The sequence below is a fragment of the Nelumbo lutea genome, chromosome 7 (genome assembly GCF_056320005.1).
Source record: "Nelumbo lutea isolate HS-2025 chromosome 7, American lotus-T2T, whole genome shotgun sequence".
Taxonomy (NCBI): domain Eukaryota; kingdom Viridiplantae; phylum Streptophyta; class Magnoliopsida; order Proteales; family Nelumbonaceae; genus Nelumbo; species Nelumbo lutea.
In genome coordinates, this window is record NC_142690.1 from 25955657 (window position 1) to 26074788 (window position 119132).

General features: G+C 38.9%; 1 protein-coding gene and 2 pseudogenes across 6 annotated transcripts; all 3 read left to right on the top strand.

Moving 5' to 3' along the window:
- The first annotated feature begins 6534 nt into the window (after positions 1–6534).
- On the top strand, positions 6535–10227 carry LOC148845790 (F-box/kelch-repeat protein At3g61590 pseudogene; annotated as a pseudogene). 2 transcript variants are annotated; one of them, XR_016101722.1, is made up of 2 exons: positions 6535–7028; positions 8243–10227. The product of XR_016101722.1 is annotated as an F-box/kelch-repeat protein At3g61590 pseudogene, transcript variant X2 (transcript). The 2 variants fall into 2 exon arrangements; XR_016101721.1 differs by having other exon boundaries at positions 6539–7028; positions 8323–10227.
- Positions 10228–30012: 19785 nt separating this feature from the next.
- Positions 30013–101753, top strand: PIPK10 (phosphatidylinositol phosphate kinase 10). Of its 4 annotated transcripts, none has more exons than XM_088953058.1 (8): positions 30013–30352; positions 43140–43307; positions 55896–56061; positions 86998–87108; positions 90385–90572; positions 91816–91907; positions 93110–93221; positions 101242–101753. In XM_088953058.1, the coding sequence occupies exons 2-8, from the start codon at positions 43159–43161 to the stop codon at positions 101573–101575; spliced, it is 1152 nt and encodes a 383-aa protein (XP_088809184.1). In that variant the 5' UTR covers positions 30013–30352; positions 43140–43158; the 3' UTR covers positions 101576–101753. The 4 variants fall into 4 exon arrangements, with proteins under 4 accessions (XP_088809184.1, XP_088809185.1, XP_088809182.1 ...); XM_088953059.1 differs by having other exon boundaries at positions 30037–30352; positions 55985–56061; XM_088953056.1 differs by having other exon boundaries at positions 30330–30527.
- Positions 32119–43088, top strand: LOC148845792 (THO complex subunit 5B-like; annotated as a pseudogene).
- Positions 101754–119132: the final 17379 nt, after the last annotated feature.

Genomic DNA, 119132 nt, shown 5'->3' on the forward strand with positions numbered 1-119132 from the left:
TTTCATCAACTAAGGGGGTCTTTGTCCCAAATGAAAGTACAAAGGGGTATTTGTCACTAACTCCAGAGTATAGGAAAGTTTTTGTAATTTCTCTTTTTATTTATAATAAATGCAATTTCACAAGGTGCAAATCAGCAGGTTGGTAAGTCTGTCGTAGTGGAGATTTAGGATTGAATCCCACTTGCACCTGGGTCGTGTAAACATGGAATCCTGCTTCGGTTAGTGCATAATGGACAGGTTAAGGTTGGGGTGCGAACTCGTAGCGTCGTTGGTTGTCTAAATCTCCCTCTGTAGCTTCTGTTGCTGTAGAAGTTAGGGCAGCTCTTCCCGGCTTTCATCTGTTAGACACATGCCACTTTCTGGTGCACGAAAGGGAGTTTGAGAAGGTACCGGGCATTCGTCCGTCATGTCAACTGCTATAAGGCAAGAGTCGTAGCGTCGTTGCCAAAAACCTTTCTGTTAGTAAGGTCAGTAAGGAGTAGTGCCTTGTCTTCCTAGCTCGAGTTGCTAAAGCAAGCAATTACGATTAAGGCTCATAATGGCGGCTCGATTGAGTGAAAAGGTGTGAGTTAAGGCGATAGTTCCCAATAGCTTATGAGGTAGTTCACGGTAGCTCTGGTCTTGCAGCTGTTGTTCTTATTCCTGCAGCTGTTGGAGCTCTATCAGGTAGGGCAGCTCTGTAGTTAGGGGGGCGGCAGCTGCATCTGAATCGGTCAAAATAGCTTGCTCTTTTGAAGGTGAATAGTTCTGTGTTTCATACTTTCATTGTTGACCCTAGCTAGAAAGGGAATTCTTTAATTTTGACAATGTATTCATAGAAACTAAAAATAAAATTTGATATCTTAGCGCTTTTATGTGTTCTAATTAAGTTTATTAGTGTGGGCTGATCAAGTGTTTAACATGTAGATGGTGTCTAAAATAGAGATTTTTTGGGGGGAATTGGCATATTTTATGGATTTAGTTGTATTTTCATGTTTTAAAGTTTTGAAAGAGGGTACAACAAGGTAGAATGAGAGAGGGCCAAGCATAAACCATGTGTACTGAGAACATAAAACACAAAAAATTTAAAAAAAAAAGTGAAAGATGCCATGCTTTAATATGCTCATTCCTTATTTTGGTATGTATTTTATTCTCTTATAGCCCATCACATTTCAAATGGGCATTTTAGTAATTTTACCTTTATATCATATATTTTTTTCTAAACCTTTTATGTCAAGTATGTTAAAACAAAGTATTGGAATCTAAAAGTTTATTAGGATGGATATTTGTTACAAATCAAAATTTATGAGGCTAATTAAATATCATTAGCCACAAAGTACAGGTTGTCAATCCATGATTTACCAGAAAAAACTCTACTTTAAATTCATTATTTTTACCCGTTGATGTATGATAGAACCATCCAACTCTAAATGTCGCTGCTTTTTAATAATAATAATAATAATAATAATAATAATGTTGTAATCAGTAGCCCATTAATGAGAAGTCATACAGTCAAAAGGACAAACCGACTTCAATTATATAAAGAAAGGAAACATATAATGGATGTGCTACCCACCACAAACATGAAGTAATGACCAGCCTCCAACTTTCATTGCTCCATTAAAACCAGAACAAGCTATCTATTAAACACATGACAAACATCTGAACCAAACAGCAAACCCTCCTCTTTCTCTTTCTTTCTCCATGTAAAAAACCCAACCAAAAAATGAAAAATTAAAAGAGCTGTCATCGTTGGAGTAAACAGCTGAGTTTATGCAAATACGACTCTTGGAGCAATCTTTGTTGCTAAGATTGTAATCTTAACAAACAAGTAATGAAGCTATTCAGGTTGAAATATGTACAAGAATAAAATATCAAATGGGTGTGAGCTGTGAGTCTGTGACTGGTCAGATGACTCAGATCTGCTACCAACTAGACGCTGCCAACATATTCCAACCAGCCACTGCAGCCACCCATTGGGAATATCTCCCCATGACTGACCAGGAAATATTCCCATTGGTAGCTTTGTTGGTAGCAGATACCTGGGCGTGAGTGAGGTGAGGCCCCCAATTTGCAAACCACTTTTCTGGATTTTAGCTCGAAATTCCAACACGCCTCAGTGTGAGTGTGCAGTGTGACACAGACTGCACCTTTTTCAACGATTGCACGATTCACTACTCCCCTCCCTTTCCAATTCTGAATTCCCCACCCACGTAACACTGCCGTGGGACTTGATATGTTTTACTTTTGGTTTGCCATTCTTTCACATTTACACACATTTCGCTTTTTCTTTCCCAGATCTATGCCTCTCACCTCTTCCAATTCCATCGCCACTAATCTACAGTGTGATTCTGTTTAGTTACTTCACCCTTCATCTGTCTGTTTTTTTTCCCATCATCACTGCTTCCACTACCTAATCGTAGGTCTTTTGCATTTATCTTTCTACTGTGATTAACCCACTTCTCATCTTAGAATTGCTTTTCTTGTGTCTGTTCTCCTCTCTCTTTTCACTTCTCTCTCTCTCTCTCTAACAGACCTCTCAAAACATGCAAAGGTGTTGAGTGGGGTCAGCTTGGCTGGACTAGGTTAGTGTAGTGTAGGAATTGTAGTTAATTGTTTTTAGGATTTTGAGAAGGAAAAAGTTGGTCAATGAGATGTAGGTTTTTAATTCATGTTCATGTTTTAGATTTATGTGAGGTTTATGGAAATTTTATTTTTTCTATTCCCCAGAAATAACTTTCTTACTTAGAGAAAATTTGACAATATTTATATGGAATAAAATTGCCCTGTTTAATAATGGATTTTTATGAATAAGATAGTCATCATCTTATTTACTTAGGACATAAAAGAATATAGGTAAATGTATTTATTCGGATATATATATTTCTTAATAAATAACTTTCCAAAAAATAAACAGCACCCTAATTTGAAATTTTAAACCCACTAATGTAATGGCATGTGCTATCACACGTGTATAAATAAAAATGAAAGGAAGATAGATGGACCCACCATTCTAACTTGGGTTTTTAGCCATGGGAAAATTATTACTGATAACTTGGATTAAGGGATATTGAAAATTTATTACTGATAACTTGGAAAGAAAGATAGACCCACCATGGAGAAGCAAAGGGAATGGTCACTGATTGTTTTTAACTCATCCAAATCGATAGAAATGGAAATCACGAACAATAAGTCACACTGCTACATACCCTCTACAATCAGGAAACTGGTAAGCTAATTAACTTAGGCCACCTAGGGAATTTGTATTTTCTTCTTTATATCTTTTAAATCATAATTATATTTATCTCTCTCTACAAAAAGAAAAAGAAATAAAAGGAGAGACACCATGGTGGAATTATCTTTTTAAACCATAATTATATTAATCTCTCTTTACAAAAAAAAAATAAATAAATAAAAGGAGAGACACCATGGTGGAATTATCACTATCCCTTATTACTAAAGAAGTAACCACCACCTTTTATTCCATTGTACAGTATCAAAGATACATATATCAAATGGCTTCGTGGGAGGGTCAAACAAGGGGCTGTTTGATAACAGCTTATAGTGGATGAACTAAAAAACTTATTGTTTTGTCTTTTAGTGGATAAATTTTCAAGGTGGTTAAGAGGTATTTGGTTGTATTGTCGTCTTCTGAAAAAAACGGTGCATATTAGAGCCACATCAACAATTCAACTTCAACTACCATATCTGCTATTTGGTTAGCCATTTTTTAGAATAACAGCAAAAAATATGTCCCATTGATTCTTAGAAATTGGTGCCACTTCAGAAAACGTAATTTAAACTTTTTTTTTTTTTTTGTATTGGGCAAACTGTTAAACGTTCTATGACTAAAATGACACTGAAACCAAACACCACCTTAATAACTGAAGCCAAAGTAATAGACTACTATACTTTTTAATATTTTATTTATCTAATCATTTTATCCACTAAGAAATTATAACAAAACAATAAAATTTTCAGTTCAGTACTTCAGTTGTTATCAAATAACTCCTTACACTTTCTATAAATCTGTGGCACAAATTGAAACTCCACATATTCTATCCTAGTGGAGAAGCAATAATAAATAAACAAATAAATAGAATATAATATATTATTATTTTTTTCAATTGTCTATATTATATATATCTAGGCTATATTCCATGAGAGTCACGACGGATTTACAATAAGGATATGTTATACTCCCTTTGTTTTATCTCACGGAGGCTTTCCCCCCACCTTGATAACGTGTGAGATTGGGAAAGACATCTCTTTGCTCAAAATTGCATGTGAGACCAACAAAATATTTTATTACTTATTATTAACCAACTTATCTAAATTTGGCAAACTTCTGCTTAATAGTATTAATTTAAATCGTTAATTTAATCCCATATTCGTTTTCTTTTTTCTTTTTTTTTTTCCTTCTATTTGTTTTTGGGTATTCGTGGTAAGTTTCATGCACATTCTTAAGCTTGCTAGTCTAAAACAAGATATACAGACTAAAAAATGTTCATTTTTACGGGACAAATCTCACACAACAATGTCCACTTGCTTCACTAATCTTTACCATTTTTTCTTATTTTAATCAACCTAGTTAAAAGTGCTGATCACAGCAAGATACATATAAAGATGGTGTTTGGTAGAGTTTCTCACTAAGGCTTTTTCAGTTTTCACCATATATATTAGTGTTAAGTAAGGGTTGGACGGATTGAATTAGACCAGTCCAGACTTAATGGTCCAAAGCGTTTATTGGATTAGATTGGGCTTGGCCCATTTATCATAAATTTATATTGGATTGGATTGAATTGAACCAATATCTGGTCCATTGATAGAAGATAAGAATGTAGGTGTCAATGGACCAGGTTTAGGCTAGAACCAATCTAAATTAAAACAGATTGAACAGTCCAAATATTGGAATAGGCTAATCCAAAATGATCCAAAATATTCATTGGATTGGATTGGACATGGTTTGGACTGGACCGGATTGAACCAAATCCAGTCCAATTGACACCCCTAGTATTAAGTAGAGCCACTTTGCTCTCTCCCACACTTTTACTTGTTTGACTTGACATTTTTCAAGTTGTTTCAAACAATATTGAATGCTTTGTATTGTGTGTGAGAGTAATTTTTGAAGAAAATATCATCTTGAAGTTAATTTGCAATAGGAGCATATTTTCAAGGTGATTTGGGCATCAAAGCTGATTCTTATCGATTTTTCAAAAATCACCGATTTTTTATGTCACTGTTTTTTTTTTCAAAAATCAGTAAATTTTGTTATTTGTTATCATTTCTGCCATGTAGGTCATTTTTTGAGAAACTAGCTAAATATATTTGGTATTGATTCTCAAGGGTCGATTATTTTTGTATTAGAGTTATTATTCAGTGCCATGTCATCATCAAAATTTTAAATCAGCTAGAAATCAGGAAATCATCAAAAAATGTGATCCCTAAGGAGGGATGATTTCAAGATCAATTTGTGGTCGATTTCTAAAAAATCATCAAAGTTGGCCAATCAAACAAAATTTTCAACACCAACTCCTCTACCACTGACATGGCTCGAAGCCTCGGACATGACAGTGATTTTCAAGAAATTATCATCGATGCCAAACATCACCCAACTTTTTGCTTATGTGTGCCTCTCTATCACCATATAACAATGATATATACCCAAATCATTTTAACAAATCTAAAGCATTACTTTTGTTTGAAAAAACGACAACAGATACCAAACATTCCTAATTCAAATGTACTTTGCTTTTGTTAAAAAAAAGTAGAAAATCCTGAAATGAGTTTTTATACCCATTATTTTTATTTTTTCCCATCATTTTTATTATTTCAAGGGTATTTTTTTTTTTCTCTTCTCCTATCATTTTCCTTGTAAAATTCAAATCATTTCTCGTACAAATTTCTCTTTGAAAGCGAGACTCTTGTTATTTTTACCTCTGGCTAGTATGAGTCATGAGACTCGTGTTAGGTAAGGCCGTAAAGGAGGCCTATAATGGCCCTAGTACAAACATGAAAAGTTGAAAACAACGTAAGGTCTTCACTACTTGAAGCAAGTATAGAGAAAACTTACTACATAGGTTGGATTTTGGACGTAACCCCAAAAGGGAGAAAGCTGGATGGGGAAAAGCCCTGAACCACCAAGGTGAGAATAGTTTGGCTGTTTGGTAAAAAAAACAGCCTGCGCTGCTTTAATTATTCTCTTACGCTAAGTTCATATTCCATGCTAACGTGTCATATGCAGGAGGCTCAAAAACCGCCCAAGCTGTTTTATTTCAAACAGCCAAACTTTGTTGTCCAGAGTTGTGTTGGAGATTTAGAGGAAAATTAAAAATAAATAAAAAGAGAAAAGCAAATGTTTTTTTGGTAATGAAAAAAAAAAACGAAAGATGAGAAATGGGGTTGAGGACTGATGAGCAAGAAAGCATTATTTATTTATTTATTTTGCTTTTCAGTGAGGCCAAAAACCTGATTGTCTCTCATGAAAAGCCACAAAGCTTAAACATATACAGCCATTTGACTATAGAAAAGCAAAAGCAGACCCCAAACAAGCCCCTTCTCAGTTCAGACCCCAAACAAGCCCCTTCTCAGTTCTCACCCACTCCCTTCCCTCTTCACTCTCTCTCTCTCTCTCTCACACACACATTCTGATTCTCACTCTCGTTCTCGATACAACCCTATAGAAAACCGCCTTCCGTTTCTGCCTGTCGTTTTGTTGTATCGAAATAAAAGCCGTGTTTCCCATCTCTCTCCATAGGAAAGTCTACATGGATGATGGGACGCTGCAGGCTTCTTCTCTGCTAAATCTGTAGTTCTAAGAGAAAACTGAGCCACCCATTTTCGCGCTCTCTCTCGTTTTCTCTTTCTCTCTATATCCATATGCTTTTACATATTTTCAAAGATGAGCCATTGGATTCATTCTACGATCCCTTCTTGCCTTTCCCCTTTCTAAATCTAGAGATTATGGAATGGAATAGGAAGACACCATTTGATTACTAAGGGCAAAGGAGGTTGTGGAAAAGTAAAAATAGAACTCTGTTCTGGGGAAGGTATGTTGATATTTGTCGATCGTTTTATTGTTTTCGTTGATCACTTTTTTGTGTGTGTTTTAATCTGAGTTTGTTTTAACTTGTATTGTCGTTTGTGTTCATTCTTTCTTTCTAGGAGGTGGAATGTCTCTTTGATGGATTTACATGCACTAATCTCTTACAGCATTGTTTCTTTCTTTTCATTTTCTGCGTTTCATGGGCAATCGATTTTAGGGTTTCGTGTTTAGATTGTCTAGCAACGATTGTGTTTATTTGTGAAGCCTTTTTGCATTCGTTTATTTATTGAATACATTTATCATCTTCGTTTTGTTATATTACTGGTGATACAGGGTCTGTTATTAGATTTTCTTGCTTCTTTTCCTATGTTCAATTTGAGGTCCTTCAATGTAATTTAGATTTGATACATGTAGTTCTATTCCCTTTTTGTTAGACCTTGCTTCTTTGACAGTCAATTTTATTTATCTAAACTATTGCCTCTTCGAATAGGAGTTTAATATAATATTATATCTGAATCTAGAAACTGTGACGTTGGTATTCTGCTTTTTACCTTGTTTGTTGTTATTTCTTCTCAGAAGTTTAATGATATATTTTGTATGTTCTAAGGTCTGGTAGGATCTCCATTTTCTTTTGCAAACTTTAACATTTGAAGATTGTACCAGTTGAGTCATAAATTCATTGAGAAGATTCTCTCTCTCTCTGGTCACTTTCAGTTGTAGATATTTAAATTTGGTTCATTGGTCGGCTTCAGTTATAAAATATAAGTCCTTTAAATATGCTCCTTTGCATTCAAGTCTGATATTACTATTTATTTGGAGGAGGAGTCATCTGATTTATGGTCTTATAAACTAAGGACTGAACACTGAAAAACGGTGGACTTAGGCATATTACTGAAGATTGTTTAAGGTTGAGTGGCGTTTCTATATAAGACCATGCAATTAGTTCTTTCTTTACCTACCAAGCACTGAGGTTGTGTACTGTTTTACTTAATCTGAATTCTCATACTATTTTTTTGCTTAGATACCATGGATTTCAGTCCCATTATTTCTTTGCATATCTCTTTTAATCAGATTATTCTATATTGAGGTAGGGTGATTGCTTTCCCTACTTGATTGGTGGTAAGTTCTTTGCATTGATCTTTTCTCACACCTGATTTTATGGTAATATGAAATGACCTTGATTTTTTTGGATTTCCAATTAACTTAGGATTCTTATAGGTGCTTGCGCTTTTAATGTGGATATGCTGCAATTACGAGAAACTTGGGTTTTATTTCTTCCTTCGGTTTGTTTTCTTCAGGGCATTTTTATATTTCTAGATCATGGAAGGGGAAACTTCATGGTTCACTGATCACTTTGATGACATTGGAAGAGAAGTCCCGGAGATTTCTGAGTTTGAACCATTCTCGGAGATGTGTGATGAAGGCAGCAAAGAAAATTCACTGGTTTCATTGGATGCCATTCTCCCTGATGAACTATTGGAACGAATCCTAGCTTATCTCCCTGTTGCAAGCATCTTCAGAGCAGGTTGTGTGTGTAAAAGATGGAGGGAAATTGTAAATTCCAAAAAATTAAATGTCTTGTCACAGAAACCCTGGTACTACATGTTTACCAGCTCTGATGATCCCATTGGGTATGCATATGATCCTATTCTTCGGAAATGGTATGGTGTTGATCTTCCCTGTATAGAGACATCTAATTGGTTTATTGCCTCATCATGTGGGTTGGTTTGCTTCATGGACAATGATAGCAGAAGCCAGCTATTTGTCTGTAATCCAATCACCAAAGCCTATAAAAAGCTTGAGGAACCTCCTGGTCTGAGGTATTCTGACTACAGTGCCCTTGCGATCTCAGTAGACAGGGTATCACACAATTATACCATTACAATTGCAAAATCTAAGCAAGTCCCTGGCAACTTTTTCCAATGGGATCTCTCTATCCATGTTTATGATTCAGAAACAATGACATGGGTGACTTCTGCTACAGAGATGTTTACAGGGTGGAGAGGTGGTGATGAGAGTGTGATCTGTAATGGGGTTCTATACTTCTTGATTTACTCAACAGGAGGCGGCATGCGTTGGCCTGACCGCCATGGCTTGATAATGTATGATCTCTCTAGTCGATCTTCCCACGGTATGCTGATAAGGACTTTTATCCCTGTACCTTGTTCTCTTACCTGTGGTCGCCTTATGAACCTGAAGGATAAGTTAGTAATGGTAGGTGGGATTGGGAAACAAGACCGACCTGACATAATTAAGGGTATTGGCATTTGGGTTCTTGATAAGAAAGAATGGCGAGAGGTAGCTCGGATGCCCCACAAATTCTTTCAAGGATTTGGAGAGTTTGATGAAGTCTTTGCAAGCAGTGGCACTGATGATCTCATCTACATCCAGAGTTATGGAGCTCCAGCTCTCCTTGTGTTTGACATGAACCTGAAGCAATGGAAGTGGTCACAGAAATGCCCTGTAACAAAGCGATTCCCACTTCAGCTCTTCTCCGGTTTTTGCTTTGAACCCAGGCTTGAAACTGCACCTTGATTTGGGTTTGGTATTCTCTTCTGATCTGATTTGGATGGTCTTAACAATTTGATATGATCAGAAAAGCTTATGGGAAAAGTACTACTAAATCTCTCTTTTCCCTATCAAGAAAACCCAATACCGTTTTCAATTCCTTAATTCTTGTTTTCCAAATTTCCTACTGTTTCTTTTCCCTAAACACTGGTATTCTTTTTTGCTGGATCTTATCAATTTATGTTTCAAAATGAGAGCATCTACTATAACTGCTATTCCTTCTTGCCCTCTTTTAGATCTTTTGAATCTGGTAATTTTCTTATTTCACCCTGATCAAATCTGGAGTTCACAATTTGTACAATCATTGGTGATATGGTCCCTTTCAAGATAACAGTAAGAGAGGCATTTCCAATATCCAGTCTTTCACTAGATGAAAGTTCCATGCAACTCCAAGGCAAATTTGTGGGAATGGGCTTGCCGTTGTGATTCATTCTGTGTATGGGCTTGCACTGCTATTCACTTTGTGGTCTGTGTTTGCTGTGTTTGCATGTTGAGTATAAGCTTTGGAGTTTGGATGGGTGAGTACTTTCTGGTGTCTGTATGCACAGGAGTTTCAGTTTTTGTTTTTGTTTGCATTTGTATAGAACTGCTTCGTAGTTCATATTATAAAGGATTATAAGCTTGGGATGAGTGAATACTTCCTTGTCAGTATTCATAAGCATTTTTTGGGGTGATTGCAGAGTGAAAATCATAAGCTGTTTTTTGCAAGACGTTTGAGTACCTTTTAAAATTGAAATCCATTCCAGCCTGTGAATTGGCATTACTCCTTCACGCTTGTCATGCAATAAAGAAGCTTTTGAATAATGTGACACTAATCATGGTTGGTTTGAGTTGTTCATACTTCATACGGAATGATTGTGCCGTGGGCCAGAGGCATTCTTCGGTCATCCTCCTCACATGGAGGATGGCGTGGTACAGCCAAACCGGTCACCTCTACTCATTTAATTATAAATCGTAATATGGAAGGCATTGAGCGACGGCCATTGTAATCACCAGCTCAAATCATGAATTCATCATGATGGCGAGGTAATTCATCTTTTCCTCCTTTGCTTAAACAAATGTCTTTTCTGGTTTTGCCACGAGGCAGAGCTATTGCACCGAAAATCGCTTCCAATAAAGAGGACACATTCAATTATTTATTTTTTGGAATATTTATTGATTCCTCCACTTCAGAAACTTTTATGAGTTCGCACATTTGACAACTGTGACAAGTGGACGAATCTATCACAATTGCAGAGGTTCTATGGCATGGGGGAACCACAAGGCTTAGCATTTAGAGTGTAAAACCTTGGTATTGTTTTATCATTTTATATGTATTTGCATGGTATATATAAAATACAAATACAAATATACCGTGCATACTGTATATGTATGAATATGTACATGTGTATTTTTGAAATTGAACCTATATGGCTCAGTTTGGAAGGAGTATAAATACAAATATATAGAGTGCAAAACCTTATATTTTGTATTATTTTGTGCCTAATTGTACTGTATATATTTGTATTTGTACTCTTTTCAATTTATATTTGTATCTGTACTCTTTTCAAATTAAGCATAAACAAGTTTCTTTTGGTTTCGCTATGAAACAGAGCTGCACACTGAAACTTGATTCCAACTACGAGAGCAGATCGAACTAAGGGTGTTAAAAGACTCAAAGTCCAAAAACTGATTTACATTTGATCTCGGATCAGATGATCTGTTAACCTAATTGGATTGGATTTGGATTTAACTCCATCTAAAATCTAATCTTATTAAAATCTAAATCCAGTTATATCTATATCTATATTTAAAAAAGGGATTACCTTTTAAATTTTTCTTCAGAAAAAATCTATGATAGAATTGCGGATTTCCCTTTCCATTAATCGAATTGGATTCGGATTTGGCTGAAACTCGTTCAGATCCAAGTATCCCATTGCCACGTGGGTTGTGGCGTGAAATGAATAGTTTGGTTCAAACATTCACATCATTAAAAGTATTTCGGCATCTATTTTAAGACAAATTAGGTTCTAAGGCCAGTTCCACCCTGGCCAGTCAAGGTTGGTTTTCTGGGTTCGTTTGGGTAGGAGAGTTCAATCTCGTGAACCACTGGATCCTGTTCTGATCCAGCCGGTGTTCTTGGACCAAGATCCTAAGTTCGGTGTCACATCTGTTTGCGGCCGGAGAAGAGACATGGAAGATGCGGTAGCAATCCACCCTTCACCTCCGGCGTGTCACTCTACAACGGAAAGGGTATGGGAAGGAAACCGGCAATAGGAACAGGATGAGCAACTTGTGCTTGCCTGGTTCGCTTGAACCGGAACGGGTTTGCGGGAAGGTGGTACTCTGTGACGGGGGTATTTGTGCGCGAGTAGAAGGTGCGGTAGTTCGTGATGCAGGTGAATTGGGCATGATACTGGCGAACACGGTGGCCAGCGGCGAAGAGCTGGTGGTGGAAAGCCATTTACTTCCGACGGTTGCAGTGGGGAGGAAGGTAGGAAATATGATTAGGGGCTTAGGGAGTATGCAAGATCAGATCCGAAAACGATGGCAGTGCTGAGTTTTAGTGGGAAAGTACTGAATGTTACGCCATCGCCAGTAGTAGCGGCATTTAGTTCGAAAGGACCAACCGTGGTAACACCCCAGATCAGGCCCTCTCTGTTTTGTTTTCCGATGACTGATATCCAATCAACAAAGGAAAGGAAAAAATCTGACCCGGTGGGAAGCTGTCTGGTTCGGTACAAAATCTACATTCGTTGGTTGTATGCTTTGTACGTTATCAAAAAAAAAAAGAGGATAGATCTGAAATGCCATTTTTGCCTTGTAAGAAACCCTACTAGCAACAGATCTGAAACGCCCCTTGGGCATGAGTGAAGGTCTATGACGGGCACCCTCTCCTCCACCTGAAACGCTCAATAGAATACCACGATCTGCCTCTTCACGCATTCGACGCAGTGTTAATGATGCAATCAGCGGCCTCCATGAATTCAGAGAGGGTTAGCTCGCTATCGGTAAGTCGGAGGTTGCCTTCTTGATTAGCTCGCTCCAATGTCTTGTCGAATTTGGAGGTGGTTCGATTGTAAACAGAGATGGAGAAGCCACTGGGATTGTCACGTTAATTCCAACATGATCTAACACACCGCCCTCCCTTTACAATGTTTTGTGATGCAAAATTTTTTGGCTAAGTACCCCGTTATTTGACCCGGTAGTGGCGTGCCTTAGTGATGAGCTATTTGGTGGTGAACTGCCTACTGGCGAACTGCTTGGTGGAGAACTGCCTGGGGGCGAACTGCTCGGTGGTGAACTGTCTGGTGGCGAACTGTCTGGTGGCGAGTTCCCTGGTGGCGAACTGCCTGGTGGCGAACTGCTTGGTGGAGAACTGCTTGGGGACGAACTGCTCGGTGGTGAACTGTCTGATGGCGAACTGCCTGGTGGCAAGTTCCCTAGTGGCGAACTACCTGGTGGCGAACTGCTTAGTGGCGAACTGCCTAGTGGCGAACTGCCTGGTGGCGAGCTGCTCGGTGGTGAACTGCCTGGTGGTGAACTGCCCGGTGGTGAACTGCTCGGTGGTGAACTGCCTGGTGGCGAACTGCTCAGTGGTGAACTGCCTGGTGGCGAGCTGCTCGGTGGCGAACTGCCTAGTGGCGAACTGCTTGGTGGCGAACTGTCTGGTGGCGAGCTGCTCAGTGGCGAACTGCCTACTAGGCGGCCGGTGACTTAGAGAATGGTGGGGCTCCCTGGTGTGGCACAATCCGACTGCCCTCAGCATGAGGCGGTCTTCTTTCCTTTGTAGGCAATGGGAGATGAGGGACTTGCGAGAACTCCATCTTTTCCTCCTCTTTGTAGGTGGGGGGAGCTAAGGGACCTGTGAAAACTCCATCTTTTCCTCCTCTTTGTAGGCGGCGAGGGTTGAGGGACCTACGAGAACTGAATCAGAGGTCTCGAGGGTATTTTCCTGGCGGGGGCTCTCTGACGCTTAAGTTAGCACTCTTATTGTAGAGGGCTTTGAAGATAATATGAGAGAGCTAGAGAGCAGGGGTTACTTCCCTTTTTTCATCCTCCTCCCCTCTGGGGGGTGGGGTCTTTATATACCGGAGTCCTCGCGGGTTAGGTGGGTGAAAAGCCTCAAAACGGTAAGACCCGTCGCATCCTGTCAGAACCGGGGTACGGTGGTGAACTCCTCGAGGTCGTCAGGCTGGCGCTTGTGTCAGGCGGCCAGGTCGGCGCCTGGGCCGGGTTGTCAGGGGGCACCTGCGTCAGTCGGTGGGTCGGTGTCTGGGCCAGGTCGTCAGGTTGGCGCCTGTGTCAGTCAGCGGGTCAGTGTCTAGACCAGGTCGTCAGGTTGGCGCATGTGTCAAGCGGCGGATCAGTGTCTAGGCTAGGTTTGTCGGTGGGCGCCTTATGAGCGGCTTGGCCGGATCATGCGCTAGGCTGGTCCAGGTCGGCCAGGTTGCGTAGGCCGCGTGCCAGGCCGCGCGCAATTCGCATGGGTCGTGTGTAGTTTGTGCGGGCCACACGCCAAGCCGCGCGTCAGGCCACGCGTAGGTCGCGCCAGGGCGGCCAAACTAGTGCCCGGGTGGGTCACCAACTTCGTAAGTATGTTGGATGGGTGTTTTCCTAATTGTCACGAGGTGCCACGTGTCACAATTTCACTAGAGGGCCAAATCTGCCCTCATCAATAGCCCCCACTCCCGAGCTGATAGTAACTCAGCGAAGGGAGTAGATTTCTTTTGGCCTATAAGTCGATGAGTTAGTAAGTGTTGATCCATATACTAGTGTGGCCCGTAGGCTTTGGAAGTGACTCATAGTCTACTCTTCTTTGACTTTTGTCCGTGCCAGAGAGGCGACCGGGTCTTTAGTATTAATGTGGCCCATAGGCTTTAGGAGTGACCAGTGGTCTACTCTTTTCTAATTTTGCCCGTGCCGGGGAGGCGATCGGGTCTTAAGTAGTAATGTGGCCCGTAGGCTTTGGGAGTGACCAGTGGTCTACTCTTTTCTAACTTTGCCCGTGCCGGAGAGGCGACCGAGTCTTAAGTAGTAATGTGGCCCGTAGGCTTTGGAGTGACTAGTGGTCTACTCTTTTCTGACTTTGCCCGTGCCGGAGAGGCGACCGGGTCTTAGGTAGTAATGTGGCTCGTAGGCTTCGAAGTGACTAGTGATCTACTCTTTTCTGACTTTGCCCATGCCGGAGAGGCGACCAGGTCTTAAGTAGTAATGTGACCCGTATGCTTTGGGAGTGACCAGTGGTCTACTCTTTTCTAATTGTGCTCGTGCCGGAGAGGCGACCAGGTCTTAAGTAGTAATGTGGCCCGTAGGCTTTGGAGTGACTAGTGGTCTACTCTTTTCTGACTTTGCCCGTGCCGGAGAGGCAACTGGGTCTTAAGTAGTAATGTGGCCCGTAGGCTTGGCCTACATCAGCTTCGTAATGCCAGTCATCTACTCCTACAAGAAGCTACTAGGGGCTCGACCTTCGAGGGCAACACTACTAACTTTAGGTTGCCAGCTCACACGAGAGCCTTGGAAGGCTCGACCGATAAGGGCGCCTATGTAGTCAGTTGGCCGCCAACTCCCGCGGAAGCCACGAAGAGCTCATCTTTGTAGGGGGACCTTGCAGAGAGGACTGATGTGGCATTATCTGAATTGAAAGTAAGGTTGGTAGAGCTACTTAGCTTTGGCAAGATGAGAACTTAGCTTTTTGTAGCATGTTCCCACAGACGGCGCCAATTGATGTAATTGTTTTCGGCCACGTACCAATGTTTTGTGATGTAAAATTTTTTGGCTAAGTACCCTGTTATTTGACCCAGTGGTGGCGTGCCTTAGTGATGAGCTACTTGGTGGTGAACTGCCTACTGGCGAACTGCTTGGTGGAGAACTGCCTGGTGGCGAACTGCCTGGTGGCGAACTGCTTGGTGGCGAACTGCCCGGTGGTGAACTGCCTGGTAGCGAGCTACTCGGTGGTGAACTGCCTGGTGGCAAACTGCCCGGTGGCGAGCTGCTCAATGGCGAGCTGCCTAGTGGCGAACTGCTTGGTGGCGAACTGCCTGGTGGTGAACTGCCTACTAGGCGGCCAGTGACTTAGAGAATGGTGGGGCTCCCTGGTGCGGCGCAATCTGACTGCCCTCAGCATGAGGTGGTCTTCTTTCCTTTGTAGGCAGTGGGAGCTGAGGGACCTATGAGAACTCCATCTTTTCCTCCTCTTTGTAGGCGGCGAGGGCTGAGGGACCTGCGAGAACTGAATCAGAGGTCCCGGGGGTATTTTCCCGGCGGGGGCTCTCCGACGCTTAAGTTAGCACTCTTATTGTAGAGGGCTTTGAAGATAATATGAGAGAGCTAGAGAGCATGGGTTACTTCCCTTTTTTCATCCTCCTCCTCTTTGGGGTTGGGGTCTTTATATATCGGAGTCCTCGCGGGTTAGGTGGGTGAAAAGCCTCCAAACGGTAAGACTCGTCGCATCCTGTCAGAACCGGGGTACGGTGGTGAACTCCTTGAGGTCGTCATGCTGGCGCTTGTGTCAGGCGGCCAGGTCGGCGCCTGGGCCGGGTTGTCAAGGGGTGCCTGCGTCAGTCAGCGGGTCAGTGTCTAGACCAGGTCGTCAGGTTGGCGCATGTGTCAAGCGGCGGGTCAGTGTCTAGGCCAGGTTTGTCGGTGGGCGCCTTATGGGCAGCTTGGTCGGATCATGCACTAGGCTGGTCCAGGTCGGCCAGGTCGCGCAGGCCGCACGCCAGGTTGCGTCAAGCCGTGCACAGGTCGCGCCAGGTCGCGTCAAGCCGTGTGCCAGGTCAGCCAGGTCGCGTCAAGCCGTGCGCAGGTCGCGCCAGGGCGGCCAGACTGGTGCCCGGGTGGGTCACCAACTTCGTAAGTTTGTTGGCTGGGTGTTTTCCTAGTTGTCACGAGGTGCCACGTGTCACAATTTCACTGGAGGGCTAAATCTGCCCTCATCAATTATGATTTTAGGAATACATGAATCCGATGGTTCTAAACTTGGAGATGAAAGTGGCAGATTGGGTCTCAAGCTGCTTCAGGTCACTTCTGGTTCAACGGTCACGGAGGAGGAGTGTGATAGAAAGTTAACAATAAGGGAGAATTCTTTAAGACAATAATGACTCGCAAATGGAACCGTTTTGGCCATCGCTTTCTGAATCAACGGTTCATTATTCATTTGGAACTGATAGTCTGTTCTAATAAAAAATTAAAAAATAAAAATAATTAAAAATAAAAAATGGTAAAAAACTGTTGAATAGATTAACGATTCAACCAAACGGTCCGACCATCTAAATCAACGGTCATTCAAAAACCATAATGTAACAGAAGAATTAATCAATTTTCTAAACCATACGAATACTTTAATAAGTTTGCCGTTATTTTATAATCACAGAAATCGATTTTTGTTTTAGGATTACAAAAGTTCACCAAACCTCGAAATCTGAGGCCACCATTGCCTTGCAAACTTCTATGTTTCAACTTCCAAGAGATTGCAGAGTGCAGACGTCTTTCACAATTATGCTTAACATGATCTTTTCAAAAGTTGCGGAAATTCCAAGCATTACAGTCCAAACGCTACCTCAAACAAACAACAAACATAACCCAGTACACTGAAAAGTGTTGCTGAGATAGACTCAACTATTTCCAACGAGATGGGGTTTTGGTGGTATCCTCCTCACTTCCTCAGCCTCGGGTTCATGGCAGAGACAAAGACAGAGGGTGTCCTCTCTAGGCCATAACCATCTAATTGATCATAGTTTTGATATCTGATCTTAATCAAAATCCAAAAGCAAAAAAGTTATAGGAGGGAAGTGATCGAGAGCTGTAACCCTGTAACTGAAAGAGAGAGAGAGAGAGAGAGAGGGTAGGGGAGGGGAAGAGTCAAGGTCACATCGTACGAGTCAAGATCAGAGGTTCCCATGGCTGCATAACACCCCGCAAAACCAATCTCATTTTGTTCTCTCTTCCTGATTTCTAGTTTCAGCTGCTAGGGATTCCTAATAAGTAAAAACTCTCCACATAAGATGAAAGTACGGGAATTTAGTTGTACATAGGGAATATCTCCAATCAATTTAATATACATGTAATAAAGATATTCCCAATGTGCAGATAGATGTTATATGAGCAGAGTTTTTCAGTAATTTGGATTTATTTTTCACACAATGCTTTTCACACCATCCTCACAGCGAGATTAGATATGTTCCTCATACCGACCTTACAGCCAAATCAACAGCTGGAACATGATGTGAGATCGGTGTGAGGAGAAAATTTGGAGACTCCCTCATAGCATGTTGCAGCTGTGTATTGAAAATATCTCCCCATGAATGATAAAATACATGTACATAGGTACTTCCAATGCAGAGTTGATATGTGAGCAATAGAAACTTTGCACAATTTGTTAAAGTAGAGAAATTTCGTCGCATATTATTGGAGATATTCCTAATATGCGGCTGGATGATATGTGAGCAAATAATTTGTTTTTTAGGAGATTCATGCTCCTCATATGGATAAACTGAAGTTGCCTCTAATTTGCATCATTAGGGGTGTAATTGAGCTGTGTCGAGCCAAATTTTGGCATGTCTTGGTTCAACTTGACTAAAATGCTACTAGGTTCGAGTTCGAGTTCGAGCTCGAGTTTAACTTGAACTATATTTTTTTACTTGAACTCAATTCAATTAAATATTTAATGAGCTCAAGTTTGGCTTGAAAGCTCGAAAACAAATATATATATATATATATATATATATATATATATATATATATATATATATATATATATATATATATATATATATATTGATATATTGATGATGCACGACCTAGAAGTTCCTAACTGGAAGGTTGCCTAGATGTTGCTCGCATGGCGAGCTGGGCCAAGCTGAAAAGCAGAGATCAGAGAGACCAGGGTGGGTGACCCGGTGAGGTCGCTTCGATGCTTAAGTTAGTATTCTTGCTATGGTTGCAAGCTAAAAGCTTGAATGGTAGAGAGCTTGTATGTAAATAATCACGCGTACCTGGGCCCTGAAGGGGTTAATGCCCTTCTATAGTTGAGTTACCGTGGATCTAACGAAAAGATTGTAGGATCTTCAGCCTGGGTAGATGAGATCCATTTTCGCTTTAGATGGGGAGTAACGTACCAGTCAATGAAGTCTATCATTACCGCTCGATCTGAACAGGTAAAGGATAAGGCCTGTCGTTACGCGATGAGATCCCGGGAGGTTCGGAGTCTGCTAAGAAGCTTCTAGAGTCGATTACGTGTCACTTAGGTTTGTAGGCCCCGAACTGGCTTTGGTGTTGAGGTGCCTCTATACCGAGGGAACTCTATGCCGAGGTGGCTTTGTATCGAGGTGACCAAACACTCGAGCTCTGAAATCTACTAACTAAACTCCTCTTGCTGAGTTGTTATCCTACTGGCAGATCGCGTCCACGTGACCATTGCTTACTAGGTCGTGCCAAATTACCCCTCATCAATTGCCCCCCACTCCTTGTGCCACGGGTCCTGACTCGGCGTAGGGAGTTCATGATGAGCCCAAGTGGATTTGGCACGATATCTAGGTGGTACAGAGGGCGAACCTTCAGCTAGACCTATTTGATCGTTTGGCTCGACTAGGAAATGACCCAGATTGCGTATCAGGTATGCACGGACGTCAAGCTGATTATAAACTCTGTGGACGTCAAAATGCATGTTCAACTAATTTTAACCTCGGGTAGCACGCAACTGGTTTTCCTAGGAACCATTGGATCGTGCAGATCTTGGTTGTTGATCCCTGGATATAATGGCTATAAATAGGGGCCGAAGGGCCCATTTTCTTAACCATAAACCGCAAATCTAAAGTCCTTGAGGTCACGTTCAAGTATCCCAGCTCAGTGTTAGCTATTCCCAAGTCCGAAGTTGTCTTCATTTCTTCGGTCTTCTCTGGTGACTTTGTCTTCCTTTGCTTTTGATTCCACTGTCCTTTTCATCAACATGTCTAGTCTTAGCTTAGATAGCCTTTTAGACGGGAGCGGTGAATCCATTGGGGCCAAGGTGGGTACCTCAGCACAGACCACGAAGCCTCATCCTACCGAGGTGGGGACTTCGGCACAGGATGTGGACTCCAACCTGTCCAAGGTGGACTCACCTCGGCTAGAGCAAGAAGCCTCTGGCAAATCGGCCTCCACCTCACACCGAGATAGCCTGCTGGACAGCTTTGGTCCACCTACAATGACAACGGATAGGCTCATCTCTTTAGTAGCTCGATACAGACTCCCTAATAACTTTGTATACAGTATTCCCTTAGGTAACTTTCCTTGGGATCACGGTCATGACAAGATCTTGGTCTTCGAGGAGCAGCTCGTAGTCAGGATGTGTCTTCCACTCCACCCTTTCATAGTCGAACTCGTTAAGTTTTCTGATATTGCCATAGACCAGCTACATCCAAACTCTATCCGCAACATCGTAGGTACCATCTCCCTTTTCCACGATTATAACTGACCTCTAGACCTTGGCATCTTCTCTTCGGTCCTCTCCATCAAGAAGAACTCAGCCTGTATTCTACCTGAGCACAGATGAAGTTATTACATGTCTCCTCGACCCCAGGTACAAGCTGCAGTGCTGAGGGGTGGCCATTCCCGACTCACTAGAGGGGCAGTCATCCGAGACCCCGACGTCAGATTGGACCCAAATACATGAGAGGAGGTCCTATCTTGGCCGAAGTTCGGCCTAAAGTTTGAAAACTTTGTGACCAAGGATAAGCTCGTACAAGCTGGTCTAAGTCCTCCTGGTAGGTCGCCAACTGTTATACTTGTTTTCTTTGTTTTGTTTTACTTTGATGTTGCATCTAACTCGATTAGTCATCTTTTTACAACTGCCATGGATGACATCCTCACCAATGAGCTCTTCGGGAGCATGCAAAAGGAGAAGAAGAAGAAGAGGGCCTCTAAGAAGGCTCGCCTCCACACCGAGACCACCACCTCCAACGTCGGCGCCTCCGTCCCCAAGCACCAACCAAATGCCGAACAACCTCCTGTGATTGACTTGGTTGAGGAGGACCAAAGCAAGGCTACTACGCCTCGTGTGCCCGAGGAGACCACATCTTCCGAGCCCTAGCACGTACAGGCAACCACCACTCCATCGAGTAGCGATACTTATACTCTAAGCATTTTGACTCTGAAGTTCGGCCTCCTCAAAAGCAAGGATGTGGTATTCGCCGAGGAGGCCGCTTGTTGGGTTAATTTACCGATTGCTCAGCTCGGGGCCAGAGTAGCAACACATTGCATGGTGGTACGTACTTGACCTTTAGGCTTCTTTATACTTAGATTTTCTTCATACTTATACTTGTTTTCTTCTTTTGGCAGGTGAACTCCTCGATCCATGCCCTATCCTACCAGTCCAAGGTGAACTTAAAGTGAGCTCTCGAAGCTGAGGAGTCCTCCTGAAGTGCCCACTCCAAGCTCGACTTAGCTTGTAACGAGATCAACCAGTTGAAGAATGATGCGCGAGACAAGAAGGAGCTGGAAGCGGAGAAGAAGAAGCTAGTGGAGCGTGAGGTGACTCTGAAGAGAGAGAATGAGAACCTCAAGATGCTGGTGAAGGAGTAGCCTGAAATTATACTCCAAGCGATGGAGGATGCCAAGATCAAGGTGGTCGAGGAATACAAGCCTTCGGAGGAGTATCGCGAGAAGTTGGTCAAGGATAGGACAACGGGCTAGCGAAAGGGGTTTAAGCTCAACAAATGGTTGACCCAGTGTGAATTCCCCACCTAGACCTCAGTGTCATCACAACATTTAAGATCACCAAGGAGATGATCGTTGAAGCCGCTAAGGATCCAGACTTTGAGGAGGAGAACAACGACGACCTTCTCGACGATGAGACAACGGGAGAAGGATAGGGAACCGATGCCATCGAGGACCACATGGAGACTGATCTACCCACTGACGCCTCTACTGGGGATGAGGAGCCCCAAACCGACTGATGCCTCTTTTCTTGGACCCCCTTTGTAAATACTTGATGTCTCGGGCCTCCGAGCTCAGCTAAATAGTTGTAATTTGTTTGTTGTTTTTTCTTACTGTGTACTCGAAGTACTTTATCAATGGATTACAAGTATTTTGCAAAACTCTTTGTGTGCAAAAACTTTTTCTGAGTATAGATTACTTTTGAGATGGCGAGCTAAACCAAATAGGAGCAAAATTTTTCTGTGTTGATTACTCTCGGCCTGGTGAGCTCGACTCGAATAGGAATAATCTAATCGTTATTGTATGCTAGGGTAAACAGACAATGTAGGGTACATGCCTGACCTGCCTATGCTCGGGCTACTTCACCTTGCCTATGCCAAAGTGACTGGGTTTTAACAAGCCTGTGCTAATTAGGCGACTAGGTCTTAAGCTACCCATGCCAAAGAGGTGACTAGGACTTCTCTGCCCATGCCGAAGAGGCGATTGGGTCTTATATCATGCCAAGGTCTCTTGTCAGCTCGGCATCATAGCCCTTAAGCTTTTGGGACTGACTTAAGGTCCTCTCTCCAATTCGTCGTCCATAGGATCAGCTCGGTGATCGTAGGGACTTAGTCATTTTTATTTGCATTGAGGTTTCCAAATAGTATCTCCTTAGGTTGTCAACGTTCAAAGCTTGAGGTACATGTTTTCCTTCCATGGTCTCGAGCTCATAGGTTCCCTCTCCGAACACCTATCTCACTCGGTAAGGTCCTTCCCAATTTGGATCGAGCTTATCCACGTTGGGCTTAGGTGCCATCACCTTATGGAGGACCAAGTTGCTGACTCGGAATAGCCGCTTCCTAACCCAGGCGTTATAATATCGAACTACTCATTGCTAGTAAGCTAAAGTTCGAATGTGGTTCAGATTACGTACCTACTTAATGAGGTCCAAGTTAGTTCTAAGCTCGTCGTCGTTTGTCTCTTCATTGTAAGCTTCGAGCCGCAACGTCGGTACTTCAATCTCTGCATGGATCACGGCTTCCATCCCGTATGTGAGGTTGAAGGGTGTCTCGCCAGTCGCAGTCTTGATGGTAGTCCGGTAGGCCTAAAGGACACTGGGTAGCTCATGCACCCATAACCCTTTGTCTCGCGCGAGGCAAGCTTTCAGTCTGCGAAGGATAGCCATGTTCGTCACTCCAGCTTGTTCGTTTGCTTGTGGATACACTACCGAAGTGAAGTCTTGCTGAATCCCCATCTTGGTGCACCAGTTCTGGAATTTGATGTCCTCGAATTGCTTCCCGTTATCCGAAATCAAGACTTTGGGTAGTCCAAAATGGCACACGATGTTTCTCTTGAAGAAATTTTGCACATTCTGGGCTGTAATACTTACCAATGGTTCAACTTCCACCCACTTTGTGAAGTAGTCCACTTCCACGACCAAGAACTTCCTTTGCCTGGTTGCCAACGGAAAAGGAACAAGGATGTCGACTCCCCACTGTGTGAAGGACCACGGGGTAGTAAGATACTTCAAATCGGCAGTAGGTTGACGGAGGATGTTGGCATGCCTCTGACATCTGTCGCATTTCTTAACAAGCTCAAGTGTGTTTGCCTTCATTGTGGGCCGCTAGTACCTCTGCCTTAATGCTTTTTGGGCGAGGGCTTTGCCCCCCAAGTGTCCTCTGCATAATCATTCATAGGTATCGCGAAGTACAAACTCAGCTTTTGAGGAACACAGGCAACGTAGGTAGGGGAGCGTAAAGGATCTTCTGTATAGCCGTCCGTCTATAAGGACATACCGGGCTGATTAACGCTCTACCCTTTGAGCTGCATTGCATTCTGTAGGTAGGGTCACGTGGAGCAGATAATGAACGAGTGGGTCAATCCAGCTCAGTTCCGCTTGCAACACGGGAGCAACCTCTTCTGCCCCCCTGAGAATACTGGGCCAAGGCAAGTCTTCTATGTACACAATTCGCATGGTGTTGTCATTGGTACTTTCTAGTCATGATAAGGCATCGGCCTTAGTGTTCTCGAACTTCAAAAATTTCCTAATGAAATAAGAGTTGAAGCCTGGTAGGATTTCCCTTACTTTGGTTAAATAGGCCTCCATAATCGGGTCACGTTCTTCGTAGTCGCCATTGACTTGGTTAACTACCAACTGTGAGTCACTACACACGATGAGGTGTTTTGTACCCATTTTCTTCACTAAGTTTAGCCCAAAAATTAGCACTTCATGCTCTGCCTCATTGTTCGATGCCTTGAATCTGAACCGAAGAGTGTACTCCAGCTTCACCTCGCTTGGGCCGTACAGTATCAGTCTAGCTGTCTACATGGAGGATCTAGGGCTTCTCATTCTAGGTTGGTACTGCTCTAACCGGGACCAGTGCCCCGCTGGTTGATGCCTCTAACACGTTAGTGGGCTTAGTCGGTTCAAGGGCTGGTGTGCTGAATCTACATTCTGCTACGAAGTCCACCAAGGCTTGGACTTTGATTGCAGGTCGTGACTTGAACCGAATATCGTACTCAGTAAGCTCGATGGACCACTTCGCCAATCTCCCTGACAACTCAGTCTTAAGTAGGATGTGCCTTAGATGTCTATTAGTAAGGACGATGATGGTATGGGCTTGGAAGTATGGACGTAATTTCTGAGCTACTACTACTAGCACGTATGCCAGCTTCTCCATGTTGAGATATCTAGTTTCTGCGTCCTGCAACACTTAACTTACATAGTAGACGGGTTATTGGACCCGGAGATGTACAACTTCAACTCATCTCCTTCCTTAGGTTGGGTTAAAACTGGGGCGGTACTTAGTTATCTTTTCAGCTCATCAAACGTGAGATGGCACTCTTCGGTCCATTCAAAATTTTCAGCTCATCAAAACGTGAGATGGCACCGACCTGCTGATTTAGACATAAATCGGTTTAAGGAAGCTACCCAGCCAGTCAATCGTTGTACATCTTTGATTTTTTGGGGTGGTCGCAATTTTAAGATAGCCTTGATTTTATCCGGGTTGGCTTCGATGCCACATCGGTTCACTATGTAACCGAGGAATTTGCCCGACGTGATCCCAAAGACACACATGTTTGGGTTTAACTTCATATTGTATATCCATAGAATTTGAAAAAAAGCATCTAAATCATCGATTAAAGATCTAGAAAATTGGGTCTTCACGACTATGTCATCAACATAACATTCCACTTTATTACCAATCAACAGTTCAAAAATTTTGTTTACAATCCGCTGGAAAGTTGCTCCAACGTTTTTCAAACCAAAGGGCATAACTTTATAACAGTACAACCCAAGTTCGGTTATTAAAACTGTTTTATCTTGGTCAGCTGTATCCATCATAATTTGGTTGTAGCCGGAGTAAGCGTCCATAAACTCAACAACTCATGCCCTAAGGTCGCGTCTGCCAGGTGGTCAATTCTAGGCAGGGGGAAGCAATCCTTTGGGCAAGCTCTGTTCAGGTCGGTGTGGTTAACGCACATGCACTACTTGCCATTGGCTTTCTTCACAAGCATGGGGTTGGCGACCCAACTTGGGTAATGAACCTCCTTGACGAATTCTGCGGCGAGGAGCTTTCTGACCTCCTCATCGACTACGCTCCACCACTCCAAGGCGAGGTTGCATTTTCTTTGTCTAACTGGCTTGACTAAAGGGTCCACATTAAGTTTATGAGTTATCACACCAGGGTCAATTCTGGGCATTTCTGTCGCGGACCAAGCGAAAACATCTAAATTATTAAGCAAGAAACTTACTAGCTGTGTTCAGAGCGGTTCTCTTATTAGTGCACCGATCTAGAGAGTCTTGGTTAGCTCGACCTCTGAAATTGGTACATGGATTGTCTCTTCCATCGGGGCAATTCGCTCCTCGGTGTAGTTTGCTGGTTGCTCCAGTTCGACGTCTTCTGGCAGTTTTGCCTTCCCTTTGAGGGCAACTATGTAGCACTTACGGGATTCGAGTTGATCGCCTCGTATGACCCTTACTCTATAATCTATCGGAAACTTCACCGCGAGATAGTAAGTCAATACTATTGCACATAAAGCATGTGTAATAGGTTTACATATAATTGCATCGTAGGGGGACGGAGTCGCAACTACCAAGAAGGTGTGCTCGAACTGTACAACATTCGGCCACGTGCCCGCCTCCACTAGTACTGTGACTCGACATATATGCTTAACTTCTTCTCCGCTCAACCCTACTGGTGGGGTATTCGCTGGTTTCAGGTCGCTCTGCTGTAGTTGTAACTTATCAAAGGTTCCTTTGAAGAGGATATTGGCCAAACTACTTGATTCTACCAAGATCCGCTTCTCCTCGAAGTCATTGATGATCAACTTTATGACTATGGCATCGTCATGAGGATATTGAATCCCACTAGCATTGTCTTCGGTAAAATAAATGGGTTCTTCGATTTGAGGTCGCTTCGGTGGGTTCTCTGCCTTGTGTTCTAGTTCTCGGAATGAAGTCTTTCCTGTTGCTGGTGTGCACCCTGTTACAATGGATCCTCCAATGATCATGTTGATCACCCTACAGATTAGTCATTTTTTTGGTAGCGGGCGAGGTGGCTGCTCGTTCTACCTACTGCTTTCTAGGGTATCTTTTTTTTTTTATTTCTCAGTCGATCCCCTTGTCCTTTCTCCTCGTGCAAAATGTATTTTTTCAAGTACCCACAGTAGATGAGTTCCTCGATCTCGTCACAGAGGTTTATGTAATTCTCTATATTGTGACCATGGTCCCGATGAAAGTGATAATAAACATTTGGGTTTCTGGTCGTTGGGTCTCCTCGTAGCCTAGGTGGCCATTTGACAATGGAGGAGTCTTTAATGGCCATCAAGATCTCTCCTCATTTCGGGTTAAGGGGAGTATAGTTGGCTCTCTCCTTTAGCAGGGTCCTAAAACGCAGACCCGACCTGTAACTTCGTGAGGGGGGCTTACTCCTCGAGCTCAGGGACTTGCTTATTCGCCTTGGGGAGTTGCTCTTTTTCTTTTTCTGCATGTTGCTCGTTCCCTCTTCCTCTCTCTTTCTCCTTCACCTTGTTGGTTGTCGATCTTTTGGTTTATTTCCTCTTCTTTACTAATGAACTGATTGGCCAGCCTGAGGAACTCAGTGATGTTTTTCGGCTTGTTTGCCACGACATGCCACTTGAACTCCTTATGAGTAATCCCTTTATGTGTTGCGGTGAGGCGTATCACCAGATCAAAGCCTGGTATCTGCAGGCACGTCTCGTTAAAGTGCTTGATATAGCTTTGAATTAATTCTCCTTTCCTCTACACCATGTTCAGAAGGCTCTCCTGCAAATTCGACCACTTCTTACTGGTGATGAAGTGGGTTGTAAACATATCCGCAAAACTACGCCCAACTTCTGGTGGAACCCGACGCGAGGTTTCTATACCAGGTCCAAGCTACTCCTCTGAATGTAGTGGAGAAAGTCATGCACATGCAAGCCTCGTCGGCCCCGGTGAGATGCATCTGGGACTGGAATGCGCCTACATGATTGTTGCGGTCAAAAGAACCATCATACTTGTCTAGTGATGGTACCTTGAAATCTTTCAGCATTGGAGCCGCTAGGAGCTCGGATGACAAGGGGGATGGCCGGCTCAACAGAGCAGGCGCCGTTCTCGTGGCTGCCAAGCTTACCTCCTCTCTTTCTCGACCTTGATCTACTGGATGGCTGGGCTTCACTTGCGGGCTATTCTTTGTTGAGGAATGGCGAGTCTTGCGACGTCGCCGCCGCTGCTTCTTTGGTGGTGCGGAGTTTGTATTGCCAACCTTAGTGTTGTCGGGTATCTTGGTCTTGCTTCAAATGGTGGGGCGAGGTGGTTTAGGGATTCTTCTCGCCGCTTCTTCTTTGCCGCGAGTCCAGTAGCGGGGAACCAAGGGGTCTCTTCTTGATCCTGTGCTTCGGGCCCTAAGCTGACAATCTACATCATCTTGGTGTGGAAATTGCTGACAGTGCCTCTCAGGCTAGCTAAGTTTGGGCCTATCCTTTGAGTTCTCTCTTCTGGAGGTCGGAGGAGTACGCCGATCACCTGCAATACCCCATGGTGGGGTCCATCTCGAGGGAGGGACCGATACTTGCGAAGTTCTCTCACTGTGGGCTGGAGACTGGCGGACGTTCCAATGAACCCAATGCTGATTTTGGTTCTAAGCCTGCCCTTGATGTTGATTTGTCGGCTGGTTCAGTTGTAGCGCTGGGAACTACTGCTGGTACTGTTGGTAGAAATAGTACTGCTGAAACTATTGGAATTGGTGGATCTAATGCATTTGAATCTGCATCATCTGGATGCTCTGGACGAGGTTGTTAAACTGGGAGTGCTCGACCCCAGTGAGAATCATAGAAGGCTCTGAGAATGTGGTGTTCACTTGGGGGAGCGAGACACTCACATGTTGGGTAGTGTGAGGCACGGATAGTGATGGAACCCGGGAGACAGTTAGGGGATGGTGAATTGGCCGATGGTCACTAAGGAACCCTGGGGAGTGACTGTTTGTTGCTCTTGCCCCCTAGTGATGTTCATGTCGCTTTTTCCATTGTAGCTGGAATATGCCATTGAGGTTGAGATTGGGATTGAGATCGTGACTAGGATTGGGAGGACCTTTCGATCGTTCCCACAGACGACACTAATTGATGATGTGCAATGTAGAAGCTCCTAGCTGGAAGGTTGCCTAGACGTTGCTCACATGGCGAGCTGGGTGAAATTGCAAAACAGAGATAAGAGAAACCGAGGCGGGTGGCCCAATGAGTTCGCTTCAATGCTTAAGTTAGTATTCTTGCTGTGGTTACGAGCCAAAAGCTTGAATGCTAGAGAGCTTGTATGTAAATAATCGCGCGTACTTGGGCCCCGAAAGGGTTGATGCCCTTATATAGTTGAGTTGCCGTGGATCTAACGAAACGATTCCAGGAACTTCAGCTTGGGTAGATGAGATTTGTTTCCGCTTTAGATGGGGAGTAACGTATCAGTCAATTAAGTCTATCATTAACGCTCGATTCGGGCGGGTAGAGGATAAGGCTTACCATTACGCAGTGTGATTGCGGGAGGTTCGGAATCCGCTGAGAAGCTTTTGGAGTCGATTACTTGTCACTTCGGTTCTTGGGATCTGAATTGGCTTTGGTGCCGAGGTGCCTCTATACCGAGGTGACTTTATGCCGAGGTGGCTTTGTACCGAGGTGACCGAACAGCCGAGCTCTGAAATCTGCTGACTAGGCTCCTCTTGATGAGTTGTTATCCTACTAGCAAATCACGTCCACGTGACCTTTGCTTACTAGGTCGTGCCAAATTACCCCTCATCAATATATATATATATATATATATATATATTATTTTTTATAATATATAGTATATTCTTATATCAATAGAACATAAATATATATTTCTATGTATAAAATATAAAATATATTTTATAATATTCTTTATAATATAATATATGATATTTTTTATAACATATAGTTTATATTTTTGGGAGAATGACCGATACCCCTAGTGTTAGAATTTGTAGGTTCAATGTACGGTCGGGGTAGGTGCCAGCTTGAAATTGATGTCAATTCACGGGCGGGCATGGGTGCATAAAGTGTGGGTATCGGTCCATTTGAATGTTTATAGCCTTGTAGTGTAAGTCAGAAATCTGCATTGGGCAAATCCGTACTTTTTTGTATACTTTTTGTGTATGTATGTATGTATGTATGTATGTATGTGTTAATCAAGCTAAGCTGGCGAACTTTTCAAACCAAACTTTTTATTGGTCAAGCTTGATCTCAAATAACTAATCGAGCTTACCCCAAGGTTCAAATTCGACTCGAGCTCAATTAGAATCGAACTCGAATTGAGCCTAATCGAATTTGAGCACAAACTATTATACTAGAGCTCGATTCGATTGCAATCCTATGTAGCATGTCGATAAATCTAATTTTGAATTTGAGAATCGACATAATTGAATCAAATTCAGATAATTTGAATGTTTAATCAGTCGAATTTGGATATCCTATTTATATTGAATAGTTAATCAGATTCGAATTCGAATATGACCTGATTCGATTGGATAAATATTTAAATTTGACTAATTACTTAGTTCTTATATATAATATATAAAATATTTTATATTTTATATAGTATATATAATAATTAAATTATATAAATAATTTATATATTTATATACTTTATTAAATAAATATTTATTTATTATCTAAAATAATTAATTCGTCAAATTTAAATTGAATATTTAAATATTTAATTAAATTCAAATATTAATTTTCAATATCCGTTGAATATCAAATCAAATTCAGATATTAGATTTTCTAATCGGATCCAAATTCAGATATTAGATTTTCTAATCGGATCCAAATTTAGTTATGTTTCTAATCTATCTATTAGAGATGACCAATTATCGCAACACAATTATCGGATTATTGGTTTCTTCTCGCGTTAGATGTTCTGAATGCACGCTGAGATGTGCATGTGGGGCGTTTTTAGGGCGCGTTCTGTGTGGAGATGTGAATTCGAGAAAGGATGCGACGAGAGAGGAACAAAAAGGGTAAAATGGTTAAATTATAAAAGAATAGAATAACTGAACAAGGATGTCCTGATTCCCGTCGTTTTTCAAGAATTCCGCGGTCGTTGCCTCGTTGATATCTTTACTCCCTCTCTCTCTCTCTCTCTCTAAAAAAGCTGAGGAGGAGTTTGTTCGAAGACCCAAAAGGCCAAAATACACCAACTATGAATTATATTTGGCGCGAAAAGCATTTGTACAGCGGTTACAATGACCCCTTCACCCTTGCGAGCTTTAAGCTTTTATTGATCCTCAACCTAGAAACACGGAAAGAAAACCCAGGAAAAAACCATTTTGGTTCTCTTTCAACAGTCTAACATTTTCGCAATTTCAAGGCCGATTACAGGTAGCTAGTCCTGACAAATTTATGATCTTTAATGGGTTCTGCTTTTCTTCTCTATCTACATTTACGGTCTGACATTTGATTTAAAGTTGAAGTCCATTGCTCATTTTTATGGAGATGCAAAGTTGCTCTATTTTGTTTTTCCCTTGATGTCGGGAATCTTCAGATCGATACCCAAGTAGGATTTTGTTCAGAATTGCAGGAATTTGCAGCTTTCTCATTCTGGAAATTATATTTTGGCTGAATCAATTCGTGTGGCAATACTATTGTCAGAAATGTCCTGTTTGATTGAAAAATAAATACCCTTGTTTTTTTTTTATGACGTGGATAAAGCGAAAGACACAATGTGTTTTTCATAGTTAGGAAATATGTATTCAAATAAATAGAAATTTTCATCTGCCCCCGCCGGCCCGCCCCCAACAAAACAAAGCAAAACTTCTGATGGGCGTCTCTTTAAATTCTATAAAAGTACAACGAAAGGAACAAACTTTTTTTTTTTTTTTTTCTTTCAGCTTATTTTTGTTTTGCCTCAGGCAGTTTCATTCTCAACAACTACTACTATATATTATTATTGTTGTTATTCTTGGTGCCTATCAGTGTAGAACTGTAGATTAAGAATCCGACATTTTAACCGGCAAAGAAAAAGACGTGTGATTTTTCGATGAGACTCCTGCAAATAGACATAAACGATGAAGGAATAAGGTACAAATAACATATTAGATAACATCTTACCATCAATGATTTGTATGAGTTAAAGTGATTGTGAAAAAAATCTCTTTACTTGAACTTAGGCTATTTGATAATATGCCCGTGAGATAGATCTTTACCTTTGTTTTCTGAATAAGATAGTAATGTAATGCCTTTTCTTCCTTTTTATCTAATGAAGAATAGTTATGGAGACATGAAACCTATAAGCCATGTTTTCCAGTTCTTGATTTTCCATGATAAGGGGGAACGCTAGGTTAAAACAAAATTCTATGGTAGTTGGCTATCATATGAAGAGTCATCACAATATGAAGATGGTAAACATAATCTTAGATTATAACCATAATCTTACTTCATGAATCAGCAGGCATTATGTACAGAATTCCATGAACAATGTGACCTCTACTGCTTTGTTACTTTGAAGTCTTTTTTATTTCAGATGCTAGTATTTTATTACTTTTACCATTATAGATGGAGGCACGAAGTGGTTAATTGGTGACAAGAAGTTGGTGTAGTATGTTTGGTTCAATAGGCTTGTCCACCACGCTCCTTCCTTAAAGATAAATGATTAGTAAAACATGAGACCCTATTGACTTCTGGTGCTGCATATCTGGCTGCTTTCCCTGAGAAGTGGTTAATTTCCTGTAGATGGATGGGTGAAGTATTTAATTGATAACAAGTTGGGATAGTATGCTTGATTCAATAGGTTTGCCCATATGGCCTGTGCCTTCAAGATTAATGATTAGTAAAGCGTGAGACCACATTGACTCTGGTGTTACATATCTGGCTGATTTCCTTGAGAAAGTTGTTCATGCTATGCTTATCATACAATGTCTAATGAACAATTTTGAAGCACAGAAGTTGGTGAACAAGAAGCATGGTTTCTGGAGGAACAGATAAGAACGATTTTGGATAAGCAGAATTAGTGCAGGCATGAAGATATATATGGTATGCAGTAGAAAGGAATGTATATGAGTTAGAGGATTCCTCCCCTCCCCAATAGGTCCTCAGTCAAAAAAAATGATGATCCCATACTGTGCCCTCTGAATGTCCCATTTACGCTTATGGCCTTGGATGACCGATTGAGCACCTATCAGAATTCAGCTTTACAGTTCTTTGAGAATGTGGAAGCCAAGGCTGGCAATTGTGACTGGAGAAGCTAGATGCAGACCCTATTAGAAAAAAAAAAAAAATCCTAGGGACAAAGGAGCTTCATATCAGAAAAGAAAACCTCTATTACCCACTCTACTCCCAAAACCAGGAAATGATAAAGATGGGCTTTACAGGGCCTTACTCATTGGGAAGACTCTCCTACAACACACCCATCACTACCAACCCAAATTTTATTCCTATAAACTGTCAATACAGGTGAAGTGGAGAGCATGGACCTGAATAGGGATGTCAGTGGGTTGGGTTAAGTGATAAATCTGTGTTGGTCTGATCCCATCAGATCAGGTTTAGGTAAGCCTTAATTGAGTTTCAGGTTGGTTCAAGTTGACTGTGGCTCACTATCAAACCCATCCCATTAACAAAATGACATCGAAGACTTGTAAATAACTAAATATACCTTATCTAAGAATAGTTGTACTATTTGTTGAAAGGGTTGGGTTTGGTAGTCCCATTTCTGGTTTGGGTTTGGGTTGAATCAAATCCATGCCAAACCTGACCTGTGGATATCTTAGACCTGATCCCTAAGGATACATCATGCCACTACAAGATAAAAAAGCCATTGCCCTGCCCAATGTTGGTCCCAACTATCTGGTGTCTTCGGAGAGGTAGACTGGATATGGTCCTAACCTTTGGCATTTTTGTCACAAAGTGGCCACTGTCATACTTGAACCCATGTTCTTACACTTGACAGCCCGAGATTTTACCATTATACCAAGTAATGGCCCTTTCATCTTTGAAAATAAAAGTAATTGGTAGACCCTAAGCATCTTCGGGGCACATGGGAAGTTCTTATATTCTGAGGTAGACCAAATTTGACCTGTCACCTGTCATCACATGCTCTTTTTGTCAAGAAATCCACTACTCCAAGGAATAACAACACAGGTATGTCTTCCACTCTGGATCCAGTGTGTTTGGGTGCAATTTTCGTTCGAGTTCACCTATTTAATGACACTTCAAGCTTAGCTCATGTCATCAAAACCTTTAACCAGTTGGTCCTTACTTACACCATCTTTTTTTTTTTTTTTATATATATTTTTCCTGAAAACAACATCAAATAAAGCGTGTAAACTCTGATACCTCCATCACCAGTGCTCTGTCCTCATTGGCGTCCTCCCAAAAGTTCACTGAAGTTCATAGAATTGGTAACACCAGCAGCCACTTCTACCTTAGTTACATTTACAAGTTTTTAACAGTTCAGGACCATATTTGATCAAAGAGATCTACACCGCTTGGCTAAGGCTCTTTATTGTAGAAGTCATCTTCATGGGGTTTGGTGGTGAACCCCATTTGCAGAGCATAAGAAGGGAATGAACACCATGCCTCAAATGTAGACCATAGTTGATGGGGATCGGTCCATGCATTATAAGACCTATCTCGTAAGAAGGCCAACAAACAGGTTCTGATTTGGCATGGAGAAGACTCTTGGGACTTGGATCTGGTCATGGGTATTTTCGTCATTTGGACCATCCCAATGTGGACTTGGGCTATAACATCTTGTTCCTATAGCTTAGTAGTGCTTGTCTTTCAATTTTCAGTTTATTTGCATTAGTAGATAGAAAGTTATTGTGTTTCTTGATGCACAAGACAAGGAGTGGCACTTTTTGTAATTATGGTGAACAGTGTTCCGGGCAAGTCACTCTATAAATAGATGTATTCTATTCCTTTTGAGGGTAATGAATGAATGGAGATTTCTTAAGAGCTCTCTTGCTGTATGGAGTGATTCCTACAAACCCTAGAGTGATTCTAGGACCCCTCGGAGTGATTCCTTGGAATTTCTCTCTCTTTTTTCTTTCTCTACCCTTTCTCCTCTCTCTTTCTGTCTTGTGTTAGTTTGTTCCACCCCTACTGCATAAATAGTTCCCAGGGGTGAGCATTATTCGGCTAAAACTGAAAAACCAAACTGAAAATTTCGGTTTCATTTTTTTGGTTTGGTTTTTTGGTTTTTGGTTAATTTGGTTTGGTTTTTCAGTTTTTAAATATTTTGGTTTTGGTTTTGGTTTTTAGAATTAGAAATTTGGTTAACCAATAAAACTGAATTAACTGAACTTTGCTATATAGCATGTAATATATAATATATAACACATTATATTTAATATATGATATATTTATATATATTAATATATAATATAATAAAATTTGATACATAATATATATTATAATCAATTTATATATTATATGTTATGATATATATATATATAATATAATATAATAAATAATATAGTATATATGTTTGAAATTCGGTTTTAACCGAAAACCGAACTGAAAATTTCGGTTTTCATTTTTCTAATTCGGTTTCGGTTTTCATTTTTCTAATTCAGTTTTTAAAATTTTGTGTATTAGAGGGTTAGCTTGCCAATCTACGTCTCACCACCTGAGTGACATCTCTGCTTAGGATGGCAGGTGGTGCTTCACCTGATTAAAAGACATCACTTGCTTCACATTTAGCTCCACTGATCATATCGATTTAGATAATGGGTCCATTGATATCCAGAAAGATGTTCTTGGTATAGGTGGGGCAGCTAGATCTATCTTTAACATGGGAGTGATTATTAGTAGAATTTGTATTTATTGAAGAAGGGGAATGGTAGAAGAAGCAAAACTTGTAAAATGTGCAGAATTCAATTGAAGAAAATATGCACAAGGTTATCAACTGCTGAGATTAAATCAGCTACAGATGAATTCACAGTTATTTGAAGGCTAGGATGGAGAGTATATAGTTGTTTGCCAAGGGACTGGAGGCTTTTTTGCTTTCTTGCTGTTTGCCCCTTGACATTTGAACACTGGCCTCTAATGAAGGTCTCCCATTGTTCACTGTTAGATAACTATCAGCTATCACCATCCACCATTACCAATACTTTGACAAAAAGCAGAGCAGCTTTTTAGCAGGGGTTGGAGGGTTTTTTTTTTGATCAATAACTCAGAAAATCAATGTCTTTAGAATTATAAAAAGCAGTACAACCAGAAGTTGTGAAGGAAACAAAGAGGATACCAGATGTCCAAACTTCCACATATTACATATAGGCCCAAAACATAGACTGTCTTTGTACCCCTTGTTTAGCCAAAGTGTTGGCTATCTTCTAACCCATTTAATTTGAATCAGCATATCCCTGGAGAGCCTTTTGAATCTCCTAAGGCCATTTCTTAGGTGCCAAGAGACTCCCTTCCCCTTTCCTTGACCAGTCCACAACTGTTATGGAATCACCTTCAATAATTAGCCTTTCCAGGCCCAATTCCTTAGCTTTCTCAAGCCCAAATACAGCAGCTAATAATTCTCTAGATGCCACGTCACTATGCCCAGCTGGACCTGAGAATAAGGCACAGGTGTTGCCTTCCCGGGTTGGAGTGTTTTTCTCGCCACTACTTGCTGGTTCGTCACTGAGTTTAATTGTTGAATACAGTTTGAGGGTAGGGTGGAATGTGGAGGTGGAAAGGTTTTGGAAGTGAAGGGGATAGCAAAAGAAAGATTCAAGCAGGCCTTTCTTCTGATGGCTTTTGCTTTTAGTAGTCGATCGAGACTACAATCAGTCTTGAATTAAAAGAAAAGAAAGAAGAAATTTCAGAAGAGAAGAAGAAGAGAGGGAGAAAAGAGAAGCACATGAAGAGTGTTATGGACGCATTCCTCGGGAAGACGTACCGTCGCCACCGACAGCAACAGGCACCTGACCCACCGCCAGCAGCAACAGTGATTCAATGATTCTCATCCTACCCAGTTCGGCAACAACAGCTTTATCTAGATTAGATTAGATCATCTTGCTTGTTCTTATCTTATTGTTCTTATCTTATTCTATTGCTCTTATCTTATCTTGTTAATAGCTTATCAGATTAGGATTAGCTTATCTTATCCTTAGCAAGATAGAACTGGAAGTCTCCCTATTCAGCAAGGAGACTCCCTTTGATTAGGACTCTTGTAATCTCCTATTTAAGGAGACCCCATTATTGAATGAGGATATCAAATTTCCAGTCAAGAAAGAGAGTAAAAGGAGAGTTCAGTGATCTCTTGGACAAATCGCCCTCTAGGACGCCAAGATAGGTTCAGCTAGGAAGGGGAGGAACAAGGGAAAACAGGAGCTTTTCCCTGTGGACCGACCCGTGACGAGATCCTACGCCCGGGCCCATAACAACTTGGTATCAGAGCCAACCGTCGTGGGAGATCTGGAGCAGCTATCATTCAAGGTCCACGAATTGGAGCATAGGCTCGTGGAAACCAGCATGGAGGTTCGTGAGGTCAAAGACGATGTCCGGGAGCTGCGACGCTTGCTGGAATCGTATTTCTCTAACAAGGAGAGGAATCCAGAAGGGGTTGTAACCACAAACAGCCGTTGACCAGACTTGACGGAGTCGTCCGGCGAACAGCAGGTCGTCGCCCCGGTAGCCGCAGTCATCCCCAAGTACAGCAGGCTGGAATTCCCGTCGTACAACGACAACGGAGACCCCTTAGGCTGGCTGTATCGATGCGAGTAGTTTTTTCGGAATCAACGGACAGATGATCGGGGTAAGGTAAATCGTTCTATATTGCTAGAAGAGGATCGTGTTAAAGCAGAAACGAACGTGCTAAGGCACCAGTAGATTTCACTATATTGCAGCTCCACAATTTGATGTATGAGAAAATTCATTTTGTGAAAGCCATAAAGGTGCGCAAAGATTTCAAGTCAAAGTATCCAGATATTGAACTTGTGCCTGAGGACGAGTTTTTCAGTTCAGCCCCTCAAGATATTAAAGGATCTGTACTATTAAAAGACAATGCACATGACTTGATGCTAAAGCGGCTTAATTTTGAGCTTTTCCGGTGAAAAGAACTCTGCAAACTTCATGAGAAACTGGAGCAACACAAGAAAAGCCTTATGGAGACCATTGCACACCGAAAGAAGTTCCTTTCAAGTCTCCCGAAATCTCTGAAGAAAGCATCCTTGCCTGTCCAACACCATCTAGGGGTTCTGCATACAAAGAAATTAAAGCAACATAATTTAGCAGAATTACTACCACCTTCACTCTATGTGATTTACTCACAATTGCTGGTTCAGAAGGAGGCATTTGGGGAGAGTATTGAATTGGAAATTATAGGAAGCATGAAGGATGCTCAAGCCTTTGCCCACCAGCAAGCAATTAAGGACAATGGTGTTTCTACAAATACAAAAATGAATAAGTTGGAGGATGATGCGCCTGATGAGGAAGAGGAGGGCCAAAGAAGGAGAAAGCGGCCAAAGAAGGTTACTGGAAAAGAGAACCTTGACCAATCAGGAATCTATCGATCTCATTCTCTTAAAATTATCCTTCATATACATGATGATGAGGTTTCAAATCCCAAGCCTACAAAACTGGTTACTCTGAGGTTTGAATACTTATTGAAGTTGAATGTTGTATGTGTTGGGATTGATGGCTCTCAATAAGGACCTCAGAACAACATCTTATGCAACTTGTTTCCTTATGATACTAGTACTGAGCTTCCCCATCAGTCAGCTAAGCTCTTTGTTGGTGCTGCTGTTGAAGTCTTGGTAGAATGGTGTAATTTACCATTGGCTGTAGCCACATGGCTCCCATTGGCAGAGTTCCACGCCACATATCCAGAGTTCGAGCTTGAGGACAAGCTCGTAGTCCAGGAGGGGAGTAATGTTATGGACGCATTCCTCGGGAAGATGTACCATCACCACCGACATCAACAGGCACCTGACCCACCGCCAGCAGCAGCAGTGATTCAATGATTCTCATCCTACCCAGTTCAACAACAGCAACCTTATTTAGATTAGATTAGATCATCTTGCTTGTTCTTATCTTATTGTTCTTATCTTATTCTATTGCTCTTATCTTATCTTGTTAGTAGCTTATCAGATTAGGATTAGCTTATCTTATCCTTAGCAAGATAGAACTGGAAGTCTCCCTATTCAGCAAGGAGACTCCCTTTGATTAGGACTCTTGTAATCTCCTATTTAAGGAGACCCCATTATTGAATGAGGATATCAAATTTCCAGTCAAGAAAGAGAGTAAAAGGAGAGTTCAGTGATCTCTTGGACAAATCGCCCTCTAGGACGCCAAGATAGGTTCAGCTAGGAAGGGGAGGAACAAGGGAAAACATGAGCTTTTCCTTGTGGACCGACCTGTGATGAGATCCTACGCCCGAGCCCATAACAAAGAGATTTTGAAAAGAGAGAGAGGGTTGATCAATTGATCTGCCGACCCACTCTTAATATTTATATATGTTGACTAATTGTAAAAGGGCTGAATTGCCCTTATTGCTTACATGGAATATAAACTAATAATAAAGCTGAAATAACAAACTGAAATAACTACCAACTAATACTGGCATAACTAACAAAAAATAAACTAACAAAAATATGCTGCCATACGAACACAGTGGGGACCACATCAGTGGGATCCACATCAGTGTTCTCTACACTTTCTAACCTTTTTAACTAAAAAGTATTTTAAGAAGTAAATTGATTCATCCAGTTAAAGATTCTATCTAATTTAACAATTGTTGATGTGTCACAAAATGACTGGACTTGAAGGGAAAATCACTTTGAGTCCAAATGCGCTGGATCTGGAGTGCTCCATAAACTTTATCCTTCATGGTAGGGAAGAAGAAATCAGTCTCAAATAGTCCCTTCATGTCAACATGGTAAAAAGGGGGCATGACGTGATTCTATAACTTGGTGACACATGAAGAAGATAGAGAACCATAAGAAAAGATTCTTAGAAAATTATAAGCCACCTGTACTGGTTATTGGTCCACAAGGAATTCAGGGGAGCTTCAGCTACAGGTTTTCCTAAATATGCCTTTTGTACAGATAAAATGATGTGGACACGTTTATTGGGAAGAAGTATCGACATCGGCAGCAGCAGTAATTGGGTGTTCTCAGTTCTCATCTTATCTAATTCCAGCTAGATACATTTCTATCTTATCTATTTAGCATTCTTATCCTATATGTTTTCAGTAGTAGGATTAGTAGGGAGTTTTATCTATTCAGTGTTCTTATCTTATCTGTTCAGTAGTATAGATTAGTAGGGAGTCTTCCTAAAAGTAGGACTCTTATCTCTTGTAATCTCCTATTTAAGGAGCTAATAATATTCAATAAAGGCATCGAAATTCTCAGTCAAGACAGAGTAGGGGAGAGTTGGTGATCTCTTGAACAAATCACCATTAAGGCGCCAAGATAGGTTCCTCAAGAAAAGGGAGGAACAAGGGAAAACATGAGGTTTTCCTCGTGGACCGACCCGTGACGAGATCCTATTCGTGGGCCTGTAACAATTTGGTATCAGAGCAAGGCGTCATGGGTGACCTTGAGCAGTTGATGACTAGGGTTCATGAACTAGAGCACAGGCTCGTGGAAAACAGCACGGAGGTGCGCGAGATCAAGGAAGACGTTCGAGAATTAAGGCGCATGATGGAGCTCTATTTTTCTAGCAAGGAGAGGAATCTAGAAGGGGCTGCAACCACAAACGGCTGTTGTCCAGACACGGTAGAATCGTCCGGCGAGTGGCAGGTTGTCGCCCAGGGAGCCGCGATCGTTCCCAAATACAACAAGCTGGAGTTCCCTTCCTATAACGGTGCAGGAGATCCGTTGGGATGGCTGTACAGATGTGAGTGGTTCTTCCGCAACCAATGGATAGAGGACAAAGACAAGGTAAGCTTAGTCGCATTCCACACGACGGAGGAGGCACAACTTTGGTTTTATAGATTAGAGCAGGAGGAACCCGGGCTCAGTTGGGCCCGATTCAAATCCTACTGCCTTCTCAGATTTGGGACCCCATTAACAAGCAACCCATTAGGCGAACTAATCAACCTCAAACAGATGGGAATGGTGGCTGAATATCAGCATTAGTTTCAGACCCTCCTTGCAAGAGCATTATCGGTACGACCAGACCAGCAGGTCGACATGTTCACCACGGGGTTAGCAGAAACTTTGAGGGTGGATGTGAAGATGCAAAATCCCCCCAATTTGGTTACTGCTATGAATTTGGCTCGCGCTTTTGAACGCAAGCTGCAACTCAACCGCAGAAGTATCAGTATGGGGAGGCCTCAAACAGCATGGGCACCCCTAAAACCACTCGGGGGGGTTGGAGGGGTTGAGGGGGAGTGTTGACAGATGTTGTTGTACCCAGGTTTAGTACCGCAAGGGTATTGTTGTAATTTTCTCCTTCTTTATGTTGTACGACTAGACTAGTATAAATAATAACTTATGCACTCGCCTACAGTGTTCTGTAGGGGCTTTCAGTCCTCTCAACTCTCCTCTCCTCTCTCCCTCTCTCCCTCTCTTCTCTCCTCTCTTCTCTTCTCTTCTCTTCTCTTGCTCTTGCTCAATAGGTTCCACAAGGTAGTTCAACAGATGGTTTTTAAGTAGTGCCAATCTAATCACATGCTCTTTGTGAAGAGAGAACAAGGAAGAATGACAACTTTAATTGTGCATGTCGATGACATTATTATCACCGGTGACTAGGACTAAGAGATAAAAAGATTGAAGAGATTCTTGGCTACTCAATTTGAGGTGAAGGATTTGGGACCCTTATGTTATTTCCTTGGAATTGAAGTTGCCTGCTCAAATAAGGGTATCTTCATCTCCTAGAGGAAATTTATTTTAGATCTCTTGAAAGATACAAGGAAGCTTGGAGCAAAACCTGCTGACACTCCTATAGATGTAAACCACAGACTTGGGGATTTTTGTGATGAGCCCATAGCAGATATGAAGCAGTATCAAAGATTGGTGGGCCGACTTCTGTACCTATCTATGACAAGACCTGACATACTTGGAGGCAGCATACAGAGTTCTTAGATATTTAAAAAAATTCCCTGAGACTGGACTCTTATTTGAAAAACATGGACATATGAAAGTTGAGGTTTACACTGTAGCAGATTGGGCTGGTTCTGTGGATGACAGAAAATCCATTATTGGCTATTGTGCCTTTGTTTGGGGAAATCTTGTTACTTAGAGGAGTAAAAAACAAAGTGTGGTGGCCAAATTGAGTACAAAAGCTGAATACAGGGCCATGTCTCATGGTGTGGAAAAACTTCTATGGATAAATAACCTCTTGGGTGAATTGGGCTTTCCTTTTAGTGATCCTATGCCACTCTACTGTGACAATAAGGCAGCCATCAACACTGCAGCCAATCCTGTTCTCCATGATAGAACTAAACATATAGAGGTAGACAAACACTTCACTAGGGAAAAGTTGGAAAAAGGAGAAGTTTGCACTCACTACATCAGCTCTGAGGAACAACTTGCAGACATCCTTACCAAAGTATTAAACTCCATGCGGCACTATAATCTTTGTGACAAGTTGGGGATGATTGATATCTATGCCCCAACTTGAGGGGGAGTGATGTAATCTTAGTTATGTGCCACAAGGGCACTTGTGTCTTTTCCATTTATTGTTTTATTGCTTATGTTGTCGCCCTAATATTGGAATGCAAAGTCTGGCACCACTAGAATACAACCTTCGATCTCCATCTTCTCTTTTTCTTCTCTTCTCTTCTCTTCTTCTCTTTTGAATGAAATCACTATTGTATGACACAACTTTGTTTGGACCTTAAATATCAGATTGGACTAAAGCAAAAGGACTTAGATTGTGACTATCAACCTTAGGACTAAAAGAAACCTGATGGTGTTTCCCATATTGGCACGACTCACATTCCAATGAAGGAAGACAACACAATGACGGAACAAGTAACTGAAGTGTCTTGAGAGATGGATGACCAAGCTTGCAATGCCACTGGAGAGGTATGAGAGAAGATTGGAGAGCTACTGTCAATCTATCACTATCAAGATAATAGAATCCACTAGCTTCATGCCCTCCACCAATTTTCATCTCCATCTTGAGATCCTGAAAAACACAAGAGATAGGGAAAAAGGGTATAGAACAATTGAGAGATTTGGCTAATTTGCTGAAAAGGAAATTTGGGCACATATAGAACTGAAGATAAAGACAATGATGCAATATCAACAATACCAACACCACAAATAGGAGAGGTAGAACCATTAGCTAGGGTAATTGTTTGTGATGTAGAGGATGGAGAAAGGAAGGAAAACAAACCTGGAGTCCCAATCATATAATTGGAAGCTCCAGAATTGATTATCTAGGGTGAAGGAAAGCAGACCTTGTTTTGTTGTTTATTGAGAATTATTTATGTAGTTATTCTTTATTATGTGAAAATTGAGTATTGTTAATTTTATGGAGTAAAGTCTTTAAACCAGTACCAAGTTATTGCCTTTTTTTGCTTTATATAGAAAAGTTAAAAGAAAAAAAAAAAGAAATCCTGGTTCTGATGCAGAAGAGACTTTATGTTATTTGATGGATCCACCTTGATTTGTTCCTTATCCAGAGATAAAGTGATAAACACCTTTGGAAAAATTTAACTCCTTGTTGGTAGGGTTGTTGATACTTGATTTTAGACTCTTCCTGTGGCTTACGGACTGTCTGAAACATGGAAAGAGGTTTAGGGTCATCCATTGCTGTAATGGCCATCCAAGATGAAAGCATACCAAGTCAATCTTGATTTGTTGACTCCATTAGCTTGCAGCATGGTTTTATACTAAGAAAAAGCTATCTACCTTTTTGTTCAATGCAAAATGAAGTTTCCTGATTTTAAATTTTGTTTTCTGCATCTTTTTATGGATATTATTGTTATTTGCAATTTGGGATTGGTGTTCTTAAGGATCTATGTTTATATTGTTATTTGCAATGATTTATAATTTGGTTCCAGTTCCTTTCCAAACCATGTGGCATAATATTTGTAGAAGAGTTTGTCAAATAACTTGCAACTTTTCACTGGGTTTCTTATGGTATGAACTGTTGACAGTTGACACAAGCAATGGGATGTATTTTGCTTGTTAGAGATTCTGGTGTTGGGAACCATGATATCCATGGCATATGATATTTTTGTTGGGTAACATCTTTTAACATGTACCTATGGAATTTCATGTAGGCATTTCCTGAGGAAATATATGACAGTACCAAAAATGGATTTTTCACCTATTGACTTCAGATCTACTTATAGTACCTGGGTACGGTTTCCTAGGACTGGTCTAAGGTGTCTTTCTGCAGGCACAGTTACAGACTTTGAATGGAAAGATTATGGTCCAGCAGTGTTCAGGTTCTTTAATACTTCTTTTCTCAACTTTGTTATTTGGTTATCACTAATAGAAATTTCTGTGATGCTGGAATGGTATGATACATGAACTTTGACTAATAAGAACCCCTGGGTGAATTTTGATGAATACCAGTTAATTGATTACCACTTCTCTATGATACTGGTTGATTGGTCATCAGTTTATTAGGTATCATGCCTTTTCGGTATGATAGTGGAACTCATCACTAATTAGAAACATTAATGCATATATAGAATCAATTAGAAACATTTAAGATCATAAGCAAAATCCAGGGATCTCTAGACGAATATAGATCCAAGGTGCAGATGACTATCTAAGCTTCTTTGTATAAGCAGATATCAGGTTAGGTTTATAAAAACAACTAGCATTGGAATTTATACAAACAACTAGGTTTATACAATTGTAAGCCTTGTGTTTTCAGATTTCTCCCTAGATTCTCATTCCAAGGGTTTTCTTCTAGAATCTTTTTTAGAAGAAAAGAGCTTTTGTCTAGAATTTACTGCATCTTAGGTAGACAGTCATTTTGTTGGAGGATATTGTGAAGCTCGAGTTTTTTTGGAAATGGATCGAGGATTTCGTTAAGCAAGAGATTGGAGGCAATATTTGGGTATTGAAGCAAAAACCTTTTCATTGGAGGAGATAAGGACAATAGCATAGAAACTCAGAAGGTAAGAGAAAAAGTTTTTATCCTCTTGAATGGTGACTGTTGCCTAGCTAAAAAACTTCATTGAGGGATCTATACATCTCAACCAGAGAAGGGAATGGAAGAATGAAATCAATAAGAGTATTAGGAAGCATGGGGCTGAGAGAAAGTAGAACAAAATTATAAGGTTCTTGCTCATCTTTGAAATCTTTGATGCAAACAAAACACATAATATATGTATACCAGAAGGTGGAAGGAATTTAGGGTGGTTTGGGTTTGTAGGAGTCTTACAGATTTTTCTTGGTTACCAAAGGTAGTTGAGAAAATAAGATCAATGGGATGGTAATAAAGAAATAAGAAAAACAAAATGTTGTGGAAGCGGTGAAGGTAGCTTTGCAACCATCAAAGGCACTTTATAGACTTCGAATAACATATTTGGGAATTGGTGTTGGTCGTCATGGTTCAAAGAAAACCAGAGGGTTGGATGGACATCAGGAATTTTCTATCATAGTGATAGGAATCAATCAGCACCCTTGAAGACTTATTCTAGAAAGAAGAAGGCCTTAGAACAGGTCCTGATATGGCATAGTGATGGTACTTGGGATTTGGACTGAGTTGAACACCAAGGGTATTTTTGCCATTTTATAATTTTCTGTAGGGTCCAGTAATAGGGTTTGATTGTCTAGTTATAGTTTGTTTATGTTTAAAATTTCAGAATCATTGCATAAGTAGGATTAGGTTATTGAGTCTTCTTTGAATTGAAATAGGATATGACAACTTAGTTTGAGTCCTACTAGGATTATTGAGTTTAGCAGTTTGACTCCTAAGACTATTATTAGATCTGTTCATGGGCTGGGTAGCCTGACGGGCTGGCCCGGCCCGGTCCGTCCTAAATCGGGCTTGGACAAAATTTTAAGCCTGCAGGCTTGGGCTCTAAAAACCGGGTCTGACTATTTTTAGGGCTGGGCTCGGGCTTTCCCAAATAAGCCCGGCCCGATAATATTAAATATATAACAAAAATATAATATATATGTTAATAATACATAATATATATTATATAATGATAAAATTAATAGAAAAAAGTATTATACATATTAAATGTATAAAATACTATATACTATATAATATATTATTGATAATATATAATTAATATGTTGTAAAATACCTATCAAAGTCGGGCTTTGGGCTTTATATAGGGTCGGGCTTGGGCTCGGGCTCGGGCCTAGTATTTTTCTGTTTATAAAGAGGCAAAGCCCAGCCCAGCCCATGAACAGGTCTAACTATTATGAATCTAACAGTTTGACTCCTAGGATTGTTATGAATTTAGAGTATAAATATGTATGGGCGTTTTACACAAAGGTAATGAATTATATTGAGTTTCTTCAGCTTATGCTAACTATGGTGAGTGATTCTCATGCCCTAGAGTGATTCTAGGCACCCTGTGAGTGATTCTATGTATTTTCTCTCTTCTTTCTCTCCCTATTTTCTCTCTTATTCCTTAAAGAAGCCATTACAGCCATCGACAGCCATAAAACTCTGATCAAGAAGACCATTCAACATTCTCTAAGGACTAGAACTGAGCTGATCCTACATCACATAGTCCTTCAAATGTAATCTAATTCTAAAGACCTTTGCAAACACAAAGGTTGTTGTGTTTTATCTTGTCCATTAGAAGAAAGGATTATGACAATTCAGTCAGATTGGGGTCCCCAACTCCCTTGCAATTTACAAGTGGCATCCATATTATCAAATGCTACCCAGACCTCAGGTACCCAATTGTTGGAAGTAGGGGAAGTTGGTTTACCATTAAACATGTAGATGGAGGAAGTATTGAAATTGGTGGGGGACCTCTGTGGAGATTTTCTTGAAGCAAGTCTTAACTCTTTGGAGTACAGAAGCTTGAGAGTAGATTAGATAAAAATTGTAGGCAATAGAGCTAACCATGTCTCTAGGGCAATGGAGATCGTGCATGACGGTATTTTTGTCCAAGTATGGATCTTGTTGTCCATTGAGCTTCAGCTATGGTGGGATTGAGAGGAAGATGATGGTGATGACCTGGAAAATTTGAGGACATGTGGCGTGAAACTAGGGAGGACAGAGGGGGCATTGACTGTTCTCGCGAAAGAGGATACTGAAAGAGTCATGAACGGGAAAGACTCTTTACAGAAGACAAAAATTAATGAGGCTGTGGAGACTATCAATAAGGATTCAAAGGTTGTTTTTAGTACTTTTTTGAGGTGGTGGCTCAAAAATCGAAGAGCTTGCAGTGTAAGGAAACTAGAGTTAGGGGAGATGGAGTAACTCTTAAGGAAGTTCTAGTGGGGACTTGTGGCGAGCCAGGTGGGTTTAAGCCACACCAATTTTTTGGGCTGGTTTAGTTAACTAACAAACCAAACTGTAAGCGGCATTAAAATTTTGTGGAAATCAAACCTCGGGGTGGTTAATTGAAGGCATATGTGGAAGTGGTAATAAGGCAATCGTAGTGATGGACTGGGTTCTCATCGTAGAGTTGGTGCTGGCAATGACCAAGTCACTAAAGAAAACTCTGTTTCTCCAAATCAACTCTTTCTAATCAAAGAGATGGGCTGGAAGAGGTTTCGGGGAATCAAAGCTAGAAGATTCTTCTTTGAGGAGCTCAGTTTCAAAGAAAAGTTTGCGTTGAATATCAGGGAGAACAAGACATCTGAGGTGTTTTTGGTGGGGGAAGCTATCTGGTGGTTCAAAGGATTTGTAGAGGATTCATTTCAATCCCAGAGAGGGAGGAGAGTGGAAATCAGTGAAAGAATTTTCTGAAAGAAGATATGTTGCAGAAAAAAGTAACTTGAATGGTAGGTTAATAGCACTGTGGGAATTCCCTGAAGGGAGAAGGTAATAGGTATATAGATCGGAAGAGGACTGTCATACTTTTACAGGAGTTCGTTTCAAACGTGGAGAAAAATCTCTCGGATTCTAAAGTTTGGAAGGAATTTCTGGTGAGTCTGGTTTAAAAGATGGTGAGAAGCATGATGGAAAGTTTGCATTTTAGAGTAATGTGGGGGCGATCAAATTGGTGATTAGTGAAGGAAAAGATCGGTGGGAGAATCACTTAGTGGTTTCAGCAAAAGAAGGAATTGAAGACTGGTATGCAATCGGAGAGGCAGTTGGCAGTTTCTTGAAGTTGAAAGGTTTGTTAATGTTAACTCCTTTCAGTGAGAGAAAAGCACTCCTTCACATTTTGGAAGATGAGGTAGAAATGACATCTGTTTCTCTCCAAACTAAGTTTGACTAGATTTTAATCTCACATTGGACTCCAGGTTCTAACTCAAAGGATTTACTTCTCAATGATGACATCACAATAAGGATTTTGGGGTTGCCCTTTCACCTGTGGCTGCATTCAGCTTTTAAGGCAATAGCTAAAGCTTGTGGAGGCTGTCTTTCAGGCGTATTTGTTAAAGATCTTCATTCAGCAGCAGTGAGATTGGTGGGATTGGAGCCTGAAGCTATTCCAAGGAAGATGGATGTGCTATCAGATGGTATGCTCCAAAGCATATGGCTTGCAACCTCTGTTGAAGCTTCTCTTTGGAGCGAAGGACGCAGGTTGGAACATGAACAGTTCAAGGCGACTAGGCGAGCTAGGTGACCATGGGGCATCCAGGCGCCTAGGTGACGCCTAGGCAATGGAAATTTGGAAAAGGGAGGACTGAGGAGATGGTGATGATGATGATGATGATGATGAGTGGAGAAAGGGAGGACTGAAGAGTATAGGGGCGGAGCCCCTGTTTTTTAAGAAAAAAAAAAGAAAGGGAGGACTGGCGGAGCCCCTGTTTTTTTTACTTAAATTTGGAAAAGAGAAAGAAGAGTGCAGACTACAGAAAGGGAGGACTTGCGGACTGTTTTTTTTGAAAAAAAATGTCTGAAATCTGGAAAAGAAGAAGAAGAATGCTGGAGCTGAGGTGCGATGGAGTTGGGCTGGGGCTTGAGCTTGAAGTGTTCGGTTCTCCTCCCTCTCCAATCGAATGAAGAAACGGATATTAGATTAGTTGTATACTTGTCTTAATAAAATGATACCATGTAGCAGATTTATTTTAAAAGAATACAACCAATAAAATATCAAAACAATAAATTAAAAAAAAGTTTTATATATGTATGTAGGCTCCCGTTTAAGTCTCTGGGTGGGCACCTAGTATGCAAAACCTGGGGCGTTTGGGTGAGGCGACCATGAAAAACCGCCTAGTCACCTAGGCGCCCGCCTAGGTGTTGCCTTGACAACTATGGTTGAAGACGATGAGATATCAGGAGCAAAGGGTAGAATGATAGTTTTGAACATTGGAATTATGGAGATGATTAATTTTGAAGGTTGTGTGCCAAATAGTAGTGCCAAAAACAAGAAAGTTGAAGGGTTGGGTGGGAGAGAGTTGAGAGACCCATTGAAGGAAAGGATGAAGGGTATTAAAGAGGGTGAGAGGGGAAGATCAAGGGCAGTTTAATTTGAGGGTCAGAAAGAGGGTAGTGGTGAAAAGATAAAAGAGATACAGGGGTTGACTGGGTTGGTCTTGATAAAAGAAAGGGAATTGACACTTGTGAGTTTGGGGCTTGATAGGGGCTTGAGTGGAGTCAACTTTAAAAGAAAGAATAAGTGGTTTTAAAAAGAAGAGGCTGGTGGTAAAAAGTAAGGGGTAAATGGGAAGGTGTAAGGTTCTTTTAAAAAGTTTGCATGGTTTGTGTGGTGATTCGTGGGGATTGGGGGAGAGAGAGAGAGAGAGAGAGAGAGAGAGAAAGAGAGAGGTACGGTTGAGAGGAAAAAGTCTCTACTGGCTGCCGCCAGTTTTCTATTTATATTAACTTCATAAAAGAATCAGAAATTACAAGTATGCCCCTGGCGGCATATCCTAGAAACAGAATAATAAGAAAAAAGAAAGAAGAAGAAAGAAACAAGTAACTGTAACTGTCCAATAGCCTACTAACAGTAGCTATAAAGTAATAATTAAGTAAGCCTTACAACACTCCCCCTCAAGTTGGGTTGAAGATGTCTATCATGCCCAGCTTGTCACATAACTCATTGTGCCGTGAGCACGGAAGCCCCTTTGTAAGGACATCAGCAAGTTGTTCCTTGGAGTTGACATAAGGGATGCAAATTTCCCTTTTTTCCAGTTTCTCCCTTATGAAGTGTTTATCCACCTCAATATGCTTGGTCCTCTCATGTAGGACTGGGTTGCTGGCGATGTTTATTGCAGCCTTGTTGTCACAATAAAGGGACATAGGACTATGAACAACAACTCCAAGCTCCCCTAGAAGGTTCTTTAGCCAAAGGACTTCAGCCACCCCATGTGCCATAGCTCTATATTCAGCTTCAACACTTGACCTGCTACCACACTTTGCTTCTTGCTCTTCCAGGTCACCAGATTTCCTCCCACAAATGTGCAATACCCACTAGTGGGCTTTCTATCATCCACAACTCCTGCCCAATCAGCATCTGTAAAGACTTCCACCTTTAGGTGATTGTGTTTACTGAATACTAGGCCTGTTCCTGGATATTTCTTCAAGAATCTAAGGACTCTCTCTGCTGCCTCCATGTGTGGCTTCTTAGGAGAGTGCATAAACTGGCTCAGGACCCCAATGGAATAGGCAATGTCTGGACGGGTCATGGACAGATAAATCAACTTTCCCACTAACTTTTGGAATTGCTTCACATCTTTCAGAGGTTCACCAACACAGTCACCTAGCTTGTGGTCCACATCCATAGGAGTATCTGCTGGCCTTGCACCTAATTTACCTGTATCCCGTAATAGATCAAGGCTGTATTTCCTTTGAGAGACAAAGATACCTTTTTCTGAGCGGGCAACTTCAATCCCAAGGAAATACTTTAGGAGTCCTAGATCTTTCACTTCAAATTTAGATGCAAGGAATTGTTTCGAGTTCTGTATCTCTAAGCTCCAACTTCATGTAATGATGATATCGTCTACATACACTATCAATACAGCAACCCGTTCCTGACATCTTTTCACAAAGAGTGTATGATCAGACTGACATTGTTTGAATCCCATCTCTTGAACTGCCATGTGAAACTTACTGGACCAGGCTCTGGGAGACTGTTTTAAGCCATAGAGAGACTTTTGTAGCTTGCACACCTTATTTTCACTCCCTTTGGCACAGAATCCAGGAGGTTGAACCATGTATACCTCTTCATCTAAGTCACCATTCAAGAAAGCATTCTTTATGTCCAGTTGATGCAATTCCCAGTCAAGATTAGCAGCTAAGGACAAGAGAACCCTAATTGAGTTCATCTTAGCCACCAGGGCAAAAGTCTCATCATAGTCAACCCCATATACTTGTGTGTACCCTTTGGCCACTAGTCTTGCTTTGTACCTTTCAACTGTTCCATTTGCCTTGTGCTTAATTGTGAACACCCATTTGCACCCCACGGGGTCTTTCCCCTTTGGAGGATCCACCAATTCCCAAGTCTGATTTTTGTGGAGGGCATTAATCTCCTCCTTCATGGCATCTACCCATTCAGGGCATTTTAAGGCTTCTGCAGCATTTTTGGGAACAGGGATGCAATCAACTGCCGATAGGAAGGCTCGGTACGAGGGGGAAATGTGGTCATAGGAGACAAAGTGGGTAATGGGGTGTTTGGTAGTGCAGGACTTGACTCCCTTTCGTTGGGCAATAGGAATGTATCCACAGTAGGAGTAGGGTTAGGGGGTGGACTTACCTCCTGGGAGTCTATGATGTTAGTTGCTTAGTCTTTGGCTGCTCCACTGATCTCTTCGACGTGTACGTTGGAAGACACGGAAGGGAGTAAGGTCCGGAATAGAAGGAAGAGATACCTGAACCTGCTTCTCCTCTTCGACACTACGACTCTCCCCCTGAGGAGGAGGGAAGAATGGCTCGGACTCAAAGAAGGACACATCCATAGACACAAAAAATTTACGACTAACTAGGTCAAAGCACCGATACCCTTTTTGAGAGGAGGGGTACCCCAGAAAGACACAAGGAATGGACCGAGGGTCTAACTTCGGGATGGAGACAAATCATGGACAAAGGCCCGACAACCAAAGTCTCTCATGGGGATGGAAAATAAAGGAGACTGAGGATACAATAACTGATGAGGGGCCATGTAGTTCAATACTCTGGAGGGCATGCGGTTGATGACATACACAACTGCAAGTATAGCATCCACCCAAAACCTTTTTGGGACATTCATGTGTAACATCATCCCGCGGGCTACCTCAAGAAGGTGTCTGTTTTTCCTTTATGCAACATCATTTTGTTGTGGTGTTCTGGCGCATGAGCTCCTATGAAGAACTCATTGGGCTCCCCATGGAAGTATTCCTTCACATTATCAGATTGGAATATCTGTATTTCAACACGGAACAGTGTAAACACCATCCTCTGGAAGTCTTTCACTATCTTTGGAATTTCGTCTCTGCTACGCATAGGAATTACCCATGTATAGCGAGAGTAATCATCGATCAATGTAATAAAATACTTATATCTGCCCTCAGAGATTACATTGGTAGGCCCCCATACATCAGAATACACAACATGAAAAGGAACATTTGATCTTTTATTACTTGAGTGAAAAGTTGTTCTACATTGTTTGCTCAACTGATACGTTTGACACATGAACTCTGACATTGAACATGACTTAAATAAAACTGGAAACAAAGATTTTATTATTTTGAAAGAAACATGACCTAAACGACTATGCCACAAGAAAATTTGACTCTTTGACTGATTATGCGACTCCGAGGATGACACTGAGAGACCAGCTTTGTTGTTGAGAATGTAGAGATCATCCACTAGGCTTCCTCTACCAATCGTCCTCCTAGAAGTTAGATCCTGAAAAACACATGAGTCAGCAAAAAATGTCACACTACAATTCAAGGAGCTTGTAATGCTACTAATTGAAAGCAAGTTTATGGGAAGCTAAGGGACATGCAATACACAATTTAGGTTAAGGCCATGGGGAAGGGATATTGATCCTTGGTCTGCAATGGAAGAAAAAGAGCCATCTGCAAGTCTCACTCTATCCCTTCTTGACAAAAGGCTATAAGACTGGAATAAGTTAGGCTTACTGGTCATGTGGTTGGAGGCCCCTGAGTCAATGATCCAAGGGAAATCTGTGGGAGTGACATGGAATGTAGAAGCCATATTACCTGAAGTAGATGCAAATGAAGTAGAGGGAGTACCAGTGACTGAACTGTCCATTTGCCGCAAGGCCCTACCATAAGATTCCAGGTGCTCTATGAAGGAATTCATTATATCCTCCTTGGGGTTAGACTTATTAGGGTGGTCCCGGGTAATACCGGCAACTTGAGTATCTTGGGTTGCCACATGTGCTATGCTCATTTTCTTCAAATGACCTTTACCCTGTTCTTGATTCTTTACTGCCCACTTGGGTTTCCCGTGGATGTCCCAACAAGTGTCACGTGTATGTCGTGAACGCCTACAGTGGGTACAAAACAACTTATCTTTATCATCCGCCTTCTTAGGGTCACTTTTCTCTCCCGTGGAGCTATTATTTATTGCAGCCAAGGCAACTTGTTGCTCCCCCTCAGCTGTAACCATCACATTCCGCCTGCTTGGACAAGGGAGTATACCTCGTGAACCGTAGGCAACTCTTTGCTTCCTAGGACCTGCACCCTCAACGGTTCATATGTAGGGTTCAGTCCCAACAAGAAAGCAAACACGTTGCTGAGAGACCAGCTTCCTGTAGGCCTTAGCATCATCATCGTGCTTCCACTCTATGGCCTGATAATGGTCCAATTCCTTCCATATGGAGGTAAGGGCTGAATAGTATGAAGACAAGCTACGGTTTCCCTGTTTACATGTTGAGGATTCAGCTTGCAACTGGTAAACCTTGGCGTAATGCCTTTGCTCAGAATAGGTAGTTCTAGCCTGTTCCCAGATCTCACTAGCGGTGTCTACCCACATAAAATTCTTTTTCACATCAGGTTCCATGGCTGCGAGGAGCCAAGACATCACCATATTGTTTTCTTGGTCCCACCTATCATGTTCAGCCGTCTCACCCTTGGGTTCTTTCACCCTTCCATTGATGTAACTAGCTTTACCCCTTGCCGTTACATAGAGTTTTACTCTCTTAGCCCACTCCAGGTAGTTCAGACCGTTTAAAGGGGTAATTGGCATTGGAAAAACCATGTTTTCACCTCCCATACCCGCTGTGCTGCGGGTTGGTGTAGCCCCCGATGAAGTTAATTCATGACTTGCCATCAAATACTACTGAAAACCAGTCCAAATACCACCCAACAACACAGCCGCCACAATCAGAATGTGAGCAACTCAGGGTTTACTCCTAGAATGTGAGCAAAAGAACATTAAATACTGCTGAGAACAAAGGGAATACTGTTGAGAACAAGGGGTTCAGTCAACACAACGTCCAAACAGAACAATAAACCAGTCCGGTAATCGGTTCAGCACCACCAATACAGACATTACAATCAGTCTGACTGTAGTTCACACACTCTAACCATCCAACGTCCAAACAAATAACTATATAATCAAGGCATGAGCCCTACGCACCATCGGCCAAAGAAGGCTGAGACAAACTGAAACAAAAAAACACACCTGTTCAGCACTTGTATGAAGGTGCTAATCTGAACTTGACTTCACAGCATCGAACAGAGGAGTCTGCACCAGCATCACCCTTCTCCGACTAGGGTTTTCTTGCTATTACAGCCAAGAAAAAGAAATCACAAAAGCTGCCGCCAGAAACTGCTAGGGTTTCCAAAAAAAAACTGTCGTCAGAAACTGCTAGGGTTTCTGCAGAAACAGCCACGTCCAAACACTTTTTAAGAATAGGGCAGGAGGGATCGTAGGTCTTTTTCAACCCAGAAAACCTGCTCTGATACCATGTGGTGATTCGTGGGGATTGGGAGAGAGAGAGAGAGGTATGGTCGAGAGGAAAAAGTCTCTACTGGATGCCGCCAGTTTTCTATTTATATTAACTTCATAAAAGAATCAGAAATTACATGTATGCCCCTGGCGGCATATCCTAGAAACAGAATAATAAGAAAAAAGAAAGAAGAAAAAAGAAACAAGTAACTGTAACTGTCCAACAGCCTACTAACAGCAGCTATAAAGTAATAATTAAGCCTTACAACAGTTTGCTTAGATGGAACAGGGGTGGTAGTAAGGAAGGGGAAGCTTGTGAGGAATGGATTTGGGTTATAACGAGGTATAAGTTTGGAGAGAAAGAAGTGTTGGTATCGAACAGTCCTAAGCTTGTGGAAGATGGTTGCTCTAAATCTCTATTGGTGAGTAGTGTTTCGGAAGATTCTGCTAGGAAGAAAGAAGAGAGCGGTCTGTGCGGTGGTTCTGAGTGGCAGGTGTTAGAAGATAATTGATTGATTTCAAGTTCAACTTCAGATTTTGCTCCGGTTTGTAGGTGTATAAGTTTGGGAGAAAGAAGTGTTGGTATCGAACAGTCCTATGCTTGTGGAAGATGGTTGATCTAAATCTCTATTGGTGAGTAGTGTTTCGGAAGATTCTGCTAGGAAGAAGGAAGAGAGCGGTCTGTGCGGTGGTTCTGAGTGGCAGGTGTTAGAAGATAATTGATTGATTTCAAGTTCAACTTCAGATTTTGCTCCGGTTTGTAGGTGGCTCCAACTTTAGAACCAAGGCTTCTATGTCTTGATTATTGTTCGCCTTCCTCAGATGCATCATTGGAGTAGGTGAGGTTCGAGTGCGGTATAAGGATTGACTGTTGCGAGGTGGAGGAAATACTATTTTTCAAAAGAGCAACAAGGAGTGGCTAGTAGAAGTGATGGTTGGAAGGATTGGAGTCGATTTGGGGAGGAAAAGGTTAGTGTCTAATTATGCGGATTCTGGTGAAGGTTCGGTGGTTGCAAAGAAACCTAGAGGATCAGGTAAATCCCATCATGTCACCAAGGTATCCTCAAGACTAAAAGGACTTGTTGGGACCGGTCCCAGTAATAAATACAAGAGAGTTTTCATTAGAAGAAAGGCTAATTCCAGATACATGAACCATAAGGTTCCGGATGAGGTTAACTTTGGTGGCCAAAATAGCGGGGATTGAAGTTTCGGCAATGGGAAGTTAAAGAGGAATGAAGTCATAGAGGTGAAAGAGAAGGAAGGTAACTGCAAAGCATTGGGGAATGATGGAGAGTTGAACAGAGGAATTGAGGAAAGGAGTAATGAAGGATTGGTGGAAATTTGTTGAGAGGGGCATGGAAGTTGGAAATGCTCTAGGTCTTTTTTTTGGGCGCTGAGGCTTTTGCTAGACAGGCTTTTGAGGAGTTTGAGAAAAATAAGGACAGTTGTAACAGTTCCTTTCCAAGGGAAGGGGGAGAGGTGTGGGTGACGGAGAGGGGCAGGTAGAGGTCCTGGACTTGGAGGATTAATATTGAGTGTTGGGAGGAGGTTGGGGGGGTTCTTTTGTTTTTTTTTTTTTTTTTCTAAGGAGGTTGGATGTGTTGTCAGTAGAGCTTATTGAGGTTGGTTTGGCGTTTGTCTTTTTGTTATTGCTTATGTTTGATTTCTGGAAAGAGGTGTTAATTCTGTTCTATGTTTTTGGTCTTGGTATTTTGTTGTAAGGCTGAGTTGTATGTTGGGGGGGGGAGTATGGTTCTTCTGTCAGGTGATTTCTTATCACCTTTCTATTGTAATCTCTCTTTTTTCTTTTTAATGAAACATTATTTTTATTATTAAAAAAAGCTTCTTATGGATGTTGTTGTGGCTACATCAGATGTTCTGCATTTTGAATTTAAAGCAAAGTCTTCTGTTGAATATCCCTCTAAAAGAAATTTGTGTTCTTGGTTATCCATCTTTTGTCAGTTAAATATACCATTTCATTTACTATGATTTTTGTCTTAATTATCTTTCATGTTCGAAGAATAGCAGTTATTTACCTGTACAATGGTTCTAATTTTTTTTAATAACCTTATTTTCCACTATTGAACTGTCCTAGGCATCTTCAAGAGCTTGACAATATTGACTATGATGAGTACATGCTTTCAATATGTGGCTATGAGACTCTAAAGAGTATCTGTTCATCAGGAAAGAACAACAAGCTGCTTTATTTACCTCATGATGGTCGGTTTGTGATAAAGCCTTTACGCAAGTCTGAGATGAAGGTGAGTCTCTTTTTTTATATTTATATCTATTACCTTGTGTAAATGGGAGAGTTTTACTCCCCCATTCATCAACTCTCAAACTTTTTCTTTCCACTTAATAAAGTCAAACAAGAGTTTGTATAATAGTTTATACTATTTAGAAAATGTTTTTAGCTAATAGGTTATTGATACTGCATTCTTTGTTCATGTGTTCAAGGGAAATTATTTTCACTCACTTTATTCTGGGATCACTTTCTAATGTTTATTGTTTTTAATAAATACAAAATTGCTAAATTAGCGATCAAGAGGAGGAGGGGCCAGTGCTGGTTTCAAGTTCATCATCATCATCATCATCATTATCTAAGCCTTGTTCCAATTATATTAGATTCAGTGCTATGTCCATTGTAAAAGCATTGGTTTCAAGTTAAGACGCATAATACTATATAAAAATCTTATTATTAGTCTTAAAAGTATTCATTTGGGCCATAACACAAAGATCAACTTGAAATTAAATAATTATGGAAATGAAAACATATTTAAAATTTAAATTGAAAATCTGAAAGAAACAGATAATTCGAAACTTGGAAGTACAGATTCATTCATATTTGAGGAAAATAGCAAGAAATTACTACTCTTGAGAAGGTAAAATGGAAGCATTTGTATAATATTTTTGTTGGAAAACGTGGGGTTACTGGTTCAGATCTGAAAATAGAATTGTATATATTCCTAGGATTGTGGAAGGATTGATTTAGAAAGTTTTTCTTTCTATTTCTTTCTTTCTATTTTTGTACTTTCTATTTTCTCTTCTTTCTATTTTCTTTTCTTTCTATTTTTCTTTCTTCTATTTTTCTTTGTTTCTATTTACTGCAGCAACTTATTGTATAAATATGCCAATTGGCAATAGAATGAAACATATCGGTATTCTACTATTCCAAAACATGGTATCAGAGCTCTATTTTTTTCGGCCTTCATTGCCAGTTTTTTGTGTTTTTCTCTTTTGACCTTCAGTGTTAATCTGTAACCAGAAGTGTTCCTTTATTCTCCTTTCCTACTGGCCTTATTTCATGACTGCAACAAGTGCTCCCGTCCAAACCGATGAAGGAGCAACAAATTCTCATCCTCACACTGGTGATTTGCAGAATATTCAGGCAACATATAGACTGAATGGCCAGAATTACTTGAAGTGGTCACAACTAGTGCTACCTATTTGAAGGGAAAAGGAAAAATTAGTCACCTCCTTGGAACAGGACCAAGGTTGGGCGAGCCAAATTTTGATGCTTGGGACGAAGAGGACTCCATGATTATGTCATGGTTGTGGAGTTCAATGACACTCGAGATCAGTGATACTTGTATGTTTTTTCCCTCTGCAAAGGCTATTTGGGATGCTGTCCGACAAACCTATTCCAAAGCCCATGACGTTGCTCGTGTCTACGAGGTCAAAGTGAAGACTGTGGCGGCCAAACAAGGGAGCAGGAGTGTTACAGAGTATGCAAATCTGCTGCAAAATTTATGGCATGAGCTTGATCATTATCGGGTTCTTGAGACAAAGTGCGCAGATGATGCTGTGATCTTGAAGAATTTTTATGAAAGAGATAGGGTGTATGATTTTTTGGTCGGACTGAATGCTGAATTTGATCAGGTCCGAATACAAATTCTTGGCAAAGAAGAAGTGCCTCCATTGAATGAAGTCATAGCCCTTGTCAGAGCTGAGGAAAGCCACCGTGGAATCATGCTTGAGCCTAAAGATCCCGAAGGCTTAGCCATGGTGGCAAGGGGAGGAAGTTATAGTGGTTCGAAGGGTGAGAACAATCACAACTTGGCTCGTGACAACCACCCGTGGCTCTAACGATAACCTCTGGTGCACCTATTGCAAGAAGCCCAGACACACGAAAGATCGGTGCTGGAAACTTCATGGGAAACCTCCCACATTCAGCAAGGAATGGGAAAATCGAGGAGTTTCAAAAGGAGTTCAACAAGCCCATAATGTCTCCACAACCCCGCATCAAGAACACTCAAGTCAGGGACCATTTAATGATGAAGAAATTGAAAGGCTAAGGTGCTTCCTGAAATCCTTGAAACCAGGAAGTGGTTCTACCTCTCTTGCTCTCTCAGGTGAGTCTTTATCTCTAGGATTACATGCCTCGGCTAGTGTTTTTCCATGGATTCTTGATTCTGGAGCTACTGACCACACGACACCCTCTTCACTACATTTTCTCACCTATACACCCTGCCCTAGTAATAGAAAAATTTTTGTTGCTAATGGTTCTTTCACCACAGTGGCAGGGATTGAGAATATTCAAATTACTCCATCCCTATTACTTAAAAATGTGCTTCATGTTCCTAAGTTATCCACTAGCCTTATCTCTATACATAAACTCACTCAGGATGTGAACTACAATGTTGTGTTCTTCCCGTCTTATTATGTATTTCAGGACCAGGTTTCGGGGAAGAAGATTGGACTTGCTAAGGAAAGAGATGGACTTTACTACCTTGAAGCAACCAACAAATCATCTCACACTGTTATGCATATCACACACGAGTCATTCTTATCTACCTCCAATAAAGATTTAATTTGGCGTCATCATTTCCGTTTTGGTCATCATTCATTTCTTATTTTAAAAACAATGCTTCCTTCCTTGTTTAAAGGAATTGATGTTGAAACCTTTCATTGTGATGTTTGTGAACTTGCTAAGCACAAAAGGGGTTATTTCCCAATCAGCATAAAAGATTTTCAACTCCTTTTTATTTGATTCATTCGGATATATGGGGCCCTTCTCAAATTCCCAACATTACTAATTCCAAATGGTTCGTCACCTTTATTGATGATTGCACTAGGGTCACATGGATTTTTCTTCTTAAGTCTAAATCTGATGTGAGTAAGATTCTTCCCAACTTTCATAACATGGTCCAAACTCAGTTTGGTGTGAGAATTAAAAGGTTTCGATCTGATAATGCTACAAATTATTTTAATCAGAATTTGTCCCCATTTTTTCAGAAAGAAGGCATTGTGCATGAATCCTCCTGTGTTAACACTCTCCAACAGAATGGGGTAGTTGAGAGAAAAAATGGCCATCTTTTGCAAACCACTCGAGCCTTTCTCTTTCAAAATCAGGTGCCAAAACAATATTGGGGGGAAGCTGTCCTTACTGTTGCCTACACCATAAATAGACTACCATCTAAAGTTCTTGACAACCGAAGCCCAATACAAGTCCTTTCTCAAATTTACCCTAATATTCGAGCCTCAAATAATTTCACACCAAGAATTTTTGGCTGCACTGACTTTGTTCATGTCCATAATAAGGGAAAATTAAACCCACGAGCAATCAGGTGTGTCTTCTTGGGATATTCCTCAACTCAGAAAGGTTATAAATGTTATCATCTAGCCACTAGAAAATTCTACACCTCCATCGGTGTCACATTTGAGGAAGGAAAATCTTTTTTCACTCAACCTTATCTTCAGGGGGAGCCCTCATTAATGGTTGATAAGGCCTCGGATCTACTCTCCCTAGATGTATTACCCTCCTCATAGACATTCAATCGTCAAGAATCACATCCCTCTGAGTCACATTCCTCTAATTCCCACATTCCCGAGTCTCAACAAGAGTCAAACAACCCGACCATTGAACCAAATTCGGACACTGTTAACCCCACGAATGATGTGCATGATAATGTGAGATATATGCAGGTTTACTCTAGGAGGAAAAATCCAGATCCTCAACCTGTGCAAGTCCAAGATTCAACTCCTAACCCTAGAACTGAGGGATGCTCAGAGCCTGAACCTACACCTTCACAGTCTGAGTATGAGTATGGCCTACCTATTGTACTGAGAAAAGGAATCAGAGAATGTACCAAATGCCCATTGTACCTTTTAGCCAAATATGTATCATTCCAAATATTCTCTAAATCCCATAAAATTTTTCTAGCCAGCCTTTACACCATTCCAATTTCTAATACTCTAGCCGAAGCACTTTCTAATAAGGAGTGGAGAAAAGCCATGAGAGTGGAAATGGAGGCATTAGTAAAAAACAACACATGGGAAGCTGTGGATCTACCAAGAAACAAGAAGACGGTAGGTTGTAAATGGGTGTTCACAAATAAGTACAAATCTGATGGGTCATTAGAAAGGTACAAAGCACGCCTGGTAGCCAAGGGATATACACAAACTTATGGGGTAGATTATCAGGAGAATTTTGCCCCAGTAGCTAAAATGAATACAGTAAGGGTGTTACTGTCGTTGGCTGCTAACTATAATTGGGATTTGCAACAGTTTGATGTAAAAAATGCGTTTCTCCATGGTGATTTAGAAGAGGAGATATACATGGACATTCCACCGGGTTTTGGAGAAGGCATTAAAGGGAACAAAGTTTGTCGGTTGAAGAAAGCACTATACGGTCTCAAACAATCTTCGAGAGCATGGTTTGGAAGGTTTACAAAGGTAATGCTGAGTACAGGTTACAAGCAAAGTCAAGGTGACCACACATTGTTTATCAAACACACAACCTCAGGGGGAGTACTGCACTATTAGTCTATGTGGATGATATAATCGTTACTGGGAATGATAAAAAGGAGAAGGAAGCATTGAAAAATTGCCTTGCCAGAGAATTTGAGATAAAAGACTTGGGGAGACTAAAGTATTTTCTCGGAATTGAAGTTGCACATTCTAAACAAGGCATCTTTATCTCTCAACAAAAGTATGTTGTTGATCTTTTGAGAGAAACATGAAATATGGCATGTAAACCAGCTTCCACGCCTATAGATCCCAATCATAAACTTGGAGAAGCCAACGAGAATGCAAGTGTAGACAAGGAGATGTTCCAAAGACTAGTTGGAAAACTCATTTATCTTGCACATACATGACTGAATATTGCATATGCTGTAAGTGTAATAAGCCAGTTTATGCATAATCCTAAAGAAGTTCATCTACAGGCTGCTCATCGAATTCTGCACTATTTGAAAGCCAATCCAGGAAAAGGAATTTTATTAAGAAGAAATGGAGGACTAGCTCTTGAAGCATATATAGATGCCGATTATGCTGGATCTCCAGTAGATAGACGGTCCACTTCTGGTTACTGTACCTTCTTAGGAGGAAACTTAGTCACTTGGAGGAGTAAGAAGCAAAACGTACTGGCTCGGTCAAGTGCAGAGGCAGAATTCAGGGCTATGGCACAAGGAGTGTGTGAATTACTCTGGTTGAAGATAATTTTAGAAGACCTGAAGATTCCACGAGAAGAGCGTATGAAACTATATTGTGACAACAAGTCAGCCATCAATATTGCTCACAATCCTGTTCAACATGACAGGATGAAGCACATCGAAATTGACCGACACTTTATAAAAGAGAAACTGGACAACAAGTTGATTTGCACTCCCTATGTGTCTACAAAAGGACAACTGGCCGATGTACTTACTAAAGGGCTCAATAGTACAGACTTTCGGAGAATTATAGCCAAGCTGGGAATGGATGATCTCTATTCACTAGCTTGAGGGGGAGTGTTGGAAAACGTGGGGTTACTGGTTGAGATCTGAAAATAGAATTGTATATATTCCTAGGATTGTGGAAGGATTGATTTAGAAAGTTTTTCTTTCTTTCTATTTTTGTACTTTCTATTTTCTCTTCTTTCTATTTTCTTTTCTTTTTATTTTTCTTTCTTTCTATTTTTCTTTCTTTCTATTTATTGCAGCAGCTTACTATATAAATATGCCAATTGGCAATAGAATGAAACATATCAGTATTCTACCATTCCAAAACAATTTTATACCAATTTTGTTGATAAAAAAAAATTTCTACAAGTTTGACTGTTTTTATCTGATAACTATTTACTACATTTTTTGTTTATTTTTTTTGAAGATAAATAAAGAAGAAATTTTATTACTGTTAATAAAAAGATACAACTAAGACAGGTGACAAGGAGTGACCCCAACGAAATACCTACAAGCTGAAAATATGTCTCATATAATAGAAAGACAGTACAGAGAACAAGAACCAAGCCAAAATTCTTAATCCCTCAAACTGTCAAAAGTCGGCCGAAATCTTCTTTCTTCTCTAAGCCAAATTTTCAGATCACCCCTGCTTCCCCACTTCTAATTCTTGTATCCACGCATTTACTTGCAATCAAAACCCCATCAAGATTTTGCCTCCCTTGGACCAAAGCCATTTGAGTCGAACCCACCACGGCACCACCAAATGCAACACCATCTTCAGCCTCCTAGACAACACCTTATCAATGATTTTGTAAGGGCTAGAGACTAGGCTAATCGGCCTGAAGTCCCTAACCCTAACATCTCCATCCACTTTCGGGATGAGAGAAATGAAGATGCATTGGCAACTTTTTCCAGTTTTTTCTCCTCCCATAATTCCTTCTACATATCTGACAAATCTTTCTTGATAATGTTCCAACAAATTTTGTAGAACCAATGTTAGAACCATCAGGCCCTGGGGCCTTATCCGCTTCATCTTTTTGACAATATTCCGTACTTCTTCCTCCTCAAATTCTCTATCCAGACACTCCATCCCTCCTTCCACCTGAGCAAATGAGCAAATTCCAGCTCCCCCAAATGGTAATTCCTATTAGGCATTACTTTTTTATAAATTTATATGAAAATTGCAGATCTCCTCAGCAATCACTTGCTGGTCATCAATAACTCTTTCTCCCTCCAACGTCATAATTGTGTTCCTTCTTCTCCTTCCCCTCACCATGGCTTGAAAAATTGCAGTGTCCTCTTTGAGCCACAACATCCTATCTTCTTGGCTCCATGAAACCTCCTCAAAATGAATGAATTTTTTCAAATCTTCTCTCAGTTTCTCTCTTTCCAACCTCCCCCCTTGAGGAAGATTGTCCTCCAACCTGTCCAGCCTGGCCATTCTCTCCCAAACCTCCTATTTTCTCAACTCTACATCCTCAAACAGTTGCCTGCTCCATCTTTTTAAATCCTCCAAAATTTTCAGTTTCTTCATCAATATATGCCCAACTGACCACTGAACTTGATAAGAATTTCATTTCTGTTCAACATACTCTAGAAAATTTGGATGTCCTATCCACATACTTTCAAATTTGATAGGCTTTGGCTCCTCCCACAACTTACCCCTTTCCCTATCCAGATTTGGCCCATACACATTCGAAATCAGAAATTTTATTCCCTACGACTCATGCTCCAGAACTACTGAAATAGAGAAGCTCACAGCAGAAGTCCCACCTTTCTCAGCAAACCTGCATCCCATATTGAAATCAGACCTCCTGACAGATCTTCTGAACCCTTTATAACCCAGTCCCAGAGCCCCATAAATCATTACTAATTCCCCAATCCACCTCTTCAAACTTTGATTCTTGAAGCATCAACATATCAACTCTGAAATTCCTTACGAAGTTCTTGACAACCTCTCTTTGTTTTGGATCTCTCAACCCCCTTACATTCCATGAACAAATTCTCATTTTTGATTTTCTATTCCTCTCTCTTATCTTTTTTTTTTCTTCAGTGCTTATCTCCTATAAACATTCTCACTCTTTCCTCTCCCTTATTGCCCTCATCATCTTCGACTTCTCTGAAAGCTCTCCTTGCAGACTCTTCTCCCTCTAAAATGCACAAACCCAGAATTTTGCTTATCCTCACCTCCGTATCAATTAATTTCTCAAAATCAGCCTTCTCGCTAACCTGGTGAGTATATTCAATCCGTACCTCCTCTTGTTCCTCTCCTGCTTCCCCCTCTTCCTTATCTTCTAAAGCCCTTGTTCTATATTTTTTTCTCTGATAGACCTGTTCTCTACCAGTCTCCCTTGCCCCAGTATTCTCCTTTCTTCCAGATCTCCTAACTCTTTCTCAATGGTTCCCAAAACCTTCCCCTTCTCAACCACAATACCCCGTTGTCTCCTTTCCTCCCTCGCCAATCTTCCTTACCTCATCAGTTCACTTTTATCCCCCCCCACCCCCCAGTTTGCTTGCCTACGACCAACACCTGATCTCTAATTATCTCCCTCAGCTCCCCTACTTCCTCCGCCGCCCCCTCCACAATCTTCTGACATACACCTCCTGTCCCTTCCCTAGAAACTCTTCAAAACTTCCATCCTTGACAAAACTGAGACAGGTTTGGCCTACCTAGGTGTTGTTGCCTTGGTGTACCACCATAGGGAGTCACTTTGCCCGACAATACTCTTTGCTAGCTTTTACCTCCTTACGGCATCCTCAAAACTTCCCACCCCAGAAAAATCGAGACAAATTTGGATTACTTGGGTGTCGTTGCTTCGGTGCACCACCACAAGGAGTTCACTTCACCCCATTTGTAACTAAATAGACAGTCGATGCATAATCGATTGGCCTTGCTTCCTCTCCTCTTCCTTCACTACTCCTTTCTTGCACTTCTCAGCTGACGCTTCTTGTTTGTTTGCCTTTACCTTCTTCCGCTGGCCAGCTGCTTTTCCTCTTGACCCTTCTCTTCTGCTTATCTCTTTTCCTTTCTCATCACTGTACACATACCTGGTTGTACAGCACACAAAACCATCTGTCGAACTCCTTTTTCCAAATTGGTGTATAACCCAAACCAATCTCCAGTTCATCGGTCTCTACGCTTCCTTTGTTCTTGAAGTTTATTTGGCAGCACCCTCGACTTTCTCCTTTTTGAGACTTAGACTTTTTTTTCCCTCTCCCTTTACTTTGATCACTTAATCTCCCACACTCTTTTCCCATTTTGCCCTTATTCAATAAATGGGCATTTCTTTCTAAAATGACACTTTTATCCTTCTTTTGTCTTCGGCCTGGCCTTTCATCATCTTCTTCTTCCTCCCTACACTCCCCTAAATTCTTTGACTGTTTATCTTCTCTTCCCTTCATCCCTCCTCCAATTCCAACTTTCTTTTCCCTCCTACCCTCCCACTTCTACTACTTTCCTCATCTCCCACCCTCCTTGAAGCCTCCACTCTGTTGATACACAGATCTCTTCCTGCCACCACGATAAACTTTTCTCCGGTATAAAATAGATAAAGAAGAGGAATTTTTGTCGCATTTTACATCTGAACTCGAATTCTAGGAAATTGTAATTGATCCCATAAACAATTTCTGAAATCAAATCTTTTAAATTTACCAATTGTGTTCCCAACTGTTGAGTATTTTACGGTTTTCTTGCTTGTTTTTATTTATTATTTGTTTAGTTAGTAAGTGGGGACCACAGAATATTAGTTTGGAGTTGTTAGAATAATGTTTTCTATGTTTTTATTAGTTTGTACACACTTTTTTATTTAAAGTATAAATACTAATGGAAGAGGGTGGTCATAACTAATTGACTTCTTATTCTCTTCGATTACAAAATGTTCTTCTCTTCTTGCTACTACAATTTTTATTTTCAGCAGATTTCTACTAAATGCTTGTCGATTTCAATGTGCGTGATCCGCTCATGGAGAACTGGGTTATGAGCAATACTGATAGCAACCTTGTTATCATAGTATAATGACATAGCATCTAACTTCCACATACCCTACTTAGTAAGAGATCTTTTAACAACAACAATTTAATAACACCCTGAGAATGCTTTATACTCAATTTCTATACTTGACTTTGCCACTATTAACTGTTTCTTACTTCTCCAATTGACAAGATTTCCCCCTTCTTTTTTATAAACCTTTTTGTAATTTTTTTTGATAAATAACAAATACTTTTATTAAGAGATATTTGAGAGAATTTGAGAGAAAAAATGAATTGATTGTATTGTCTTGGGAGGAGCATATACACAGCTTTATATAGAATTACAGAGCTAACTTATAGGGCGATAAAATAAGAAACTAATTTTTCCTAGAAAACTAATTTCTATATCAGTGGGATTCTCCAATTAATATCCCATGATTCTAGGAAACTAACTTATGTATGTTTCCTAAATTGATGGACCTAAAATTATGGAGAATCAATCAGAGAGTCGATCTTCTACTTTCCAGCACTCCCCCTCAAGCTGGTGAATATGCATCTTTCATTCCTAGCTTGGAGATAAGTCCTTGGAATGCCACACTGCAAAGCCTTTTTGTCAGCACATCTGCTAGTTGACCATTTGTTGAGATGTATGGAGTGCAAATTAATCTGCTATCCAGCTTTTCCTTTATGAAATGCCTATCTATCTCAATGTGCTTTGTCCTGTCATGTTGGACGGGATTGTGAACAATGTTAATAGCTGACTTGTTGTCGCAGAATAATCTCATTGGACCTTCCCATTTGATCTTTAGGTCTTCAAAAATTATCTTGAGCCATAGTAATTCACATACTCCCTGAGCCATTGCCCTGAATTCTGCCTCTGCACTTGATCTAGCTACCACATTCTGCTTCTTACTCCTCCCTGTCACAAGATTTCCTCCAAGGAACGTACAGTAACCTATAGTGGACCGCCTATCCACGGGAGAGACTGCATAATTTGCATCGGTGTATGCCTCTAGGGCTAATCTAGTATTTCTTTTAAACAAGATTCCTTTGCCAGGATTAGCCTTTAGATAATGTAGTATCCTATAGACCGCTTGTAGGTGAACCTCACGACATATGCTATGTTTGGCCTTGTGTGGGCAAGATATATAAGTTTTCCTACTAATCTTTGGTACATTTCCCTATTCAAGGCTGGATCTTCATTTGCTTCTCCCAATTTGTGATTTGGCTCAATCGGTGTGGAGGATGGTTTGCATGCTAGCTTTCCTGTCTCTCTTAAAAGATCTATTACATATTTCTGTTGTGAGATAAATATGCCTTCTCTGGAATGAGCTACTTCAATCCCTAGAAAATACTTCAATCTCCCAAGTTCTTTTATTTCGAATTCTCTGACTAGGCATCTTCTCAAGGCTTTCTTCTCCTTTTCATCATTTCTTGTCACAATTATGTCATCGACATATACCAGAAGAGCCGTGACTCCCTAAAGAGTGTATGATCTCCCTGACTTTGTTTGTATCTGATGGCAAGCATAACTTTAGTAAATCTTCCAAACCACGCCCTAGGTGATTGCTTGAGACCATATAGTGCTTTCTTCAACCTGCAAACTTTATTTCCTTTTAGATTTCCTTTGAAGCCCGGAGGAATATCCATGTATACCTCCTCCTCTAAATTACCATGAAGAAAAGCATTCTTTACATCAAATTGCTCCAAGTACTAGCCGAAGTTAGCTGCTAGTGACAACAAAATTCTTACCGTATTCATCTTAGCCACTGGAGCGAATGTCTCTTGATAGTCAACACCATAGGTTTGTGTATATCCCTTTGCCACGAGTCTTGCCTTATATCTTTCTAGAGAGCCATCTGACTTGTACTTTATTGTGAAAACCCACTTGCAGCCCACGGGTTTCTTTCCTGGTGATAGGTCAACAATTTCCCATGTTTGATTCTTATCTAGAGTCCACATCTCTTCTCTCATAGCATCTTTTCATTTCTCATAAGATAATGCCTCAGATAAAGTATTAGGAATATGAATGGTGTTTAGACTAACTAGGAAATTCCTATGTGATGGTGAGAATTTTTTAAAGGACACAAAATTTGCTAAGGGATATAAGGGATGTTTAGTGCATTCTCTTGTGCCTTTCCTAAGGGCAATAGGAAGATCTTGGTCAAATGCTAATTCAGAAGAAATTTCTGGAACTGTATTTACCTCATTCTAAGGATTAGGAGTTGAATCTTGAACCTGCACAAGATTAGGATCCTGGTCTCTTCTTCTTGAATATACTTGCAATCTCATAGAGTCACAAAGTTCATCATTCTCTATCATGGGTCTGGTATGAATGGGTGAAGAAGTTGGTTTGGTTTGAGGTGTTTTCGATAGGTGCATATACGGATTGAACTGGTATAGATGCTGAGTTTGGGTGTTGAGAAACTGTAGGTAGACCAAGTGGGAACAAATCTTTGTCCTTATCTTCAATGAATGACATGGACTCCCCCTGAAGATAAGGTTGAGTGAAATATGGTGTTTTTTCTTCAAAAGTGACATCAATAGAGACAAAGAATTTTTTGGTAGGTGGGTGGTAACACTTATAACCCTTTTGGGTGGATGAATAACCCACAAAAATACACTTGACGGCTCTTGGATCTAACTTCCCTCTATTATGGCTATGGACATGGACAAAAGCAGTGCATCCAAAGATTCTTGGGGTGAGATTATTTGTTGTATATAGATCGGGGTAAAATTGAGAAAGTGTTTTCGTTGGTGTTTTAAATCCCAGCACCCTCGAAGGTAATCGATTTATAATGTATGCGGCTGTAAGCACAGCTTCCCCCCAATAGGTTTTTGGAACATGCTGGTGGAAAAGTAAGGCTCGGGTTGTAGCTAGTAGATGACCATTCTTCCTTTCTGCTACTCCGTTATGTTGTGGAGTATTAATGCAGGAGGATTCATGGATAATCCCTTCTTTTTGAAAATATGGGGATAAAGTTTGGTTGAAATAATCCCGTGCATTATCCGATCCAAATCTTTTGATTTTGACCCCAAACTGATTTTGAATCATGTAATGGAAATTTGGGAGTGCACCACTTAATCTGATTTAGATTTAAGAAGAAAGATCCAAGAGACCCTAGTGCAATCATCAATAAAAGAGACGAACCATCGTGAGCCAGACACATTTGGAACTGTGGAGGGTCCCCATATATCACTATGGATAAAAAAGAATGGGACTGAACTTCTCTTGTTACTGATTGGAAAGGGCACACGCTTGTGTTTTGCAAATTCACACACATCACAATGAAAATATTCAACACTCAATCCTTTAAACAAGGAGGGAAACATAGTTTTCAGAATTCCAAAAGATGGATGTCCTAGTCTAAAGTGATGAAGCCAAATGGTGTCTTTGTTGGATGATGAAAGGAATGACAGAGATAACTTATACTGGACAATATTTGATTTGCATGATTCTTCAAGATAGTAGAGTTCATTCTTCTCCTTAGCAAGTCCAATCCTCTTCCCTGAATCCTGGTCCTGAAATATACAGTAAGAAGGATAGAAAAGCACATTACAGTTCATGTCATGGGTGAGTTTTTGGATGGATACCAGGTTAGTGGACAATTTGGGAACATGAAGGACATTTTTTAGTGTAAGTGATGGATTAATACGGATATCCCCAAGGCCAGCTACGGTAGTAAGGGAACCATCTGCAATGGCTATTTTTCGATTGCTTGGGCAGGGGGTATAAGTGCTAAAATGTAGTGAGGAGTGAGTCATGTGATCTGTGGCTCCTGAGTCAATAACCCATAAATCCCTAATAGGTTCATCTGAGACATTTAGTCCGTGAGAAATAGAAAACTTACCTGAGATTGCAAGAGAGTCTGCACCATTAGGTTTCTCCAACGATCCCAGAAGCCCCCTCCTTATTGGGTGGGCTTCAAGAAAGAGAGAAAAACATACAATGAAGGTCTGACAAATTTAGTAAGGGTTGGCGATGAAGGCCTAAAGAATCTTTCAGCCAATGTCCAAAAAAAGGTAACTGTAATGCTCCGCCAAACTGAAGAGTGGATCAAAACCTCTCAAAATCAAAACTGATCCAAACCAAACCAAAGGGATTCAGTAAATCTGCTCTAGGCAACACCAGATCTAAGATTTCAGACTGATCCGATGTCTCTACAAAGAGATCCAAGAAAAGGATGAATCCGATGGCGCAACAGTCCAGAAGAAAAAAAATGTAGAGTTCAGATCTGTAGTGGATCTTGAAGAAGAATCAAGGACACTCAAGAACCTCCCAAATACTGTTAGAGAGTTCTTGAACCAGCAGCAGCAGAGATGACTAAAGAGATACTATGTGTAGATTAGGTTGTGACCAGCTCTGATACCATGAGAGAAATTGAGAGAAAAAATGAATTGATTGTATTGTCTTGGAAGGAGCATATACACAACTTTATATAGAATTACAGAGCTAACTTACAGGGTGATAAAAATAGGAAACTAACTTTTCCTAGAAAACTAATTTCTATATCAGTGGGATTCTCCAATTAATATCCCATGATTCTAGGAAACTAACTTATGTATGTTTCCTAAACTGATGGACCTAAAATTATGGAGAATCAATCAGAGAGTCAATCTTCTACTTTCCATCAATATTAAGATAGAAAAATACAAAGGGAGGAGTAAAAACTCTTAACCCTCCCAAGAGAACATTTCAGATTACAATGTTGCTTAGAACATATTATCTCTTCCCACCCCTTGTTTAGCCAATGAATCTGCCAAGGAATTGGCACACCTCTTAGTCCACTGAAATTTGACTTCCATATTTTGTATGAGATATCTAATTTTCTTCTTTTCATTCAGAAACTTCCATAAACTAGAATCATCTTTCATTAACCAGTTGATAGTCAAATTAGAATCACCTTCCACTTCCAGGTTTCTGATATTTAATTCTTGAGCTCTTTTTAACCCTTCCATAACAGCCAATATTTCAGCTATAAGAGAGTCCCCCCAGCCAATAGGACCCGAATACAAGGCAATAATTCGACCTTCATCATCCCTGAAAGCTCCCCCTATACCCGACAGACCTAGATTTCCTTCGCTGCTTCCGTCAAAGTTTAATTTAGTGAACCCTGAAGCTGCTGGGGACCAAACTGGGTGAGTTACATTCTTCCTTGGAACTGACCAAGCCACTTCTTTCCACTTCCTGATGATATCTCTTTCTGAATAGTTTTCCAAAATGTGCAAAGTTTTATCCCACTGAATCACCCTTATGGGAATTAATTCAGTAATTACACCTTTATTTCTTTCTTTCCCAAGAAAGGTCCATTGGTTCCTTTCCTCCCAAACTGTCCAACATACATCTGCTCTTACACATCTCCATAGATTTTTCCCTCTCTTCTTCAGCCCCTTAACAGTAGAAGAATGGAATAGGCTTTGTACATTTGAGGGAGTGGTCCACTTGCATTCAAAAAGGTAGAAAAACCAACACCAGATTTCTGAAACAAATGGACAAGAAACCAATTAGTGATTACAATTCTCACCATTCTTCTTACAAAGAATGCACCAGTGTGGGGATAAACACCAATTAGACCTATTTTTTTTAAGTAAGTCGCAAGTGTTACATTTTTCAAGGAAAACTTCCCAATAAAATGCACTAACTCTGGGAGGAATTGGTTTACCCCAGACTTTCAGAACTGGAAAAGGGATTCCAAAGACAGGTGGGGAATGAGCCAATACTTTGAAGAATGATGAACATGAGAAGACACCCGAGGGAGAAGGAGTCCATATCCTACTATCCCTCCCGAGTGGATCAATAGTCACCCCCTCAAGGATTTTTAGCAGGTCAGCAATGAGGTTCAATTCCGAGTTTCTAAGGGCCCTTCTAAAACCCAAATTCCAATCAATGGATGAACTAGAAGAGGTCAAGAAAGTGGAGATTGGTTCATTTTTAAAACGTGATAGGGAATACAAGGACAGGAAGAGCTCCTTTAGCGAAATGTCTCCCACTCAAACATGATCCTAAAATTTCACAAGATTACCAGAGCACATATCATACCTGATTAGAGGAAGGAAAAAAGGAAGGATGGCATGGATTGATTTCCAAGGAGAAGCTCTCGTAGCCCTAACTGAAGCTCTAGAGTCCCAATCATCCACCGCTTGCCCATGAATACTTAAGACCTCTTGAGCCCATAATTTATTCCTTTCCAAAGTCGATCTCTAAAGCCATTTCCTCAACAAAGCTTCATTTTTTTTTCTGCAAATTACCTAAAAAAAGCCCACCATCATTTTTGGTTTTGGTAACTATATCCCTCTTGACCCTATGATCTTTTTTCTCCTCTCCTGGTTCCCATAAGAAGTCTCTCATTAATTTCTCCAAAATCCCACAAATTCCTCCAGGCATTTTAAGCACCGACAAAAAGTACACTGGCAGATTTTCCAATATAGATTTGATCAGAGTTATTCTGCCTCCCATGGATAGGTAATTTTTCTTCCAAGATGCTAACCTCTTAGTAAATCTCTCAATCACCGGGTTCCAGAAACTCTTTTTACTTGGGTTATGCCCTAGTGGCAGCCCCGAATAGATCAACGACCATTGTGCGATCTTACATCCCAAAGTGCGGGCCCTATCCTCCACCTCACTTTCTCTCAAATTAACGCCAATTACATAACTATTGTCCAAAACTTTAAGATTAGTCACGTTTTCAAAAACATTGATCACTTGCTTTAGGTTACTCACCCAACTCACCTCCTCCCCACCACAAAAAAGAATTGCGTCATCAACAAACTGTAAATGTGCTACTTGGACCTTATTCCTTCCTACCCTCCAACTTTTCACCAAATTTCTAGAGTCTGCTCTCTCAATGAGTTTTCCTAGGACTTCAGCAATTAGAGTAAACTGGAAAGGAGAAAGGGGGTCTCCTTGCCTAATACCCTTGGTAGCTTGGAAATGATCTACCACCCTCCTATTCACTAAGATGGAATAGTGGCAAGTCCCAATACATACTTTCACCCACTTGCACCATTTCTGCCCAAATCCAAAAGGCTCTAGGACTTCCAGTAGAAGTGACCAATCCACCATATCATATGCCTTTTCAAGGTCCAATTTGCACACTAACCCCTTCTTCCCACTTCTTTTGTAGTCTTCCACACTTTCGTTTGCAATCAGGATTTGGTCCACAATTTGTCTACTCTTCACAAAGGCACCCTGATTTGGGGAAATTATTAAGGGTGGGACTTCTCTAATCCTCCGAGAAAGCACCTTGGTAATGATTTTATAAAGGCTATGTACCAAGCTAATGGGTTTGAACTCTTTGGGGTGACATGCATCTCCCTTTTTGGGGATCAAAACCAAGAATGTGGAATTGAGGCCTAGGCTAATCACCCCCCTTTCAAAGAATTCAGAAAACACTTTTTGGATGTCATCCTTCAGAATCTCCTAGCAGTCTTGATAGAAAGCCACCGTAAAACCGTCAAGACTAGGTGCTTTAGATCTATTCATTGAAAAATATGGCTACCCTTATTTCTTCCAATTCAAAGCTTCTCTCTAACCACACCCTTGACTCTTCCGGTAGTCTTGGCCACTCCAAACCCTCAATCTGTAATCTGCTCGACATAGGCCTTCTAAAGATTGATTTAAAATGGTTTTTGTAATTTTTAGTAGGTCCTTTCCCAACCAAACCAAGTTTTAGTTGAGAAAATACCTTGATTATGTGAATGATGTGCATATTCCTAGCTCCACGAGATTTCTTGGAAGCCACTTTAAATGAAGTATCTGTATCCACCTCATCTGCCCTCCTTCCTAAATTTAGGCCTAACTTTCCTACCACCACTTCCTTAAAAGTATTGTTATTTACAAAAAAGCACTCCACCTAGGAAGAAACACAGCCAACCCCGTCATTGTATTCAAACTCACCTTCGTTATTGCCTACAATCTGTTCAGTTTCAACATCATCTGCCCCTACCCTAGCTTCTTTCGTCTTCTTCCCCAGAACGCCATTTGCTACCTAAACAAGAGAGAAATCAATCAGAGCCATTACAGCATCAACCACCTCCTGACTCTCCGCTCTAGAAATCAACCACAACATCAACCGGTGCACAATCGACAAAGATACCACTCCGGTCTTCATGACGTTCAACACTCTTCACTTTAAACTTCTTAGAACCCTTCACCTTCTCGCTTTTATCGTACCTGAAAGCCACCCATTTCCGTTCTTCTTCCTTCTCCCTTTTCTCCTTTCCTAAAAGAGAACTCCTTAAGGATCCATAGATTTTCACTTCTGCATGCTTATAGATGAATGATCCTTTTATTCACCCTCGAGCAACCCAAACGACTATGGTTCCTTCTAAGTAACACTTGGGCTTTGTGAATGGGCCCTGCTCAAATTTAAAACTAACTCCCTAGCTCAAGAGTTTGTTTCCTTTTTCCAAACTAAAGACTCTTCCTCTCCCTTAACAAAATCCAACCCCTTCTTGCCATCACCCACATGTATTTTACTAACTCTCCCCCCATTCCCCCCAACCACTAGAGAGGACACGCAAAGTCCCTTCTCCTTATCTGGTTTTAGGTGGGCCCTACCTTCATCACAACTTTTTGGGGACCTACAATCTCTATTCTTGACTAGCCCCCTTTGACCACTTTGCCTTTATGTCATCCAAACCCAAACTGCGTACTACTAAAACCTAGTTATTGAGAAGGTTGAGGATGTCATTTGTTATATTGCAAGAAGCAAAGACATACTAAGGAAAGATGTTGAAAACTCAATCCTCATTTGAAACTAGAAAAATAAAAAACTGGGAAAAAGGGCCATGCTCACTTGGCTACAGTTGGTAATGATGTCTAGTCTTCTAGTGTCCATGCCTCCTCCCATGAATCCTTTGATGTAATGGTAAACTCCGGAGTCTCCTATTACACTTGGAAAGGAGTGGGGCATCCTCCTTGCCTGGTTCTAGTAATCCATCTAGTCCATTTGCTAAGATAGGAACTGCACTTGCTTGTTCCACATTTTCTAGCCCATGGATTCTAGACTGTGGGGTTAGTGCCCATATGATTGGTATGCCTTCATATTTTACTTCATATAAGTTAACCCTTTGGAAGGGAAAAATTACTATTGTTGGTGGATCTAGACTCCTATCTTGGGTTAAGGTGAAGTCAAACATACCCACAATCTTTCCTTTGGATTTGTTCTTCATGTACCTTAGTTGCATAAAAATTGTTATCTCTTGGTTCTTTTACAAAATCCCATGAATGCTTTATGAGACTATGACCTTTTTTCCTACCCATTATGTTTTTCCAAACCTGAGCATGGGGAAGATGATTGGAAGTAGGCATGAAATCGATGAGTCTATCTTTTCTACGAAACTTTAGAACATGGATTGTCAAGCTAGATTGAGTTTTGTTCCAAGAGAAATTGAGTCTTTTGCAATTATGGCATTGTCGTCTTTGTCATATGTCTTTTAATTTTTTGAAGCTTTTGTTTGCTAATTTGTTTAGCTCAGTGTCAAATTTGAATCTTCAATGTGAAGTTTGTCATCTATCCAACAATGTAGAACCACATATTATGTGAGCAATAGTAGTGTTGCCTTCCATTTGGTACATATTGATGTTTGGTGCCCATATGTTATTCCTTGCATGGGTGGGTATAAATACTCCATTATCTTCATTGATGACTACACTCCATATACATGGCTCTACTTAATGAAAAGTCAGGATGAAGTTTCTATGATTGTTTAAAATTTCATGAATATGGTGGAGATACAATTTGAGAAAAGAGTTAAGATAATAAGATTTGACAATGCCAAGGAGTACTTTGATAATCATTTGTACGGGTTCTTAAAGATCAGGGAGTTTTCACTAGAGATCATGCAATCGTACTTCATAGTAGAATGGGGTTGTTGAGAGGAAGAATAGACATATGGTTGAAGTTGCTAAAGAGTTATTTTTCTAGACTCATGTTCCCACACGTTTTTGGGGAGATGCTATCGAGATGGCTATGAATCTCATTAACTGGCTTCCATTAAGGGCCCTTAAGCTTTAGTCTCCTCATCAGCTTCACCTCCCTGATGAACCCATCTTTAATTTACCCGTCAAGGTTCTTGGATGTGTTTTTTTGTCCATGATAGGAATCCTTCCAGGCATCAATTTGATCCTAAGTCAAGCAAATGTATATTCCTTCATTACTTTCTTGTCCAAAAAGGCTATAGATTTTTTTATCCTTATTCTAGAAAGAGATGTTTCTAAGGATTTTAACTTTCTGTAGTCCTCCTTTTAGTCATCCCGTCCTTCTCTTTAGGGGGAGAATGATAGTGAAGATCGAACTCTCTTTTGCCTTCCTATTCCTGTCTCTATACCTCCTTCCTCTCATCCTTATAACGATGGTATTCCTTCTCTTTAGGGTGGCTCCTAAAGTTGAATGCTCATCACAATCTAATCTCTTGAACTCAAGTAACCTTGAACCCCCTATTACTTCTACTATTGATTCTAACATTGATCTCCTTATTGCTATTCAAAAGAGGAAGAGGACATGCACCAAGTATCTCATTACTAACTATGTTTCTAATGATGCTCTCTTACCCTCCTATTATGCCTATATTTCTACCATTTCTTCTGTTTCCATCCCGCGCAGTGTCGTAGAGGCAATGCAAACTCCTCCCTGGAAGGAAACTATGAACCAAGAGATGAAGGCCATAATAAAAGACCAAATGTGGGAGATTGTTTCTTGTCCCAAGGATAAGATCCTTGTTAGGTATAAGAGGGTGTACACTATTAAACACAAGCTATATGGTTTTATTGAGAGGTATGAGGCTCAATTTGTGGCCAAAGAATACACTTAGACCTATGACATTGATTATTTGGAAACCTTTGCTCTAGTTGCTCAAATGAACTCTATTCATGCGATCATGCCTCTTGCTGTCCACTACTTTTGGTCTTTATATCAAATGGATGTAAAGAATGTCTTCATCAATGGGGATTTACAGGAAAAAGTTTATATGGACTTACCTACTAGAGTAAGATTTCCTATCGGTAAAGGGAAAGTTTTCCATTTGAAGAAGTCTTTGTATGGGCTCAAGCAGTCCCCTAGAACCTAGTTTGATAGATTTAGAAATGATGTTTTAATGATTGGATTCTCTCAATCTTAGACAAATCACACCTTGTTCATAAGGTAAATTGATGGTAGGGTAACAATGTTGACAGTATATGTTGACATTGTTGTGACTAGTGATGACATCACAAGAATCTCTTAGTCAAAATCATTCATTGCTTTTGAATTTAAGATTAAGGATATCGGTGATCTCAAATACTTTAAGGATATCGGTGATCTTTCAAAAAAAGTATGTTCTTGACTTTGTCTATGAACTTGGGAAATTTGGATGCAAGATTGTAGAAACTCCAATTGACCCTAAACACAAGTTGAGTGTTACTGAAGAAGAAGTTCTTCTAGATAGAGGGGTTTATTAAAGATTGGTGGGTCATCTTCTATATCTTTGTTTGACTAGACTAGATATATCTTATGCAGTTGGAGTGGTTAGCCAATATATGCATGAGCCCAAAACATCTCACATGCAAGTAGTTAACAGAATTCTGGCCTATCTAAAGGGGTGCCCTAGTAAAGGGATGCTGTACTCCAATCATGGACATCTAAAGGTTAAGGCTTACATAGATGCAAACCAAGCAGGGTTTATTGATGATAGATCTACATCTAGTTACTGTGCCTTAGTTGGAGGTAATGTAGTTTCATGGATAAGCAAGAAACAATTAGTTGTTGCCCATTCTAGTGCTAAGACAGAATATAGGACAAATGGCTCCTGGAGTGTTTGGATTACTTTGGTTGAAGACTTTGTTGACTAAGATGGGTATCCAAGCAAATACTCTAATGAGACTTTGTTGTGACAATCATGCAGCCATAAATATTGCTCAGAATCATATTCGGCGTGGCCATACAAAACATATTGAAGTGGACAAACACTATTAGAGAGAGGATAGCTAGTGGAGATATTTGCCTATCCTTTGTAAGGTTGGAATACCAAATTGTTGATTGTCTCGCTAAAGGTATTTACCATCCAAAGTTTGTTAAGAACCTAGACAAGCTGGGCATGATTGACATATATGTCAACTTGAGGAGTGTTGAGAATGCTTAGGTAGGGTTTATTTGGTTTTTTCTTATCCTTTTGTATTTGGGCGCTGGGCGCCCAAGTAAGGGCATTCTTGTATTTTTCCCTCATAATATAAATATCATGTTTGTGGGTGTGTACAGGAACACACACCTCCCATTCATGAGACTCTCTTCTTCTTCCTCGACAAACCCTAGATTGACAACTGACTCCATACTACTCTAGAGACATATCATAATAGGTGCATTTTCGTGTACCTAGTCATTATACCTAGTAACTCCTAAATCTGGTTTATTCTTCTTAATACATTTTAATTTACCCCTAGCAGTTAGATGTATCTCAACTTATTTTGCCCAAGGTACATAGTTTGTACCATTGAGCTTTATCAAAGTCATTTGAACAGGCATTTAATTTGGCTGTCACCAAACTAGACTAGACTTAGTTTCACTACTAGAGGCTTTCATAATCACAACAACAGTGCTGATGTAGAATTTAAGCAGTAAAAAATAAGACCAATTCACTTCAAGGCAAAAAACCACAAAAACAGATTCTGTACTAGTCCAAGGGCACTAACAGGAAAGCTGTATTCTATGAAAAACACAAAAAAATACCTTCTAACAGCTAGCCAATCCCAACCACATGAATTGGAGATGAGAAACTTCATACTACTACACTATTTCTACTTACCATTCAATAGAAAGTGGAAACATCAAAGAAAAAACCACTAACCTGTACTGTTCACCATCAGTCCCCCTTTGAATCACCAATTAGAGGGAAACTAGTAACCTACTGAATCCTCAACAAAAACTTCAACTTGAGCCATGTAAGCCTCCTTCCGTAGTGGGCGATCAGTCCTTTTTTGGTCGCTTTTCCTTCAGTGTATGGTGAGAGAAAACTGAAGTTGATCCTTGCTAGGGCGTCCTTACCAGTCAAGGTTGATCAACCTGGCTCTGATACCATGTTATCTGGCCTGAAATACTGATTAATAAATGGGATGAATCCCAAAACTATTTGGTCACACTTAGATTAGATGAAGGAAAGAAGAAGATGAGAAGAAGTTGAAGAAGAAGGGCTAAAAGCAAAAGAGTTCAAAGAATCTCCGACTGCCGCCCAACACACTTTTGATTATAATTAGTCTGAAATTACATTACTGCCTCTGACTTAATAGAATGAAGGAATAACAAATAGAAAACAAAGAGAAAGAAACAATGACCAAGCAGACCCTAATGACCAACACTATAATTTAACAGGTAGATTGGGGGTCTGAGCAGGGGTGAAGCTATTGTGGAAGATGCTTCCTGCTGCTGTTATGTGAGCCATTTGGAGGAAGCAAAACACTCACATCTTCGAAAACAAGGCTTTGGAAGAGGTCATGATTGTGAAGAAGGATATAGGGATGTTTGTCTTCGGTGGCCAGGCATAAGTCAGTCAAAGGAAGATCACACAGCTCTTTTTTTTTTTTTTATTCTGGTATTCTTTTTTTGTAAACAATGTACAAATCACTTACAAAATTTTTTTAGCAAATCCACAATGTGCAATCCATAATTTTTTTTTGATAAATAAATGTGCGATTATTGTACATGGATTCTTTTGACTAATACAATCTTAATACTTTTTCCTAAAAAAAAGGTCTTTATATATGCAAGTTCAAAAGGCTAATGAAAAATACAATGTTCACTCCTTTTAAGTAATAAAAGTAGACTGATAAAGTTACCCTCACTTAAGTTATAAACTAGATAACACAAACACCACTATTTAATTATGAACTAAACAAGAAAATAGAAAAATGAACAATGGACCAGCCACCCTATACTCTTAACACCCTAGCCTGGTAATAATGAAATCCATCCTTTGCCTGCTCACACTTTGATAAATAGGTAAGCAAGTTTATCCGTTGACTTGACATAGGGAGTATCCACATAACAACTTTGAACTTTCTAAAAAACAAAGTGACTATCTACCTCAATGTATTTCAGCCTTTGATGAAACATTGGATTAGATGCTATATGTATGGCTGCTTGGTTATCATAAAAAAGATGCATCAGTGGAGACACTGGAAATCTTATCTCCTAAACTAAATGCTTCAACCACATCAATTCACATTTGATTTGACTCAACACTCAACCTGGCTTCAACACTACTTTTTACTCTTCCACAAAAATAAGGTTTCTTCCAAGAAGTGTACAGTGACTGGTCATGAACCTATTCCAAAGGTGAACCTGCCCAATATGCATTTATAAACTTGGATAGACAAATGATAAATGTTTTAAAACGTGGAGGCGTGACGCGAGGTGTTCCACTACCTAGAGGTGTGAGGCATAGTTCAGAACACAAGAAGCGTAAGCCTCCCGAACACAAGGAGGCGTAGCCTCCTTAAGAGGAGGAGGATTAGGAGGAAGGGGGGATCTCATTTTTTCTTTATTTTTGATAAAAATCTTTTATATTAAGAAGAATAAAGATACATAACATTAGTTGAAAGGGGGGGGTCTTGTTATATCATAAATAAAAGGTGGAGAAACTGCTTGGGGGTATCTTTTGGAAAAGAAAATATCAAATCATTGTTACAATACACATTAAATGCTAAATTGAGACTAAAAGAAAAATGGAACTGAATGCTCTTAATACCTCTTAAATGCCACAGTATTTCTTCAGTGTTAAGCATTAAGAGCTATCAAATAGGGCCTAAGGGTTCCGGCTGAAGTAGCCAAGAGGGTGGAGAAGATTCAAAGAGAGTTTCTATTGGGAAGGTTTGGGGGTAGCAATAAGTTCCATTTAGTTGAGATAAAGTTTGTAGGCTGAAGGAGGGAGGAGGTTAGGGATTAGGAGGATCAAACTTTTCAATAAGGCATTGCTTGGAAAATGGTTGTGGAGGTTTGGGATTGAGAGGGAAGGAGTCACTTTGGAGGATAGTGATGGTGGGGAAGTATGGAGTGGTGAGATTCGGGTGGCAATTGAGGGAGGTATCTACTTCATATGGGGTGAGAGTTTGGAAAGGGATTATGTCGTTTAATCAAGATTTCAAGAACTTGACCAAGTTTGTAGTGGGGGGTGGTGCTAGAATAAAATATTGGGAGGATGTGTGGTGTGGAGTTGGAAAGTTATGTGACATGCGCCCAAGACTTTATAGATTGGTTGATCATGAAATTAGGATTAACCAATGCTATGAATTGAGAGGTAAGCAGTTTGTTTGGTGTCCTAAGTTTAGATTAGAAGGCTGCTCCTTGATAAAGAGCTAGTAGAGTGTATTTCGTTGTTGGACAAGCTTGAATTGTCAAAGATTTCAAGGTCACTAAGAGATGAGATTTGGTGGAAAAACACAAAAACGGAAGTTCTGTAAAATCTATTTACTTAGATTCAATCTGAAATCACCTGGATGCAAATCAAGCTGGAGGTGTTTGGGGTAATCCTGTTCCACCAAGGGTGGAAGTTTTTGCCTGGCTTACTGCACTGGATAGTATTCACTTGAGATGTAAACCAGTCCTCAAAAATAGGTGTAAACTTGAAAAATTAGAGAGAAAAAGGAGGAAGAAAAGTAAGAGCAGCAGTACAAGAGAAGAAGATGGAGAAAAGAGGAGGAAGAAGAAAGGTTCGAATAAAACCTTCCCTTTCTTCTCTAATCCTTTTTACTAAAAATTAATGTTAAAATAATTACAAGTATGCCCTTAAGTGGGCGGCCAGCTAGGCAGTAACATAAAGAGATCAAACAAAAAGAAATAACAGGCCCATTAGCTAACAGGAAAATAGAAAAAAATATTACAAGAGAAGATACTAGGACCCATTTGGCCCAGTCTCTTTACAACTTGAAAGGGGTTTTGGTATGGCTAGCTACAGTCTACCACTTATTCTACTCTTGCAAGATTGCTGGTTTCATTTGGAAATTTTATTCTTCACTGTTTAAGTGAGTTTTTTTGCCAAGTTCTCGTGCAGGAATCTTCTCATTGTGGCCAGAGTTCAGAGGTAGTAAGAAAGAAACATAAGGTTTTTTGAGAATAAATGTTGGAGCATTGAGAAGCTGGTGGTGGTCATTAGGGGTGTCAATTGGACTGGATTTGGTTCAATTCGGTCCAGTCCAATGTGAGTCAATTACAAATGGACCAGGTCCAATCCAATCCAGTGAATATTGTGGACCATTCTGAACTGGTCCAACTCAATGTTTGGACCGTCCAGTGTGTTCAAATTTGTTTTAATTTAGATTAATTATAATCCAAACCTGGTAATTGACACCTATATTCTTATCTTCTATCAATGGACCAGATATTGGCTCAATCCAACCCAATCCAATATAAATTCATTACGGATGGACCAGTTCCAATCCAATCCAATAAATACCTAGGACCATTAAGTCTGGTTGGTCCAATTCAATATGTCTTGTTGGTCCGTCCAATCTGTCCAAATTGATTTTGGTTTGGACGGGGTCCAATCCAAAACCGGTCCATTGACACCCCTAGTGGTCATTGGCAAAGCAGTTGTTGATTGGGTGCTGATCCTTCTAGATTTTGCACAAGTTAATAGAGTTGATTTTGGAAGAAAGTATTTGGGAAGTGCTTGAATTGCAAAATTGTATTGTTGATGAGTTCTTTTTTTGAGTTTGTTCTTGTTTTTGGGTGTTATCTTGACACCCCGTGAGATTGTAATCTCTTCTGTTTTCTCTTATTTTTTAATAAAATTTTTCTTTTACTGTGAAAAATAAATAAATTAGTCCAAGACCTAGAGAAACTTTCAAATGTCATAGTATCCTGAAAACAACATCCAAGTTAGGACATTGGGATAATCCATGAACTGGATGACCACACTAACAAGAATGTGTGTGTGTGTGTATGTGTATGTTTAAATTCTAACATCCTCGTATCAATCAAATCAAGTATGCATTTCCTCTATGAAAGGCTTATTTTTGTCTTAGAGCATTGTAGAGAAGATGGGTTGAATGGCCCATAGACTGTCATTTCATGTTATGTTATGTTTCTCTCTGTTGTGGGCCTTATTTTGGGCCCATACTCTGTATTGTTCTGTTTTTGTATTTTCCTACCCACTCAAGGGCCTCTCTGTAATTTGTCAAAGATTAACTTATTAATAAGATGTTTAGAGTGTTAGAGAGGGGTTATGTTCGAACCTCTTACACTCTAACACTCATTGCCGCCAGCTCTCTCTTCTCTTCCTTTCTTGTTTGTTTTTCTGGTTTGCATCTAATCTCAAACAGTTCCATACATCAAGTGGGTTGTTTTTCAACTTGGTATCAGAGCGAGCCATTGCTTGGCGTGTCCCTCATGTGGTTCTAGTTCAACCAACTACATGAGGAGGTTCTAGGGCTGAAAGTTTACAGTCATCTGCCTAGTTCTTGGAGGTCATTGGAGGGTGCCCAAGTTTCTATACACTTGGAGAAGGGTTCGGTGACCAAGAAGAATCAGGGAGCAAGTTGTTTGGCCCGATTTGAAATCAGAGAAAAAGAATTTCGAAGCTATCTTAGAGAACAAGTGTTCGGCCTGGTTTATAGTTCAAACCAGAGACTATCTTACTGTAAGTCTTTCCTCAGTCCTTTGCTGGGTTATTTTTTGTTGTTTGGGAGGACTGTTAAAGCATTTAAAGCCCACCTCCATTCGGCCCATTGTTGTTGGACTGATTCTACTCAGAAATTTCTGGGTTGTTTTGGAAGTGCTATTCGGTTGATTATTGGACTGCCAAGCTGCTGAAACTGATCTAGAACTAAGTGGTACTAGTTTCATCTTCATCTCAGCCTCTTATTGGACCTATACTGAACACTTTGAAGTGGTTTCGTCTAGTTAACAGTAGGCTGTTAAGTACTGCACACTGAGTGTTCGACAAAAGGTCTCTTAAGGACTATGGCCCCTTTTTTCTTCTCTTTGGGACAACAGCTGTTGGGAACCTGAAATACCTTGTGATTGGAGGTTTGTTGGGTGTCCTTTGAAGGCTGAAACAGTAAAGAAAGAACTACCACCGAACTGGACCGTCACAGTTATCAAGATTGAACTGATTTTGTGAGCTAGTTGTTGTTGCCTATTCAGCTCAAACTAAACTCATCAAGACCCTAGTACCTTGGGAAACCTATTGAAAATCCTAATTGGAGCCTTTACATGATGGATTTCTCAAGCCTTGAAAACAAGAATGCTGCTGAATATGGACAGATTTTCGGAACCCCAACGGATTCTATGCTGGTTGTAACTACAGTTAAGCTTGATGGGACCAACTACTTGGCTTGGTCACAATCAGTGAAAATCCATATTTGTAGCAATGGAAAATGGGGTTTTATTTCTAGGAGCAAGAAAGCTCCTCCAGAGGATGATCCATCTTATGAGAGATGGATGCAAGAAAACTACACAGTGATTGGGTGGCTTGTGAACTCAATGCAGCCATAGATTAGTCAACATTATCTGTGGATGAACTCGGCATAGTTTTCCCAGATTAGTCAACATGTCACTTTAATATGTAGGAAAAACCATAGTTTTCCCAGATCTTTAGCATGAAAACGTTGATATAGAAACATCTTCAATCATCACTACCCATAATCACAATATTGTCAACATAAACCACCAAAACAGTGTGTCAAATCTTGGAAGTCATGCAAAAAATAGAGTAATCAGGTTAACATAATTTTAGGCCAAAATCAATCACTACTTCACTAAACTTACCAAACCAGGCATGTGGATATTGTTTTAGACAATGCCTTACTAAGCAAGCAAGCTAACCCATACTCCTTAATAAGAATCACACTAGCAATGTTAGATTGGATAGAAGTAGATGCTTATGTCTTCATAGAGAGATGCCTGATGAGCATAAGCAATGGCTTTTGTAGTGAACATTCTACATAACTCAACCATATGTCTGCCACATCTACAATGGAGCATATATGGATCCCATAAGGATCCCTGCAATACATATGGCCCTCAAGGACATAGTGAAAAACTTATTATTCATGGTTCTATCATGATTACAACTTCCTATTATTTCAGTACTGCAATGACCACTAATAACTATATGGGTCGGCTACAAAAATCCTGTTTTTCCATTCCATTTTGTTTAGCAAGGATCAAAATTCCGTTACCTATCGGTTGATATGTATTGTATTGGATCCTTCCTGACCTTACAGGGGGTGTTTCGGGTTGGCAAGTGGTTCAGAGGGTAGACCGGCCTTAAGCCAGCCCATTTGAACCAGTTTCGGAAAAAAAAACACAAAAAATATTACCGATACAGGCCGATACGCTCTATCGGCATATCGTCCTGTATCGATATTTTGAACCTTTGTTTAGTGGTAGTGTGTCACTTCCAGGGAATGACCTAGCATGAGCACAAAAAGACAATTCATGATCCGTGACCGTACGAGTTTGGCCAAATTTTAATGCTGTTTGTCAACCTAAAACAATCCTCCTTTATCTAGGCTTGAGACCAGCAGTGTAAGACAAGTTTACACTGGCGGAGTTCATCACTCTAGTAAACTACTTAGCCAAAATGTCCATGCATACAAGTAGCATGTGGCTCTGATGGTCTCATCCTCAAAAGTTAAGAGAAAAATTCCTCTATGTAAGACAACTCTGGACCACCGAGAATTTGTTTTTTAACTAGCTCAACTTTAGTCTTGATTCCTGGAAAATAAATTACAACATAAAAAAAAAAAAACCATTCCTTTAGTTGTTGCTTAATAGTAATGTTAGAGGTAATAGTCTGGTAAGTATTAAGTTCTTTGCATAGCCCCATCATCTCAAAAAAAATAGTTTTCAAGTGTTTTACCTTCCTATTGAGCAATTTCTATAAAATAGGTGCAACTTGTAAGGCTAACTATGTTGTATGGAGCAGAGTGTTGGTTATATTCTCATATTCATGCATTACATGCACCTCTTGCATAAGTATAGTAAATTTGGTGATGTGGTTGTCTATAATATATGTATCTAATGGGCAGATCTGGGCTTCTTCCTTGTCAAGCTACCCCTGAAGTCATAGCGAGTGCATGGGCCTGAGCTGAAAATTCCTCCTGGGTTGTGGCTTGTCCTTGTGCTCTATCAGAAGGACATGATTAGAAATGAAGTCATATGCAGGAACCTAGTAGTTCCAATAGGTGATAAAATGAGAGAAGTAGATTGAGATGGTTTGGTCATGTGCATAGAAAACCATCTACAGCACCTGTTAGAAAAAAGTAATCTATTACAAGTTGAAGGGACTAGAAGAGCTAGGGGCAGACCAAAAAGGACTTGGGCGGAAGTAATAAGAAATGATTTAAAGGCTCATAAGTTAACAATGAAATGAAAGGATATGGCACTGAACAGAATGGAATGGTGAAACAGGATTCATGCAGCTGACTCCATATAGATGGAACAAGGCTTAGATGATGATGATCATAGAGAAAGAAAGATTGAGATAGCTGACAAATCCATGTACTATTGTTACTCTCCAAGTACATCTTTGCTTGCTCCCTTATCCATCTAGAAGTGTCTAAGAAGATTGATTACTATTGAATTTTGATGTAATTGAGTTCCATAGCCAAGTCATAATTAGGGTATCTTCCCGTACCTAATTGAAATACGTAGAAGTACCAAATTCTAGCTATTGGTAAGTCAAGTACTTCAATTTTCTTTTGGCAGTAAAAAATGCAACAGCTGATTTTGCCACTTCCTAATTACTTTTAACTTAATGAAGGTCATTTGGATAAGCAAAAATTCTGGTGACATCACAACAGCAGACTTGGAGTCCATTTTCACTCATTCCTTTCAACATCAAGTGATCAGTAGTGTTTTGAGTTTGGTACTCTATCTCAGACAACCACACAATCAGAAGAGGAATCAGAAACCCTATTCCAAGATAGAATTTGCACTCACTCACGTGTTCACCTATAATCCAAACTTTGAGAATGATATCACAGAACTGATCACAAGATCACTTCACAGGATATCATAATTCTCACCAGAAAAACTGAATCAACCAGCACTAGTGTGTCTCATGATCTGAATCAAATTCTCCCTCTTGGTTCCATGGACAGTTCATCACTTCATCAGATGACTAACAAAGAGAAGGAAAGACAGGGGAAGAAGAGAGGAGGTGATCAGGCTTCAGTCCCTCTTGATATTTCCCAAGTAGAGAACAGAAATATATAAACATCTGGAAACTGAAGAACTAACCAGAACAAAAAGCGGCTCTGACATTTCCCATGCTTTGATACAGACCTATATACAATGCCACTCAAAATCTAAAAAATAGAGAAAGATAACTAAAAATCTCCTAAATATATGTAATCGAGATTCTCTAGGCAATCAGAAATCATAGGTACAAAATATTTGGGATTAAGGTTTTAGTGAAGTCCAAAGATGAATACTACAAGCATTATTTCTTTTTGTAAATATTTCCTTTTAAGTTAGCTGTCCTTTCATAAAATGGCTTAACAGGCAATCCTTACTCATACTTCACAATTGTGTTTTTGTTAGCAAATTCTTTGTGGGTCTTAAGTGCTTATTTTAATTCCCTTTTCCACAGGTACTTCTGGAAATGCTTCCAAATTATTTTCACCATGTACAGAGATATGGGAAAACATTGTTGAACAAGATTTATGGGCTTCATGTTGTGAGACCAGATGGAGGTATTAAGGTAGAAGAACTTCTAAATGCATAGAAAATGAACAACTGAGGCAGCATACCCTCTTAATGAGATTTTACTCTATGACAGCTTTCCACGAGTACAAACAATTCAGTAATTGTTCTACCTACCAACCTCTCAACTTAACAGAGCCTTACCTCCAACTATGTGGGATAGGCTACATGAATCTTGGCTTGCCATTGCACACTATCAAGAAGCGTGTCTTTTATAAAATTGTAAATTCTTAGATTGTTTCTTATTACTTAAGCCTATTTCTTCTTTGGCCTTCTCCTTACTCTTTTATAGCTTCATTACTTGCACCAAGATATTCCTCACCGTTGCAGTCTTTAGATACAATATTTGATACCACCCTACTACCCTAGATCATGACATGCCTTCACAAATCACCAATAAATCCTTTAACTGGTGTGCCACTGCCACTTCTTGGATGCTTCCCACAGCCCAGGCCTTAGCAACCAAATCATGGAGCTAGAGTGGGAGCAGGAGCCAAAATGGAAACATTAAATTGCAAATTTTGAAAAAGTTTAATGATTTGTAGTGGCTTCAGGAATACTTATTTTATTTTTGGTATTTAATGAATACTTATTTTATATTGTTCACACACACATTAAATTGCCAAATTTGAAAAAGTTCAAAAATTTGGAGTGGGATTCATGAATACTTATTTTAACACACACACACATTTTGTAGAAAGATTGGGCTGAATGGGCCTTAACTTGCCTCTTTCTATTGTTTAGTCTTTAGCTGTCTTTTCTTATAATGGGCCTTTAGGTATTAGGCCATCTTTTGCTCTTTTTGTTTGTGTTTAGCTGCCCCATTGGGGGCATCTATGTAATTTAAATTTTATTAGTTTTCAGCTTTTAATAACAGTAATCAAGGGGCTGGAGAGATATGATTGGATTCTTCTCCTTCTCCCTCTTTCTCCCATCTTTCTTCTTCCTCTCGCTCTGATTCTCTCACTCTTTTACTGTATTTTCTCTTGAACAAACACCATCTTATCTGTTTATTTTTCTTCTCTTTTATTGGGTCCAACTACTTGTAGTGTTAGTTTAATCAAAGATTTGCATTGATTTTCATAGGCAAGTGTAGCCCCTATATTCAGGCCCAAGATTTTTGTTGTTACTCCATTGAAGGCCTAGTATTTACTTTGGTGCAATTCCATTACTTGATTCTGAATAAGGGCATGACTCCTTTAACTAGCTATCATTCTTTGTATGTTTCATTCTCTCTTTTTTCCATTATATGTAAGAGCTTTGATCATCCCCAAAGCTATGCTACTTCTTATTGTTTGCAAGTGTAAAATCATACCATCATAGCTTTACACCAAGTTGGCTGGTTGAGGTTGTGATAGGCAAATACCACTTCTAATAAAAGGGAAATTCTATAAGGGCACTAAACTAATGCCTAGAGGTGCAGAGTGTAGGTATAGCATATGTTTGATATGCTTGTACCTTTTAAGCTAGGTTTTTATAATAAGAATGTTATAAATAAAGGTGGAAGTAACATTATATCATGCTCCCCATTATATATTAACATAATATAAATGGTGAAAACCCTCCGAATTTGTTTATTGTAGTTTAAAAAAAATGCTACAAGTAGAAGTGGGGGCATCATAGCTTTGATTTCTTTTAATGTATTACATTCTTTTGAATATGATATGAAACATTTGTTTACATTAATGCTGTGCAATTTATGTGAATTGTTTACTCTGAAATGTTGATTTGCAACTTTGCAAATGATATATTTATGGCTGATGATACTTATGTAACTATAGATGATGATGATGACATCATCATCATCATCATCATCATCATCGTCATCGTCGTCATCATCATCATCATCATCATCATCATTATTATTGTTATTATTATAAGTAGAAAATATGAAATTTTCTAATTTCTATTTTTAGTTTATTTTTATTTATTTTATCTTATTTTTAATTCTTTATTAATTAAAAATGAATGTTACTTGGTCTAATGGTAAAAGCTTGGGTCAGCAAGCATGAGAACGTGGGTTAAGCCTATGAACAACCACTTTGTGCAAAACAATGCCAAAGGTTAAAACCAATGTTTAAAAGGCGTGGGAGGTGTATGCCTGGAGGCACGCTTCTAGGCAAGGTGCCCCTAAAATGCCATGAGGCATGTGCCAAGGGCACTGACACCTCTGAGGCGTGTGCCAAGGGCACTGACACCTCTGAGGCATACGCCTCATATACTTTTTTCATGAGGCATACACCCCATGTAAAAAGACAAAAAGAAAAGAAGAAAAAAGAAGGAAGAAAAGAGAAAAAAGGAAAGGAAAAGAAGGGGAAGGGGAAGAAAAAGAAAGAGAAGAATAAAGAAAAGAAAAGGAAAGGGAAGATAAGGGGAAAGAAAGTGGGCCAGGGGCAAAGCCCCCAGCCCCCCTTTTCAATGCAGCCCCAAGACCCCCCCCCCCTTCAACTAGTGCTATGCATGTTCATTTTTCTTAATATAAAAGATTTTTATTAAAAATAAAGAAAAAAGAGATTTTTCTTCCTCATCCCCCTCCCTCCTCTTAAGCCTCCTTGTGTTCGGGAGGCTTACGCCTCTTAACGTTCTGAACTATGCCTCATGCCTCTAGGTAGTGGAATGCCTCATGTCATGGCTACGCATTTTAAAACATTGGTTAAAACTTAGGACCATATCCAGCCTACCCTTCCCAAGGCCCCAAATAGCTTGGACTAACATTGGATAATGGCCATATTAATTAAAAAGCAAATCCAATTTCAGGAAGCTTACACCTCACACCTTGGGATGGTAGAATGCCTCAAAACATGCTTCTGTGTTTTAAAACATTGATAATGAGACCAAGCTAGCTTGAGACTCCTAGCTTACATAACTTCGTAGCTAAGGCCCATGTCCAGAAGCCTAATTGTCAAGCTGGGATGAAATGCCCAGCCTGAAAATATCACAGCATAAGCTGAGGTTGGCTCAATAATATCAATATCATGGTAAGGAAACAAGGGGAAATGAAAAGAAATCCAAGGAATGGATCAATGATACCCAAAGTTCAAAGTATCAATACACCATATTGTAAGGATGTCCTGACCCAATTTTCAAAACTTAATTCTTAGTGTAAGTACTTTGTCCATTTGAAAACGCCCGATACACAAATTGTGTGTCAAGCATATTGATGTTTTGAACCATGATGACCATTGGTATCTACAAAACCATCTTACAAACTTTTAGTTCAATAATCTTTTGGCTCCCATTTTAGAAAATTGATTGAACCTTTTCTCATGGACAGGCATATTTTTCCGTAATGAGGAACATATTTCATTCAGATTTATGCATTCATAAGCGCTTCGCTTTGAAGGGTTCCTCACAACGCCGATCCTGCAGTAGAGTGGTGATTGATGAGGCTACCACATTCAAGGATCAGGATCTTGATTTTGTTTTCTACCTTGATCCATCAACTCGACACCAGGTCTTAACGTAAGCATGTAAATTACTTGCTTCATTAAGCATGTTACTCATTCATGAAAAAGAAAATTACAAAGAAGATGAGAAAGGGAGTGTGTGGTTGGTAAGAATTTTTGCTCATCTTTATTGTTGGGATATTTTGGTTTCTTTGAGTACAGGATGAATTATTTTGTTTTAAGCTTCTAAGGAAGAGTTTAAGTGTAAAAAGTGGATCAAGCTGCACTTTGTCCCTTTGTCATACACATTGAACATGTGCCAGGCATTTGGGTTGTGTCTAGGATATTTTCTTAGAAAACAAAAGTTAGAAGGATCCTAACAGGATGACTGTCTAAATGGTTACAAAAGTATTACAGAGGTCCCCTTGTTTGTATTACCTGAGAGGGTAACATTTTGTCAAAAGAGATCTCCTAGATGGAACCAGTTGAGTGGTGCTTCCTCACAATCCTACATGTCATAGGATATAGAGCAGGTTTGAAGATGATCAAATCACTCATGTGTAATAGGCTAAGGGAAAATAAAGATTAAGAGAGGAATATAATAGAGAATGATAGTAGATGAGTTATATCTTTTTTTATTTTTATTTTTCTAGTCAAGTATAATCACACTAAACTCAATACAAGGCCCTCAAATGAGCCACACTAAAGTAGAAAATTATTTTGGGCATTACAGCCAAAGGACAAAAGAAACCAAAAAGCAATATTTTTAATTTCCAAATCATGTAATCTTCTATAACATTGTTATGGACTTCAGCAGACTTATTTCCCCAATCTAAACACTCCTGCACTCCGCAATTCCTACCTAGAGATGGAAAGACTTTGAGGCTAAGTAAAACTCCTAAAGGACTTTCTACAAATAGACATTTGACTCTACATATCATCTCAGAAGAAAACTTCTTAGACCAAGACCTATCAAAATAAATCCTAATATAGAAAATCCCTTCAAAGACTAGTCTGATTTCTATAAATCCGCAAAATCCATGTCCAAATCATACAATCTTGAACCTTTTGGATAGATAACAAGTAACCGTTCAATGATACCAAACCAAAATAAAGGGCTAAGTCTGATTTCTATAAGAAGTGTTGTAAATTTGAGTAATGAACTTTTAGATGGTTCTCTATCTGTTTTAGGGCCAAGGTCCAGTTAATTAACCTGCAACCTTGAATATTAACTCCTTTGGATGGTTTGTTACAATTCTCCCATCCACAAGCAGATGTTCTTTGTCTAAGGGATACTGGTTTGTTCTTGATTTTACCAGGCAAATTAAACATGATTGTGAGTTTCTGGAAGCAGCAGGCATCATGGGTTACAGTTTCTTGTTGGGACTGCATGTTGGAACTCCATATCAAGGTGATATGTCATGCTCTAGAATATTGATCACCATTCACTGCAGGACTTTGTGAATATGTTCACAGATGTTTATGACTTCAATGCTCCATTAAAGACCTAATGTTTCAACATGTCTTGCAATTATACTATAATATGGTTTAGTCATGGACATAGAAGACCATACATCTCCTGTTTGAAAAAGTGATATGTTACAAGCTGAAGGGGTTAGCAGAGTTAGGGGCAACCCAAAAAGGACTTAAGTGGAAGCAATAAGAAATGTTTTAAGTGCCCATAATTTAACAATGATGGATATGACATTGAATGGAATTGAATGGCAAAACAGCATTTGTGTACCTAACCCCTTTATAGATGGGACAAGGCTTAGATAATGATGACTGGGAATCACTACAAGATTGTAGAATTATTTTTCCTATTTTTTGGTAGCATCTTAAGTTGGAGTCCAACTTGGTGGACCACGTTGGGGTTAGGGCCAAATTAGATCCTAGGAGTCAGACTCCCAGTCCAAGGCCTAGCTACCCAAACCCCTCACACAGCATGGACTGGACTTGGGGCTTGGGCCGTGAATAAATTATCAGAGAAGTTTAATTATATAGTATGCATACAAGTATATAGTGTGAATATAAACAATGTCATTACATATAGTACCTACATGTTTTAAAAGGTGAGACACACTCAGGTTGAATCAGGCTCAGCCTGAGCATAGGCTACCTAAGTTTAGGGGTGCAAGTCAGGTTTGCCCGAGTATTCATTTTACACTGCTTTGGATTTGGGCTTTCTGGCCAGGCCCATTCAAATTTTGACAAAACTGCAACCTGATCCCACCCAAGTTGTACCCCCTACATAATTTCTCAACCCAAGCCCAACCTGGCAAGGTCTGAGGCCTGAAAGATCCAAGCTCAACCTATGGACATGCTCAGATTGGGATGCCCAGGCTGGACCCTTTGTAAAAAGATGACCTTTTAATATTGCTTCAATATATTCAGCTTAAAATAAAAAATATTAATTTCTTACAAAAATTAGGATAGAATTGTTATTCATCAAAAAAAAGGGATAGAATATTTAGATGCATGAAGGAAAATATTACATGATCCTATCAGGATCATTTATATTCGTTTCTCTTTTACATTGTACCTATAATAGCATTGGACCTTTGCGTTAAATTTTTGCTTGCTATTTTTATTCTTATTTTCTATCTCCTGTAGATTTAGAAGGAAGTCCCACCCAAAAGAACTCATTACTCAATGAATATTCAAGGACATGTGAGGAGCAAGTCTCAACTCCTGATAACAACTATCAACAGCCTCACACTCACAGGTACAAGATTTCTTGTTTTTCCATCGAAAAAGGGGTATTTTTGTATGAGGTGCTTTCTTAATCTTGTGAGTACAATGGTGTCTCTATTAGAGTCAAGAGTATTTAATCAATATAAACTTCACTTTAGATGGTTTCTATATCAGAATGGGTTCATTTTTTTGCATTTCTTTTTTATTTCTCCAGAAAAAAAGGGGATTTTAGATTCATCACATGGAATGATGTTTTACATCAGTCAGATGTATCAAGTACTTGGTAGGTCAATAGTTAAGGCACAATATTTCAAAGAGCATAGCAATTGGATATCTTTCTTGGCCAATTCTGTAGCAAAATGAGCAAAAACATCGACTGCTAAAGCACTTTAAAAGGCCTAAGGACACAATGTACACATATGAAATTAGGATGTTATGCTATAATTAGTGAAATCTGTGTTGAAACCTATCATTTGGACCTACTTGAAAGGATTAAACCAGAAAATAGATGTTTTCTGATTTAATTCAGTAGAAAAAAGAAGAGAGAAAGAAGGGTCACGAAGAGAAGAGGGAAGAGAAGAAGAAGAAGAAGAAGAAAATAAAGGGTTCGGCTGAATCATGTTTCTAGCCGCCCACCAAGTCTTATTTATATTGTAAGCTATAAAAGGAAGACAAACAAGGCTCAACCAGACCAACTATTTTAACTAAAAAAAAAGATAAACAGCAAATATAAAATGTGGTGTTGGAACCCTACACACACTAATAGCCTATCAGCTAGCTCTACAGACCCTAAAGAGACCCTATGAATGGACCGCTTTTGCATCCATCTACCTGTGCTGAGCTTTATAGCACTAATTAGTTAATGCCTCGTACTACAGATACCTATTTTGTTTGGGACCCACCATCGACACGGTAAGTCTTGGGGCATCTAGACTGGGTTTTCTTTTTATTTCATTTAGAAAAACCAAATTTGGTTTTATCTGCAACTAAACAACAGTCTATCTAAAAGAATGTAACCAACATGAATGTCACATCTTGAAAGCCTTTTTTCTGGTTATTTTATTTGAATTAGGAAACTAAAATAGACTTGAATTGTAATCAAAGGATATGCACCAACTTCCTAATCCGAATTAGGAAGCAACATAATTTTAGAGAAAGAGTGCTACCGGCACCACTCAACATATATTTTATTTTGAATAAAAAATTATTTTTGAGTGTGAGGCCTTGCAGCATGTTTGAAGGAGAAGCTTCTTGTCTGAGGGCTTTGCTTATACATATTAGGTTTCTTGAAACTGTACTGGTTATTATTTATTGGTTTTTTTGTTATTCCTGTTGAACAAATCTTCACCTGAGCTGCATCGTCATTGGTAGAGTTCTGAAGAATTATGCATTTTAGGTATTAACCTCAGGACTAACCTGTAGCAATGGCATTTTACTTCACTATCTAATCCAGCATATAATGTAAACTGAACCTTGTTAGCCCAATAAAACATAGAGGCTTATTAGAATATCAAAAAAGAATTACAATAGTCTATATAGTTATTTGATTGTCATAGTACGGAAATGAATGTGCGTGTGTATTGGGTGGGGGGAGCGAGGGGTCAAAGTAGGTGAAAATGAAATGAAAGAAAATAAACTACCCATTTGGGAGTGCTTATTTTTAATTTAGGCCAGGACTACACCAGTAAGCACATGTGTGCGTTTGGGTAAAAAGACGAATAAGTGCTTATAAAGGCAAAATTTTTGGCTTATTTTTAAGGCTTTTTTATAAGTGTTTATTGCACTTTTGGCCCGTCTCGGTCCACCACATAAATTTCAAAATACCTAAATTCCCCCATTTGAAATAAGCGCTTTCTCAAAGGGTGCAACTTGGGCAGGCCCAGCCCGAGCCCAAACCAGCCCAGGTTGAAATTTTGCATGGGATGAGATTGGAACCAGTCCAACTATATCAATCTGGAACCAGGCCAAACCCGAATGTACCAAATTATAGTACAGGCTGGGGTCGGGTTGGGAAGATCAGGCCTAACCTCGGTCTCAAGTCTTAAATCCAAGTTTTAGTGTTGGGCTCGAATTGACCATAAACCCGGCCCAACCCGCCCGACTTGCACCCCTAATTTAAGGACTCACAATTTAACCATGGGCACGACTCGTCAAAGAGTGGAATGACAAAACTGAATTTGGCATAGCCAACTCCATTTAGTTGGGATAAGGCTTTACTATTAATATGGGGGCATGAATCTGCTACCAACGAGCTATTCCCGCATCTCAACCCATGAGACATTACAGCTTTACATTGGGAATATCTCCCCTGTCATTCACGGGGAGATGTTCTCAATACACGGTGGTGGTGCTCTATGAGTAGGTATGAGTGGGTATGTGGGATCAACTTGTAGGTAGCAAATCCCGAGTTGGCTCATGCTTTTGGAAAGTCAAGTTACTCGGTTCATGTTTTAGGTATTAAAATTCTTTGGGCCTTATACGCAAAGTTTTGAAATATATCTAAAATTTTAATATTGTTAAATTTGTTCTCTATTTTCTTATTTTACAAAATGAAAATAGTAATTTACCTAATCTCCAACATTGTGGCAAAAAGTCTTGTCATTTTTTCAGAGTGTAAGATGATCCGACACCTGAAATGAGGGCTTTGGAAATTTTGAATGGGGGACAGTTGGGGTGTCGTAATTTATTCCACACAAGAACATGGAATGGTGCTCTACATGGCCAAATTTCAGAAAATATTAATGTCCTTATTATGTACATGCATTAGGTTTGGCTTGTATGTGGTACATTAATTAGGTTGGTTTTGGTTTAGTATTTATGCTAATCTGAGAGTTCAGGTCGGTTTTGGTTTGATCATTTATACAACTGATCCGAATTGACCCGGCCATAGATGCATATTAATATTTTATATTTCAAATTATATATTTTTTAATATAGGAGAGTGAAAATATTCCTATATTTCTTAGTTTAAAATATTTTATATTGTATTTTTTTAATTTACTTTTTAATAATATCATTACAATTCTTTAAATTTAAATTTAATTTTTAAAGTTAAATTTTTCGAAGCAACCAACCCAAATTGATATAACCCAAGTTGGCTAATTTTCATCATTGGTCGGTTGGTTTCAGTGACCAATTCCCTAACTCGACCAAATCGGCTTGGTTGGCCAAATAGCCTAAAACCGAATTGAACCATGAACACCCCTAGTAACTTAAATTTGTACAAACTTGTAAAATCATAAATAACATAAAATAATGTAAATAGACCAAATTACCATTATTCATACAACCTTTCCTAACACTCCCCCAACTTAAAAGTCACCTACAACCCTATCAAGCACTTGGTGAACCAATCTACCCATTGATCATTTGACCACACAAAGCTTGTAGCCAACGATTTCTATATGTTTTCTTCTTTTGTGGAAAACTAGTTCTTTTGTGGAAACTTGATCAAAGACATTGTGCATAATTGCCTAATTATCACAATATAATTTCATGAGAGTGGATGTATTATATCCAAGTTCTCATAGCAAATGTTGAAGCCAAACTCACACATGGTGTATGCTATCACTTGATACTCTACTTTTGCACTACTTCTTGCCACCAACCCTTGCTTTTATATTTTTCCAAGTCACCAAATTACCATCAACAGATGTACACTATCCAATAATGGATCTTCTATCACCCACTAAACCAACCCAATACGCATTAGTATAGCTCTCAACCCTAAGTGGACATTTGCTTTATATAATAAACCATGACTAGCTCATCATCATAATCCAAACCTCATCTCAATTATTAGTCAATTGTTAGAAATAATAGGGTTAATGTTAGTTAATTTTCAAATAGTAAGGGTGTACTTAGTTGATTAGCTAAACCATAAGAATAATTTAAGAAATTTACCCTTTATTGTACAGCCAAGTGAAACTTACAAATCTAGGCCCAAGGTAACTATTTCAACCCATATAATGATTTTTTTTAACTTGCACACCTTCTGCTCACTACCTTTGGCACAAAACCTGAAGGCTAAATCATATACACCTCCTTTAAATCAACATTCAAGAATGCATTTTTTATGTCTAATTGGTGAAGTTCCTAATCAAGATTAGCAACCAATAAAGAAAGATTCTGATAGAGTTTATCTTGGTTACTAGGGCAAAGTTCTCTACATAATCCACACCATACACCTGTGTAAACCCTTTTGCCATAAGTATGACTTTGTACCTTTTTATCATACCATCAATCCTATGTTTCACTATGAACACCCACTTACATCCCACTAATTCTTTTCTTTCAATAAGGTCTACCAACTTCCAAGTGTCATTCTTGTGCAAGACATTAATTTTTTCCTTCATTACATATGTCCATTAAGTTATAGATAAAACTTTAGCCATGATCTTAGGAATATAAATATTGTCAATGGAGGAAAGATAAGCACGATATAAAGGTAAATATAATCATAATACACAAAGTGAGATATAGGACAATTAGCAGCATAAGATTTAACACTCTTTCTCTTGACAATAGAAATATCAAGAACATCAATAGCAGAATGATCAATATCAAGAGGATGAGGCATATCAATTGGAACAAGTCTACCAAGCTGAGGAGGATTTAACTTTAGAGAGTCTGATGGTATTGGCAACATAGTTTTAGGTTTCATGGCTCTTGAAATTTGCTAGCCCTTGTGGTGATAAAGAAAAACACGGAATGGAGGAGGATCAGGAAGAGAGGGTAGTTAAACCTGAGTGTGTTTCTCCTCAACCCTACATTCCCATTCAGGATAAATAGGGAAAAAAAGGTTCACTCTCAAAAAAGGATACATCCATGATGACATAAACTTTTGGAAAGTAGGATCATAACACCAGTACCCCTTTTGAGGCAAATGGTAACTTAGAAAAACACAAAGGATTAGCACAAGGGTCAAACTTACCATGAGTAGGAGACAAGTCATGGACAAAACAACGCCGTCCAAAGATATGCATTGGAAAAGAGAACAAAGGGGCTTTGGGAAACAAAAGTTGATGTGGGTCCTTTTACTCTAGAAATCGAGATGGCATACTGTTGATAATATATGCAACATACATAACAACATCCGTCCAAAAATGTTTCGAAACAAGCATATGTAATAATAATCCACAAACAACCTCAAGAATATAACGATTTTTCCTCTTAGAAATACCATTTTGTTGAAGTATCTTAACATAGGAGCTTCGGTTTAGGGATCTACATGAAGTAAAGAACTCTGTGAGATCACATAAAGCAAAGTATGTCTTTGTCATTCACTCTCTTTTAGAAGTCACCCTTCTTAAAAGAACCCCCTCCATTTCCACCTGTACCTCCCTTGACTACCAGGGTAATTGTTTCCCCCTTTGAACAATTCATCACACTTCTTTTACTCTCCTCAGATTGGACTAAGGCATAGACCTCTTAGATTGAAGGTAAGTCCTTACTTTCCAAGATTTATACTCTAATAGACTTATATAAAGGATTCAATCCCAAGAAAACAATAAATACCCACTACTGGAAGACAAGGGACTTGTAAAATTTTGCATCTTCATCACAGTTCCAATTCACACTTTGATAATGGTCCAACTCTTTCTAGATCGATGTCAGATCTAAGTAATACATTGAGAGACTCTTTTCTCCCTGCTTACAAGTAGATGACTTATCTTACAATTGGTATATCTTTGCATAGTCCCTCTACTCTGAATAGGTAGATTTTGCTTGTTCTCATATTTCACAAGTTGTTTTAACCCACATAAATGTCTTTCTCACTTATGGTAGCAAAGAAACCAAAAGCCATGGCATCACCCCCATACCATTCTCTTGATCCCACCTATCATGTTTAGCACTTTTAGTCTTTGGTTCCTTCACTTTACCATTGACATACCCTATTTTCCCCTAACAGTAATGTAGAGCTTAATTCCCTTAGACCATTCAAGGTAATTTAGTCCATTAAAGGGAAAAATAAACTTAGTAATTACAACCCACCATACTTCCAAATTATTTAATCACACCAACCACGAGGACAGACCACAAATAGTAAAGTCACACAAAAAATGGTCAAAACAAGTTATTTGTGACCTATAGAAATTCAATCTCTGGTATAAGGGTTATACGATCCACAAAAGAAATGGTCAAAACAAGTTATTTGTGACCTACAGAAATTCCATTCTCCGGTATAAGGGTTACACGATCAACAAAAAAAAGTGATTTGAAAATCACAATACTTTCTCATAGCATCCAATTGTCTTAATTCAAAGTTTTTTCTTGTATATGACCCAAAAGAAGGTAGAAAAACAAAAAAAAAACAAAAAACTTGTATCAGTCGTAGGTTTATCCTTTTGATCTTAGTCTAGAGAAGATAACAAGATGAAGGAGAAAAAATTTGTTCGATCTACTCTCAAGCCCAGTAGTTTCGCTTTAATATCACATTAGCAAAAAAAAATAGTAGAAATATGGAAGAATAATAGGAGAGAGAGAGAGAGAGAGAGAGAGAGAGAGAGGGAAGGGAGAAAAGAAGAGAAAAGGTTGAGAGGTGAAATCAGTTCTAGTGGTGCCATATTTTATTAATATATATAGAGTGAATAAGGCAAAATGACTTTTATGCCCTTGTGGCACTTCTAGTATATAAAAAAGTTTTTTGAACAATTTTATTTTTCTCAACCAACTTTTTATAAGTTGTTGCATCATTCTAACTTTCTCACTTAGTTGTATCCAAGTGGTCAATCTCATGCCATAAAGAGTTCATAGTAGAAAAGTAAACCAACACAAACTTTTGCCCTACTTAAGATTAGTTACTTCACTCCTTAACTCATATGCTCTAGCAGCATCAAGAGGTTAAGAGTATATTTCTTTCACATCAAGAGGTCAATCTCATGCCATAAAGAGTTCATGGTATCAAAGTGCATGTATTAGACTTGAGGACAAATCCCAAAGCTCTAGCAGCATCGATTAATGAGAAGTTACATGGCCAAGTCATCAGAATGTAATTTTCTTGGACCCATTTACCATGAGAAGCATCCTTAATGTCTGGTTTCTTAGTGTCACTAGTCAAATACTATATCTTTCCTCTAATTGCCATCATGGTTGTTGGCACCACCAGTAGGGACTTTTTGATTCCCAATCGTGTTTTTCCTCTTCCTTTCCTTTCCTCTCTTCTCTCTTCTATTTACCTCCCTCTTTTCTTCACTTTCTACCAAGCAAATTTGGTATCAAAGTGCATGTATTAGACTTGAGGACAAATCAATTAGGTGTTCTTCCTCTTTTCATGTTGTTTTCTGGATCAAAATTCAAAGAAACTCATTTACAATTGGTTTAAGAAAAGTTGTGTTTTTTTTTTTTTCTCTTCCTCTTGGTTGTTTGCCGCCACAATTAGAAAGGAAATGGAAGTTAATACCTTAAATATAGGACTTAATGGGAAGGAATAGAATGAATTTAAAAATAGTACCCAAAAAAATTACATTTTTACCTTCACAATAAAGAGCAACCAAATTAAAAAATAAGGGTATCTTAGTCAAGAAAAAGTCCAAATTTAGACCTCATTTTCACTTTTAATAGTACTATAAATATAGATATAGATATAGATGTATTAGAAAATGCTACTTTTGGTGAAATACAATTCAGTCTAACTTGGCAAAATTGCATCCACATTAATGCACAACACCCAATTACTTAAGGGCATTAAATAAATGAAAAGGCAAGTAGCATAGAATAAAATTGCATCTTATTTCCTATAGTTATAAATAAAGATTACCATATAATATTTGCATTCTATTTTATCAATGCTCAATACAATTTATTAGATTTATTATGTATACAACTATAATGGTGTATATACTCAACTGAACTCAAATAAACCTTGGCTACAAAAATCCTTTTTAGCCATTGCATTATTTCAAGCACCATATCTTTTGTCAAACCGTAAGTCCTTAGGTGTTTCTTACTACAAATTATAACCTTTTAAGTGTATCTCTTTTAGAATCCTTACCTATTATCCTGTCCATTTTTTCATAGTTATGTAAGTTAACTTAAATGTTTTATTGTAGACCTAATAACCTCGGTGTAGAAATGCCTGCCCGTGCTGTCCGGCTTCAACGAAATGAGACACATCCAAAAGTAAACACAAGGGAATGTTACAATGTTTTTCTATACTTTGGAATTATCAATACTTTTCAGGGATACAATGTGTTGAAGCGTCTTGAGCATGCTTATAAATCAATACAGTACGACTCACGATCAATTTCAGCTGTAAATCCTGGAGTTTACTCAACACGTTTCCAGGATTTTCTCTGTAAAGTGTTTCCAATAGATGATTCAGACTTCCAAGATCACCAGTATTGTTCTGTACCAACGAAAGAGACAAGAGATGACCCACTATAATATATGGTGGGCGCTAAGATGTATTATATCATTTGTATAAATAATTATAGCTATTGTATTTTCTATTTTATTCCCATTTAGGGATTGATTTGTAATTATAGAACAATATAATAGATAGATAGATTGAAATATATATAGACTCTTTGGGGTGGGGACAACTAAATCATTACACCCCTTTAGACCCAGCTTTGTTTCTCTCTTTTCTCCCTCTTTATTGTTATCTTGTCACATAGAAACCATATTCTAACTTCTAACATACTTCAAAGCAAATTTAGTTAGGAGTTTTGGAGAAATCAAGTTGGAACTTGGAAGATTAGAACGATTAATCAAGAGAGAAGGGACCAAATCTTTTTCCTCTAGTTGGTCTTAATGTAAGAACTAAATACATGTTTTATTTTTCATTAATCTTCTTTGTTGGACCGTATATTTATATAATGAAGAAAATGAGTTTTGTTAGGTTCATATTTATCATCTTACTAAAAAAAAATTGGGTCTTTTTGGGACTATTCTAAATGGTGTTTGATATCAATGTCATTTCTCCAAGGTGTTTCCACCAAGTTAGTGCCATGTAGACATTTTCTCATTTCCTCTATTTGGTTTAGTATTTTTCAAGAGTTTTCCAACCATTACAATCAATAGTTTCACCTTGGTTGTGTGTAAGTAGCTTCTTGAGAAAATGTCAAAATGAAGCTTCTTGTATTGGAGAAAACATTTTCTCCTTTTTGCCCAGGTAGCACCTAATGGCACCAACCGGCTAACACCATATAATGTTAAAAAAAGGTACACATAACCTGGAGTACTTTATCATTTATCAAGGTGTTTCTATTGCCTAAGAAAACTGCATTGGTACCAAACATACCCTAGTCAGTCTAGAACCTAATTAGCATTTGAAGTTTTGAGGCATAGTTATTATAAGAAAGACATTTTGAATTTCTAAAAAACATTTGGAATTTTGTTTATCCCTTTACTTTCTTTCTGATCATCAAACCTAATTACAAATTGCATTGTTAAAGTAAAACATTAAGGCCTCGTTCTCTTTTCAATAAATACTTACCTGGGTAGATGCAATTACCGAGGTAAGTTTTTCTTGGAAACACTTACCCATGTAAGTGCATTTACTCATATTCTTTTATTTCCTAGGTAAATAAGGCAATGACCATTTTATCCATATAAATCCATTATTAAAAGGGGCATTTTTGTCTTATTCAAGTGTTGGCAATTCCCCCCTATGTGGGAAATTTATTTATCCACCTAGGAGATGGGTATCACTTTCTTAGGTACGTGATACCTGAGAAAATAAACTTTCCCTGGTCCCCACATAAAGCTAAAAAAAGAGCATGGAATTCTTGGTCAATGGAATTCCCCCCCCCCCTATTTGATTTATTTCTTGTTATATATGCTATCCATTTTAATGATGGAAACGGCTCCTAACAAACTAGTTGTCTATTTAATTTTTGGAATCAAAATCCTTTGAGAGTCGTACTTCTATTCTACCTAACTTTGATGTAGCATACTGTTTTGTAACCTCATCAAAATCTCTATTGCTTAAGTGTTAGAGAAGGTAGGATCAATTTGAACCCTCACCCTTGACACTAGTAGAGAATAGTCCTAAACTTGACTCTACACCTCATGTATCTAATCTTGATTATTTCTCTTTTCCTTATTTGCTAGACCTTGCAACGGTGTCTTGTGTACCTATAGATTGCTGTTCTCTTCTTTTGATGCAATTGATATTCCAACTACTTACAAACAAGCGCATTGTGCATTATGTTAGAGATAAGCTATGGATGATGAAATTCAAGCATTACATAAAAACGAAACATAGGATCTTGTGCCATGGCCTCCATGTTGGACAGTTTTGTATGCCCTTAGCTTCAATCAGAATGATGTACATTATGAGTTTATTGTAAATGAATAAAAGTACATATTTGATTTATGTTCCCTTGGTATGTTTCTGTGTAATACCCTTAAACTGACACTTAATGAGACTCGTGTTAGTTTGAGTGTTCACAGCCAGTGGGTCGATCTGGAGAGACATATCCTGATAAGGTTGACACTGATGTGCCACCAAGTCAGTTGGGGTGGCCTGTCTCAGCTATCAATGTGAGACCCTAGGCACATGCAGTGTATGATCAATTGAATCTTTGAACCGGACCAAATTTTTAGTATTGCCCTAGACCTTTGAGATTAATGGGCAAAACTGGAAAGTTACACTCAACCCCTAGACTCGATTATGATACTATACTAGGTGTCGGATTGGACTGTCTTTGATGTACCAATCAGTGAAATCCTTAGCGGGGGCCAAAACCTGGGTATGTTGGGACAGCCTGAGAATTCATTTGAGTGGGTGATCATAGTGATAGGATCAGCCCCTTTGTTAGATAAAGGTAATGATCGGGGATGCACTCTCTGATGGAAATCAAGACTGTGGGCAGCTGATTCCAATCATTGAGATTTGTTTTGCAAAATATATTTTATATGAGATATAAAAGTATATGTATTGTGGTTTCTAAAATGTTTGCAAAAGGTTTTAATTCCTGGGATCCATACAAGTAGAGAATGCAACATTGTTCCTTGCAGCCGAGGGAGAGGTCATCTCTTGTCGGGCAGTGTTTGATCATTATGGGCTGAGAGGTTGAGTGTAAGACCATTGAGGATAATACATGACGGGCTAATCTTGCATCTGCCCACAGTCCCTAGGTGTTACAAGGTGGCTTGGCCTAGGGACCACTTATGATAAGTGTTGGGTCAATAGAGCCCATTTGATGGGTTTCAGGGGGTGCACTGTCCCTAATAGTGTATTCGGCCAGGCCTTGTAATAAAGGCTGGGTTGAACCCATGTGGATGATGTGTAGATCAATGCTTGGGTCCCACACCATACAAGGAAGCCCAATTGGGCTGGGCCTAAAGCCCATTTCGAACTGGTCTATTTAATTAGTTAAATATGGGGCAAATTTTGAGATGGATTAGTAGATAGGATAGGGTCTTAACCCTATCCACTTAGAGAGTTCAGATCTAAATGTGATTTGGATCTGGAAACCTCCTAATAAGATTAGGAGAATGTTGATTCAATCTATAGATAAGATAAGGCTTATCATTATCACCTAAAGGGATGTCTGATCCAAATATGATGATCAGCAACTCCTAATTGGATTAGGAGCTGATCATTTAGGGTTACAAAAGAAGGAAGGGGCGGCAATCTTTAGCAGATAGATACTCACATCCTCTTTAATGCTGAAATCACAGAAGAAAGAATCAAGCAACCCTGTAGAATTCTTTCTTGCCGCCTCCTTCTTCTTGCCGCCTACATTGCCAGTTCGATCTCCAGTTCAGTGGGAGAAGTCAAGATTTGATCTTGATATTAGTTCTTTGTGAAAGAACTGATAGTAAGTTGTGCTCATGTGCCATCCTGTTATTTCTTGCGAAGGACTAGGTTCTTGGAGAAGAACTCTGTTGATCCTGCTCCATCCTGCACTGTGTCATCTTCAGTGGGAGCAGTCTTTGGATACTTCCTTGGGCGTGAACACCTTCATTGGGAGATATTACTTCTACGTATCAGGTATAATTCTTTCCTACTGCTTTTGTTCATATCTGGTTCAGTTTATGATTCAAGATTGATAATTGAAAATGTGATTTTCTAAATAGGGAATTCGATTTTCAATTGAAAGAGAGAGAAAAATTTTTGAAATTCACCCACCTTATTCCGCAAGATTTGGGCATCCGTACGATGGATCTCTCATCCCTTCACTCCAAATGTATTTATAATTGATCACAATTAGATTTTTTTCTGCGAGAATTAAGTCTAATGGTTCAATAGATTGACATGAAGCCGGCTTAGTAGTTCAAGAATATAAACAAGAATATGGTGCGAATTATAAATAAATAAATAAATAAAACTTTATTTATTTTGTTAAAATGACATCAATCTAGTTCTTCTTGCTCTTACATTTATTGAAGGTTAAACTATATCATAGATGGATGCCAAAAATGCTGTTTTACATGGGCATTTGAAGAAAGACCATGGTTCAAAATATCAATAGGCACACATAAATTCAAAGGAATGATAGTCATGAATTGAAATTGCTTTATCTTTAGGAAAGGTATTAACCCCTGAATATGGCCATTGTAATAAATCCTTGTATTTAACGTACTTGTGACCCTTAAAGTTGATATGTTTTGTGCAATAAGGAGCAATATATATATATATATATATATATATATATATATATATCGATACTTTGAACCTTGAAGGAGACTGCACATAACACCCCTCTAAGGTATTTTAGTAACATATTTATGGTTTGTAAGCTGAAATCATCGTGTGGATTGAAACAAATTAAAGAGCTTAGCTTGAACATTGTGGAAAGTAGCTAGCTATGTTCAAGCTACCATGATAATTCCCTATTTATCCATATTAGTGAATTGGGCTCTATTTTCCTCTTATTGTATGTGAATGATATTCTTACTATTGGATACAATTTGCAAGGTATTCAATAGCTGAAAGACTAAGCTATATGTTGTATGAATTTTTCCATAAAGTTAGTCTTGCCCATGGTTCTTTATATTGATGGGCATCTTGCCTTATGGAAATTTTATTAAAGTATTTGAAAAATCTAAAAAGATAGAAAATATTTATAGAAACATGGAATTAATTAATAAACCTACAACGAATCATCAAAAGTATAACCGCAAATTTAGAGCTCAAAAAAAACATTTTAAGAATACTTTTTTGTAGTTACAAGAATTTTTCTTTTTCTTTTGATTTATAGTGAATAAGTATATCATATCAAAATAGTAAACCAATTATATAATCATCAATTCCCCATTGATTCTTTTGAAAAAAAATATATATATTTTTAAAAAATTATGATGATTTATGAAATATTAGAATGTTTTTAATAATATTCTTAAATTTTAATCCTTAAACATATTGTTTACCAATGAAATCTAAAATATCACATATATTGGAGATATCATGGTAGTGTTTAGAGTTGGATAGTATTTTCTCCTTTAGTCGTACTTTATGATCTTATATGTAAACAGAAATTTGAACTACTTAGCACATTTGATGGCAAAGAGGGCTAAAATCTTCTGTTATGAAAGGCTTGATCACTCGGGGCCCCTTACTTTCTTGGTTTGGAGTCACATTCATTTCCTTGTGATTACATAGTGAACCAGTAGAAATATATTCGGAATCTTATCAAGTCAGCAAATTTGACTACTAACAAACAAGGTAATACACTCTTTGAGCTCAATCTAATTAATGCGATGGACCTCCCCTCAAAGATCATATTCTATATAGCCCACTTGTTGGGAGCCTTGTCCATCTAACTCAATACAATATTGCTTATGTTGTATAGATAGCCAATCTAAGATAATCTCAATTTGGACTGGTATAATTACGAGATGAGGTTTAAAGATCACATGATAATGTGTTGAACAATTGGCCAAGAACTGGGATCTCACTACTGAATGGACCCCATTATGTTCAGTAGTGGGTCCCAATCTTGAAAATATGGGACAATTGCAAGTCAAGATAGAAGGTCACTCAAGGCATGCTACTAATATAATGCAAAAGAAAACACAGTTTGGGTTAACGAACTAGGGTTGGAGATTATTCTCTTAGGGGGTCGGACCACCACCAATTTCCTCTAGCTCTATTCTTTTCCTTTTGGGTACTCCTTAAGTCCTTAGTCTTTATTTGAGAAGTATTCCTCTAGCTATCCGGTAGGTTATTTTCACTTTAGGAGGAATTTGCATCAAGGTGACCCTCTCTTTTCTAGCATTTTCATCCTTGCCAAGGAGATGCTCAATAGAGGTCTCAATATCTAGTTTTTAGTAATGAATATGTTCCATACTATTACTTTGCTCTTCCCAAAGGTTGTATGAAGGTTACTCACAGTTTATATGCAAATGCTACTATTATTTTTCCTTGAGGTGAGAAGTGGGGTTTCCAAAATTTTGTGGTTTGTCTTGTTTTATTGTGCATCCTAAAATGCCCTTTATGACAGTTAATTTGATTCCACAAGTAACTGGTTTCATGCAAAAGATTTCTCCTTTTATGTACTTGGGAGCTCCTATTGGCATAACTAAATTGAGAATTCAAGATTTTGATCCTACTGTAACCAAAATTCAACAGAACATTGAGGGGTGAAAGGCAAAGCTCCTAAGTTCAGGTGGTAGACATGTTTTAATCAAACATGTTTTAATCCACATTATTTGTGTTACTTCTCCTCCTAAGGCAATAATAAATAGGATTCATCAATTATTTACTAACTTCTTGTGGGGAGATTCTGCCTTTGAAAATAAAACTAACTAGATGGGATGGGCTAAAATATGTAAACCGATTCAAAAGGACGACCTTGGAGTAAGATCTCTTGTCAATATCTTTAGGGCTTTTATTCATAAATATTGGTTCAAGTTCTTTCAAAGGAAAAGTAGTTGGACTAAGTCCGTGTAAACAAAGTATGTCAAATCAACTCTATGTGCATTACCCTTTATTTTGGTATTTGGTGCCATGCATCATTAATAGCTTCCCCTTGACCCGCTTTTCTCCAAAGTGCTGGTTGCGGAATTCGATTCGACATCAATGCTGGAACAAATCAACTAACACACCAACAAGCCAGTCCTCAATGGTTTCCATGTTCATTACTTGAGAAGCCAAGGTGACGTTCAAAATATTTGAATGTCATGATGGAGCTCAAGCTTGTTGCTTTATATCATTCTCTAAGGATAATCAGGGGAGGTAATTCATTCCGATATGACAATTGGATGAACTATGGTTTGTTAATTTTTGAAGTTGAAGAAATGAGAAATCAAGTTTTGTCCATGAATTAAGTTGGATTACGCCTATCAATGATACATGAAAATTTGATGCCTAATCCTATTATTCTAGATTTAGATAATGTATTTATGTAATCAGATCAGATTCAGATGTTATCCTATTCTAGTGTAAAGTTGTCACTTAATAATGATGATGATAGACTTGTTTGGAGATGTAGTACTAATAGCAAATGGGATTTCCTACTCACTTTTCCTACCCACTCTACCTGTCGTGAACTTAGAGATGTACAACTATAATTCATGGCCCGTAGAGAGTGGGTAGGAAAAGTGAGAAGGAAATATGGATTCTACTAATAGAGACTTCTCTATCTCATCAATGAGAAGTGATTAGTGCTCATGACTTTAATGTGAATTGGTACGAATAGGTTTGAAAACAGGCTTCTCTACAAAAATTTCCATTTTTTTTCTTGGAATCTATTTCATGGTGCCATTCTTTTGGACGTTTTAGTTAGGAAGCATGGGGTTAATCTGCCATCCAAGTGTTGTTGTTGTGGCCAACCTTGTGAGGAAAATGTTAATCATATGTTTGTTGGTGGAACTTTAGCTAACAAAATTTGTTTGGTGCTACTATAGTCATTTAATTTGTTTGATATTCCACTAATTCATTCTCAACATGTTGTGGATAGGATCAAGTTATGGTGGAATCTTGCAAACAAGATTCACAATCTCATTACCTTGTGAAAATTCTTCCCCCATTGTTTCTATGAACCATTTGGAAGGACAGATGTAGTTAGAGATTTGAGGGAAAAGGAACCCCTTCTTCTTCTATTATTCAGAGTATAAACAAATGGCTGCTAAAGCTTGGTTGGGGTTGCAAGGTAACCCTTCCTCTCCTGAGAGAAACCCCGTCGTTTTAAAGATTTTGAATATCCCTCTTAAGCCTATTAGGAGAGACAAATTTCAATGGGTACATTGGTAATTTCCTCTATTATGAGAGACTCTTCTGCTTCCTAGACCTTGAAGCCATAGCCAGAAAAGTCTAAGTAATCATGGTATAATCAAGAGAAGAAGAGAAGGGAGGAATGGAGGAGAAGTGAAGAATGTAATAGAGGAAATTGAATGGGTTAGTGGTGGCATCCACATCACCTTAATATCTATACTATTTTAAAAAGCATTAATGGCCTCAAGAATATTTCTGTAATTTTCCAAAGACAAAATTTACTCACGTTCATTGAATCATATACTTAAGCCATTTTTGTTTCTTCTCATCATTAAGTTCAATTAATTAAATCCATACTTAATAAATTAACAATTCCAATAACATAAAAGCTTATACTTTAAATCTACCTAGCAAAAATAGTGTTTTCATCTAGGTGGTAGTAAGAAATTAAATTATTTTGGGTCAATCAGGTTAATCCATGTTGCCACGATTATATAATAAAATAAAAAATAGATAAAATAAAAAAATAGAAATTAAAAAAAAATGGAAACATTTTTAACATACATATTAAACAATAATAAGTATGATAAATAACAAATATTTTTATTAACGATGGAAATGGAATGCAAAAATCCTCATAATTAAATCCATAATATTAATTTTAATAGTATAAAAATTAATATTTTGAAAAGTAATTTGAAAACAAAACCATTTTCTTTCCTTTTAGAAGTGGGTAAGCAATTAGACCATTTTGAGTCAAATGGAGTAATAAATAATTTCATAATTAAATAATAAAAAATTAAAATAAATAACCATGAAATGTAAGAAGTATTTTTATTAATGATGAAAATGGAATGCCAAATTCAAAATCAAACTGGAAATAAAATGATGTCATAGTCAAATAATAAAATTTTTAATAATAGAAAATACAAAGAATCACAAAAAAAGATAGAAAAAATTTTGGGCATGTATCTAATGTTATATATTTATAAAAAATAAAATATTGGGTACATCTCTGATATTGTGGATTGATTATATTGAACAAAAATAAGTTTTATACAAAAGAAATAATTTTATCAATGATGGAAATGTAATACAAAATTTAATGTTAAATCCAACATTTAAGCTATTAACTTGCATTCATGTTCATTGAATCATATATTTAAGTCATTTTTGTTTATTCTCATCATTAATTAAGTTCAATTAATTAAATCCATACTTAATAAATAAATAATTCCAATAGCATAAAATCTTATACTTTTAAAATCTACCTGGAAAAAATAGTATTTTCATCTAGGTGGTGGTATGAAATTAAATCATTTGGGGTCAAATGGGTTAATCAGTGTTGCCATGATTAAATAATAAAATTAAAAATAAATAATATGAAAAAATAGAAATTAAAAAAATGGAAACATTTTTAACATAAATATTAAACAATAATAAGTATGATAAACAAGAAATGCTGTTATTAATGATGGAAATGGAATGTAAAAATCCACATAATTAAATCCACAATATTAGTTTTAATAATATAAAAATAAATATTTTGAAAAGTAATTTGAAAATAAATCCATTTTCTTCCCTCCCGATGTTGGATAAGCAATTCGACCATTTGGGGTCAAATGGATTAATAAATAATGTTATAATTAAATAATAAAAAATTAAAATAAATAACTATGAAATGTAAGAAGTATTTTTATTAATGATGAAAATGGAATGCCAAATTCAAAATCTACCTAGAAATGAAATGATATCATAGTCAAATAATAAAAAATTTAATAATAGAAAATACAAAGAATAACAAAAAGATAAAAAAAAGATAAAAAAAAATTTTGGGCACATATCTAATGTTTATATATATATATATAATAAAATATTGGGTACATCTCTAATATTGTGCATTTATTATATTGAACAAAAATAAGTTTTATACATAAGAAATATTTTTTTTTCGCTGATGGAAATGTAATACAAAATTTAATGTTAACTAAGAAATCAAATTATTTTTATTTTTGATGGTGGGTTAGTGGTTTGAGTCAAATGATACCATAGACAGACAAAAATTAAGTGTGATAAGTAAAAAATATTTTATATAATGTAAATAAAATATATAATTTAAAGGGAAATTATAGTCAAAGTTTGTTGTACATTTAAAATTAGGTTGCAGGTTGGTCCAGAAACCAACAAAACTCTGACAACCGGCTCTATATTTCAAATTATAAAAATCCTTGCCATGTCATCTAGTTGTTGCCAACACGGGACTCTTAGTCCATGTTGGACACAACAAAAAACCTATACCGAAAATAGGTTTTTAGTTTTTCTCTCACTCCCTCTGTCTCTCGATTGCCCTCCCTTTTCTCACTCTCACGATCATCTCTCGATCTCCAACTCACTCTGTCTCTCCCACACTCTCACGCTCCCTCCCTCCCTCTCTCTCTCTCTCTCTCTCTCTCTCTCACACACACACACACACACACACACACACACATATGTCTATCTCTGCTCAATGACTGTGTTATTTGAAAAGAAATAAAAATGGTTTTTGGTTTTTGTATTTATGTTTTTTTTCTATCAATAAAAAAGCATTCTCAATCAATCTCTCTCATTCCCTTTCTCTTTTGCTCCCTCTCATTCTTTTTTTATTTTTCTTACACACTTTATATGGTACTAATCAGGTTGTATAAAAGAACATAAGACCAATTTGGTATGGTTCAAAAATCATTATGCCTATTTGATAAAAACTCAGAATCATCTCTCTCTCTCTCTCTCTTGTTCTCTCTCAATCTTTCTCATTCTTCTCCCTCACTCTCACTCTCAATCAATATATTTTTCTCCCTTAATCTTTATCATTCTCTAGTTGGTGTAAATTTCATAGCCAAGAGCTTCTTGTGAATTAAAAATTGGTGTAATAACTTTTTAACCATACCAAGTTGGTTTCATGTTCTTTTATACGGCCTGATTAATTACATATGTGTGTAAGAAAATAAAAAAACGTGAGAGGGAGTGAGGGAGAAATTGAGGGAGAATGAGAGATTGACCGAGAAAGAGAATGAGAGAGATTGAGGGAGAATGATAGGTAGAGAGAGAGAATGAGAGAAATTGATATAGAGAACATAAATACATAAACCAAAAACCATTTTTATTTATTTTCATATCACAGTCGTTGGGCAGATAAAGATGATTGTGTGTGAGAGAGAGAGAGAAACTAAAAACCCCTTTTTATTTTCCAATGACTCAACATTAAAGTGGAATTTCAATATAAGCTTTTTGTTGTGTCCAACTTGGACCCATGTTGGCAATAGCCACATAAGCCTCCGATGACATGGTGAGCGTTTTTATAATTTGAAATGTAGAACAGGTTGTTAGAGTTTTGTTGATTTATGGACCAACTTGTAGCCTAATTTTAAATGTATAGCTAGTTCTGACTATAATTTTCCTTAATTTAGAACTAATCCAAAAGCAAAGTCATTTTCTTATCTAGATGGTGGGTCAGTGATCCAACCTTTCAAAGAAGGGATTATTGCTGATAGTGATAATTTTTGGGTCTTGTTATCAATAAAAATAGTCTTTTTTAACATAATTTCTAGAATAAGATAACTTTAAAAAAATATATAAAAAAAGGGTAGAAACATTGTTCATCTCCTTCCTCCTTTAGACCACCAAACAAATCTCCCTATACCAAGTACAAGAATTGACAATTTAGTTGGTTTAAAGTTTTTAAGCACCAAAACTGGAAAAAAAAGCCTCAATACCAACTACTCAACGGTGAAGCTAACTTTGTTTAGCACGGCTACACCAACTACGATGCCCTTGGTGTTGGGATAGTTGGCACCTTCGTTCTTGTCTATACCGTCTTCTCTGCAATTGACGCCAAGAGAAATGCCAGAGACTCCCACATCCCTTTAAGTATATATACATTGTTTCTCAAATCGGATTATCATTGTAATTCTTGTTTTGAGAGTTTAAAAATATATTCTTTGACTGGGTTTTCTTGATCTATTGGATGGATCTATTGACTACACTAAGGTAGTTCTTTGGGTTGTGGTTCCTGGGTATTAAGAAAATTTTGGGCTGATCTGTGAAACTAGAAGTTGCCTCTTGAAATCAGATTTTCATGGTCATCCTTGTTTCACAAATCAGATTATCATTGTCATCCTTGTTTTGAGAGTTTAAAATTCTATTCTTTGATTGGGTTTTCTAAATCTACTAGATGGAACTATCGACTACAACAAGGTATTTTTTTGGGTTCTAGAAATTATGTTAAAAATATTGTTTTTATTGATAATATGACCCAAAAGTTGCCCTTATCAGCTATAATCCCTTCAAAGAAACCCATGATGTCATAATTGAATAATAAATATTTAAGTTTATTTTTAATCATATTGTTACTTTTGTTAATTTTCAATTTTTATCTTAACTATGATATACCTAAAATTCAAGTAATTAACATGAAGAAAATTTTCTCACGTGCAATGCATGTTCTTAATTACTAGTATTAACAAAGATATTAATAATTATAGTCTATAAAGTAGTCCCATGAAAGAATAAATTTACAAAAAAAAAGCCCAATGCCATAAAAATATAAAAAACACCCCTAACAATAGCCTACAACTAGGGGTGCAACTTGGGCGGGCCCAGCCCGAGCCCATACCGGCCCAACCCAGAATTTTACATGGGTTGGGCTTGGATTTTCAGTCCTTGGACCCAAGAAGTTGGGCTTTTTTATTTTTTGGGACGGGATCAGGCCTAGCCCTTAGGTAGCCCAAACCCGACCTGAGCCCGCCCTAGTCGTATACATTTATACATATATATGTGTATATATGTAAATGTTGCATGCATATTTACATATATACATAAATAAATAAATATATATATATATATATATATATATATATATATATATATGCATAAATACGTTCATATATGTATAATTTTAGAGTGGGTTCATTGACCAACCCGAGCCCGGCTCGGGTTAGAAAAATTAAGCTTGACCTCAGGCTCGGGCTAGAAAAATTAAGCTTGACCTCAGGCTCGGGCTAGAAAAATTAAGCTTGACCTCAGGCTCGGGCTGGGGTTAGGCCTTAAGCCCAAATTTTAGGGTTGGGCCTGGGTTGACAATAAACCAAGCCCAACCGAGCCGACTTGCACCCCTATCTACAACACATCAAATTGGCTTCAAATGAGTGGGAAGACGAACTTGTTTGGACTCCTACCCAGTCAGGTAGGTTCTCAGTTAAGATTCCCTACCTTCTTGTATTAAAGCGCCTTTTATCCCTCTCCTTTCTCTGCAAATAGATCTTCCCTTCCTAAGAATCTTGGAACCTTATTTGGCATCTTCCCATTCAGCCAAAAAATAAAATTTTCCTTTGGAGGTGTTGTGTTAATGGCTTAGTGATGAAAGAAAAGACTTATTTGAGAGGAAAATTTGCCAATATTCTTCACGCTTGATATGTGGAAATGGTTCTAAATTCTCCATTCATGCTCTAGTTCTTAATTTGCAACAAATCAAGGTGTATTTGATTTGGTTCTGGATTGGGTTTAAAGGTTGATTTGGTTGAACCGAGTGTTGGTTTTGGTAAATTATTGTAGTCCATCTCCATCTATGGAAAATTCCATTCATTAACAACCGCTAAAATGGCTTTATGTTAATGGTTGATTTGGAAGGATAGGAATACGTTTTTAGAAAAAATTCCCAATTAGTACCATGTACTTTGGGCCTAGTGATACTTTGGTCCCCAAACTTTAAAATGTGACAATTCAGCATCTGAACTTTCAAAATGTTCCAATCTAGTACCTACTGTTAATCAGCCGTTAAGTGGCATTTAGAAAGACACAAATTCCTTTTGAGTGTCATCTAATTCTCTTTATGAACCATCCAAACATTGATAAAAAAATGAATAATCCCAAATCCTTGTTTCTTCTACTCAAGATAGTTGGGGTCACGTCTCAATGGACATTCTAGTGACTCCAACTTTCTTAAATAGAAGAGGCAAGGATTTGTGACCGTTCATTTTTTTATTAATGTTTGGATGGTTGATAAAGAGAATTAGATGGCGCTTGAAGGGCATTTTTGCCTTTTCAAATGCCACTTAGTGGCTGGTTAACAGACTTGTTAATGGTAGCTACTAGATTGGCATGTTTTAAAACTTCAGGTACTGAATTGTCATGTTTTAAAGTTTGGAAAACAAAGCGGCACTAGGCCCAAAGTACAGAATACTAATTACGAATTTCCCTACTTTTTACTTTGAAAATGTTGATTCTAATCCTTACTTAATCATTAATGATCTAAACGGGTTGATAATAGAGACATTTTGACATTGCCACAAGCATTGTGAAGCTTCTTTGTTTTTTTTGGCTTGTGATTGCAATGGTGTTGTTTGTTAGGTTGGAGGTGGTTATTGTTCAGCATCATCCTCCGTTTTAGCTGAAGCCTTATCTCTTTTTGAAGCTCTAAGAGTTGTTTTCTTTGGTTAAGATAACTTTATTTTTGAGCTTTCTTTAGGAGATTAACTGAGAATTGTCGGATTCAAACAAAATATTATCCAAATTAAAGTTCACAACCATAACAAATAAAACAACCACAAACAAAACTTTTGCTTTAGCCACTAGAGGGGAGGAAGAACTAGAGATTCCACACCCAACTCCCCAGCAAAAACCTTCAAAATCTTGGAAAACAAAACCAAATGCTGTCTTGGTTTCTTTTGCTTCTGTGCAGGTTGAGTGGGTTAGGAAGCATGAATTTATATTGGACTATGGCATGGCGGGCTATGTCATCCCTTGTATTTTTTTTTATCTTTTTTAATTAATAAAATTTTTACTGGCTACCTTGAAGTATTGTGGCTATTCCAATTTGGAATGTCTTTGGTATAGCTTCTGATTATTAAATAAACATTTGTATTTGATTTGTCTTTAAAATCGAGAAAAATACTTAATAAACCATTTATTGACAATTAGACGTCATTAAGCATTACATCAGCTGAAGAATGAATAAATGTTTAATTATTGAGAGAAACGTTAAAATGAACCTTCCTCTAATGATCATCTGTTCATGTACACATAAATCAAAAACCACTTTTATGAATATCAGTATTATTAAATAAATATAATAAAAAAATATTAATTTGAAGATGATACAACAATATTTTAATAAACGATTATCACGAAATGCTTACAAAACAAAACATACTCTAATTGACACGATGTGGACTTGTCGAGACTACTGTTGATTTGAAACATTACAATGTCCTTGAACGAATCCAATAGAACAAACATAATGTCGCAATTAAAACAGGGCTTGGGCATTCATGTCTCGTTACAGGCCCACATTGTACAACTTTTTCAGTGTGGAAGCCCATGAGATATAAACGTGATGGGTTCACAATTTGGAATGATGTATTGAGTGAGAGAGTCAACAACGTTGCCACGTACTATTACTCATTCTGCAATCCAAAGGTTCCCCCACTCAGATGGACGGTTTGGGTTTGCCACTCTACCTGCACATAAGACTCACTAGCGATAAATCGGACGGTTGGAGGAGCTCATCACCAGGATTCACTTTGGCATCTCAACAATATTGTATACTTGACTTCAATGCATGATAGCGACGTCGCAGGTGTGACCATGTTCCCGTACACTAGAATCTCTAATTTGACACAAGCAAAAGTAAAGATTGATCAGATAATGTGTCTGATCCCATTAGATCAACCATTCAATGAAAGAAATGGCAGAAAGGTTTTGACGGTCCAGATACGATACTGTGTTGTTTTTGGAAAGGAAATCGAAATCATGTTCTAATAAAATAAGGGAAATATGCACTTTACTACCCTGAACTTTGAGGGCAGGATCAAAAGTTTAGTATTCGAATTTTCAAACGTGTTATTGCATTACTTAGGGTGGTCCCTTTGGTTCCTTTGGTTTGTAGGAATAGAGGTTTGGAATTGGGAATTGGAATGGGCTATTATAATTCTAACTGTTTGATTGGACAGAATTGGAATTCTATTTCTATTTTTGCTGGAATGGCATTCCCCATTTGAGGGAATGGTCATTCCCTACTCCTCCCTTGGGAATGAAATCTCATTCCTACTGATTTTAATTCTTATTCTTATTCTTGTCTGAACTAAACAGACTATGGGAATGGGTCATTCCAATTCTGATTCCGATTTCGACCATGAACCAAATAGACCCTTAAATTTTCAAAAAAGTGTTAAGTTGGTCCCTTTTATTAATCAATCGTTAGTTATATGTTGAAACTATCATTCAGAAGAAGATATTGTTCATTGTCTTCTACCTTGAGACTAAACTAGTTATCTTCAAAGGAAAAGAGAGAAAAAACATAAAATATGATAGAGGGAAACAATAACTGAAAGCAAAGAAATAACTAGATAAGGATGTGTTTCGGATCTAAAGGTAGAAGACAATGAATAGTGTCTTCATTTGAATGGTAGTTTTGACATTTTCAAAAGATAACTAACAGTCGGTTAATGATAGGGGCCAACTTGACACTTTTTGAAAGCTTGGGTGTTGCAGTGACACATTTAAGTTCAGGTACTAACTTGACACTATCCCCGGAGTTCAGAGTACTAAAGTAGAATTTTCCCATAAAACAAATACATCCACAATCAGGTTGGCCCGGGATGGATGGGTCAGATTAGCCTCTATGTTGGTCAGTAAAGGCTAGCCCCTAACCCTAGGTTGGCCAAGTTGGGTTTTTCCATGGACTAAACGGGTCAATGGTTCAACCATATGAGTTAACTAGCCTTTGACCAAATCAAGGTTTTTACCAAAAAACATAGGTTTAATCATCCAGTTCAAATGGTTTGAATGGTTCAATCCTTCCTATCAACACCAATTTGAAAATGTTGGTATAAAATGGATGACCCACCAATGACCCGTAGCCTGACTTACCCAACCTGATTTCTTTTTGGGTGGTCAGGCCATCTTGGGGTTGGGTCTGTTTGACTTCTAATTCGGGTTGCTAAATAGGAGACCTCGCCCACATTTTTTTTGGATGGGGTCAGGAGTTGGAACGACTTTTTGCTAGATCTAAAATAAACCGCACCTCACATCATGGTTTTTAAAAACCGAATCAGTCAGGGGTCCGGTTACTAGGTCGAATGATCCGATCATTCGAATCAAATGATCAATCCGTTCTAAAAAAAATAAAAAAAAAGTGGTCAAAACCGTTTAAATGGTTCGAATGATTAATCGCCCGGATCAACGGTTTTCTGACCAAAATCAATGATTTTAGAGAAAACCGAAACCAATCACCAGACTGTCCTGGTTTTTTCGATGCGACCGTCCGATCCGGTCCGATTTTAAAAACCATGCCTCACATCACAATCGTCCAACAAAAATTCTTGAGCAACCAAAGTCCTCAAAGGATCTCATCTATTCACTATTCTTTAAATTAAGAGGAATAAAATAATGATATATTATGAGCTTGATTCCGTGTAAGTTCTCATATACTGTTGTTAAGTAATATTTATAACAATCCACTAATACAGAAGATGGAGCCATGATTGCATCACAGACTCAAAAGGAAATAAAATAAAAAGAAAAAAAAATATTATATATACATTGAGAGACAAAAAGTAAGATCCATGCATGTTAATGTCCCATCTGACCCTACATGAAATGGGCTTTTGAGTTTTGTTAACATTTTTAGGCTAGATCAGTCAAACACAACTCTCTTAGCCATTTGTAGACCTGATTATGGGCCTGGATTTGGGTTCGGCCTATGAATAATTTAAACTGTTTAGGGCTAGGCCCATTCAAATTTGTTAAAAACTAGGCCCAAGCCCTCTACCTTTTCCTAAATGTTTTTAATTTGGTGGT

Bases quoted from the DNA above. Each gene is read 5' to 3' on its own strand.
- PIPK10 (XM_088953055.1), top strand. From the start codon at position 31,011: ATGAGACTCCTGCAAATAGACATAAACGATGAAGGAATAAG. The intron at 87,109-90,384 runs GTAGAAGAACTT...TCTCATGGACAG, and splicing joins GACCAGATGGAGGTATTAAG to GCATATTTTTCCGTAATGAG. The intron at 91,908-93,109 runs GTGATATGTCAT...TATCTCCTGTAG, and splicing joins TGTTGGAACTCCATATCAAG to ATTTAGAAGGAAGTCCCACC.